Source organism: Equus caballus, chromosome 19, assembly GCF_041296265.1.
Source record: "Equus caballus isolate H_3958 breed thoroughbred chromosome 19, TB-T2T, whole genome shotgun sequence".
Classification (NCBI taxonomy): Eukaryota; Metazoa; Chordata; class Mammalia; order Perissodactyla; family Equidae; genus Equus; species Equus caballus.
This window is the reverse complement of record NC_091702.1, coordinates 47318729-47460384: the sequence shown is the minus strand read 5'-3', so window position 1 is coordinate 47460384 and position 141656 is coordinate 47318729. Positions and strand designations below refer to the sequence as shown.

General features: G+C 41.7%; 1 protein-coding gene and 1 non-coding gene across 3 annotated transcripts; both read left to right on the top strand.

The window, feature by feature from the left end:
* Positions 1-22109: 22109 nt before the first annotated feature.
* CASR (calcium sensing receptor) lies at positions 22110-102816 on the top strand. Of its 2 annotated transcripts, XM_070242351.1 has the most exons (7): positions 22110-22337; positions 69741-70167; positions 72363-72669; positions 76493-77377; positions 93708-93938; positions 99688-99811; positions 101099-102816. In XM_070242351.1, the coding sequence occupies exons 2-7, from the start codon at positions 69983-69985 to the stop codon at positions 102619-102621; spliced, it is 3255 nt and encodes a 1084-aa protein (XP_070098452.1). In that variant the 5' UTR covers positions 22110-22337; positions 69741-69982; the 3' UTR covers positions 102622-102816. The 2 variants fall into 2 exon arrangements, with proteins under 2 accessions (XP_070098452.1, NP_001157450.1); NM_001163978.1 differs by lacking the exon at positions 22110-22337 and having other exon boundaries at positions 69961-70167; positions 101099-102674.
* LOC111769143 (small nucleolar RNA SNORD112) lies at positions 61610-61681 on the top strand. Its single transcript, XR_002801939.1, has one exon. It is a non-coding gene; the product is annotated as a small nucleolar RNA SNORD112 (small nucleolar RNA).
* Positions 102817-141656: the final 38840 nt, after the last annotated feature.

The following is a 141656-nucleotide window of genomic DNA, read 5'->3' as shown; positions in this document are numbered from 1 at the left end:
TTGGATATTCTTTATTTAAATAAATAAAAAAAAGCCTATGAACATTCTTAGTCAACCTTAGCTAAAAGGAAAACTCAAGCTGGCCGGAGAGCCTTTGCCAACCACCTGCTCAACACAGAAGGTTGCATGGTGTTCACTGTTCGCAACAGAACACTGACCCAGTCCCACGCCTCACATCTGGATCTGGAACTTTCTTTCCTGTTCAGAGCTCTGTCTCATGCCTTGGTGGTCTTCAGTGAGCTGGCATGTTTTAAGTTTCCCAGTGGAGCAGGAGAAACTATCTTCTCTATTCTGTCACCTGCTTCACCTCCCCAGCTGCAAAATGCCAAATCATGAACTGTCAGAGGATGGAGTGGGGGCCAGCCTGCAAGGCCACCACCTCTGGCTGCTTCCCTGACAGTTTAATGGAAGCTTCAGGCCTGCAGAGAACTCTGCTCATGGGGGCCTGGTACCAGGGGTAGAAGGGGGCTTCTCTGAACTGTACTTGGTCCCAAGCCAGTCTGTGACACGGAATGAGAAGGGATTCTTAGGGAAGGAGAGAGACATTTTGCACATCTCCCTACCTGAAAAGGTAAGGTTCATCCTAGGAATCCTGATGGAAAATTTGATGGATCCAGTCAATAGATCATCTAAAATTCAAGGTGATTTGCTCCCACCACAGATAAAATTAAGGCCAGAATTCTTCTCTCAAAAGAGCCTGAGCCACTATTTGGAAAGAAAGTTTGATATTTACAATTATGGTTTCTTAGTAATCAGCTGGCAACAATTTTAAAAATCGAGAATAGAGAGAGAATTAAACACTCAGCTGTGAGCTTGGTACATCACAGTTAAGGTCAATACTGTGACAGTAAAATGGTTAATCTTGGGTTCACAGTTGTGGGGTAAGACAGAAAAAAATAGTTGATTTCCTGAAAGCTAAAGACTAGGCTCTCTCTCTAATCCTAGACTGCATTATCCTGATAAATAAGGAAGTTATGCTTATTAACAGGAGCTTAATAAGATTGCAGCCCCCCTTAAATATCCTGAAGACACTAGTCGCTTTCCTCTTCAGCAGCAAACTGTGGCGAGCAGCTCAGGGTCATTTCCTGCCCTATCCTTGACTACTGGCTGCAGCCTGTGGACATGGCTGACCAGGGCATGGAAGCACAAGATTCATCTTTCTTCCAGCACGTGGATATGAGGGCAGCAGCATTTCACAGGAAAGCACAATTTTGTTTTATTTTGTCTAATGTGGTTCTAGGGCAGCACAAGCTGTCTTATTCTGAGAATAGAGAATTTCATTTCCTCCCTTTGTTGTGGAAATGGGCTCAGCCTATCACCCTATTTAATCACAGGAGGTTAACACTAACCTAAGATGGCGGACTGGAGGCCCTCCTTGGGCCACCGCAGGGGCCACCGCAGACACCCCCGCTAAGCCGTCTCGCTAACCTCAGCCCAACCTCAGCCCAACCTCAGAACACAGAGCTCCTGGCAGCCCCATGAACCACAGTAGGCATGTGTGATTAAAACCGCTGTGTATTTCCTCAGTTCAAAGATGCACATGATCTTTTCACAAGGATAGGAAAACACATTACTATTTTAACAGCTGGCGCCAGAATTCCACGGAGGGAAGAGAACAACTAGTTCCAGCAACAGTAATGTATATTCATTTTGATGCTCTTTTCAGTGCTATTTTCAGATTCCCCCGTGTTACCCCTGACTCCTCAGTTAGAGGCTAGTATGGACAACCACCTTGTATTCCTGAAGCCTTGGGAATGAAGGAAGAAGGATGGTGCCTGTGTGCAGCGAAGCACCGGGAAGAGAGGACCACAGCTGCAGATGCTGAAAGACACGGTAGAAGCCAAGAAAGAGAAGAGAGGCCAGCGGCAGGGTGGACAAACTCGGAGAGAGGCAGGCACAAAGAGAAACCCTGCGGACAGGGGCGCCGGGGATGGCGAAACAGGTAGATGGGATTAGGGGGCCTTGGGGCTGTTACATGGAAGGGGCTTTCCGAGTGGTAGGTATTTGTTTGACACATTTGTGACGATAATTCATGTATAACCTAGTACCCTGACTTTTACAAAATATAATCTCAGAAGCACTTTCTACATTAATAATACATTATCTTCATAGATATCATTTCCAATGATTTCATAATAGTCTATTGAGCAGATTTGCCATGTTTTTTTTTTTTAACATTTTCCTATTTTGAACTTTTCAATAAATTCAAAATTTTAGCTATTAAGGTTGATGATGCTATGAATATCTTTATATACGTATAAAGCTTTTATCATAGTTAGGATAATTTCCTCATGATAAATTACCAGCAATGAAATTTACCAGGTCAGACGATCTGAAATTTCTGAACTTTTGATAAATCTTGGTAAAGTAGTTTGTACTTCCATCAATACCGATGGGGATCCCAGTTTCTCGTCACAAGAGAAGCTCGCTATTGTTCCACTTCTTCTCTGGAGAGAGATGTTCTTTAAGACTGATAGGTATTTTAGAGGCTACATTCTTAGAGGTAAAATTGCTAAGTCAACCAGTATGCATATTTGAACTTTTGGAAGATAACACAAATTGTCTTCCAAATAGTCTACACCATTTAAACTCCCATCAACTGTGTATGAAAATACTCATTCCTCCACATTGTCTGCAACCATGGGTATTATAAAATTCATCATAACTATTTTTTGGTCAATCTGATGGTCAAAAATGTCTTATTATTATTTTAATTTACATCTCCACAACTGCTAGAGAGGCTGTCTTTTCATATTTTAGCTCCTCATATTTTTTCATCTGTAAATTGCCTCTTCGCATACCTTGCCCATTATTCTATTAGATTGTTCATATTTTACTTATTGATTTATAGAAGTCCTCCAAATATTACCAAAATATATTGCCTGTTATGTATATTGCAAATATTTCCTCCCTTCTTTGTGTTTATCTTTTATTGTACGGAAATTTGTAATTTGTATACAGTCAGATCCATCTGTCTTTCTCTTTCGGCACCTGTTTTTTATCTAGCTTAGGAAGGTCTTACCCATCCCAAGATCGTAAAAATATTCTCAGAAGTTTTATTCTAATAATTTTGTTTTTCATATTTAGCTATTTAATCTATAAGGAATTTAGACTTGTATGTTGTAAAGTGTGATTTTATTTTATTTTTCCAAAAAGGATTAGCAATTGTCTATTTATCACAGACTAAATCCATCATCTTCTCGGATTTAGTTTTACACTCTCTAATTATTAACTTCATAATAGGTTTTGTTCTGCTAGAGCAAGGCACTCCTTGATATTTTTCCTGTTTCAAAATCTTGTTGGTTATTCTTGTGTGTTAACTTTTCCAGATGAACTTTAGAATCATCTTGAAAAGGATTATTTTTTTAAAGCAATGAATTTTTCATTGTGATTACACTGAATTTGTATATTAATTTTGGGATAAATAGTATCTTGGTAATAATGTTAAATCTTTCTGTGCCTAAAATGGCATTACTCTCCATTCATTTATTTATTAGACTACTTTTCTATTTCTTTTATTTTTACTGTCTTCAAATTTTTCACCTTTTCTTGATTAAATTTTTTTAATAACAGCTTTATTGAGAAGCAATTCACACATCATAGATTTCATCATTTTAAAGTGTATAATTTACTGGTATTTAGCATCTTAATAGAGTTGTGCATTGATCACCACTATCTAACTCCAGAATATTTTAGTCACTCCTAATAGAAACTCCATACCCATTAATAGTCACTCCCCATTTCCTTCCTCCCTCTAGCTCCTGGCAACTACTAATCTACTTTCTGTCTCTGTGGATTTACTTATCCTGGACATTTCATATAAGTTGAATCATACAATATGTGGCAATTTGTGTCTGGCTTCTTTCACTTAGCATAGCGATTTCAATGTTCATCTGTATTGTAGAATATCAGAATTTTACTCCTTTTTTTGGCCGAATAATATTCTTTATATGGATATGCCACATTTTGTTTATCCATTCATCAGCTAATGGACATTTGGGTTGTTTCCATTTTTGGCTATTATGATAACGCTGCTCTGAATATTTGTGTACAAGTTTTTGGTGGACATATGTTTTCAATTCTCTTGGCTATATACCCAGGATATAGTTGTATATACTTATACCTATATATACCTGGAATTATTGGGTCGTATGGTAACTCTATAATATTTTGAGGAACTGCCAAACTGTTTTCCAAAGTGATTACACCGTTTTACATTCCTATCAGCAATTTATGGGGATCCCAATTTCTCCACCTCCTTACCAACAGTATTATTGTCCATTTTTGTGGACAATTCATCTTGTGAGTATGAAGTTGTATCTCATTGTGGTTTTGATTTGCATTCCCCAAATCACTGATGATATTGAACATCTTTTCATATGCTTATTGATCATTTACTTCTATATTTTCTTCTAAGAGCTTTATACTTTTAGCTCTTATATTTAGTTCTGTGATCTATTTTAAGTTAATTTTTGTATATGGTATGAAGTAGGGATCCACCTTCATACTTTTGCATGTGGCCATCCTGTTTTCTGAGCATTATTTGTTGACAAGACTATTCTTTCCCCTATTGAATGGTCTTTGCACCCTTGTTGACAATCAGTTGATCGTAGATTCATGGGTTTACTTCTGGACTCTTCATTCTAGTCCATTGATCTATATGTCCTTCCTTATGCCAGTACCACATAATCTTGATGACTGAAGGCTTTGTAGTAAGTTTTGAAATTGTGAGACCTCAACTTTGTTCTTCTTTTTCAAGATTTTTTGACTATTTTGAGTGCCTTGCAATTCCATATGAATTTTAGAATCAACTCATCAGTTTCTACAAAAAAAAAAGTCAGCTGGGATTCTGATTGAATCTGTAGACTTATTTAAGGAATATTTCTCTTAATATTAGCTCTTCTTATTCATGAACATGAGATGTCTTTCCCTTTATTTAGGTTTTCTTTAATTTCTCTCAACTACATTTTGTCATTTTCAGAATACAAGTGTTGCACTTGTTTTGTTAAATTTATTGCTAAGTATTTCATTTTTGATACTATTATAAATAGAATTTTTTCTTAATTTCACTTTCAGTTGTTCATTGTGTATAGAAACACACTTGATTTTGTATATTGAACATATATTCTGCAAGCTTGCTGAAATTTATTGTCTTATAATTTTTTGTAGATTTCTTAATATTTTCTTAAAACAAGATCATGTTATGAAGATAGTTTTACTTCTCTCTTTCCAATTTGGATGCTTTTTATTTCTTTTTCTTGCCAAACTTCCCTCTCTAGAACCTCCAGAACAATGTTGAATAGAAGTAGTGAGGGCAGCCATACTTGTCTTATTCCGTGTCTGAAAGAGAAAGCACCCAATCTTTCACCTTCATGTATGATGATAGCTGTGGATTTTTCAAAGATGCCTTTTATCAGGCTGAGGAAGTTCTCTTCTATTCCTAGTTTGTTCAGTTTTTGTCGTCATGAAAGGGTGCTGGATTTTTTCAAATGCTTTTTCTGCACCTCTTGAGATGAACGTGTAGTTTTTGTCCTTTATTTTGTTAATATGACATATTATAATTGATTTTCAGATGTTAAACTAACCTTACATTCCTGGGATAAATCTCAGTTGGTCATGGTATATAATCTTTTATGTGTTGCTGGATTTGGTTTGCTACTATTTTGCTGAGGACGTTTGTTTCCATATTCATATGGGATATTGGTCTGCAGTTTCCCTTTTTTTGCAGTGTCTTTGAATGGTTTTGGTATCAGAGTAATACTGGCTTCATAGAATGAGTTAGGAAGTATTTTCTCCTCTTCTGTGTTTGGGAATTGTTGATGAAGGATTGATGTTAATTCTTCTTTAAATGTTTGGCATAATACATCTGTGAAACCATCTAGGCCTGGATTTGTTTTTGTACAAAGTTTTTTTATTACTAATTCAATCTCTTTGCTTATTATGTCTATTCCAATTTTTTATTTCTTTCTGAGTCATTCTTGGTAGTTTTTGTCTTTCTAGGAAGTTGTCCATTTCATCTAGGTTTTCTAATTTGTTGGCATATAATTTTTCATAATATTATCTTATAATCCTTTTTATTTCCATAAAGTCAGTAGTAAGGCCCCCCTTTCATTCCTTATTTTAATAATTTGTGTCTTTTCTCTTTTTTTTACGTTAATCTAGCTGAAGTTTTGTTAATTTTGTTGATCTTTTCAAAGAACCAAATTTTTGTTTTATTCATTTTCTTTGTTAGTTTTCTAGTCTCTATTTCACTTATTTCTACCCTAGTCCTTTTTTCCTTCCTTCTGCTTGCCCTGGGTTTAGTTTGCCTGCCTTTTTCTGTTTGTTTCTTATAGTGGAAGTCTATTAATTTCAATAATATACAAAATCTTTGCTCCAATGTACTTCCTTTTCTTCCCCCTCTTTTTTGCTATTATTGTCACAAAAATTACATCTTTAGACATTATAAGCTCATCAACACGGCATTATAACTATTGCTTTATGTGGTTGTCTTTTAAATTAGACAGGAAAAGAAAAGCATTACAAACAAAAAGTACATTTATACCCTCTCTTATAGTTATCCATGTAATTACCTTTACTAGTGCCCTTTATTTCTTCATGTGGATTTAAGTTACTGTCTAGTGTCCTTTAGTTTGGCCCTAAAGGACAACATTTAATATTCCTTGTAGGGCAAGTCTCTCACTTTTTGTTTATCTGGGAAGGTCTTAATTTCTCTTTGGGTTTTGAAGTATAATTTTGCTGAATATAGAATTCTTGGTTGACAGGCTTCTTCTTTCAGCACGTGAACATCCCTCTGCCTTATACTGTGGGGTCTGAAGACCTCTACAGTTTCTGAGAATTCTATTAGCAGGTGACCTCATTGAGGATCCCTTGTGTGTGATGAGTTGCTTTTCCTTAGCTTCTTTCTGTTTGTCTCTGGCTTTTGGCAGTTTGATTATGATGTTTAGGTATGGCTCTATTTTGAGTTTATCCTACTTTAATTCATTGAGCTTCTTGACTGTGCAGATTAATGTTTTTCAGTAAGATTTGTGATGTTTTCCACCATTATTCCTTCAAATATCCTTTATGGCCTTTTATGTCTCTCCTCTTCTTCTGAGATTACCATTATGTGTATGTTGATATTCCTGATGTTATCCCATAGGTCTGTGAGGCTCTGTTCAATTCAGAAAAATAAACAATATTCTTTTTTTCCCTCAAAATGGATATTTTTTTTCAAGTTTGCTGATTCTTTGTTCTGCCAGTTTAAATATGCTGTTGCATCCCTCTAGCAAAATTTTTATTTCAATTATTGTAGCTTTCAATGACAGAATTTCTATTTGTTTCTTTTCATAATTTATTGATATTCTCTATTTGATGACATGTTCTCAAACTTTCCTTTAATTCTTTAGACATGGGTTCCTTTAGTTCTTTTAACATATAAAATAGCTTATTTAAAATCTGTCTAATAAATCTCATCTCTAGGCTTCCTCAGGAACAGTTTCTATTAACTGCTTTTTTCCTTTGTGTAGGCCATACTTCCCTGTTTCTTTGCATGTCTCATAATTTTCTTGTTGAGAACTGGACATTTTAAATAATGGAGTGTATCAGTTATGGAAATCAGAGCCCGCTGCCTGCAGTTTGCTGTTGTTTCTATTTATTGTTGGTTGTTTGGTAACATTTGGGACTCGTTCTGTAAAGTCTGTATTCTTTGTTGTGTGCAGCATTGAACTCTCTACTCAGTTAACGATTCACAGAGATTTCCTTAAATGCCTGGGACCGATACACCTCTCAGCCTTTGCTGAAGGGCTTTGTGTGTTAGAATATGCCTTTGATACTCCTACAGCCAATTTACAACTCTGTTTTAGCCTTCATTTCCTGTTTGTACAGAGCTTCAAGGCCAAAAGTGAGAAGTGAGAGCCTCTCAGATCTTTCCTGGGCACATGCACAGCCCTGCACATACATGTTGCCTTCTAGATTCCCAGGAATGTGTCAGAGCTCTTTAAAGTCCCCTATGGACATCTTATCCTCCAGGAGTTTTTTTTTAAGTTTTTCATCAACTTCTTGTTAGACTTAACTGGTAACACCACCTCAGGCAGCTGTGATGTTAATTGCTGCTGATCATTTTCAACAAATGCCCTGAAGATAAGGCAGTTTGCACAGGGTGAGCTCTGAGTCAGGTCAAAGAAAGGCAAGCCCTGAGAATGGAGCTTTTTAAAAAGTTTCCAGGCAGATCAAATGGTGATTATTCTGTGGGGATGGGGCTGCGGGAAGCTCCAGACTCTTTCTGTTTCTTCCAGTGGCTTTTAGGCTGCTGGTTCACAGCTACCATAATTGCATGAATGCTGGCTTTCAAGACTATGTAACAGCTGAGAGAGGGAGAGAGGATTGAGGCAAGGTAAAATGCCATAAGGCTTGCTGTTCCTATTGAGTACTGAGGTTCAATTAGTTTTCTCAAATAAATACTTTTCTGATTGTTGTAAGACTTTAATTTCCAGAGTTCTGAAAAACTTGGTTTGACCATTCTTGCCAGTGTTCTAATTGCTTTTATGGAGAAGATTTGCAGAAGTTCTTACTCTGTCATTCCAGAAGTCAAGGTCTTGATTAAATTTTGATCATTTCTATTTTCCTATTGATTTTTCCATTTTATTCGCATTGTCAAATATATTAATATAATGAATTTCCTCTCTATCATTGTAGTTATGTGTACTTTTTTGTTTCTAATGACTTTATGATTTCTTTGGTCTTTTTTGACTTGGCAACTTTTATCTATTTTATTGGTTTTCCCAGAAAAAAATAGTATCTGATTTAATTGAAGCACTGGATTTTCTGTATGTTTGTATTTCATTAATTTCTGTCTTTAACTTCTTTTAATTCTTGTCTTCTACATTTTTAGGCTATTTACTGTCATTTTATGGATTTAAATATTTGTTACTTTATGTTTAGTCTTTATTTTTTTCCCAAGGAAAAAATTTAAGACTATACATTTTTCTCTAAATAATGCTTTGGCTAAATTCAGTAGGTTTTAATATATTCTACTTATTGCTAAATAATCTATAATGTCAATTTTGATTTCTTCTTTAACCCAAGGGTTATTTAGAATAATTTTTTGTTAATGTCCATCTACAGAGATTTTAAATTGTGTGTGTGTATTTCATTATTTTATTGTAATTAGGAAATGTGGCTTTTATGACGTCTACTTTGGAGAACTTGTTGAGGTTTTCTTTGTGGTCTAATACATGGTCAATTTTTAAAAATATATTCTAGAAGTAACCAAAAAGAATGAGTATTTTCTATTAAATACAGTTTTATACATATATGTGTGTGTGTGTTTAATCAACCTCGATTATACTACTCAGACACTCTATGTCCTTATTTTTTTATCTACTTAATCTTTTAATTTCTTTAAAAAGGTGTCTTAATTCTCCCTATATGAATGTCAATTTGACAATTATCTTTGGCTTCTTTTTTTCTTTTTTTTAACCCCAGTCCATGGTTGTATATCCTAGTTGTAGGTCATTCTAGTTCTCTCTGTGGGATGCTGCCAGTGTGGCCTGATGAGCAGTGCCAGGTCCACACTCAGGATCCAAACCAGCGAACCCCAGGCTGCCAAAGCCGAGCGCACGAACTTAACTATTCAGCCACAGGGCCACCCCCCTTTAGCTTCTAATACATTTTCTTTTATATGTTTCAAGATAATTTTTGGTATATTAGCTGATGTGCTTTTTGCTCTGATAATGTCTTTTTTCCCCAACGTCTCTTCCCCCATTCCAACTAGACTTTGAATCATTCTTTGCTTCAAGGGAGGCAGGCTGCTACAAATAACAGAAGAAAAGAAAGTCTAACATCAGAGTCAAAAGCTTTTGAGTTGCACATGCCTGGGGTTCGAAGGTCTAAATCATGATGGATTAGATGCCCAAAGCTATAAAATTGATTTGTAAGAATTCCTGATGTTATAATAGCTAGTTTTTACTACCTCAGACTAGAGCAGTATTCCCCAGGCTAATATCGAGAGACTGGAAAGGAATTAAGACTTAGAGACTAGTATGTTTCCTTAAAGAAACTGACCAGCTCCCTCTCCCCTCCCTACTCTGAGCTAACTCACTATGGTTAGAAGACACGCTAAAAACTCCAGACATGGTTGAAGGATGTAAGATTAGAGAGGACCTGTATGTTGCTTCCTGGGTGAAACTTGAGGAAGTGACAAATACTCAGAGTTCTCTAGCATAAAACATGGAATGGGAACAGTAGACTAGAGGTGACTGCATTGGCTGATGAGGCAAATATTTCATACAGTGTTAGAGTTTTCCAAATTTTCCCAAGAGGGATGGAGAGGTAACCAAGAGAGAGTTAGACCTTGGGAGGCATTAAAATGAAGAAAAGAAGAATACTGCCTCAGTGATTTGTATGAACCAATGACCAGAGACCTACCAGGAATAAGCATCTCAGGAGATGCTAGAATAGACAGAAAATGATTTCCCCTTGGCATAAAGTATGTCCCCCGGAACACAAATTCAACTCCAAGAATTTGGCAGCGAGTGTGAACTGAATACGGAAAATCTGAATTAACTGAATGAGATTACATTCCTGCCATCTAGCAGCATGAAGGCTTGAAACAGAAATTAATTCACTTATAGGAATATTTTCAAGTTTCATTTTAATTTGTATACCTGAATTTGTAAAAAAAAATACACACAAGATCTATTTTGAAGTTAATTTGATAGATATATAAAGAATTGATGATTGTCATATCTTCTTGATGTATTATACCTTCTACCGGTGTAAAATATTTTTTCCCAGTTCATGCCCTTAGCCTTTAGTTGAGCTTTGTCTATTATTAATGTTCTTTTTGTAAGCATTTATCAGGTGTACTTTTCATTCTTGTGATTTTAAATTTCCTTGTTTCATTTTATTTTGGCTGTGTCTTTTGAAACAGCATATAGCTGGATTGCTTTAAAAACTGTACTTGAGATTTTTCTGCTTTTTAATAATTTATTATGACTAATGATATGCTGGCTCCATTCCAGTCATCTTCTTTTATGTTCTCTATTTACTACGCTTTCTTGTTGGGTCTTGTTTTTCTATTTCCTGTTTCTTGTTCCTTGATCAAGTTTTCTTTGTTCATTTTCTTTCCTCTAGTGGTTTTAAAAAAGTTATCTTCTACCTCTCCTTTGTTGCCACAATAAAATTGGAGGAAGAAAATTTACAAATTGCTTCTTTGGCTCAGCTCCGTCTTCTCTCCAGTACCTGAGAGCTCCTCCAGCCCCTCCCCCTTCTCCTCCAAACTGGAAAAGGAGGAGAAATGAGAGAAACACACAAAAGCAAAGGTGGAATCAGAGGGAAGAAAAGAAAAGCAGAGGTGAGGAGAGGGTATATGTGCTCTGCAGCACACCTAACACTGGCCCAGCCAGTCCTTATATTATTACAGGCAATATCATAAATGCTGCCTGAAATTGGGAAGGTGAAGGGATGTTCTTATGGGTATGGAAGCAGGAGACAGGTGATGGTCAATAGCTTGGGTCCAGAGAGCTGTCTGCAATTGCAAATTGCACCCCTTTGAAGAGTGGTATTTGTCTGTCCTATGACTTTTGCCTGTTCTGCTGAACAAAGGATTTCATTGTGTGTTTTTCTTATTCTCTGATACTTTCAAGAGTGTGGTCTCTTTTTCTACAATGCGATTAAAACTCCCTATGGAAAAGAAATGGAATAGTTAGTTTAAAACTAATTTATAACCAGTCTATCAGTACAGAGCCGTGAGAGACTAGGGAAAGGAGCTGCATTAGGACAATAGAGCCTGGTAAATATGTTTAGCAATCCTAATACTCCTAAAGGATTGTGGCTCAAGGAGGATACTCTGTTGGGATTGGGGCAAAGAGAGGAAAACTGAATGTCCTCCAACCAAATACCTAGGCAGTTGTTTACTGGTACAGAAAAGGCAAAAGTAATCTAGACCTATTTTACTTCTATCTTCTCAATTAATCAAAATGGCCTTCCAGGGGCCAGCCCGGTGGCGCAGCGGTTAAGTTCGCACGTTCTGCTTTGGCAACCCGGGGTTCGCAGGTTCGGATCCCGGGTGCGGAAGTGGCACCACTTGGCAAGCCATGCTGTGGTAGGCGTCCCACATGTAAAGTAGAGGAAGATGGGCACGGATGTTGGCTCAGGACCAGTCTTCCTCAGCAAAAAGAGGAGGATTGGCAGCAGATGTTAGCTCAGGGCTGATCTTCCTCAAAAAAAAAAGTCCTTCCAACAGAAAAGGATAGAATTAACATCAGAAAGAAAGTCTGGGCATAGCTGGAGAGACGATAAAGACACCTAACCCCTGGAAAGAGGTTTGAGTCCTCAGATCCCAGGAATCTCATTCTAATGAGGTAGAAAATTTTGAAGGTATGATCTAAGAACCCCTGTATACAACACTGAGGAACCATGAAGAATGCATAAAGAAGGCAAAGACTCTCCTTATTTTCAAATAAGGGGCAACAAATGGATTCAGGACACAAGAGACAAGTAAGGTAGGTGTTGATTCCAGGCAAGATTCCAAAAAAAAAAACTAAACTTTTTTTTTCAGTGTTTAGAATGAAGAGTCCTTTTGAGTTCACTGATACAAGTTGAACCAAATGAATGGCATTTCTTTTTTTACAGAATTACTGGAATTATAATGGGGAGGGTGTTATCAGATTCCTTGAGTTTGGCACGTCTCTCATGATAGTAATGTTATTTAGATGTTTAAATAAGAACTCAATGATAATACGGTCAGCAATTTTCAGCTGATTGACCAAGTATATCTAAAGAGAGTTGGTAAAGGGATTGTTATTTACCCAAAGGTGTAAATGAGTGAAGAACTTCAGCGCCTGGTCTTCAGCCCTGTCTAGGTTTGTAGGGTTTAACTTACTTGGATAATATAAAAGAGGACCTGCTTATCCAATTTTCTAGATACACAAGGGGCTTAATAATATTCTTGATGACAGCATCAACTCAAAATGACCTCAATGAACTAGAATGCTAGGTTAAATTTAGCAGGGGCTCATCCAGGTTTTGTGGGGCCTGAAGCCTATAGAATGTGGAGGGCTCTCTTTAATACAAATAAAAAATTGCAACATTATAAATACAAAAAAAATAAAGTTCAAAAGTGAAAATTTATTAGCATGGAAAAGAAATCCGCACAGCTGTGGAGTTAGGCCCCTTTAATCAGCTCCCAGCATCTCCCTGCACTCACAGGGCCATAGAAATGAGTGACTCTCAAGCTTCAGCTTTATTCGCTTCAGAGTATAACTACTTTTGGCAAAAGTTCTGCATTTATGTTAAAATAATTAAACTTTATTTCACAAATACAGGCTACGGGATTCGTTTGACCATAATCTTACCGTGCCTCAATATTGTGACACAGCAAATAAAAACGAGCCAGCTTAGGGAAATAATATTCTAAATTTACCATACGCATTGGTCACATCAGCACTGGGAGCCCAGATTGAAAGGGAACGTTGGCAAACCACAGCACATACTAAGGGAAGGAGGTGATAAGATGTGAGAGTCTCTAAAACCTGGGTTATGAGGACCTGAGAACAGAACTGAAGCACTTGGCTTTGGGAAGAGGAGGCTGCTGGGAGATAGCTGAAGAACCGGCACAGCCAAGAAGAAGGAGGCTTATTCTGGATTGTTCTAGAGGAAGGAAGTGTGAGTTGCAAGAAGAAAGATTTCAGCTCAATGTAATTCAATTCAATTCAACAACTCTTGACGGCGCCTATTATGTCCCAGGAACTGTTTTGGGCACTGGGGATAAAGCAATGATCAAAATGGACAAAATCCCTATTCTCACAGAGTTTACATTTTGTAACAGAGATAGACAATAACTTATAAATATATAATATGTCAGATGATGAATTGATAATATATCCTAAGAAAAAAATACAGCAAGGTATCAGCAACAAACAATTAAGAATGAAATTTTAAAAGGATGCCAAATACAATTGCATCAAAAAGCCTCTAATACCTAGGAATAAATCTAGCAAAATATGTGTAAGCCTTATACACAGAAAACTATAAATTATTAATGAGAGAAATTAAAGAAGACTTAAATTTTAAGTCAAAGGATATGCCATGTTTACAGATTGGAAGTCTAAATATTATAAAGATGTCAGTTTTCTCCAAAATTGATCTAGAGATTCAATATAATCCCAATAACAACTTTAGTGATGTGTGAGTGTATGCATGTGTTGACAAGCTGATTCTAAAAATATATGTAGGAATGCAGAGGTCCAAGAGGAGCCAAGATTATCTTAAAGAAGAATAAAGTTAGAGAATTTACTGTACCAGATTTCAAAACATTTTAAAGCCATCATAAATAAGACAGTGTAGTATTTTGGCAAGAGAATAGACAAACAGACCAGTGGGATATAATAGAGTCCAGAAATGTGTATGGGCACTTTATAACAAAGGTGACACACAAACCAGTAGGAAAAGGTTGATCTTTTCAATAAATGGTGCCAAGTCAGTTGAATATTCATTGGGAAAAAATGAAAGTTGACTCATATAACAATCAATCCCAGGATGATTGTAATCTTAATGTAAAAGGCAAAACACTAAGACTTCTAGAAGATAACATTGGAGAATATATTCATGACTTGGTGTAGTCAAAGATTTCTTTCACAGGACCAAAACACACTAACCATAAAGGAAAAGATAGTTAAATTGGACTACAATAAAAATAAGAATGTCTGTTCATGAAAAGGCACTATTAAGAGAATGAAAAGGCAAACCACAGAATTGGAAAAGGTATTTTCAATATCAATAACTGACAAAGAACCTAGAATATAAACCTAGAATGTTAAAAATAGAAAACCCACTTATATCTTGGTAAAGAAAAAGAGACATAACCCAATTTCCAAAAGGGAGTGAGGGAGAGAGACATGAACAGACACTTCATTGAGGACAACATCCAAATTGTCAATAAACATATAAAAAGGGACTCAACTTCACTGGCCATCAGAGAAATGCAAATTAAAACTGCAATGAGATACCACTTTATACCCATGAGAGTAATAAATAACTTTTTAAAAAGATTATAGCAAGTGTTGGTAAGGAGATGAATAAATAAGAGCTCTCATTTACTACTGGTGGAAATATAAATTGGTGTGATCACTTTGGAAAATTCTTTGGCAGTATCTTCTAGTGCTAAACATATGCATACCTTTTAACCCAATAATTCTACTCCCATACATTGCCCAACAGAAAGGCAAACACATGTACACCAAGAAACATGTACAAGAATGTTCATGGCAGCATTATTCATAATAGCTAAAAATTGGAAGCAACTCAAATGCCCATCAATAGTAAAATGGATCAATAAATTGTGATATAGTCACACAGCAGAATATTATACAGCAATGAAAAAGAACTAACTACTGTGCAATATGGTTGAATTTCACTAGTTGTTGAGTGAAAGAAGCTAGGCATAAAAGAGTATTTACTGAATGATTCCACTAACATAAATATAAATAATCTATGGTGTTATAAGTCAAGATAGTGGTTACTCTCTGGGGGTTTTACAGAATGGAAAAGAGTATGAGTGCTGGTGAAATTGCACAAATTTATAAACATATGTTATACTTCAATAAAATTAGTTAATTAAAAGAAATTGAACAAAAAAGATAGGCCCCATTTGAGTTTCTTAGAGTACATATCCTGAGAGGAGATGGGCTACAGGTGAGAGTGTGAGAAAACCTACAGTAATGAAACAGGGAACTGGGAACCCCGGGGGGAAAGACAGCCAATGAGAAATTCAAGGTAGCTGGATTCTCTAAGTGTTTTGTTTTGTTTTTTATTGAGATCATATTGGTTTATAAACCCTAAATGTTCTTAAAGAACAGAGTATTTAATATTCATTTTTAAGTTGTTTTCTGTGCTATGATTTGCTCTAACCTCTCTGTGACCCAATAACCTCCTCCCATATTTATTGCTCTCAAGTCATCAGTAAAGTTTACAGCACCCTTGAAAAATGGTGATGGAGTGGGGCAAAAGAGGGGCTGTGCTACTGGGGGCTAGGAATCCTAAAGGAATGCCTCTCTGAAAAGCTAACACTTGAATAGAGAGCAAAAGAAGTGAAGGAGAAGAGTGTCCCAGATGGAAAAAAAATAAATGCAGAGACTCTGAGGCAGGATATGCTGGGCACATTGAAAGACCACCAAGGGAGCCAGTTGTGTGTGGAGCCAAGAAAGATTGTAGGAGATGCGATCAGAGACATAGCCAGGGACCAGATGATGCTGGCCTTTATGGGCCATGGATTTTACTGGGTTTTCCTGTGAGTGAGGTAAGAAGCCATTACAGACAGGGTTTGAGCAATGAAATGACAATCCAGGTTGCTTTCAATGTATGGCTCCAGTTGCTGTGGGAAGAATAGACTGTAGTAGAGAGGTAAGGGTGGACGCAGGAACAGTTAGGTCTTCTAAAAGAGATCGTGCTGGCTCAAGTGAGGCTGGTAGAGGTGGGGGTGGGGAAAAGAGGTTGATTCTGGATGTGTTTGGAAATTAGAGCCAGCAAGTCTTGCAGAGGGATTGGATATGGAGCGTGAGAGAAAGAGAGGCATCACGATGCCTCAGGAAGAACTTTCTAACCCAAGGAGCTGTCTGACAATCGAATGAGCTTTCCCTTGATGCTTTTATTCTAGGTGGAGGCAGATAGTCCTTCACAGGGCCATCTGAATGCTCTTCTCCCTCTAGCTTACCTGCCAAATACACTCCTAAGAGGATTCCTGCCCTTAGAGGTGATGGGCCCAGGTGACCTCTGAGATACCTCATTTACCCAATATTCTGGAACTAAAGTTAAAAGGCAATCAGAACATGATTCTGTATATCATACATTTTTAGGCTAAATGGTCGCAAAGTAAACTTCCCACACCAAAAGTAACTTTCTAACTGCTGTGTACCTTTTCCACCAGACATGCATGTTTAATACTGGTCAAAATGGGCTAAAATGAACAGTAGGGCCAGCTGCTTTGGGGTAAGCAGATACCACACAAAGTGAAGCCTGGGTCTGGGAGATGCTGGTGTGTGGAAGGAAGGAGGAGCAGCCCCATCCTCTTGGCCCTTTGGGAGGGTTATGAATAGAGGCTACACCAGAAGAAAGTGTAATCAGAGTAAATGATTGGATGATAAACAATCACTCTAACATTTTCAAGTCTCCCAAATGTTGTCTCTTTCAGAGCAGTCATCTTGGGGGTAACCTGCTAGTGTTCCATAAAGTGTACAGTTGTCACAGTGGTCCTGCTATTGCTCAAAGCTCACGTGGAGCTCTTCTTTGGGATTTGTCCTTAACGTAACTTACTCCAAAATCCAGTCTCTCCACTGGTCAGGTCCCTGGGAAGTTCTGCTGTCAAGAATCTCAGGTTCTCCTGGTTGGCAGGAACTGTAAAGCTTCTAGCCTATCTGCTGCTTGACCTCCCACGGCATCATTTGTGACAAGCTGGCATCTAACCTCTGCTTCAACCCCTGGAGTGAAGAGAATGTGGTTAACACCCCCAAGGCCCCATTGTCGCATCTTCCTGGACATCTCTGATTGTCAGAAAGTTCTCATTCATTTTGAACTGAAACCTGCCTCACTATACCTTCCATCCACTGGCCCTAGTGGGGAGTTGGGCAGTGTTTCCCAAATATTAGGAGGTATCTGTGTACCATCTCCACCATTGTGCCATGTATGCCATGTCCAAATAGCACTGGTCCTATTAGTTCCTTAATATCTTTCTTTCAAATTACCTAATTTTCTTACATAAGTACATTTACCTTAAGTGGGAAATACATCACCTTATAAGTGGAAAACCTATATCAATTAGAAATTAACAGCATAAAGAATAATATCAGAAGAAAGAGAAAGTGATAATAGTAAATCTACTTAGGGACTGTTGCCTAGCAGTAGGCAGGCTCTCTCTTTGTTAAAATAGGAGATTAGCAAGTGTTGAGAGGTGTAAAGATGAGGTACCATAAAAATGATACATTTTTCTTGACATAACCCATAGGATCAAGAGAATTGAAAAGGATATAACTTTTTTCACCACGAGATCCATTGTTATTTAACGTCATTGTCTTTTGTAACATTCAAACCATCGCCTGTCCCTCTGGCGGGAGAGGTACACACTGGGACCCATTGGCAAAGTGGTCAAGCACCTTGGCTGTGATCAAGCTGATCAGATTCAGGTCATGGTTCTGCCACATCCCAGCTGCAGATCCTACCTACCTTAACCTCTGTAAGCTTCAGTTTCTTCATCTTTAAAATGGGAGTAATGGGCCGGGCCGAGGCTGAGTGGCTAAGTTCACACACTCCGCTTCCGCTGCCCAGGGTTTCCCGGGTTTGGATCCTGGGCACCGGACATGGCACTGCTCATCAGGCCATGTTGAGGTGGTGTCCCATATAGCACAACCAGAGGCACTCACTACTAGAATATACAGCTATGTACTGGGGGGCTTTGGGGAGAAGAAAAAAAACAAAAAAAGAAGAAGATTGGCAACAGATCTTAGCTCAGGTGCCAATCTTTAAAAAAAAAAAGGAACTCTGCTTATAAAATAGGAATAATAATAGCTCTTCAGAGTAATGCTTTCTTAAAGACATTTGAACATTATGCCCAGGTTGTGAGCTGATCACTGAAGAGTGTTAATTCAGCTAAGACTGCAGCATCATTCAGCTTTTGGGCTGAATTTACTCAGCCTTTGGACACTGACTACAGCCAGCTAAAATCTCTAAGATATTTTGATGTGTATTGCTCCTGAACCAGATCCCCCATTGTGAACTTGTATTGCTGAGCATTTGGGCCTGAGGAAGGACTTGGCATTTCTTCTTCTTTTGTCCTGCTCATTTTTTCATTTGCTTTTTTCTAATTTAAAAAAAAAAAAAAATGCCTTGTAATTGTGGTAAAATACACATGACAAAGTTTACCATCTTAACTATTTTAAGTGTACGGTTTAGCAGTGTTAAGTACATTCATATTGTTATACAACCATTACCACAACCCAGTTCCACCAGCTCCCCTCTTCACACCAAGGTGGTGCACGAACATGCGCTCAACTCCTCCTTCCCTGCATGTGAGAGGCAGGAAGTCACATGGGCAGAGCTGGGCTATGACAGGACGTAGCTGAGACTCTAGACGTAAGTCTGTGTTCCTCTGAAGCAAGAAAATGGAAACTTTTTGCAGAGTATCCACAATGTATCAGGAACTTTTCCCCAATATCTCATTTAATACTCCAAGAACTCCTTAAGGTAGATGTTTTCCCCATTTTACAGAGAAAAAAATGTGCATTTTTATTTGAAGTTGTTAAGCATGCAAGCATGCAATTTTTTACTCTTTTGGCTTAATGTTATTTTGTAAACACTTTATCATGTTGCTTCGTATTTTCCTTTTTTTCTTTATAAATAAATGGATACTCCCTCCTTGTTCTAAAAACATTTTTAGGCACTCCTACCTTGAGGTTTATCATTTTAATGGTTGTGTAATATCCCATTAAGTTACTCTACCATAATTTAACCAATTTCCTATCGCTGACAGTTTGGATTTGTTTGTTTGCTGTTGTTTTTTAGAGTTTTTATTTGTGTTTGTTTATTCATTTTTATTGAGGTATAATTGACATAATAGTATATTCGTTTCAGAGGTACAACATAATGATTTGATATTGTATACACTGCAAGATGATCACCATGAGAGTCTAGTTACTACTTGTCACTATACAAAGTTACAAAAATGTTTTTCTTGTGATGAGAACTTCTAGGATTTACTTTTTTGGCAACTTTCAAATATGCACTACAATATTATTGACTATCGTCACCACGCTGTACATTACATCCCTGTGACTTATTTATTTTATAACTGGAAGTTTGTACCTCTTGACGCCCTTCACCCATTTCACCCACCTCCCAACCTCTCCTCCCCTCTGGCAACCACCAATCTGTTCTCTGTATCTATGAGTTTTGTTTTGTTTGTTCATTTGTTTTGTTTTTTAGGTTCTGCATGTAAGTCAAATCATATTGTTTTTTGTCTTTCTCTGTCTGACTTATTCCACTTAGCATAATATACTCAAGGTCCATCCATGTTGTCTCAAATGGCAAGATTTCATTCTTTTTTATATCTGAGTTGTATTCCATTGTGTATATATACACCACATCTTTATCCATTCATCCATCAAAGGGCACTTAGGTTGTGTCCAGATCTTGGCTATTGTAAATAATGCTGTGATGAACATAGGGGGACATATATCTTTTGTAATTAGTATTTTCATTTTCTTCAGATAAATACTCAGAAGAGGAATTGCTGGATCATATGGTAGCTCTATTTTTATTTTGGGGAAACTCCATACTGTTTTCCATAGTGGCTGCACCAATTTGCATTCTCACCTTACACAAGGCTTCCCTTTTCTCCACATCCTTACCAACATTTGTTATTTCTTTTCGATAATAGCCATTCTAACCGGTCTGAGGTGATGTCTTGTTGTGGTTTTGATTTGCATTTCCCTACTGATTAGTGATGTTGAGCATCTTTTCATGTACCTATTGGCCATCTGCATGTCTTCTTTGGATAAATGTCTATTCAGAACCTCCACGCATTTTTAATAAAATTTCGGGGGATCTTTTGCTATTGAGTTGTAGTGAGTTCTTCATCTATTTTGGATATTAACCCCTCATCAGATATATAATTTGCAAATATTTTCCCCCATTCAGTAGGTTGCCTTTTCATTTTGTTGATGGTTTCCTTTGCTGTGCAGCAGCTTTTCAGTTCGATGTGGTCTCACTTGTTTATTTTTACTTGTCACCTTTGCTTTTGGAGTCAGAGCCAAAAAATCATCAAGACCTATGTCAAGGAGCTTACCGCCTATGTTTTCTTCTCAGACTTTTATGGTTTCAAGTCTTACATTCAAATCTTTAATCCATTTTGAGTTAATTTTTGTCTCTGCTGTAAGATATAGTCCAGTTTCATTCTTTTGCATGTGGCTGTCCAGTTTTCCCAACACCATTTATTGAAGAGACTGTCCTTTCCCCATTGTATAGTTCTGTCTACTTTGCTGTAAATCAATTGACCACATATTCCTGGGTTTATTGCTGGGCTCTCTATTCTATTCTATTGATCTGTGTGTCTATTTTTATGCCAATACCATTCTGTTTTGATTATTACAGCTGTGTAACACAGTTTGAAATAAGGGAGCATGATGCCTCCAGTTTTGTTCTTGTTTGTTTGCTTTTGTGGTTTTTCAAATTATTATTTTCTGTAATAAATGATCCTGCTACAAACATCTGCACAGTATTATTTTGTGCTGGAAATTTGCCCAAGAATGGAATTACTACATCAAAGGGGATCATATTTTTTTGTGGCTCTTTATAGAGACTAGCAAATTGCCCACCCAAAGGAGTATGCATTATTTGAGGATAGAAAAAAAAAAAGTTTTCCACAAAAGAAATTAATTTTCCACTTATTCATAAAATATTCGAACGCCTCACAGGTGGCAGGCACCACGCCAGGGGCTGGGGACAGGGATGAATGAGCAAGGCAGCCCGAGTCCTGGTCTTCAAGGTGCCTGCCTCTGGCCACGGAGGACCGCGTGCCCCTTCGCGCAGGAAAGTAGAAGAAGCGAGCTGTTTGCGTGCAGAGAAGGTCTTGCAGCGTGGGCAGGGATTGACCTGCATCTTGCAGAATGAGTAAGAGTTTTGGCACGGGATTTTTATTTATTTTACTGTGACTCTTGAGCCTTTTATCAGAAAAAAGTTTCCCCCGCTTGGCACAGAGAACGTTGGCGGGGCCATAAGCCCCCGACGTCTTAAGTAAGTCTCTTTCCATGTCCGGGGAGGAGGGAAGGGGGTCTCTCCGACCGCGGGAGCAGGATCTGGGGTCCGGGAATTCCTGGCGCGGCAACAGAGAGGACAGAAGAGGACCCAAGCGCGGAGCCCGCCGTCTCTGGGGACCAGACCCGACGCGTGGCCCTCGGGGGAGGGAAGATGAGCCCTCGGGGCCGGGCTCCGGAGGAGTCAGCTCAGCTCGGTCTAGGCTGGGAAGACGGTGAGGGAACCGGAGCTGCCGGGGAGCAGGTTAGAGAGCAGCCCGCGAGTGGGCTCGGAGGGCAGCGAGGCTCCGCGGCGAGGGACCCGGAGGGGGCAGGCGGGCGGGGAGCGGCGAGGGGCGGAGCTCCGAGGCCCGGGCCGCGGCGGCGCCCAGAGGGTCTGCGGGGGCTGCCGTGGCCGGCCCCAAGGGCGGACGCCTGTCGGAGACCGTGACCTTGGCATCGACAGCGGGGCGCGCGCACGCTGTCCTGAGCTCAGCCCCGAGCCCATCCTCTGGGAGACCCACAGCCGACGGGCTGGCGCTGTCCCTGGTGAGGGAGCCCGGGCCGGGGTGCCAGGTAGGACCGAGGGCTGCGAGGAGGGCGGGCGGAAAGCGCCCCAAAGTGGGAGGGGCAGCGGCGGGGTCTGGGGGCCGCGGGCTTGGGGACCAAACGAAGGGCTCACGTTGGAGCACATACACCTGGAAACTGGGTGCGGGGCGTCGGGGTCCAGGTTACAAAACCAAGGGCATCCCGGGCGCAAGACCAGACTGTTAGTTACCCCCGGAAGGGCCGCAGGGTCGCCCTCACGGATGAATGGGAGTGCGCGCCAAGACCCGGGCTGCGGGTAGTGTTGTGCCTCCGCCTTGTTTCTGCCTGTGACACGGTCAGAAAGAACTCCCCTCCGTGTGTTAACAAGGGAATAGGCAGTTTTCTAGCGTGTTCGCATATGGAAGGGAGGACCACAGCGTCAGCACTTATGCTCCTGGGCCATGAGTCCTCTCGCAGGCTCCTTGGCCCAAGCCTCCAGCTGCCTTCGGGACCTTGCCTCAGTGGCGCAAAATTAGGGTGTCAGTCCCCGGGCCTGATCACCAGCCGCTGTATTTCCTGGGGAGAAAAAAAAGTACCAGATTGATGGAGTCTTTCATTATTTTTTTATTATTATTTTAAAATAATGGTTTCAATAGATAATATATGCACAAGGCTTTAAAAAAATAAATACAAAATATCTTCTAGAGATAATCCTAGACTAGCATTTGTGTCTATTTATGCCTGCCTTGTTTTTTTTACCCATTTCTTCTCCTACTCTACTTGTTCTTCTCCCTCCTTTTGATTCTTTATCCCACGTCCTGCGTAATGAAAGTACCAGCAGAAAGGTGACGTCACCACCATCGCCCGCATCGCTTAATTCCCAGTGTTCCCCGCTGGCGCCACCTCTGCTGTCTTCAGAGTCTTTCACTGGGGAGGCCCTTGGGGTAGGGAACCCACTACCGAGAGAGGACATTTCATTTACCTTCCTGAACTCTCCCCGTGATTCGAAGGAGCACTGGGGAAGAGTCCTTCGCCGGTTCTATACTGTCTATTCTTTTCCTTAAACTGGATTTTCCAAATGCAGTTTAAGTAGAATCTGGTACTGAAGGGAATTAATGAAGGATATTTCCTAAAATGCTCTAGATTTCCAGAAATTAACACCCCGCTGGTTCCTATTCCTGAAAGCAGAACTTTGCATGTCACACCATTGCTTCTCCTCGCTCCACCCAGGATGAGCAGAGTGGAAGGCATGGGATTTTTTCCTCCGTAGGAACCTCAGGGGGTGGACGTTTCATACTTGTGAAGGGGCTTAGGGACCTAGCTTTGCGGTAGACAAGTGGGGAGAGGAAGATGTACAAGAATGAGTTGGGATCAGGGAAGTAGGAAAGGAGAGGCAGGCCAACATCCCAGAGTGGAGGAGAATGCTTTATGGCAGGGCCCTGTCATTTAGGAGCAGCTTCCTAAATAATTATGCTAAGAGACTACGTATGTGGCACTTCTTGCCAACAAGCAGCACAATCAACTCTTTTCCAGGACTTTTTCTGTTTTAGGCCAAAACCAGCAAATCAACCCATTTTTGTCCATGTGATAAAATAGAAGTAGTTCAAATTATTTTTACTGAATTAAAAGGTTTTTAGGAGTTGTGTGGACTGTTTAAAATAACCTAATAGCTACTCCAGTCACTAATCCGCCTTCACTTTGTTCATTTTTTCATGTTGCATGACCTTGACCTGGGTCCCACACGTCAGAAAGTTCAGGTTGGGTAGAAGCTGCCACTTCTAAGAAGCCTTTTTGAATGAGGAGTTGGGAGAGGAGAGGATTAGAAAGTATGGACTGATCCTCATGGTAGAGTGGGAGAATAATGAAGAGGTATGAACTGAGTACCAGCTTCAGACTGGTAAGGAATGGGGCTATAATTCTTAAGAGAACAGGGCAATGAATGAGTAAGAGGTGAAGGAATCATTCATCATTCATTCATTCAAGATGTTTACAGAGTGCCTGGCTGTGTGCCAGTCACTGGGGAAAAATGGTGAATAAAACCTGGGAGGATCCCTGATCTCCTTGAGCTTATAGATGCTTTGGGGAATCAACTGTTAGTACAATAACTAAGTATTGAATGTGTAATTACAAACTAAGATAAGTTCTCTAAAGGAGAGAAACAGTTCTTTGAGGATGTAAAGACTACTGGGAGATCAGGAAAGGCTTCCCTAAGGAGATTTTCCTTGAGCTGAGATTCAAGGGCAGGTGGGAATGGTGGGGATATATATGGTTTTGAGGTAGGACCAGAATGCATTGGTTAGGAGTTGCATTTGGCTGCAAGAAGTCTGGCCACCATGTAGTGTTTGCTATAGTGCATGTGTACACATATAGAGTTGGCATTTCTGGAATTTTGGGAAAGAATGCTTTGTTTATCACAGCATCATTTGTACTGGCTTGAGTTGATCACGGTTTTTCATTGCTATTATTCTTGCTTTCAAAATAAATGATTAATTTTATTCTTATAACTTCAGTTTATTGCACACAATAAAATATGTGCATTATGATTCAAATGCAAATTATCCATATTCCCATTGCTAAGGTAGATATGTATATAAGTCCCATACCAAATTTGGCTTGTATGGTGACACCTCATTGTTGTCACTGAATACTTTCCCAGGTGAAAATAGGTGTGGCAGGTGGACTACAATATCTTCTCTCCTCCCTTATCCACTGCTCTAGTTGGGAGGATGTCAAAATTTTTAGTTACCTAAAGCTGCACGAACCTCTTCAAAGTTCTGTATATAGTCCTTAGGTAAAGAAAAAAAAATTACTAATTGCATTGATGCTGTAAGCAAAAGTAATATAAATCTCACAATGTAGTGGCATGGGGTGCTCTAACCAAGCAACATATTCATGTGCAAACAAATATTTTCATTCATTCAACAGTATTTACAGTAAACCTTCTGTATGCCCAGCACTATGCAAGATATCATGGAGAAAATGAATTAGTAAGACACAGTCCCAGCATTTAAGGACTTCATAGAGGTCTAAGGGGGGGAGACATACTCATCCATTTAAGGTAGGAAAGTATTGTGGTTGCTATAATGAAAGCATAATTAGGGTTCAGTGATGCACAGGGAGGGGAGTGGTCAATTCTACCAAGGAGAGGAGGGGTCAAGAAAAGATTCATGGAAGAGTTAACACTTGAGTTGAATCTTGAAAGATGAGACATTCCATAAGATAGACAAAGGGGAGAGGGCATTATAGAAGAGGGATTTATGTGCAAAAGTAAACAAAAACAGAGGCATGAAACAGCATGTCAAGATCCAGGACCTGCAAGTGGCTCAAAGGGCTGAAGCATAAGGAGCAAAGAGGGGCTCATTAACACATGAGGCTGGAGCGGTGGGCAGTCCAGGTCACAGAGAACCTGCATGCCATCACATGGATAGCCTGGTGGTTAAAGCATGCACTCTGAGGTCATACAAACCCAGGGTTGAGTCATGGCTCTGCCACTTTCTACCTGTGGGGCCATGGTCAAGTAGCCTAGCCTCAATAAGTAGTGGGAATAGAGGCTATACCTCCCTCATAGGGTCGGGACAAGAATTGAGATAAGTCATGCAGTACCTGACACTGACTTTGCACCCAGCTGTTGTTGGCTATTATTGTCATTATTTATCCTGGGGCAAAGAGAGCCACTGGAGGATTTTAAGTGGAGGAGTGACTTAGTGAACATTTTTGTTGGGAGCTCACTCATCCTGGCTGCATGTGGATGCTGGGTTAAAGAGGGGTGAGTTTGGAGCAGAGCAACCTCTTAAAGAGATTGTAACCATTCAGATGATGGTGATGATGCCCTGAACCATGGTGACCATGGCAGTGGCCATGGATAAAAGGAGCCAAACGCTTGAGATGTCTCCTGGGTAGACTCCACAGAACTCAGTTACTCATTAGACACGGGCAGCAAGGATGAGGACGTGAGAGATGTGCCCGGGATTCCGGTCTGTCATCCTTTGCTTCTCTCATCCAAGTGATCTTATGATAAACAAAAGGAAGCTGGGTATCAACCAGGACTGGGGATCAACTATCTGAGAAGTGCTTATGTGCAAAGGACTTAATGATTGGTACCGAAAAAGCTGCCTTTCTAATTCAGAAGTCCCCTTCATAACTTCTATGTCATAGCATAAAATAGGATCAGGAGGGTCTAGTTGATCCATGACAGATATAATTCTCTCTCTCCCTCCCCCCCCCCCTTATTTCTGGGAGGCTTTTAGTTCAAGGTGAATGAACATTAGACTTCATCCATTTGCCATTGTCACAAAGTGGCACATATAACCCTCACTCATGCAAGGTAGTTTTGGTTCAACTCTTGCCTGACGCTAGCCTGACTGAATTTTTCCCCCTTTTCTCTCAAGTGTCCTCCTGCAACTGGCTGAGGTGCCTTTATTAAAGCCAGTGAGAATTAGAGAATTTGGGTGGTCCCTATTTTATAATTCACTGTAGTCTTGGTAACCACCTCATCCATCCATAAGACAGAAAATAACCCAGACGGGTGTGATAGCGTTTGGGGAAATGTGGGTCCTGAGAAATGCTCATGGAGTGTAGTACAGTTGGATTCAGTTGCTTGAACAACTGTATCGTTACTTGAAGCCACAGAAATGAACAGACTTTATAATTAGGCAGGGCTAGTGAGTGAGGTGGCAAAATGTGAAATGAGGAAAAATAAAGTCTGCCTCTGCCACGGATGGTCTAGAGTTTGCTTGAAAGTGGACTTTGCATCTCTCTGACCTTGGACAAGATATCTAACCTCTCAGAGCCTCAGTTTTTATTGGTGGATATTCCTTTGATGTCTGTAAAACTGAGGTAATGTCTCCTTCGAAGGGTGGTTGTGAAGTTTAAATGAGCTATACATAGAAAGTGCTCAATACAATGCCTGGCGTGTGGTAGGTGCTTATCTGGACTGTATCCTTTGGCTCAGCTGCCTCTGAGGTCTTTCCTTACATTGAAAAAGCAGAAAGAATGAAGATGTCTTAGGTTAAATAACCTGAATTAATTGGCTTTTATGTGTTTCTCACCTATAATTGATTTTTTTCCCTGGGAACCGGGGCGGAAACCTGTTTTCCTCCACGCTCAGGCAATGAGTGTCAGTGATGATGGGGGCAAAGGTAATATGATACCTCAGAGAGGAAACTAATTTTAGCTATTCTTCTTTCAACAAGTCTTTCACATACACACAAGCAAAATTACTAACAAATAGAAAAATGGAATCATTTGACTTCTTTCTCCCATGTTTTCTGTTGGTGGAGTTCCTAACAAGCGTCTTTCTTGTTTATTTCTTGTTTTTCATGTAGAAAGAAAGAAGCAGGCTCAAAGAGAGTGTAATGATTCTCTCCAAAAATTCTGAGCGGTTTGTCCTTAGGAAAAAGAGTTTTATTTTTCTCCTCTTAATAGAAGTTGATGGTTGAAAGAATTATCATAGCCTCCATATAGTTTTTCTAAATATTCTGTGATTTGACATAAGCCTTTAGTTCAAGAAGCATCACTTGAGCTCCAACTGCGTGTCACGTGTTGAGCTGGCACTGCGAACTGAGAGATGCCAGCATGGTACCCCAGATCTCCAGGCTGGGGGCCCTTGCAGAAGAAGGTGGGGAGGGAGAGGAAGAGGAGTGACAGCTGGTTTGAGAGAGCCGGTGAGAGGGGAACCCTCAGGCTGAGGTTCTCTACCACAGCTTCAGACCCCCAGTCCATCAGCTCATGAGCTGCTTCAGGTCAGGATCCCTGTCTGCTCATACCTGCGCCCCAAGCCCCTGCCCGTGGGAGCCCTTTTGTGCTATGTGTCGATTGAGGGATCAGGAGAAATAGGTAGTGAGGGAGCCGAGTGTTCTCCTGTTTTTGCACTCTTAAAAATGAAAATATCCCAACTAAAGTTTCACCCTTTACAATTATTGGCCAATTTGCACCCTCATCTTTTGAGAGGCAGCACAGGATAGCGGTTAGAGGTCTGGGCTCTGGAGTTAGATTGCATCCCAGCTCTACAGTTTATTAGTTGTATGACCTCCTTGGGCCAGCTGTTTAACCTCTCTGTGCCCAGTTTCCTTATCTATAAACTGAGGTTATTAATATGACCTCCCTCACTGGTCATTAAAAGACTTAAATGAGCTAATACACATTAGTCAAGTACAGACAGTATGTCTTATTCAACTTTGAAGCCCCAGAATCCAGCAGGGTGCCTGACATTGGAGGAGCTGAATGAATGAACAAATCTCAATATGTAGGCTGGTATAACAGTGAGTGATTGACAAGGCACTTTCCTCTCATTGACTCACTTGATCCTCAGAACACTCGGGAGATAAATAAGGGAGATGGGCGGGATAGGTACAATTACCTCCATTTTACAAATGAGGAGCCAGGACTCTGAAAGGTGGAGTGACTTGCCAAAGAAAGCACAACTATAGTGGGCCAGCCTGATGGTGCAGTGGTTAAGTTCGCATGTTCCGCTTCCTGGTGGCCCAGGGTTCCCTGGTTCAGATCCAGGGTGTGGACATGGCTTCGCTTGGTAAAAGCCATGCTGTGGTAGGTGTCCCACGTATAAAGTAGAGGAAGATGGGCACAGATGTTAGCTCAGGGCCAGTCTTCCTCAGCAAAAAGAGGAGGATTGGCAGTAGTTAGCTCAGGGCTAATCTTCCTCAAAAGAAGTAAAAAAATCACAGCTATAAATGACAGACCTGATTAATGCTCCGGACTCCATTTATTCCTAGCCCTCTGATCTTCCTACTTTCTGGCCGCCTCTCGATCTTACGCAGGTTTCATGGAGCAAAAAGGATATCCACCAGCAAAAATGAACACACGTAGCTTATGTAGCTTTCTGAAGAAATGAACTTCTTACTGTAAATACACTTAGTCAAATTGTAACTTCAAGTTAAAACTTGAAGTTTGGAAAGTTTCTATTTTGGTGGGTGGGGAGGAAAGCAAAGGATATTTTATGGGAATGAGGAAGTTCATTCTAAGTGTGAAAGTAGCAGAGAATGATGAAGGAAAATATTGACAGATTTTCTTACATAAACATTTAAAATACTTATGTGTAAAAAGTCATAACTAAATTAAAAAGAAAATAAACTAAAAATAATTGCAGCAAATATCCCAAAAGGTTAAAAGTTTCAGTATCTAAAGAGCTCCTAGAATTTAATAGGAAGAACATTAAGACCTCGGTTTCAAAAAAGTGGACAAAAGATGTAATAGTTTTCAAATGAGGAAAAGCACATAGTTTGGTGAACATATAAAAATATTTTAGGGGCCGACGTCGTGGCGTAGTGGTTACTGTGGCGGCATCCCACACAGAAGAACTAGAATGACTTGTAGCTAGGATATACGGCTATGTACTGGGGCTTTGGAGAGGAAAAATAGAAACGTAAATGAGTTTGCATGTCAAAAGTAAGCTGGTACTGGGGCCGGCCTGGTGTCGTAGTGGTTAGGTTCACACACTCCACTTTGGCGGCCTAGGGTTCACAGGTTCGGATCCTGGGCATGGACTAGCCCCAATCATCAAGCCACGCTGTGGCAGCATCCCACATAAAACAGAGGAAGATCGGCACAGATGTTAGCTCAGGGCCAATCTTCCTCACACACATACAAATTTTAATTTTACTTGAATAAAAGAAACAAGACTTTTTAAAATGATATGCTAGTTTGCTTATCAAGAATATTAAGACTTTAGGGGCTAGCCCAGTGACATAGTGGTTAAGTTTGCATGCTGTGCTTTGGCAGCTTAGGGGTGCCGGTTTAGATCTGAGGCATGGACCTATACACTGCTCATCAAGCCATGCTGTGGAAGGCATCCCACATATAAAATAGAGGAAGATGGGCACAGATGTTAGCTCAGGGCCAATCTTCTTCAGCAAAAAGAGGAGGATTGGTGGCGGATGTTGGCTAAGGGCTAATCTTCCTCAAAAAAAAAAAAGAGAAAAGAATATTAAGACTTTAAAGATAATGCTGATGGAGTGGAATAAAATGGTTACTCTTGTAACAAATTACCTGCAAAATAATTATCTTAAAATTGTTTGTAGGGGCCGGCTCAGTGGCATAGTGGTTAAGTTTGTGCACTCTGCTTTGGCTGCCCAGGGCTCATGGGTTTGGATCCCAGGCTTGGACCCACACACCACTTGTCGAGCCATGCTGTGATGGCATCCCATATGCAGAGTGGAGGAAGATTGGCACAGATGTTAGCTCAGGGACAATCTTCCTCACCAAAAAAAAAAAAAAAGAAATTGTTTATAGTCTGACTGAAGAATTCAATTTCTGGGATTTTATCCTAAAGAAATCATGGGAAATGCGGTTTAAGACTATGCCCCCTCAAAAGTAAGTAAGTTAACTAAGAAACTGTGAAGAAAGATGCTTAGTGTTACTGTATGGTCACAGTAGCTAAAGAGCTGAAGAAGTGTAACACAAAGCTAAAATAATTTAAAAAGTAAAAAGGCTTATGCCCTAAGATGTTCTTCACGGTGTTTATTTATGAAAGTGAGACACTAGAAACAACCTATGTGTCCAATAATAAGGGAATGTCTTAATAAATTACTTTCGGGGTGAAGTAGCGTAGACTAGCAGCTAGAAGTGTAGCTTCTGGAATCTCACCACTTGGGTTCAAATCCTGGTAAACCTAGGATTTTGCCAAAAATATTTTGCTGCATATTAGCCCTGTAACCTTGGAAACCTCTCCGTGTCTCACTTTCTTCATCTATAGACGGGGGATGACAAGGGTACCTACCACATAGGTTTGTTATGTGGGTTAAATGAATCAGTATTGGTCTACAATTCCAAAATCTTCAAAGCTCTAAAAACCTAAAGAATTTTTGTAACTATTAGCAGCAAAAGATTATTGAACTGACATATACTGACATAATTTTATGCTTTTATCCTGTGACTATAGTCAATCTTAACCCTTTTCCATAGTTTTACTTTCCTTGTAGAATCTCTGAGGTTCTCTTTATAAATTAGTAACCCTCATGCACATGTGAAAGGATTAATTGAGGTCAATGATAACTGGAATCTGGTGTATCTACTTTGAGCTAATCTCTTGGCCCAGAAACTTTTCCAAATCCTCCTGCCTGGGGCTTTCAAAGCCCACCCTGATGGTCTAGTGGTTAAGATCTGGCGTTCTCACCACCACGGCCCAGGTTTCTTTCCTGGTTAGGGAGCTACACCACCCACCTGTCAGTTGTCATACTGTGGGCTACTGCATGTTGCTGTGATGCTGAAAGCTATGCCACCAGCACTTCAGACACCAGCAGGGTCACCCATGGTGGACAGGTTACAGCAGAGCTTCCAGACTAAGACAGACTAGGAAGAAAGACCTGGCCACCCACTTCTGAAAAAATTGGCCTTGAAAACCCTATGACTATCAGTGGACCTTTGTCTGATATAGCACTGGAAGGTAAGAGGATGGCACAAAAAGACTAGACAGGGTTTCTCCCTGCTGAATCGAGTCAATGGCACTAACAAAAGGGCTTTCAAACTTTAAGATGGGGAATATCATTAACATGTGCATTACTGAGCTCCACCAGAAGAAATTCTGCTTAAGTCAGTCTAGGGTAGAGCCAGACACCTTACCAGCTCCCAGGTGATGCTGGTGATGTTGATCCAGGGAGGGACCACACGTTAGGTACCCCTGCTCTAATCCACCCCTTCTTTAATCTTTATCACCCTTTACATTATACCCTTTTTATTTGAACATTTTCACTTCTAGAAATCTGCAGCTTGTTTTTTTATATTATTATTCTCCTATCTTCTCTTTTCTATCTGTGCTTTTATTTCTTGGAGTAGTCATATAACAAGATTATCTATCACTTTCTAAGCATTTATCATGTGCCAGTAGTGTGTTAGTGCTTTATTCATGTTATTTTTTCATCCTTTCAACAACCCTGAAAGGAAGGTATTATTATCCTCATTTTGTAGGTGATAAAACTGAGGTCCTAGGACTCCCAGAAAGTGGGAAGAACAAGTCCTCTTGTTCCCAAAGCTCAAGCTCTGTCCCTTTTACCGTCTTGCCCTTTCACATGGCAGTACACGTCACCAGGTCTCCAGTCTACATGCCTTCTCAGTCCTGCCTCGGCTGCCTAGCTCCTGCCACTCCCCAGTCTGGAACCCCCTCTCTACTCATCACCTGTCCAGATCCCACCCAAGCCTTCTGCGCCAGGAAGCTTTCCCAGCTGTGCCTGCCCACAGCCCGCAAACCGCCGCATCTTTTGTTCTTACCTGGCCATTCATCATATGTGTTTGCTTTTTCACACTAAGAGATTTGTCTTCCTAACTGGGCTTTGAACTCCTTGAAGACAGGGCCCACCTCTGGCATCTCCCACCATGGAACAGCCATGGTGGGGACTGATTGCCTCCCTTCCCTCCCCTTCCTACTTTTCTCCCTTCCTGTCCCCCTGTCCCTATCACTTGTTCCTTCCTACCTTGGTGACATCAAGCCTCACCAACAAAAGACAAATAATAGCCAGGTTGACCCCTCTTAATCCCTTCCCTGCATTGCACCTGTGGGTGGTTTGCCCTGTTGTTCGCCAGTATCATGAGAAGGAACTTTCCCAGGAGGCCCCGAACTTGGCAGGAAAGTGCCAGCAATGCCTATAACCCTTGGCTCTTCTTGAGGGTTTCCAGACACCTCTCCCCTCCTTCCATGTTTACTCAAATTCCATTCCATTATTTACCTCCCAGTTTCACTCTGCATCTTTGTCTTCATTCAAGTTCAAGTGAAGAGTTCCCACCTGCCGGTTCCCAGCGTGCACATCTGTGGAGCTGCCTCCCCTGTAACGAGATCTACTGGGGCCGGTATGGTGGGCCACATTCATTTGGTCTGTACGTTTTGGTTATTTTCTCCCCCTCCTCACCTCCCCTCCCCCCTCCTCCTCCTTTCCTCCCCCTCCCCCTCTCTCTCCATTTCTCCCTTCCTCCTTCTTGAGGTCAGTATTCCTGTTATTGCTTGCCGTGGTGTTATCAACCCACTGTGACAGCTTACACACCTCAGGGCTTGTGATCTTGCTTTTCTAATTGTCCCAAAACTTGTCATTATCTCCTTGTAAGGGGTCTGCAGAGCAGCTGGGCCTCACAGCAGAAGGGTGAGAGTCCCCAGGATGCTTTCGTTTCCTCCCTGTCCATTTAGCACGCAAGTGCTGGTTGTATTGTGTTACAGCCACGTAGCCACACTGCTAAGCTGACACCATCACTAGTACATAATTTAAATTCAATTAGTTTTCTTGTTCAGAAGGCTTTTTTCTGACCCACATTTATGAACCAGATTTGTGGTGGTCCTGATGCTTTCCTTCAGTGTCTCCTGTGATCTGAATTCCTTCTCTTTGGTGTCTCATTCCCTGTGCTATTCTTGGTAGCTTTCATAGTGAAACCCTAGGGGGAAAAAACATGCTGAGGAATTCCATTTAGTGTTTCTTTAGTGTTTACAGTGTATCAGGTGTTGTGCTAAGCATTTTTATGCCTTGTTTTGTTTAATCCTATCAAAAACTTTAGTTATGTATATCTCAATACAATGGGGAAACACGGAGGTTTAGTGAGGTTAAGTGACTTGCCTGAGGTCTTATGGCCAGTAAGTGGAACAGCCTAGATTCAAACCCAAGTCACATAATTCCAAAGCACATAGTCAAAATTTAATTTCTGGGAGCTTTCTTCTATTCTTCAAAAACTATAATGATTTGGCCAAAAGCTGTCTCACACACTGCTATGACAGTGTAAATGGATACACCCTTTCAGGAGGGCAATTGGCAATACATATTAAAAGCTTTTGAAAGGTTCTTATCCTTTAATCCAACAATGCCCATGCCTGAGTTTATGCTAAGGAAATAAGCATTAATATGTACAAAGATTTAACCCCAAGGAAGTTCAGGGTGGCAATATTCATAATATGAAAAATTTGAGACAAGTTCCACGTTTAACAGAAGGGAATTGGCTAAATAAAATATGATGCATAGAGACGATGAAATACCAAATAGTCATTATATATTATATGGGAAAAGAATATCAGTGGCATAGACATATGTTCATAATGTAAAAAGTAACAGAGGATTTCAAATTAAATCCCTTTGTGTAAAAACAGATACTACAAGATGGATTCACAGAGAAATGGTATAACGCTGGAGACATAGATATGCAGTATATACAAAAAATGCGAAGAGTTGTGAGATTAAGGAGATAGAATTGACTAATTTTTTTTCTTTTAGCTTTTACTATGTAATAATTACTTTTTAAATTGATATTGAGGTTTTCTTAACTTTCCTGTTTTTCTTATCTTTTTTTTTTTGATTGGAAAATGTGTGTGCGTTGTTTGAAGATGTAGAGTCTTTAGGACTGCGTCTGGGCCATTTCCTCCATCGGTGTTTCTATGCTGACAACTTCTCCAGTTCTTCTTTTCGCCCCCCAACTGCTAGGCTGAGCTGGGGAGCTGATCGTATGTGCTGAAAATGTTTGCGTGAACCGGATCTCTTATCTGGCACTTTGTGTCCTTGTGTGGTTCAGGTGGGAAATTCTTAGCTTGTTTCGATCTAAATCCTTTTTCTGGTCTAAGTTACCTAAACCGCCTCTCCACCTCCCTCTGCTCCCTGGTTCTGTGAACCCCAGCGGCCGTAGTTTTTCCTCTGGGGTAGTAGCCATCTCTCCTTACTCTCGTTCATGCTGTGAAGGAAATTTCACACTTTTTAAAAGAACTACAGGATCTTTGACTGTTGTGCATATTTACCAGCACTTCCATTTTATATTTATAATTTCCCCCACAAACAAGCATTTCTACAGACACTGAGTTCTATCTTCTCAATTTCTGTAATAACTTTTTTTCTGGATGCAGGTTTCATAGGTTTTTTCTCATTGACCCAGTGTGCTTGGCTCTCCTGACCAGGTCACCTCCCAGCTGCCTCTTGCCTTTGACTCATATCGATCTCCTGTGCTCGTCACCTTGCCTCCCCTTCTTTCAGGCCTCAAGGTGTCATTAAAAAGCGCCTTCATTCTTGCATCACCTTTTCTTTCTGCTCTCATCGCTTTGATCTCCTCTCTGCTGGCTTCCTTCATCGACCCCTTTGTATTCCCCATTTCTCTTTCTAGAGAGTCCACCCCTCTGTCTCTCATCTGTTTATAGTCTCCATTCTGCTGTAATCCTTAGTCTAATCATTTCAGCCTTTGTCTGGGCCTTCTCTGAAGTGTTTTTTCGGATATTTTAAAACCAAGTTCCACCAGTGGGACTCCTGAGAGGGGTGCGGAGCTTTCTGACCCATGCCTTTTTCTTTAGGGCGTGATCAATTGTCGAAGGAACGATTTAACCTCAGAAAATAAAATACTAGAACAGAACGTCAATTAGCATTCCCTCTATAAAAAAAACAAAATATTGGTTTAGAAAAAGCAAGTCATCTTTGAAAAGAGCAAATTATCTCTAACCGACCAAATAGAAAAAAAGAGTTTGTGACACAGCGTTTCCACTTCTGGAATGAATCTTCCAAGGAGATAATCGGACAAGTGCTAAAGAAGTATTTAAAAATAGGTTAATTGAAATGTTGTTTTTAATAGTAAAAGAAAATCAGAAATATCTTAAATGCCCAGCAGTAGATGATTTGCTATGTAAATTTTGACTCGTGTATACCATGAACCACTATGAAGTCATGAAATATGATGATGGTTTAAAGAATAATAATAAAATAGACACCTGTGTACCCATAATCCAACGTAAGAAAATTAGTTCTTGGGAACCGCTCTCTGCCTCTAATCAAGTCCATCCTGCTCTTTCCTCCAGAGAGGTAAGCACGCCCGAATTCGTATTTCACTTTCCCTTACCTTATAGTTTTGTGAAATATGTATGTTCCGTTCATCATGCTACAACTTGTGTTACTGTGATGCGCATGAGTTCATATGCAGTCAGTAAATAAGGGAATTGTGTCAATATACTCAGAAGTCACATTGTTTATACAATGTTTTTCCCCACACGTAAATGTTCTGTGCCACCAAGGAGCAGCAGCGGACTGCAAAGTACACTAACACAGCTGAATGCAGCACGCTGTGGATTTCAGCTCAGGAAGCTCATCTATTCCGAGTTCTTCTCTTGGCTGACTTTGCCCTCATCCCCTGTCTGGGAGATGCTAGTTACACAGTTCTTCCTGTTCGGGCATTTGGTCCTAAGGCAGCTTCCTCAACCTTCCTTAAACATTCTCCTAAGAAGCTATCCTGTTTTCTGTAAGATCAATTCTCCTATTTGCAGAAGTATTTATTTATTAAGAATGTAATATGGCTTGTAATTATACTAATGTTTTTATTAGGATTGTTGTTGGTTTTATTAATATTTTGTTTACAAAGTTACGTAGGACTTTTTTCTGTTTTTTCCATAGGAAAGTAATCCATAATCTCTGTTACTTTTAGTGAGTGGTTTTGCAGAACGAGAGCATTGTGTTTTTTTTAATACATATATTACATTATATCAGAAACATCTGTATCCCTAAACAATACATTGTTTAATTTGCCTTGTTTTGAATTTTGTGCAAATCAAGTCATGCCCTTTGCATTCTTCTTCAGTGAGCATTTTTTAAAATATTATATTTGTGAGAGTAATCCATGTTAATGACTATAGCTGTGGTTCATTCATTTTTACTGATGTATAGAATTTATTGTATGAGTGTATTAAAATTTATCTATTCTCCTGTCAATCAGAAATTGGTATTTGCAATTTCCTGCTGTTATAAAAAATGTTGCCATAAACGTTTTTGTACATGACTCCTTGGCAGTAAAAGTGTTGGGCTTAGGGTGTGCACATCTTCATGTTTACAGACAATGCAAAATGGATTTCCAAAGTGGTTTTACTGATTTAAACTTCCGCCGTTAGTGTATGAGAGTTCTCATTTATCCACATCCTTGCCAGCTGTTGAGTTGTTGCCAAATTGTTGTGGTTTTAATTTGATGACCAATGTGTGTGTGTTTCTTCCTTTGTCTATTAAGATAGTTTTTCCTCTGTGAGATGCCTGTTGATGTCTTTTGCCCATTGTTTTTCCATTGGGAGATTCCTATTTTTCTTTCAATAGGAATGCTATATATTCTGGATACTGTTCATGTTCCAGATACATTGCTACAACTGTCTCCTTACCATTTGCTGCTTGCCTTTTCACTTTATAGGATCTTTTTATGAACAGCAGTTCTTAGTTTAATGTAGTTGAATTTATCATCTTTTCTTTGATTGTTTGTGCTTTTTTCCCCCTTGTTCAAGAAATCTTTCTATACTTGAGGTTATAAAAGCATTCTATATTTTCTTCTAAATTTTAGAATTTGGCCTATCACACTTAAATCTTCAAGCCATTTGCAACTGATTTTTATGTATGATCTGAGTATAAGTCCAAAGTCATTTTTTCCCACATGGTTAACCAGGCGTCCCAATACTGTTATTGCATAGCCTGTCCTCTCTCCCACCAATGCACAATGCCATCTGTCAGTTATCAGGGTTCCATGTACATGAGTCTGTTTCTGGGCTCTCTGTCCTGTACTATTTGTCTTCCCTGCCATTACCAACTATCTCAGTTATTCCAGCATAATATTGTTTTGGCAGCTGGTAGGGTGAGCGTCCCTTTCACGTTCTTCTTCTTCAGGAATATTGACTGTTCTCAGCCCTTTGCTTGTCCATGTAAATTTTATCATAATTCATCAGGTTGTGCACATACAACATATGCACACACCTGCTGTCAAGTGCACACACACAGGCACATATACCTGTTGAGATTTTTATTAGAATTGCAATGAACTTATAGATCAATTTGGAGAGAACTGACATCATAACAATATTAAGTATTCTTATCCATTTACACAGGAGAGATCTGATCTCCATTTATTTAGATTTTCTTCAATGTCTTTCAGTAATGTTTGAAATTTTCTCCATAAAGTTTTTGCCCATCTTTAGTTCATTCTATTCTTGAGAAACTTACTTTTTTCTATTATGAATAGTATCTATTTACAAAATGTATATTTGTTTTTAATGATTAATAGAAATGCAATTTTTTTATATATGATATATCTGGCAATTTTGCAAAATTGTCTTATTAATTCTAATTATTTGTATGTAGAGTCTAAGATTATCATGTCATCTGTAATTAATGATAATTTTACTTTTCTTTTCTAAACATTACACTTCTGCTATCTTTTCATTATGTTACTAAACTGGCTAAAACTTCTGGGAAAATATTACAGAGAAGTGATGATGGGGTATCCTTGTCTTGTTCCTGATTTTGAAGGGAAGGCTTTTAACATTTCCTCATTGCATGTGCTGTTTGGCACCTCCAGCTCTGAGTTGCCATGCATTTTGGAGCATAGTTTTCTCGTATTTGTTTGGAAAGAGCTCAACTCAAGTTGAGCTTTGAAGAAAGAGGCAAGATTGTGTGCTTTAGATCTAGATTACTTAGGCTAACATAGTAGAGAAGAAGGATCCTCCATGTGGTCCAGCCTCAGTCACTAGAGTTTGACCTTGGGATTTGGGGCCAAAGCCCCAGCTAATGTTCTCTGTACATGGATTTTCCTCAGAAACCTTGAGGGCAAGATTTGAGTAGTTCTGAGTCCCCAGCCAAACCCATCTCCTAATGCAGCAGATGGGTATCAGACTCACACATTGTTGGGCCCATCCCAGAGTTTATGACTCAGCAGGTCTGGGGTGGGGCCTGAGAATCTGCATTTCTAAGAAGTTCCCAAGTGATGCCGATGCTGCTGGTCCTGGTATCACACTCTGAAAAACGTTGTCCCAATATTGTCTCCTTAAAACATCCCAACAGTGGACAGCCCAGGACAAGGAAACAAAATTATTGAAGTGCCTGAGAAGGAAGGAGGAAGACTGCAAAGTGTGACAGCAGCTACCATGAGCACCACCCCTGGAGGACGACCGATGGCCACCTCCCAACATGGGAGAATGGCAGGAGAGGGAAACATAAGAGGAAATGGGAGCTTTGGGACATAACAATGGAAGGAACTCATGGGAAAGTATGAAGGAAGACCACAAATAAGTAAATACCTCAGGCGGGGCCGATTAGTCAGGTCGCATCCCACAAAGAACATAGAGGGGAAGGATGACAGTGAGACCTGCATAGCTTGGGGAGGGGAAGTGCCAGGACAGCCATTTAAGTGACAGTTCCTTCTTCTGAGATGGGCCTGAGATAGAGATAGGCCTCTGCCAAGTGAGACAGTAAGTGTTGGATAAACCAGAAACCCAAGCCCCAGGAAGTAACACTTAATTCAAGTTTCCTATTAAGCAGATAAACTCACTTTATTCTTAAGGTAGAAAAGAAAAGGGGAGATTCTGCATTTGAACAAGGCTTAAAGTCACATTCATCGCTTCAGGAGCTGCAGTCCCTGTCAGAGATGCTTTGACTTGGGCCTGCAAAGCAGCGGGAGTGGGACAGGGAGAGTCACACAAGGAAAAAGAGGTTGGGGCCATTGCCCTGCTGCGTGGAAAGCAATGCCAGAGGTGTCAGAGAGCAAAAGACCACGTCTGCACGTAGGACGGGGATCATATGATGCTTTTGACAGTGAGTTTTTAAGTCATCAACAGTATGAATAAGCAACTGATAAAAATAGGAAGGGCATGAGTTCTCCATCCCCTTCCACACCTGCTGCCAACCACCACCCTGTTAAGGGCTAGCTGGCTGTCTGGGACATCATGTCTTAAAGCTGCCTCTGGCTTTGATAGCGTGCAACATCCAGAGCTGGAAGGAACCATAGAGGTGATCCTCACTGGTCCCAAATGGGCCACAGCTGGACCCCTACAGCAGGAGTGACTCGCAAAGGGTCAACCAGAGTAACTGCATTCCTTTACTTTATTTTACATATTTGTCATTAGGACTGCTTGATTCAATTTATTCACATATACAACACATAAATCACTATCCCCTTATTGACTCTGTACACTATGAAAAGCTTGCCTTGGATTTCTATAGTAGTTTGCCTCTGGGTAAACTCACGTAGCTTCATATGTATAAGTGTATAGAAACCATTGAGAATTATATCCCAAGGGAAGTGTTTTGATCCCAAATTAGCTACGGACAATTTTTAAGCAAATTGCTTCATTGTTCTGTGATGCACTGACTCTTGTGAGACTAGAGGTAAAAGCAATTTAGGTTCCAAGAAAGTAAGGTAAAACGTAAATTCAAGATAGTTCTTAGACTTGCAGAGTCTTCTAGTGGTACATGCAGATCTCATGTCCACACTCAGCCAGGGCCAGATGCCCTCTCTGCTTGCCTCACCCTTGACCATCCGGCCTCTTTCTGAATACTTTTACACCCTCACTTTGGGAGGCATGTCTTTCCATTGTGGCATAGTCATAATTGATGTAATAGAAAATTTTTCTCATGCTGTGTTGGAAACCTAGTGTATTGTTGTACAGTTCTGATGGTTAGAAAATTCTTCCTTACATCACACCAAAACCTGTCTCCCTGGAATTTCTGCCTGTCTATCCAGTCCTATTCTCTGTACCCACTTAGAAAAAAATCGAAGACCTCTTTCAGCAGCATCCTGAAAAACCCAGGCATGTTCCAACTAAGTGTTCTTTTCTCCAGGAAAACTCTCAGAGTTAGTGCCCACAAGTGTTTCCTCCTCATGGCGTCATTTCCAAGCTTTCATTGTCCTGTTTACCTTCTCTGGACATAGGCCAGCTTGTCTGGGTCCCCTTCTCTAAGACTGAAATATGCATACTTAGACACTGTACCACATGTGAAGTCTAGGCCAAGGCTGAGTGCCATAGGGTTCTTGGTTCTTCTGGTCTTTGTTAACAACCCACTGCCTTAGTAGTCACCTGACCATGTAGCTCATATATCGCCTTAGACATTGTAGACCCTTCTATCTTTTTTCTTAATTACAGTCATGCATCACTTGACAGGGATACATATCATTAGGGCGATTTCATCATTGTGTGAACATCACAGAGTGTAGTTACACAAACCTAGATGGTGTAGCCTACTACACATCCAGGCTGTATGTCACTAATATTATGGGACCCCCCATTGTATGTGTGGTCCTTCATTGACTGAAACATCAGTATGTGGCTCATGACTGTATCTGGGTACAGTTGCTAAGCCAGTGTCAAAAACACCTATCTGAGTTACTGAAATCAACACTCATTTTTTATCTGCCATTTTGATGAACATAGCAAAAAGAGGTCAAAGACAATCTAGGACAACTTGCTCAAGTTGGCTCCTGACTAGTTCAGCTGGGTTTCTAAGAGGTGCAAGCCCTCCACTTGAAGGTATCTTTCTCATTTCTTCCATGTGGTTGTTCATCTTAACTAGATATTGCCAGTTGTCCTGGACTTTTGGCACTGCATTGTCTGCCCACATTTAGCTTCTCAACACTTGACCCTGTGTCATCCCCTCTTCTTGAAAACTCCGAGGTGACTTTTGGAAATGCCTGCATTGTTGTTGTTTTGTATACTACTTCCTTATCCCTTTGTCCCTGTCCTGCTGATCTCTGTGCCAGATTCTGTCATTTGTTCTTTTAGGTTTGTTAATTCTCCTTTATGACTCTGCTATCTTTTTTTCTAACTACAGTATCCATTTGAAGATCTTTTAAATATTCTTTAATGGAGAATATCCATTTTACTCATTAAAGTATTTGATCTGTGCTGTCTTCTAAAAAAAGCTTTCTTCAGAACTTCTCTAAAAATACACTGCAGTAGCTTCATATCACAAAGCGGCGTGTGGACACGCAGGTTCAGAAGTGGAAGAGAACTCAGTTCTCCAGCGTCTCACTTGTATGGCTCAGACAAGTGGGTGGAGACACAGCCTTCTTGTTCTCTCTTAGTTCAGAATGTTCATAAACCTCAGGGAGCTAGTAGGGCTGGTGGGAAGAGGGATGGTGGGCTGGGAACATCAAGATCGTCTAATGCCACATGATGAGCACATCTGAGTCCCAGCTCTACCCCAACAGGGAAAGGTGAGCTACTGTTCAGGAAAACTCAGTTGTTGTTCACTTTGTACTTGGACTGTATAAGAATGCTTTATAGTCTATACTAATGCCTAGAATTTAGTCCAATAAAATCTTTATTAGCTGCTAAGGAGTCCTTGGAATGAAAGTGGCCAAGAAAAGACCATGTCCCCTAAGTGGACACGTAGCAATGGAGCAGTAAGACCAATTCCTTGTTTGAAAGTGCCCAAAGCACAATATTTTTTCATTGACTGGACTAAGGGTCACACAAAAGCCCATGATAAATGACTTGCTTTTCTTCAGAGTCATTTATTAACCTCAGGAGTGTGGAATGCATCACCAAGAAACTAATCTGTGCCACTGAAAGGACATAAACCAGAGTTTTCTGGACCACTAAGGGGAGGGTGGAAGAAAGGAGGAAGTAGGCTTATCCTTGCCTTTGCTACTGTCCCAGACATGGCTGCAGCACATAACAGATGGGTATAGCGTCTTTGCCTACACATATCAGAAAGTTGGGCCACACTATGATTATAACCCTCTGCCTCCAGGAGTGAACCAAGGGCACAACTAGACATTTGGGCTATGAATGAGACATAAAATAACTTACTGATTTATTTTAAACCAACATACTGGTGTGTGCACAGCCGGAAGAGTGTGGTCTCCCTTTAAGAAAAGCCCCTTGAAAGACCTTCCACTCATTCCATCATGCTTCTGTTGCTCAAAAAGTTCTTGGGGAGTTGAGTGAAGGAAAACACACACACACACACACACAAATGACAACCATCTCTGTCTACAACTCAGAATTAGCTACTGTTAATATTTTGGTATATTTGCTTCCAACATTGTTCTTTAAGAAATCTCTTCCTGTTATTCACCATTAAAATGAAACATGGCTTATTATACAAATTTCAAGTAATGTGGAAAAGAACAAACATTAAAAGGTTTTTTTAAAACACCTACAAGTCCATCGTTAATATTTGGTGAACATTATTCGGGGCATTTCTCTATATATCCCATTCTTTTGAATATCATCAGTTTTGGCAAAGTTTCCATCTTTGAGGGAGGATTTGATTTTTGGAAATACGTCAGAGTTGCCAGGAGCCAGCTAAGTCTGGTGAAGAAGGTAATGATTAAGCTGACTAACAAGATTTTGGTGCCAAGTCAGGTGTAATTGGTTTTCTTGGACAGCTCAGAAATTGGCTCCGAGAGGGCCACCCGTGTCAGAAGTGTTCCGAGGACCAAAAAGAGCTGCACTCTGAGGGGCGGTCTCTGAAGGACGTGTGCAGAGGGTGGCAGGAGCCTTGGGAACCACAACTTCTGGAGTGGAGCCAGGGCTGTGCCCCCTGAGGGCTGTGGGCCTCGGTCAGGTCCCTACCCAGGCAGAGCCTCTGTTTGCTCATCTTAAATGGGATGTTCATAATGTCTGCTTTTCACAAGCTATTATGAAAATCAAATTAGGTCATGGACTTGAAAGCTCTTTTGCAAACTGTCAAGCCCTATACAAATGTAAGGCACTATTATTTAAGTATGTTTGTCAAATTAATCTTGTTTCTTGATGGACACACTTCCTACAGACACATTCACTCCCTGGACGGCCACATCATCAGAGCTTCAGTGCCTAGGACTATTCTTTCCCCTTCTGCTCTCCTCGGGCTGCAGGTTTATCCCTTCAAGGCTGCTTTGCCCTTGACCTCATGATCATTTTACCTGATTTTTCCAATACCCGAACCCGAGCATGGGCAGGGGAAATCAGAGAAGTCTGGGGAGGCACAGTTTGAATCACCATCACTGGCATTTCTAGCTTTCAGCACCCTGGGGGTGTGAGGGTGAATGATCTCAGCCTGGGGTGTCTAAAATGGAATTTTAAAAGGATCTGGTCAATTTACTGTTTACCTGAAATTTCTGTTGACATTCAAAACTCATCAACTCATCTTTCCCAGAACAAGGGAATCTGAGGTCTAAAAGGTTTCTTAGGAGTTCCCATGATGCATTGAAAAAGGGGAGAAAGATTAAAAGCTATAGTTATCTCATCTATAAAAATGAGAGTAATAGGAGCCAGCCCGATGGCTCAGTGGTTAAGTTCGCATGTTCCACTTCACTGGCCAGAGGTTCGCCAGTTTGGATCCCAGGTGTGGACCTACGCACCACCGGTCAAGCCATGCTGTGGCAGGCATCCCACATATAATGTAGAGGAAGGTGGACACAGATGTTAGCTCAGGGTCAATCTTCCTTAGCAAAAAGAGAAAGATTGGTCGCAAATGTTAGCTCAGGGCTAATCTTCCTCAAAAAAAATTAATTAAAAAAAAATGAGAGTAATAACTGTACCATCCTAATAGGTGGTTGGGAGGATGAAATTTCAGGCAGTAGTACAGTCTGTAACATAAAAAGTGCTCGATAAATGTTAGCTATTATTTTTGGTGCTATTAATACAAAGATTGGAGTTTATAGACTCTATAAACTAGGAAGATGTATATGCTATCATTGATTTTTGACACATGAAAGAGTTCCTCATCAATAATGAGCTGCTGTTACACATAATTTGTAGATATAATTTCACCATTTGGAGTGTTTGCTTTTTTATTTGTATTCATTCGTTCAACGTATATGTATGGAGTGTTTACTATGTATAAGGCATTGTGCCATCCACTGGAAATATGACAGTGAACCAAACAGACATAGCCCTTATCCCCAGGGAGCTTGCTGTCTAATGAAGGAGACAAGCAGTAAACAAATAATTACGGAAATGAGAATTCTGTTAGAACTTGTTTTAAGTGTAGTGATGGGAAAGTACAATTCTATGAGGTCATGTAGCTGAGTGGACTCAGTCTTGTGTGGAATGAATGGTGAGTGGGCCGAGAGGATTCAGGGAAGCTTTCCTTAAGTAAATGACATGTGAGCTGAGATCCACATAATGAGCAGGACAAGTGTAGCAAAGAGTGAGGAGAAACAAATTCCCGGTAGAAGGAACAACAGATACAAAGGCCTCGAAGCTGGAAGGAATAGGACATAGTCACATCCGGAGTAGTGAAAGTGATGGGTTTTGGAGCAGAAAATAAGGTTGGGGGCTAGAGGGGAATACACCAGGCAAGGCCTTGCAGACCATAATAAGAATTGTGATCTTGACCCCCACAGCAGAGAAAGCCATTGAAGTGATTTAAGCAAGGACATGAAATGACCAGATTTCTGTATTCAAAGGTCACTCCCACTTCAAGAAGAAGAATGGATTGGAAGGGAGCCCGAGTGAATGCCGGGAGACAATGTAAGAGGCTATGTGAGGATTGATGGTAGCTTGACCTAGGGTGGTATGGTGGAACTGGAAAGAAGTGGAAAGAATCAGGAGTCATTTAAGGGGCTGGCCCCCTGGCTGAGTGGTTAAGTTCATGCACACTGCTTCGGCGGCCCAGGGTTTCACCGGTTCAGATCCTGGGCACGGATCTGGCACGGATCTAGCACCAATCATCAAGCCATGCTGAGGCAGTGTCCCACATAGCAGAGCCAGAAGGACGTACAACTAGAATATACAATTATGTACTGGTGGGCTTCAGGGAGAAAAAAAAGAAGATTGGCAACAGATGTTGGCTCAGGTGCCAATCTATAACAAAAAAAAGAGTTATTTAAGAGGCAAAAATCTACAGGATCTCATGACGGACTCGATGTAGGAGGTAGGAAAGGGGAGGGATGAATAATCCATTCAGCAAATATTTATTGAGCCCCTATTAAGTTCCAGACACTGTGCTAAATACTGAGGATTCAACTGAACAAGACAGCGGTTACAATCTAGGTTTGGAGCTGGAGAGTTGATAATAAATAAATAAACAGATAAACAATCACATGTTTCCATTTTCAAATTACAATTACATGTCACAGAGTGTGTGATTGTAGATAAGTGCTACGAAGAAAAAATACACAGGGATATCAGACAACCGGGTGACGGCAGCTTTTGATAGGGTAGTCAGGAGAAACCTACCTATGGAGGTGACATTTAAGGTCAGACCTGAAGGATGAGAAGGAGGCAGTCAGGAGAAGAGCCTTTGTCAGAGTTAACAGCAAGGCCAGAGCTTGGTGTGTTCCAGGAACAGGTAAGAGACTAGGGTGGCTGAAACTATGAGCAAAGGAAGAGTCACACAGAATGGGGCTGGAGAGGCAGACTGTTAGTCAGTGTTTAAAAGATCACTCTAACTGATGTGTGACAGATGAGGAAGAAATTGATTGTTTTAGAGCAAGAGTGAAAGCAGGAAGACCAGTTAGGAGCCTGTTGTTCATGTGATAGAAGATGATGGCTTGGCCTAGGCGTGTGTCGGTGAATCAGGGAGCGGTAGACAGATAAGAAATGGACAGATGCATTTTGTAAATAAATCCAACTGGCCTCATTTAAGATCCAAATGGCCCATAAAGCAGTGGTGGCTTGATCCACTTGCAGAGTTTGACAGCCTGGTGTAAGCTACCTATAGAAGCCGAATCTATGATTCATCTCCTGAGTCCAGGCAAGCATGTGGCTGCAATTGTCTAAGCTCCAGAAGAGCATGTTGTTGGCATTAGGGAGACCCAACTGGGATCGGGGATCAGAGACCCAAACCTGGCACCAAAGTAACTGGGATGAGGGTTCACCAAGACTAAGGCCCCCAAAGTCACAGCAGCCCGAAGTGAAGGGGAACTCTGTTGGGCTAGGTGTCTGTGAGCACTGCCTTCCTAGAACCAGAAATGGGAACTGGTTCAAAACCGGGGTCAGGGCTGGGCCAACCGTGGAGGTGAGAGTGGCAAAGCCACCAGTTAAAGGTCAGAGGGATGGAGATGTGCCACCTATGACAGTATGATGAGACATTTGGTGGGTGATTCAGACATTTGCGATCTATTGTAGAATAGCAAATAGTGTGATCCTGATGTTCTTTACCTCTTTGTGATTTAGACAGGAGGAGTCCCTGACTTGCAGACTTGATTTGATCTAGAGCCTGAGGCCTTTTGGTAGCCTCACTGGGAACATACTTGCCTTCCTGATCCCATTCTCTGATTCCCTGCCCTCTCAACAGCATTTTGCACTTAAGGTAAAAGATTCAGAATGCTGTGACAAGTTTCAGCTCAGTGCTGCCATGCTGGTATATCTGCATGCACGTGTGTGTACACACATTGTGTCAACCATGGGGAGCACGTGTGGCAGCTGGGGCGTGAGTAATGGCCACATGAAGGCACATTACCTTGCAGGGTAACAAGGCTCTCCATGCTTCGAGTTATGTGTGAAGTTAAAGAATACGCAAAACTGATCTAAAGTGACAGAAATCAGAATCATAGTTGGGTGTGTAACTGACGGGGAGGGAGCATGAAGGAGTCTTCTGGGGATGCTGAGAATGTTCTCTCTCTTGATCTGGATGGTGGTTACATGGATGTCCTACATTTGTAAAAAAATCATCGAGTTATATACTTTTACAATTTGTGAACTTTATTATTTGTAAGTTATAACTCAATACAAATGTTTTTTATAAAAGAGACAGAGAAAGAGAAGAGACACCTGATCCCAAGGCAGATAAGACCGAGAAGGATGGTCCATTCTGGTGTCAATCACAAGGACCTCCAATCAAGCAACGGGCCTCCTCCGGAGCTCGTTTGCATCTGACCACTCCTTCCTGCCCTTCTTCCAATCTCAATCCCCAGCCGATGCTAAATGCTACCCAGCAACATGTAGAAAGGTTGGCAACTTACGACAGGAAGCCAGGAGCCAGTGAAGCGTCAGAGAGTACTGATTATTTCCAACCATTGGATATCCAGTGTGACATGGACTGAAAATTTCTAGAGAAATACGCAGCAGCGTCCCTGTTAGTCTGCATCAGCATCCCTGCTGATCACAGTTAACCACAAATGAATTAAATAAATCATAGAAGACCAAGGATTTACAGCACTTTGAACTTGAGATCCAGGAGAAGAGAAAAAATAAGAACAAGAAAATTAACAGAATGACATTATTTTTGTCTTCTTAACTTTCAACTTTATTTACTGTCCTTTTCTTGGAGATTCTACAATGCACATTAGACTATTAAGGCTTGGATAAGTCCTGCAGTAAAGAGACATGGCTATTTTTATTTAATACAGTATTTCCATATACATTTGACCAGAAACACTTTGGGAAATTCTACTTTAAGGCTATCATTCACTTTCTTTTCCCCTCACTCCTTTCCTTGGAGAAAACATCAACCCTCACTGATTCAGCTGCCATCTTGGTGCTAAAGTCTTTCTTGTGTTAGCCCCAGCCCCAGCTTCTCCCTACCCCAGCTTCAGAACATCCCTACCCATAGCACGTCTTCAACTAGATGGTCCACGTGGGGCAGAACGGGGATCTACAGGGTTTCAGAGGAAGCTCCGAATTCATTAACATTTCATTCAACAAATATGAAGAATGAAGCTGACGGTGTGGGAGAGGCTCTATTTCTGCAGTTTTTATTAAGCCACCTTGAGAATTGAACCCTGAACTCAGTGAATCATGTAATGAATCATGTATGAGTCATGCAGAATCTTTACTGATCTATTGCAGCTAGAAAGACAGTAACAATGAAAACAACAACAAAAATCTCCAGTACACCAGTGAAGTCTTCTGGGAACAATCCAACCAAAGTTTAAATTCTTTCTCCATCATTTATTAGAGTCTGACGTGGCCAAGTCGCTTCACCTCTCTGAGTCTCACAAGGGTCAGCCTGTGAGTAGGGATAACATCTGTGGAGAGTGTCAGGAGGAGTTAACGAAAACCATGGCAAATATAAAGTCCCTTTTACCTTTGAGTCACTTCTCTCTTATTTGTCCATTGAACTGCCACCTTCTCTTACTTCCTTTTAGATCCATTAAGCTAGCACATTCTCCACACAAACACCTGCATCCACATCTATTCAAACCCCTCCTTTTCACCCCAAGCACAAAACTGATAATTCTAACAGAGAGAGCTGGCTGGCCGCTTTCTTCCAGGATTGAGGGGGGTTGGTCTTTTTCTGGGATTGCTCTGAAAGACAACAGCATTATTTCAGAGTAGAGTCTACAAAGTGAGATAATGGAGACTAGAAAAGGCCCGTGGGAGGACCCATTCCCAGCTGGGGGTAAAGACAGTTCACTTTGTCTTGACCCTTGCTTTTCTCATTTGCTAAGTAATCCCCAAAGTCCCCACCAGCTCTGCTAGCCTAGGTACACAGAGCGTGTGCATAAAGGGCCTGGCAGCTTGCCCACACCGCTTGCCCATGAGAGATTCAGGAAGCAGCGAGAATGTCTGTTGAGTACATTACAGCATCAGTTCTCAAAGACAAAAAAACAAATAAACTATTTTCCTAGGAGCATCTAAAGGACTCTGTGGCCATATCAATATGGCTACTTCAGAGTCACATGTCCTTCCCAAAATGTGTATCCCTATGAGGGACACCCACAGTCTGAGGAAGGAGTGCATTAGAATGGTCCAGTGAAAGAACACTGACTCGAGAATCTGAAATCTGATTCCAGCTGAGGCTTTACCAGTTGTCACTTACGTAATATTGGACACACCACTTAATCCCCGTGAATCTCAGGTAATTTTGTTGTTGTTTGTTTCAGCGTCATGGGACTAGCGCTAGTCATCTCTTCCCTGTCTAGCTCACATGGATGTTAATAATGCTCCATCTTTTCTTCCTGTGTCTATTCATATTTTAAAAACAAATTGGTTTCACTGCACATGCTGTGCTGTACATTTGCTTTTTAGTTTAGTTAACAGCATTTCATCAGCATTGTCCCATGTCTTTAGGTAGTTCTATTACACATTTTTAAGGACCCCATAGTCTTCTATTATGAGACTGTAGCATCTTTGCTTGCCAATCCTCACCTGTTGGACATGGAGTTCTCTTATCTGCTGTTAGAAATAGTGTTGCCAGGTGCAGAGAAAAGGAAGGAATCTAGGCTCCTTAGATCGGGATCACACCTCTTGTGCTCTACTTACGTAGACCCATCTGTCTCTGGCTGGAATCAGGACCTTGAAAATAGGAGGGCCTGAAGGACTGGTCCCTTAGAAGAGAGGAACGGGCTGAGTAGAAAGGGCAGGAGCTGAGTCTGTCTGGGAGACTGATGTGACAGGCACCTGTACATGTGTTAGAACAACAACCCTGGGAGGTAAGGGTTGTCCCCATCATACTCGCCCTGTATGTGGCTGAACTGAAGCCCTGCTCATAGCTCCCATGTTGAGAGGGGAAACTCAGAGGAGACCAGAGGCACCCTGTGCCACCCCCTCCTGGGCCTTCACCTACTCTCCGCCTCCCCACCAGGTATCCTCCCCTCCATCCCCCTCGCCTGTCCACTCCTTCCATCCCCCAGTGCCCCACTCCCCTCAGATACATCCCTCAGGTTCCCTCTGATTTAGCCTTTCTGGAATCCTCAATCACATATTTAGCATTTTATTCTAAATGATCTCACTCCCAGATTCGTAGGGTTACCGTAGTTGATTTACACAGCCTGACCTGTGTGTGATAAAGTCCCTACAGGATAGAAAAACCCCTTTTTTCCTGAAATTACTGTTAAAATTTAATAATCCTACAACACTATGAAGATACTCTATGCTGTGTCTATTTTATTGTAAACAGTCTTGAATTTAAAATACACCTTTTTTAAGTCCACTAAACTCTTTTTGCAGCCTCTATACTTTTCCCTCCCACCTCCACCCCACCCTCAATCAGGACACACACTAGAAGCAAAATGTCCCACTTGTCCACTGGGGTGTATGTATTTGCATTTCTTTTAAGGTGAGTTTCTCTGTTTATCTAATAACAGTGGGGACCGTGGGCAGAGCCGGCGGGAGTCTGTGCTCTTCTCAGCCACTGAGCAGCTGATAACCAAAATGCGGGCGTGAGCTAGAAGATCTCGAATATCCTTTCCAAATTTAAAATTCTATTATCTGGACATAATAGTTAAATCTTCTAGTGGGATGGACCTTTCCTTTGTGGTTCCCTTTCTTTTGTAAAAAGTTTGCAGGCTAAAAATTAAAAATAAGAAGGCTTCCACACCTTCCCTAAGTAAGCTCTATGAAGTGAGAAAATGAACATCCATCACATCCTGCTCCCAGCACCGCTAAAGTGTGGCCATGTGACCTTGGCAAGCCGCTTCCCCTCTCAGAGCCTCAGTTTACCCGTTTCTAAATTCGAGATTTAGGCTAAACGTATTCTGAGATGGCCCGGGCATTATTGGATTCTAATTACTGTGTATTCGTTCTGCTCAGAGTGTGTCTCTGGTCTTAAGTTATCAATAACCCTCAAGGAGCCTAGGACTTGGTGCAGGACTTCAAGCCCAGCCGCGGCGCACACGGGCGGCGTTCGGAGGAGGCGCCCGCGGGGACCAGGAAAGCGCAAAAGCAGCGACAAGGCCGGAGAGGGTCCGTCCTTTGGCTCCACGCATTACAAGTCAAAACAACCTCCCTTCGCTGCTGACGCCACCGCCGCGCTGGGGCTGAAAATCGACCTGCGATCTTTCTGCTCCAGCAGCGCTGCCGGCGGCGGATGCGGGCGGAGGGCGGCGCGGCAGCGGCCGGCGGGGCTGCTGACGGCGGAGAAAAGGGCCGCTTCCCAGGGTGTCCTCGCCCCGCCCCGCCCCCTGGCCACAGACAGTCGCCGAGCCCCCAGGGAGTGGACGATGGATGGGAGGTGGGTGGGAGACCCTCTCACCTGAACGAGGGGAGGGGTCAGAGAGTGGCCACTTCTAAGCCCAGCCCTCTCCTGCGGCTCCGCCTGCACAGAAGGGACTTTGAAAGACCCACCAAACCGTGCCGCCCAACTCGGCCGTCTTACAGAGGAAGAGACCAAAGCCCAGAGAAGGGCAGCAGCCGCTCTCAAGGGAAGGTGGCAGAGGCGAGACTAGAACCACGGTCTCCTGACCCCTTCTAGTCTTCTATCTCCTCCACCAGGCTTCTTCAGCCAAAGGGCTTTCTCTTGATTTCTTCTTAAACGTGCCTCCAAGTTGTTGCCTTGGCCCATCAGAGTGATAAAGAACTGGCGATTTGCACACTTCAAAACGGAAACCCATGCCTTCCTGTGGAATCTACAGGAGATCTTCTTTGCTTGGTCTGCATGCCATCGGTTTAGATTTTTTACAGCTTTCTGAATGTCATCATCTGGCCTATGGTCACCTTAGAGACATCCGAAAACGTCCTGATCGTGATCTCATTTTAGGGGTGTGTCACATAGCCAGTCTCATCCACCCTGTGGACAGGATGCTAACTGCATCTCAGAGGGTACCATTTCTCTAATCTAGCTGTTGAGTAGCTTGCCTGACTTTCTGCCCCAGTCCCATCTTGTCATTGTACACTTCCTTTTTGAAGGTAGCCTTGCTGTGAGTGAGCTAAACGGGTGTATTCTGGGACCAGAGGGAGATGGCAAAGTAACCATTCTGCTCAATTCAAGTAAGGGAGTGGGGGGCTTCACTGCTATCATCATGTTAAGAACTAGTGTTTATTGAGCATTTACTAAATGCTAGGCTCTGTGCTAAATTCTTAAAAGAATTACTTTGATATAATCCTTACAACAATCCCAACATTCCTGTGTTAGAGATAAGGAAACAGAGGCACAGAAATTAAACAACTTGCTGCAAGTCACCCACTAGCGATTGGTGAAGCAGAGATTTGAACTCTGGGTTCATCCAGAGCCTGTGTCTTCAACTGTTACACCCTGTTGCCTCTCATAATATAATAAACATTTTGGTGTAAGGGGAAGGATGCTAGATGGGTAATTAGGACGCTTGGCTTCCATTCTTGCTTTACCTTGCTTTTCAGGTACATGAAACACCTGACAAATAGAACTGTGCAGATATGCGTTTCTCTGGAAAGAGTAGCCATAGTTTTCATCAGCATCTCAGAGAGATCCATACCCTGCCCCCTCCCCCAAAATAAATATATATATGTATAAACTCTCCAGATTGTCTCATCTTTATATGCCCAACAGTCCACTCTACAGTCTTTTCTAACACTTTAAATAATGATGCAATAGCAGCTTCAGGCTCCGGGACCCCTCTCCAGCCCAGAGCTGTGAAGAGCTCCTGGCTGCTCTCTGGCTTTTCAAGCCCGCCCGCATATCCAGATAGCGATCACAGGAAGGACAACCTGGGGATGGGATCATCAAATTCATCCTCCACCTACTTGCAACACCTCAGCATTTTTGCTTTAGCCGTTGTGTTCTTTACTTGCAGCCAGACTCTAAGTTTATTAAGAGGCCCCAAGAAAAGATTTCAGAATCTATTGTACTATAAAAAGAATTCTAGTCATGGAGCCTCCACCAGGCTTGGGGTAAAGCGTCCATTCATTGTGCATCTGCTGTGTCCTGAGCATACGGCGGTGGACGAGATAGACCAGATCCCTGACTGTGTGGAGACTCAAAGGGACTCCAGCAGGAAAGTGCTAGGAAGATGCACAGAGCACTAGGAGAGCGAGACCTGGAGAGTCAGGAGGGGCTTCCTTGAGAGGTGGTGGGACCTGAGTCAATCCCAGAAGGATGAGTAGGAATGAATTAAGCAAGAGGTACAAGTCACAGGGGGTGGAAGAGCATTCCAAGCAGAGGAAGCAGCTCGTGGGAAGGATCCAAGAGAATAAAGAACCTGACCCATTGGAGGAACTGAAAGGACAGGCAGACTGGAGTGCAGAAAGAAGGAGAGTGGTCTGGGCTCTCTCTACACCTACGGAGGAGGCTGCTGAAGAAGACAGGGCCAATATATGCAGGGCTCCCGGAGTCAAGAAACATGGCTCCCAGTACCAGCTGTGTGAGTGACACAGTACTAACAGGCTGTGTGACGTTGGCAAGGCAGGTAATATCTCTGACCTTCCATTTCCTTAACTTAAACATGAGAGATTTGAACTAGATGGTTTCTAAAGTCCTTTCCAGCTCCACTATCCTGTGATTTTGTGACTTCAAAGAAGGTGAAATGATCAGTGAGAAAGAGAAAAATGGCCCCTGCTCTCTGGGAGCTGGGTGGTACTACCAGCGAGGCCCCACCGTTCTCCTGAGGAACATAAGCAATTTCATAGAACAACACCAGCAAACGAGACCACTCTGTGGCTGTGATGGATAAAGACAAAAATAAGACCACTCCACAATCAAGTCTGAACACAGACAAAAGCCTTAACATTGTCAAAACCACAGAAATGAACAAACACCCCCCTGTCCTGGCTCAGATGACTACTGCTTCTTTACCGGTTACAGCCTCAGCCTCACTCTGGTCTTCCTTCTTTCTAGACAAGATTTACTAAGATACTCAATCACAGAGTGACATCTGCTTCCTGACAGCACGAAGCCCTGCTTCCTTAAACCCCCCCAAAACCACCTCACTCAAGCCCCGACCCTGGAGGTCCTTTCTAGCATCTTCTTCGAGATGACCCACCGTTCTTCTTCTCTGCAATGAGCAACGAACCCAACTTGTCCAACTACAGGGCTGTTCCCCGAGCAGGGCCGGGACTGGGGCGGCCATGACCAGCAGTGTCTCTGACATTTGCACCCTGCTGCCTCTCTTTCCTCACCCTAGTTCCAGTCCTGTGCTGGTGGGCCTTCGCTGGAGGGCATTGACATCAGCCCCCTGCTCTTTTGATGCTCTCTAATCTCACCACAGGCACCCTGCTCCAGGCCTCGGAGCGTTGGGGAGTAGAGCCATAAAATAGAGGAGGAGAAGAAAATGAGGAGAGAAATGCAAGAAAATGACTTCACAAGGCAATTGGTTTGCATCCACCCATGAGGGAGCAGAGTTAAAACTATCCCTAGAGCGAACACTGCTTCCCTCCTTTGAAGCTCTGGGCTTCCTCCTTCCAGGCCTACACCCTGCCCAGCTCATGCATGGGCTGCTTGGGAGGTAGTGATATTTCTGTTTCCCAGCCAAACCACACCAATCATACCCTCCCTTAAAGTCATCTTCACAGGAAAGGAACCAGCTCCCAGGGAATTGACTCATTTGGTAATATCAAAGGGGGCGAAAATTATTGCTACTGGTGATTCAGCTTCTCAGCTTGGACTTCCCATCCTTAGCTAAAATTTTTTCACTGGGGGGGAACCACACAACCCACTCCATTCTGTTCGTGTGAGCAAGTGGTAAACAAACAAGACCCCTGATGCCTCCTGAGTCAGATGACAACCCAGGGGAAGAAGAAACCTGTTTGGCCACAGAACAGATTGTCGGACTTACTCCTCTGATTGAGAAAGCTAGTGGATTCAATGCCTTTTAACTTGAGGAAACCGTTGCTCTCGCCAGGCACATAACTATTTCCGAAGCTGTCAGTGTATAGTCATGGCAAAAGTAGAGTTTTCTCTGTGTTCAGTTTAATGCAGAGGTCAACAGATTTTCACTGTAAAGGACCAAATAGTAAATATTTTAGCATTGTGAGCCAGACAATCTCTGTTGCAACTACTCAGATCTGCCATGTAGCGCAAAAGCAGCCATAGATGATATGCAAGTGAACAGGCACATCTGTATTTCAATAAAACTTTATTTACAAAAACAGGCAGCCCAGATTTGGCCCACGGGCTGTAGTTTGCCAACCCCTGGTCTAATGTAGTCATCATAAGGACATAGCTGAATAAGAACAACAATAATTACCTTTGCCATAACTTTTAAAGGAGCTTATTTCTCATCGGAGACATTGGGAGAAGACTTAAAAATCAATTTGGAAACTTCTGGAAGACAAAAGAAAGAAAAAGAGGGAGAGAAGAGAGAAGCAAGCAAAAATAAAAGAATAGAATTTTATTTCAAAAGAGGAATGAGGGGGCCTGCCCAGTGGCATAGTGGTTAAGTTCACACACCTCTTTGGTGGCCTGGAGTTCACAGGTTTGGATGCCAGGCACAGGCCTAGCACCACTCATCAAGCCATGCTGTGGCAGCATCCCACATGAAATAGAGGAGTATTGCCATAGATGTTAGCTCAGTGACAGTCTTCCTCATCAAAAGAAAAAGAGAGAGAGGAATGAGGGAGTGATGGTGGAAGGAGCTCTTGGTAAGGCATCGGGGGCTTCTTACCCCAACCGACTCTTCAGGAGCCACTCACTGGCTCAGGGACAACAGAGAGACCCTGAGAGTGTGCTAGATAGCCACAGATCACAGAATGTTCAGAACCATTCCAGCTCCTGAAGAAGAGGTCTTTCTGAGCCTCTAGAAGGCTCCCAGAGGAAGCAGAAGAGAAGAGGGCGTGCTGGGCAAATGGGGTTTGCGAAGGTGAGTTCTAATGGCCACGTGTAAACAGGGTCCCGGGGCTAATGCACTGGTTGTGAGAGAGATGAATCCATTTTGCAAATTTGAAAGAGGAAATTAATGAAGGATTTAAGTTTAAAGTAGAACTCTGAAGATTCTGCCAGGGAAAGGTAGAGGAGAATGATAAACAAGTAGGTAAATCCCCTCCATTTGGCTGGGAGAGAAGGCGAGAAGTAGCTGATCTGTGGTTCATGGCCATTTTCTCTAGTTCACAGATCATGCACACTAATTATAGATTCAGAAAGTTACCCTAGCTTTACAGCAATGATTTCTGAACTGTGTTTCCTGGAATACTATGTCATAAAATGTTAGCAATTATTGCATGAGGAAAATTTCAGGGAAACTGAAAAATGAACTGACATTGACAGGAAGCCACTGTGCATCTATTCCAATGCACTTTGGCTTTGCTAGGTTATGCTTGGGAAAGAAGTTATAGCGCTGGAAGAAAAAGGTTCATTTTGAAGTCAGTTGGAGATTTTTCAGAGCCAAGAACGGACTATTAACCTAAGCCAATGCAGATACAAGAGTTGCTAAGATGGTCTAGCCAGTGGTTCTCAACTCGAGTGTACGTTAGATTCACCCACAGGGCTTGTTAAGACACAGATTGCTGGGCCCCATCTCCAGAGGATCTAATTCAGGGGTGGACCCCAGGAATTTGCATTTCTAACAAGTTCCCAGGTGATGGTGCTACTGCTGCTGGTCCCAAGACCTCACTTTGAAACCCACTGCCCTGCGCCCAGCCTGGCGCCTGAGAGATACGAGACTCTTTGTACAAGTACATGACTTTTCTGCCTGAGGGTTACCACATTGCAGGAAATCAGTCGGATGGGTTTCTACTGTGTGTGAAGGTGTGTTGGATGGTCCAGCTTCAAAGTCAGGCTTCTAGAAACATACATGGGCTTTGTTTGGGGAAGGTTTACTACTTTGAGACAGTCTTCCTCCAGAACAGCTGCAGGTATCATTAGCAACAGGGAGTCTTCTCATAGGGACAACTGAATGTAGCAGGTTCCATTTATACGCTAAATGATGGTCCATGATTCTCCAACATGTGCAAAGCTGGAGAGGTCAGTTAATAAATCAATCAGTATTCCCTGACGTTTCCTGACAGGGAGACATGGTCCTTCAAAATGGGAATAAAATTCAACATGAATTTAACAGGAGACTAGAGTGCTTCAGAAATAAAATAAAATTCATCTTGAACAATTGCAATGTGATATATTTGGGGATTAAAAAAAATACAAATATAGGTTCTAAAAAGACTGCTCAAGCAAATGTGTATCAGAAAAACAAGGAGAATGTGAAGGGTCAGAATGTGGATGTGAGTCAACCAAATTATGGTGTCATGGACAAAAGGCAAAAATACATCCTGAGATCTGTCACATAGGGCTGGGACACGATGTCCCTCAACCTCAGGGCATCTCAAACATGGTACCAATCTTTGTAGAGCATACTCTAAAAAATGAAGAAGTTAGAAAAAGTCCATGACATATTAACATATATCTCAAAAATATGAAATTGCCATAAGCAGAAAGGTGTGAAAGAGATTTGGGTTGTTAAGCCTGGAAAACAATGAAGGTCACTCTATTCTACCTTTAAGAGAATGAGAGTTCTCTGCCTCTGGCCTTTCAGTACATTGGTAAAGTAAGCAAGAGAAAATGGCCCTGGTCTTTAAGATATATGTGATTTTAGTTAACTTTGAGGAAAAATATTCTTTAAAACAGGATGATAAAACACTGAGCATATGTCATTTTTGGCCTTGGAAATTTGCAAGAAACTAATAGTGGTTTTAGAGTGCCTTTAGAATTTCATAGAGCTCTTTGATGATTTCTGCACAGTCCTGGAGAAAACTTGAAGGAAAGAATTGCCATATTATTTGAAACAGTGCAAATGCCCATTAATGGGAAAGTGCATGAATAAACTGTGATATAGTCACACAGTGGACTATTATACAGCAGTCAAAATGATGAACTATAGTAACACACGATAATGTAGATGAATCTTTTTCATATAATATTGAGTGAAAAAAGCCTCAGAAGATTACTTACAGTATGATACCCTTTTATAGAGCTTAAAACAACTAAACGAAAAATTTTAGTACTTTTTAGGAATACAGGTAGTTACAATATAACCATATAAAAGGAAAGCAAGAGATGACTACAGTGAAAAAGACTGACAATACTAAGGGTGGGCAAGGATATGGATCAATGGAAATTCTTACATAAGGCCGATGGGAAGACAAATTGGTTACAACCATTTGAAAAACTTTTTGGCAGTATCTACTGAAGCCAAATATACACAAACTCTATGAGTCAGCAATTCCACTTCTAGGTATACACTCAACATATTTCACCAAAAGACATGTTCAAGAATGTTTGTAGCATCGCTATTCATTAAAACCCCAAACTGTTCATTAATAGGGGAATGGATAGATAATGTGTGATATAATCATATAAAAACACTATACAACAGTGAGAAAAAACTAATTATGCTTACGCACAAGAATATAGATGAATCTTGCAAACATAGTGTTGGACAAAAGATACAAAAGACTATATATTACATAATTCCATTGATATAAAGTTCAAAAACATGGAAAACTGATTTGTGATGGTAGAGGTCAGGCTACTGGTTATCTGAGTGGGGGTAATGACTGGGAGGAGGCATGAAGGGGGCCTCTGGGGTTCTGTTTCTATTTCTTGATCTAGATGCTGGTTACCTGGATGTGTTTACATTGTGAACATTCACTTAGGATTTGTGCACATGCCTGATGTCTTATACTTCAATGAAACGCATATTTTAAGAGAGAGAGAAGAGAGATAGAAAAAGGGAGGGGAAAATAACCAAAACCAAAAAAGATGGAAGATATGAGGAAGAAAGAAGTATTCGTAAGCATATATTTCAAAGCATATATAGTATGACTAGACAGTAAAACCTTTTTTAGCAGTGTTTTTCCTTCATGTTTAATGTTTATGTCTATTTATATAACCATACTTTTTAGTACACTTTACAGTAACATCTTTTCTGATTTAAAAAGTAATATGTGTTTTTTTTTAAATTTCAAAATAAGAAAGAAATCCATGATTCCATCACTGAGATCTAATCACTCGTAACATTTTGACGTGTATCCTCCCAGTCTTTATTTGATTTAAAAAATTTTTTTAAAGCGGGATTTAGCGGTGTGGGGAGGAAAGCTAAGAAATGATGAACATGTGGTTCAAGCTGATGGTTTCCTTGGTGAGAGAGACACAGGAGAACAGGGTACAAGAGGGGAACCTACAGATAGGCTACTACTGATGTTCTTTGCTTTGGGTGGTAGATTCACAGATGCTTATTCATTATTAAGACTATCTTAGAGGAGCTGGCCCAGTGGCGCAGCAGTTAGGGTCGCACGTTCTGCTTTGGCAGCCTGGGGTTCACCGGTTCGGGTCCCGGGTGCGGACGTGGCACCGCTTGTCAAGCCATGCTGTGGTAGGCATCCCACATATAAAGTAGAGGAAGATGGGCATGGATGTTAGCTCAGGGCCAGTCTTCCTCAGCAAAAAGAGGAGGATTGGCAGCAGATGTCAGCTCAGGGCTAATCTTCCTCAAAAAAAAAAAAAATCTTAGAAATAAAAAATAAAATAGGTGAAGGTAGTCAAAAAGTACAAACTTCCAGTTATAAAATAAGTCCTGGGGATGGAATGTACAGCATGGTGACTATAGTTAATAATACTGTATTGTATGTTTGAAAGTTGCTAAGAGAATAGATCTTAAAAGATCTCATCACAAGAAAAGAAATTGTGACGATATGTGGTGACGGATGTTAACTAGACTTACAGTGAGCATCATTTTGCAATGTGTGCGAATACTGAATCATTATGTTGTGCACCTGAAACTAGTACAATGTTAAATGCCAATTATGTCTCAATTCCCAAAAGGAGTAAAAATATCTCTAGAAAATATTGGAGAATCACTGGGCGATAAAACTAATTTAAATAATAAAAGAACTCAGTAAGGTATCAGAATATATAATTAACATACAAAAATCAATCGCTTTCATGGACACAAACAGTAACCAGCTAGAGGACATAATGGTAAAAAAGGGGGAAAAGCCCCATTTATATAGTAAAAAAGGTGACTAAATACTTAGGAATAGGGGCGGGCCCCGTGGCACAGCGGTTAAGTGCGCACGTTCTGCTTTGGCGGCCCGGGGTTCACCAGGTCGGATCCCAGGTGCAGACATGGCACCACTTGGCAAAAAGCCATGCTGTGGTAGGCGTCCCACATATAAAGTAGAGGAAGATGGGCATGGTTGTTAGCTCAGGGCCAGTCTTCCTCAGCGAAAAGAGGAGGATTGGCAGTAGTTAGCTCAGGGTTAATCTTCCTAAAAAAAAAAAAAACTTAGGAATAAACTTGACAAGAATGTGCAAAATCTACAAGAGGAAATACTCTTTAAAGACACAAAATTAGACTGGAACAAAAGGAAAAGCATCCTGGTTCTTGGGTAGGACCACTCAAGATCATAAAAATGTCAGTGTAACATAATCCCCATAAAAATATCTACAAGCTTTTTGTATGGAGCTAGACAAGTTGGTGCTAAAGTTCATAAGGGAAACAAACATTCAGGAATAACCAGGAACACACTAAGAAATAAAAACTACAAAGGTGGACTGGTCCTACCAGATATTAAACCATACCAAAAGTCACCATAATTAAAACAGGGTGCTACTGCCACAGAGTAGATGGGCTTTTTAATAAATGCTGCTGGCACAACTAGGCAGCCACTTGAAAAAGATCAAATTAGATCTGTATCTTACACCAAATGCAAAAATAAACTCCACACTGATCAGGAAACTAAATGTAAAAAAGAGAAAAGTTAGATAGACAATAATTTAATAAATTAAACTCGAGAAAATAAGGTGAATTCTTCTAAAAACTCAGTGTAGGGAAAACTTTCTAACACTGACTCAAAATCCAGGGGCAATAAAAGAGCTAATTCATACATTTGACTACATAAAAATGTTTTTAAAAATTGCGTGGTAACATAAAGTCGAGGAAGAACTGCCAAATTAGAAGAAAACATTTGCAGCATATATCACAGATAAGGGGCTAGAAGCCACAATATATAAAGAACTGAAAATTTGAGGGGAAAATCACCAAAACCCTGATAGAAAAACAGGACAGATATATGAACAGAAACAAATAAATAAAAATAACTTGATAAACAAATAATAGTGGGCCAGGCGTGGACCAATGATGAGGATGTGTCACCAACCAAGAATTATGATTAATCCAGTTTTGTGCACCTGAGGTTCAATTAAAACTACAAATATTCTCATAATAGATTTTATACTGTCTTTGGAAGTAAGTTTAAAGTTCAGAAGCCCTAAAGTGATGTTGTTAAGATATGCTAGGCTGCACTGACAACTCAGAAATGAAAGGAAAACGGCTTCCCTTCCTTTTCTTCATAAACCTCACGTAGTTTTTTCGGTGAGGTGTAAATTCCAGCTCATATACATGATAAAATTGGCCGCTTCAAACTCAGATGTGTCACAAGGTTTCAGTGTGAACCAGATAAGCTTCCCAGGTTCCTTCTACCTATAAAATTCTGTATTTGAGATTAGTGACCTGGTGTCCCAAAACAGTCTCCTTAAGTCCACGCACCCAGTTAATGAGGCGAGAATGACTTCCCCAGACCCTTCCTCCTAATGACACAGGGAGTTCCCCCTGGGGACCTTCTTAGTGCCTGCGGCAAAACTCAAGGCTTAGGTATTTGTTTTTGTGTCTATATCCTTATCACTGTTTATAAAAAAGGAGAGATTTAATATGGGGAGGAAATTGGGGTGAAATAAGAACAAGAAGAATAAGTAATACCACGAGTAATATTAGAACACAAAACTGCACGCTTTTGGTTTCTATTTGAGGGGGAGCCGGGCCACAAATCTGGCTCTCAGCTTCCTAGCAGAGCAGAGAGGGAAACAGGAGGAGATAGAAGATTCATAATGCTTATAAAATAATTTGGGTCAGTTTCCAAAGAAAACTAATATTTCCATTTGCTTAGATATATGTCCCAGTGGTATACTGGAGCAAGCTTCTGCCAGGTCGTAAGAGCCAATGGTTAAATATCAAGGATTTTTGCAAGTCAGTTGTTAAACCACTGGTGGCTTGAAATCTGCCAGGGTGGGAGTATTCAGCAAACACTACAAATCAGGGCATTTTTTTGTTTGTTTTTTCCTTTTTCGGCCATTGGAGAGCTGGTTTACCAGCACACCACTGCATGTCCCTATGGTCCTTGTAGGAGAACACTATGCAGGGCCAGGGGAGCTGCAGGTGGGAAGGAGAAAGGCTCCCACTTGTGTGCAAGAAACAACCTGCAGGAAAAGAGAGCAGGGATGTATGCCTGACATCAGAGAATGACTGGAGATGCATCAGCATTCACCTCCCATCGTGGTCCTTCTTTTTAGTGCTCCCCTTGGGAATTTCATGCCTGGGGATACAAAAAATGCTATGCCCAGCGAGGGGCAGACATATCTTCCCATTCAAAAATGCCTCCAGAGAGACTGGGAGAGGCTCAGGGGAAGGATTCTGTGCTTTCTACTAGACCAGCCCCCCCCACAAGCCTGTATTTATTTCACAGCATTGCGACAAGTGTCCTGCTGATGGCTGGTGGGGGGGGGGCGGGGAGCATCCCATGCAGAAATAAATTTGGAAACGAGTGGGTTAAAGTTAAGCAGTTATCTTTACTGCGGGACTTCTCAGAGCCTTTGGGAGGCGAATGTACCCTTGTGGCACAGAGCGAACATCAATTCCCAAATTTTTTTTACCCCAGAACAGTTCGTGGTGGCACATCGTGGGACACCAGACTGAAAAATGCCACCCTGGGTAGTCAGGCCTCCTTGGGATTTTGAAAGGCAATACCAGGACCTTACTCCACAGAAATATTTCTTTCATGAAGGATATGAAGGTCTGGCATTTTTCTTTAGAAAAACATGGCTTGCACATCTTTGCTTTTCACCTGAACAGTTTCATTAAGCCTGTGGGTGTCCACACGTCCATCAGCAGAGCTTTCTTAAGGCTAGAAGGGAAATGTTTCAGGACAAGAAATTTCTTAACTCATGGCCTGTGTCCTCAGGAACTCAGTCAGTCCTGTCGTGGAACACCAGGCACTGGCAATGTCAAAGCCCGAAGCCAGCATACATTTTCAACTGACAAGATGCTGGAGCAGAGAATGAGCTTTTCTCATCACTTTTTAACCTTGAATGTTCACCCCTCCCCCAGCTCTCATTGTATTTCTTTTCTCCTCTTCTGTCATTTTCTGTCTTCTTGCAATAGCTTCATAAACCCCTAAGACAGAGTTTATCATGTTGATTCATTCACTTAATCATTTACGGAGCCCCTCCACGCTCTGGGCTGTGAAAGGGACAGACCCAGCCCTGTCGTCAAGGAGCTCATGGTACAGTACAACATTACTGAATTCTCATTTCCTCTCCTATTTATCTCCATTCTTTGATTTGTCTAGGCTACCTCTCCCAACTCTGCTCGGTGCCCCATGCGGCTCCTCCCCACTCTTGTTCATCCTTTATCGTCCCTTCCTGATAGCTTTTTCCAATGACTAACAGGAACCCAGCTCAGCTGGTTTTTATCACGCTCCTGTCCTTGCATTTTTCCGACTCAATTAAGCCATTACCAGGGCTAAATGAGGCATGGACTCTCCAAAAGTCACACCTGTTGTCAGGGAGATGGAGGGTAAGAACCTGGCAGCTGGCCGGGGGAGGCAAGAAGGGCTGGAGGGAGGCAGCCGAGTGTGACCCGGCAGAGTGAGTTCCCCCAGTACTGAAAGAGGGCCCTCATTGTAAAACAAGATGTCCTTTGCTGTAATACAGAAGGAATGAAGTCTGACACAGGACTGAGGATGGTCACATTGGTGATGACAGATAAGATGTCCCTAATTCTTTGGCAAACATGCGCCAGGTGCGTATCGAAACCCACACTGTGGATGTGTCCTCCGCAAGAGGTAAAGAAAGCTGTAACCAGAGCCAAGCACACAGGTTTTGGATTACTGGCTGAACTTTCTCAGGACTTTCCCTAATCACCTTCATGAAACACACACGTTTCACCTTTCTGCAATGGTGGCTTCACACCTTACTGTTAGTATTCTTTATGGTCAGTGTGACAAAAGAAGGCAAAGATTACAGTACAATAAACCAGAGGCAAATCAGTGTACTCACCCTACAAAGACAAATGATCTCTATTGGAAATCAATTTTGGCTTCATAACCACCTTTTTTCTAGATAGCCTAGAATTTTTATTTCTGCAGTCTAGGAATTGAGAAATGTGTAGCTTTTGAGCTTGCTGTGCCTCTTATTTACTAAGTGGTTTTATGTTCAGAAGGTCTATGCCTCGGTTTTCTCTTGCTGGAAATGTGGGCACAATCATTCTCTTCTAGAGTAAAACAATTTCCAGACATGTTAAAGCCAAGGGGCAAGAGCCAAGGTGGTTTTCACTTTGGTAGAAATTGAAATGTTGCAGTGTTGACTGCTAACCTTGTCCTCCTAGTCTCTGTTAATTTGCTCTTGACTTGGATGAGCCATCCAACTTTTTGGACAAATCCAAGTTCAACAGATGTTTTTTGAGCATCCGTTCAGTCCCAGGTTCCCTCTTCGATGCTGGGATGCAACCGTGATCCTGATGAAGCCTCTGCCCTCAGGAACCTTCCATCTTGCGGGGCGACCCCTTCCGTCTTCTGTCCTAGAATTGCCCACCCAGCTCCTGGTTTTTACTGGTCATGCTTCATTCATTTATTCAGTAAATATTTGTGGAGCATCTACTAAGTTCCAGGCCTTGTGCTTGGTGCGAGGCTACAATGAGGAGGAAAAGAGAGACGAGTCCTACCTTCATGAAGCTTCCAGTCCCCACCTTGACTTAATTCTCTCACCAGAAAGAAGGCCACTCCTCCCTCCCTCTCCCTCAACACTTAGCTCAAGCCTCTTCTAGCATTTGCATCACTGTAATTATAATACATCTTTCTATCTCCTTTTAAACCATGGGCACCTTGAAGGCAACAATCTCAACTTTCTCTCCTGAGCACCTTGCGCTCCTTAGTGTCTGGCACATAGAGGAGCTCAATAAATGTTTTTTGAATGAATCAATAATTGCATGAATTTACAAATTCATGAACCTGTGGAACCGTAGATCAGTCTGCCCTGACCTCGTGCCCCGTGTCTCTTGGGTGAGGAACTCAGGGATCAATAATCTGTCAGCACTCAAACACTCCTCATGATTTCAAGGACTTCTAAACATAAACCAGCTGGTCCACGGGTCATTTCTTCTTCCAGAATGGATCTGCCATTGAGAGAAAGAACAAATACTACCTTCGGCTTGTGTTTGCAGTACTGTTTTTTGCAGGAAAGCAAACATAATTATATATGGTTTAAATGAAATAAACTCATAGTAAGGAGAACAAATGAGTTTATTTGTGACTCTTGGATAGATACCATTAATATAGCTACAGTAAGAAAAAATATACATACGATGGCTTAAAGAAGCTAGAAGCTTTTTTTACCTGTCATGTAAAAGCCCAGGAATAGTCTGGTATCAAGGTTCTGCTCCATGAAATCCTCAGCTCGTGGCACCATCAGTCCCTAGGATATGGCTCAGGGTTCAAGATGGGCTCCAGATGTCACATCGACCTCCATGCAGCAGAATGGAGAAAGAGGAGGATGAAGGGACAAAGGGCAAACACCAAGTTTCCTGGAAGCTGTCACAAAGCACTTCAGCTTACATCTCATTGGCCAAAACTTAGTGATATGACCACATATAATTATAAAAGAAATTGGGGAAAGTAATCTTTATTTTGGGCAATGACTTGTCCAACTAAAAGCTATTTTACTATGGCCTAAAAGGAGTAGAGACGTGAGGGATACAATTAGAAGTCTCTCCTGCAGATACTAAAACTGAAGTGTTGTTAGTGATTATTCAAGCACTTTTGTATTCTAACTATTGCAGGCTGAAGTCACAATGATGAACTCCAAGTGTTCATCTACTGTGCTAGGATCATACTTGGTACTGCTCTGGTTGTCGATACCTAGGAGGTGGGAGGAGTGAGGTAGAGGAAAGAGTAGGGAGGCAGGTGATGGGAGCCTGGACCAAGGCGGTGGCAACAGGATGGAGAGGAGGAGGCAGAGTGGAGAGAGAGAGGGCAGGATCAACAGGACATAGTGATGGGATATTGGAGGAAAGGGAGGGGGAGGGTTTAGAATGATTCTCAGCTTTGAAAGCAAATTAGATCCTGGTAATTGGACTAAAAAGGGTGGTTTAGAGATTACGTTAGACCGGTAGACTTAACTGCTACAAATTGACCTGAAATCTCTCCATCTGTTACTTCTTGCCATGAATTTTCTGTCGAATGGACTAATGAGGTTAATAAACTTCTCCAAGTAGTTAATCTTTCACAGGAAAGATTTCACAGGTCTTAGTGACTCACTCTAGCCAGCTATAATGTTCCCTCTCCTAATTCAGTAAACTACTCCTTAAAATTCTGAGTTCTTGAGGCATTCTTACTTCAAGTGCCAGAATTTCTCACTCGAGTAAGCTGAAAATATGGAGAATCTATTCCCCAAGAGAGTGGAATTGGTATTGCCCTTTTTACAGTTGTGTAATTTAAAACATATTGGATATTTGAGGGGTTTTTTAAAGATTTTATTTTTCCTTTTTCTCCCCAAAGCCCCGTGGCACATAGTTGTATATTTTTAATTGTGGGTCCTTCTAGTTGTGACATGTGGGACACTGCTTTAGCATGGCTTGATGAGCAGTGCCATGTCCGTGCCCAGGATTCGAACCAGCAAAACCCTGGACCTCGGAAGCAGAACCCCTGAACGTAACCACTCGGCCATGGGGCCAACCCTGACACAATGCCTAGTTCAATAAATGCTAGTTTCTGTCTCCTTCCAAAGTACTTTCTTTTTTTATGCATTCATTCGACAAACATTTCCTCTGCAGTTACTGTTTTAGACACTGTGCTAAGTGTTGGGGAGCAAAGTTGAATGTCATCATGGAAAACAAAGTTAGAGTTTTTTTTTCACTTCTGGATGTCGAGGTAAATTCTGACCCTCTACACCCACGTGCCTGTCTGCAGGACTGGGAGTTCCTGAGGGCAGGGAACATGCCCATCTTTGTTACCTTTATATCCCCAAGCCTTAGCACATGTACTTCTTAAATGAATGAATATATGACCAAGGTCCAAGGAATTAAGTCAAAAATCCAAAAGTAGGACTGGAGTCAGAGAACTAAGATGGTCATGGATGTTCAGACATTATTGGAGACAATTCCATGAATGTTGAGTGTCTGCCAGGGTGCCCCTTCCAAATGGGGCCACCACCCTCTGCTAGAACAGCTATTGGAGGGAGGTTGGGGTTCCTAAAGGGCAAGGGGCAGCATATGACCATAGGTGAGAGCTTGGGCTCTGGAATCAGACATTGAAGCATGTAACCATAATAAAGGCTGACGAATCTTCCAAGAGGGGACCTCCAAGATCCAAGATATAAAAGACTATAACGGGCAAACCTAGCTAGTCTAAGAGTCCAGAGAAAGCCTCCTTGAAGAGTCCTATAGGCTGCTCACTGCACAACTGAGGGGTTAGCATCATGGTTGGAAATCTAGCCTGTTCTCCCCAAGGAGAGACCTTGGAGTCTCCTTAGCATCATGGTTGGAAATCTAGCCTGTTCTCCCCAAGGAGAGATCTCTCTCCACTCCCCAAGCTGGACACCTTGGCCCAAGGCTGTGTCTGCCCCACAGGAGTTCTTTTCTCTGTTCACACAAAGGCCCCACAGTTCACCAAGCCACACCCCCACAGTTATGGACATCTGAAAGCTGAAGATAAGTAGATTTTTTCCAGGCAAAGTTTAGGCCAGAGGACCAAGGAGGGGAAATAGCATGTGTGAGATCTAAGGATTTAAAAGAAGGCCTGATATACTTGAGGCACTGAAGGGAATTTGGCATGGCTGGGGTGTGGAGTTCGAAGGCAAGACTAGTGAGTGAGGCTGGAAAGGTATTCATTAAAGTCAGCATTTTCTGTGAGTTTACTAGTTACACTGTGCTAATGGCTCTGCATGTATTACTTTATTGAGATCACAGAGGTTAAGTGACTTTCCCAAAGTCATATATGGGAAATAGTGGAACTATGATTCAAAGCCAGGTTTAACTGCAGAGCCCATGCTCCAAACTACTTGTTTCATGACATCCAAAGATTTGTAAGGGTGGATTGCAAAGGGACAAAACTGGAGGCAGGAAGGCCAGTTAGGGAATAGTTGCAAAAATCCAGATACGAAATGCTGGTGGACTTAAGATGGCCTTGGAAATGGGAAGGAGTGGAGGGATTCCAGTGAGATTTCGGACATAGAATCTACAGGATTTGGTGGTTGTTTGAATATGGAGGGCAATTATGAGAAGAGGGCGGAGGCAAGGATGACTCCTTATTTTGTGCCTTTGTGGATGGCTCGTCATTTGCTGAGATAGAAAACAGTGAAAGAGGAACAAGTTTGGGAGGAAGGTGCCTGTCAAGTTGGAAGCACCTGTGGCACATCCAGGTGGAGATGTCCAGTGGCCGCTCAATGCTTGGGCCCGAACCTCAGGAAAGCCTGTATAGTTAGTGACATTGACCTATAATTGGTAATTGACCCACAGAGTGGGTGGGTTAGAGCACAGAGTGAGCAGACCAGAGAGTTCCTGCTAGGACAATCATGCTAAAGCAGTAGGACTTTTCCCCAGATCCAGCTGTTGAGCTTTATAAAGTAGAATCTTACCCTTGATTTATCTGTGTCCTTTACAAGAACTATTCTTCAGAGGTTTATGGAGGGTCATAGACAAACTGGAACCAGAGATCTGTGATGAGGAGGCACAAAAAAGGGGGGCTACCATAATAAATAAAGAATAAATGGCCTTTTCTGACATTTTTATTTGATTTAAAGTCAGATTTAAACCTAAATATGACTCATTCTGTATTTTCTATAAGAACATATGTGCTGAATAAAATATCATTAATATTATTATGCTACTACCAGGCCAATTCTATGCATTATTCACGCATAAAAATGAATGGATTAAAATCTAGTGGCAATATCAGTGGAGGCCTTAGCTTATCAATGGCCTCTTTAAAACGTGGCGCCTCACAACTGAACACAGTCCTTTCCTGATATGGGCAATTGAAGTGTTCTGTACTTTACGTGAAATGCTATAAAAATGAGACTCTAAGCCATGCCTTCCCCAACTGCTACCTCTCAGCCTCTCTAAATGGAAATTCTGAGCCACCTCTGTTGCAGTCATCATAACAAGATGAGATTTAGGCTTAGTTGAATTCATTTTGTCTCTCTTTTCTTTTAGAAAGCATCACAGACAGTCTCTACATGATGCGGCTTCTAAAGACTCAAGGACCACCCGCCTCACTAGTCTGCAGTGGAGAAGGCAGAAATGGAAATTCAAATGCCACGGCTTCCATCCTGTTATTAGTCACTCTGTAGACATGTGCCCCCACCACAGGGAGTGAACTGCACCACGGGGGGAAGTTCTCAGGGCCCCCAAACCACCAGCAGTCTTGTCTCTCCCCCTGGAGAAAAAGCAGAACTATGGCGTTTTACAGCTGCTGTTTGATCCTCGTGGCCTTTACCTGGTGCACTTCTGCCTACGGGCCTGACCAACGAGCCCAGAAAAAAGGGGACATTATCCTCGGGGGGCTCTTTCCTATTCATTTTGGAGTAGCAGCCAAAGATCAAGATCTAGAATCAAGACCAGAGTCTGTGGAATGTATCAGGTAAGGGAAGGAACCAAGACTCTCTTCTGGGTGGTTGGAGAAAAGCTATCCCAAACTCAAAAGAATTTACTCAAACTCTCTTTTCAAAACGGGTGATTGGTACTCATGCTGAAGCTTATTAGTGCGCCCCCCCCCCCCGACTTTGTTTGAAGAATTTTTTCCAAAAATAAAATGTCAAAGACACTGAGTAGAAAAACCCATGGCCTGTTGGAGCATATGCCCGGTCACTTGGTAACTGAGTCATCATTGTTCACCTGGCAGCAGTGTTGCTTAATGGAAGACTGAGTACCTAGAAGGAAATTTGTTGTTAGTCTTACAAACCCGAGTAGTAAAATCTCCCATTGACCTTAAGTGCCCCAAAGGTCAGGAATACTTGAGTGTTGGCTACCTCACTCTTTTTTTTTTTAAGGGTGTTAAACTTGAAAGAAACCTCAGTGGTTGGCATGACCCAAGCATCTTCGAAATGCAGGCCATGGCATTTTGGAACCCCTCCCATTGGAAAGTCTTTCTTATAGAAAGCTGAAATGCCCCTGCCAACACAGCATGGAGCACAGATGGAGAAATATAGAATCCACTAGTCTCTCTCTTCAGCCATTTGAAGACAGCTAATGTGTCCCCTTGAGTCATTTCTTTTCCAGGTCGAATAGTCTCAGTTTTCTAAACAATTATTTCATGACATGATTTCCAGACCTCTCATCATTGCAGTTGCCCTCCATTGGATGCTCCCTAATTATCATGACTCTTAGGAGTCTATTCTTCCAATAGGCTCTGACTTCTGCCGAGTACCGTGGGCTGTATAGCACCTCTCTTCATCTGGACATCAGAGACTGCACCCCAAGTCTTGACCCATCTTCTAGGAGAAAAAAGCACTTTCTCTCTGAGTCTTGCAACTTCCAGAAGGGATCCAGCGCTTTTCCTGGGTCTTCCTGATAGCTGGAAAATGAAGAGGAAAACTAGGATTATTCCAAGAAAACTGGATTTCTGTTCATGTTCTAATGAGAGCTAGAAAATTAGATAGCATTTTCACATTTTTCTTATGAATGCAGAAAACCTAAGTGCAGAATTTCACTGATGCCGAATATATCCTTCACATAACCCAGATGGACAAATATCCTCTTTGTTGGACCCTGCTGGACAGAGTTGTGCATGTGCCATTATATACCTCTTAATCACTCTGCAAGTTTAAAACAAATAATTTAAAAAATAAATGAAGGAAACATAAAGAAAATGACTAAGAGAAAACATCACATTAAAAATTAGACCAGGACCTTTAGGAACCTAAACAACACAGTGCGTGTGTGTGTGTGTGTATATATATGTATATATATATTACCAATACAGATTGTATTTCTGTATTTCTATGACATTGTATTTCTCACCTCCTGTCATTGAGGTCGAGTAGTAAGACCATGATATACAGAGAGAACCTGCAGAGCTGTTATATTTTTTCCTTGGGGCACTGATACACTGATTCAGCACATTTCTCGAGCCCTCACTCTGAGCCAAGACTTGGGAGAGTGACAACAATGTCACTGACCCTAATTCTCTTTGTTAACTTGCTTGATTTTTATTTAAAATAATGTTCTTTGAAAAGCAACGCATGCTCATTTTTTAAAAGTAGAAAGTATAAATAAAACAAAAGCACGTAATTTTAAAACTCATCATTCCACCGCCCAGAAATAATCACTGTTTGTGAACAACCTTCCAATGCATAATATTCATTTGTGTGTTTACAAAAATGAGATCACTGATTTCCTTTTCCCCTTTGACCTCCAGGAATGCCATAGTCTAAATTTGTGACTGCAAATGTGAGGTGATTTTTAGGCTCCCACATGTTAAAATCCTAATCTGTTTATATTTTCCTGAGTCCTTTTTCTTTTTAAATCTCTATATTACTTTTATTAAAGTACCTCACATCAGCTGTTTCAAATTCTTTGCTGCATGAGGCGTACAAATTATTCGTTCTGTTACTAAGAACAACCTTCCTTGTTATTGCTCCCTGACTCTGTTGAGACACCATGCTGAGAGCTGTGCATAATTACCTCGTGTTCATAGCCACTCTGTGAGGTAAGTGTTATCCCCATTTTACAGAGAGGATTTTGAGTCTCAAAAATCATGACGTCATGAAACCAGTCCCTACTCTAAACAGTTGACCCAAAACCCTCCCATTTTCTTCCATTTCTTCTTTCTTCCAGGTATAACTTCCGGGGGTTTCGCTGGTTGCAAGCTATGATATTTGCCATAGAGGAAATAAACAGCAGCCCGGCCCTTCTTCCCAACATGACGCTGGGATACAGGATCTTCGACACTTGCAACACCGTTTCTAAAGCCTTGGAGGCCACCCTGAGTTTTGTGGCCCAGAACAAAATTGATTCTCTGAACCTTGATGAATTCTGCAACTGCTCGGAGCACATCCCCTCTACCATTGCGGTGGTGGGAGCAACTGGCTCAGGCGTCTCCACGGCGGTGGCCAATCTGCTGGGGCTCTTCTACATTCCCCAGGTAGCCTGCCTCCTTGGACGGGGCAGTGTGGGCAGGGGTCAGGAGAACAGGCTCGGAGGAGTGCCGTGCCCAGGCTCCATACACTTTGCTGTTTTCCTACCTCTGGCTTCACATTGGCACCACCGACACTTTAGTTAATCTAGTGCTTCGAATTATAGAAGCCCTGAGATTTACATTTAGTGAACTGTATCATGACCATTTGGGATTTTGAGACCTGAGTGTCAACAGCATCCCCTGGACCTGCACAACTCCTCTAAAATTCTTTTAAACATACCTTGTATAAAACTTTGTCTTTTTGTTCAGTGTTCAGTTATTTTCCACTCCATTTCTTTAGTAAATGATCTTTATTCTGCCTTTACGAAAAGGAATGAGACAATATGCTGTAAATCCCACCTTTCAAACCCAAAATATCTGTCCCCAATCCTATTCCCTTAAAAGCCTGCCTCTCTACTGTCCGGTCGAAAGTTTAGCGCAGAGGGAGGCAGAGCAAATTTTCTCACAAAACTGGAACTTAATTATTGTCTTGCACATTCTAGAAATGGAATATACTCTATTTGATTCAAAAATATTTATAAAGCATGTATGAATAAGCAGGCTGCACCCTGTAGGAACTCAGCCGAGGTGAGGAGACGTCTGCATTTTCAGATACTAACAATTCACTGAACGAGTGCTTTGATAAACATTTGTTCAAAGTTGCAGATTTTTTCCACCAAAAAAAAGACAGCGAACTCTAAATGTCATTTTATAACCTGATTTTTTCCCCTTAACGCTATAGAGCAAATCTTATTTCATGTTAATATTTATAGATCTATGACATCATTTTATAATAGTGAAGAATTGGAAACAACCTAAATGTCCGTGGATGGGAGAGTCAGCTCCATTGTAATACATCCCTTAAGTCAAATTTTCAATTAAATTATAAATCCCACTTCAATTTTATTTTCTCAATGTCTAATATTTAAAATTTGTATGAGTACATTTGATAAATTCACATTTCTACTTTGGGAGGTCTCTATTTCTTTGGTGATAGCCGTTATCCCTTTATATACACGTGACAACTGAGAAGTTTTCTCATCATTTCCCGAATCCTTACTTCAGGGAATTAAAGGTGTTTCCCACGGGGAAGCCCTGGTTCTGTAACTTTTGGCCAGAATGATCTAACAAAGCCCACATCAGTAAATGTATTGGGCAAGATGCAAATATGCGTCTTTTAAATTTGGCCTACTGCTCAGGATTATTTGAGATATACAGTTAAAGTAAGTTGTCGTGGCCAACAGGCATAAGATGTAATTGCCATCAAGTAAAGAAAGCACATGAAGAGGAGAGTTTTAATTCTTTGTGGTTTGGATGAAAGATAAGGTTAAGCTGAATGCGAATTATAGAAGTGCTGAGAAGACCATAATGACTATCAGTCAAACCAATGTAAGTGTATCTACTGCAGTGGTTCTCTGCCGTGGCTGCATGTTGGAATCACTTGGGAGCTTTAAAAATACTGATGCCTGGGTCTCACCCTGCAGAGATCCTGGTTTAATTGGTATGAGATGCGATCTCATCTCAATTCTGGGCATCGGGAGTTTTGAAAGCTCACAAGGCAATTCTACTGTGCGGCAGAGCTGGGAAGCATGGCACTGCAGAGTGGGGACAGAGGCCCAGTGGCATTTCTTATGCCACTCACGCCACCAAGTGGATGGAACAAGCAGATTAGCTAGAACAATTTGTGGTCAGAAGTTTTCTGAATCATTCATGAAATTCTCCCCTCTTACAATAAAAAAGTTTTGTGGGTTTTTAAGGTTTTTTTGGAGGGGGGTGGTTAGTGAAGTGATGTTTACCCCCGCTTTTCTAGTTTGCTTTTTAAAAACTGGATAAATAGAAATGCATTCTTTAAGACAAACATATCCATGGGGGATATATTTGTTTGTAATTTTTATCCCTTTAAAACCCTTTTCAGCCCGTTTTTCAAAAGAAGATCAAGAAGCAATAATGGATGAATTTACAAAACGCCTGAGTAGGTTTTTCATTTGCAAAAACGTGATTCAGAAGCCTGTTGTTTGGGTTTGCAAATGGAGCTCTCTAAAAACAATAACATCTCAACAAATTACTTTAACTACCTGTCTACCTCATGAACTCTCATAGTAGATCAAGAAGGGGGTTATTTTGATAAAAGAAATAACGTTTGTCAATTTTGTATTATAACTTCCAAAATCAAAGCTCTTGTCAGCAAAATCATGCCTGCCCTTTAGCAAATTTGGGCCAGATCTTTCCTACATCAATGCCTTTTAGGTTTTTTGATGCAGAAACTATTCATTGATAAGAAGGAACATTTTGGAAAAATTCATTTTCAAGCAGTGAACATAGAAAACTGTTTCAACTGGTGAGAAATATTAAAAAGGCATTCACCCAAAGGTCTTCAACTTGTTTTTCGTAAGAAGTTTAAAATCTCTTTAGCAAACTGGAGAACCAGAAATATTAAAACACTCTCCTTCATTACCACGAAATTCTCTTAAGTGTAAAAATGCTTTGGACTTCAGAAGAAGTGGTCCAGTACCTTGGAACTTCCTAAGTGGTGGGCCCAGACACACGGGGGGCTGCAGATGGGCCAAAGCCCGCCAAGATATTGATCCCCTAGAGGTTTCGGACGGCTAGGGGGAGCCCAGGGTGGTCAGAGCACCCCCTCCAGGGTTAGTCAGCCTTCTCCATTAACCCCATCTTCTGTGTTTGCCACAATGTGGTAAAAGGTTGGGAAGCTCTGCACTAAGAAACGCTTTCCATGGCAATTGGCTACTTCTTCAGGCAATGATCCTTTACCGTGAAAGGTAAGGCTTCCTCCCTGGGTGGCCAGCACCCATGCTCAAATGTGGAACTGGCTCTGTCTTAGAAAGTGGAAACACATCGAGGCAGCTTTTCCAGGGTTCCTTTCCAGCCTCTCTAGTTTGTGGAGATCCACATCAAAAGCCTGTCAAGAGGCCTCAGCCATCAGCTGAAACTGAACAGAGGAAAGGGCTCTGGGTAGTGGTGGAACTCACTGAGAAGCCAGGAGAGGAAAGAATGTTTTTCTGACTGTATTTAATGGTGGGCATCATTGTTATTGTGGTGCAGGGCAATTGAGCCTAATTGAGCTTAAAAGATAAACAATTCTTAGAAATGACTGCAATTGTAGGTACTTTTATCTAAAGTAGTGTGGGGGCAGGGGAGGGGGGCACAATGTCGGGGAGGGGGAAGAGGGAAGAGCTGGAGACAGGGGAAGAGAGAAACTAGCAGAATAGGAAAGGGGAACCCCTTGGGGCTCCTCTGAAGAGCCTTAGGTTCATAACCCATAGGGAACCTGATTCCTTCCGAAGTGAGTCATGGACAAAGTGCTTATCACAGTAAAGGGGAAGCTAAAATGTTCAAATGAGAGCCTGGACCCAACAGGCAGACGATGTAGATGGATATATTAGAACCAGTGAGGCAACACCGAGGTGGGTAGGAGCAACTACAGAAGAGCACATAAAGACTGTCCTTGAAAAGACAAATAGACCCTACCATTATTGGGTTGATTTCATGGCCAGACCCATTTTTGAAGGTAGCATTGTGAAGAACCACCCTCCGGGAATTAGAACGCACCCCATAGACTGACAGATGCTTGAGTGTTCACACTGGAGAGGAACAGATTCTGGTCGTTCTCACTCTTTCATCCTGTCTGCAGTGAACAGCATGTTTGACAAATTTGCTTAATGAATGCTCAAAAAACCACCTCCACACAGCCTTGAGTAGTCAAATTAAATTGCTGTCAATTTTGCAGAAGTCAGTTGCTCATTCATTCTGTGTTCTGTGTTCTTTCCAGGTCAGCTATGCCTCCTCCAGCAGACTCCTCAGCAACAAGAATCAATTCAAGTCCTTCCTCCGTACCATCCCCAATGATGAACACCAGGCCACTGCCATGGCAGACATTATTGAATATTTCCGCTGGAACTGGGTGGGGACAATTGCAGCTGATGACGACTATGGCCGGCCAGGGATTGAGAAGTTCCGGGAGGAAGCAGAGGAGAGAGACATCTGCATTGACTTCAGCGAACTCATCTCCCAATACTCTGATGAGGAAGAGATCCAGCATGTCGTGGAGGTGATCCAGAATTCCACAGCCAAAGTCATCGTTGTTTTCTCCAGTGGCCCAGACCTTGAACCCCTCATCAAGGAGATCGTCCGGCGCAACATCACGGGCAAGATCTGGCTGGCCAGTGAGGCCTGGGCCAGCTCGTCCTTGATCGCCATGCCCGAGTACTTCCATGTGGTTGGAGGCACAATTGGATTTGCTTTGAGGGCTGGGCAGATCCCAGGTTTCCGGGAATTCCTGCAGAAAGTCCATCCCAAGAAGTCTGCCCACAATGGTTTTGCCAAGGAGTTTTGGGAAGAAACGTTTAACTGCCACCTCCAAGAAGGTGCTAAAGGACCTTTACCCATGGACACTTTCCTGAGAGGTCATGAAGAAGCTGGTGGCAGGCTAAGCAACAGCTCCACTGCCTTCCGACCTCTCTGCACAGGGGATGAGAACATTAGCAGTGTCGAGACTCCTTACATGGATTATACACATTTACGAATCTCTTACAATGTCTACTTAGCCGTTTACTCCATTGCTCATGCCCTGCAAGATATCTATACCTGCTCACCTGGGAGAGGGCTCTTCACCAATGGTTCCTGTGCAGACATCAAGAAGGTTGAGGCTTGGCAGGTACATCCTTCATTAGATAGCAGTTTCCTGTGGGGTAAAACAGAGTTGGGCTGATCCAGGCAAGACAGATAAAGTGGTTACCTCAAAAAAGGCAATATCTAAATGAGGTCACTACTGTAGCTTTGGATTCAAATTGCCTTTTCAAACGTCTGAGCAACTGACTTCTGCAAAATTGATAGTAATTTAATTTGATTATCTGTTTAAAGCCTTGGCTCAACCGTTCTTTCGTCCAGTAGTTCAGAATACCTAGAATATGGCCCCTAAAAGTTTTTAAATATTGTGGAACAGATTTAGTACTGAGTGGAGTGTTGTTCTAATGCTCACATTAATACTTGTGAGTAACAAGTATTTGTGGAGTACCTATTACATTCCATATGCTAAGGGTCATAAAACTACTGGGTTCTTATGTTTAGCCACCACTTTCACTATTATATTACTCACAGCCTGTGCTGGACCACGCAACAGCCCAACTAAGCTTAGGACACAAGCATATCAAGGGCACAGAAAAAACTCTTCTTAAAATAATTTGATATTGGATATCTCAAAAAGAAGTACTGAAGTAGTTATCATAGAAAATAATCAGAACTTAAGTGGAAGTCCTACACTCATTTTATAATTTAGTCTTGCTTTGTATTTTTAAATTATACATAGGAGAGACATCATCATCTTTTTCATTTCATAGAACTTCTGAAGATAAAAGTTTGGCCCAACGTAGATCCTACATAGCCATTCATGTCTTACATATGTACCTTGATTTTTCAGACTGTTTTGTACTCCTTTTGTATTTTCCTTAGTTCCAGATGACTGTCAGAGACAGTGCATGATAGTGGGGGAGAAAAAATCCCTGTTGAGTTAAATGACCCACCCTCCAGCTTCAGCTCCAGCTCCCTCATTTACTAGCAGCAGCATCTTCGGCAAGCCACTCCTCTAAGGCACTCTCTCTTCCTCTATAAGATGGCCCTAATACCTAGTCTGCTTTCTGCCCAAGGTTTTTTTTGGATGAAATGAAATGATATATGTAAAATCAATTTGTAATTTTCAATTTTCTGTTTCACCATCTAAACAGATGGTGATTATTGTAGTAGGATTTCACTATGCCTCTAATTAATCAATTAGGCAAAAATGATAACTAAGACAGCTTTATATACAGAAACCAATCACCACAGAGCCCTGGGAAAAAATACCAAGAAACAAAGAACATACAACCTCAGTCAGTCATTTTAGAGATTCTCTTGGGATGAGGAGTGACTGTCCACGCTGGTAGAATGAGCCAGAACCTGAAAGTTCTCAGTCCTTCTTGTGTGGGGGAAAACTCACTCAGACATCAGTGTTGGCTAAAGTTCCTAATCTCTATGGGCTACTTAAAGTTTCATTCCTTGCACTGCACCCTGCCCCCAACTCTGGCAAAGAAAGAGGGTCTCTAATGAAGGGCAAACACCAAGAAGACTTCAGGATCCATGATGCTAAAATGTGGAGTTTTAAGAAGGAAGAATGAAGGGATAATCTTTCAGTAGTAAATACTATTGCCTTGCCTCTCTTCCCTTCCATGTCCCCTGGAAGGAAAAGCTCAGATCTTGAAAACTCTGCAGGATCAGGTTGGGGTTGAAGGGAAAAGAGGCTTCCAGTGGGCAATTTGACAGTTCCACTCTTCAGTGACTCCTCTCCCAGACAAGGAAGTAAGATCCGGGTGGTCAAAACCAAAGCTTGGGCATATGAGACAAAAGCCAAGAATTAGGCTCTAGTCAAGATTGGGACTTTCAGTTGCATACAATAGAAAACCCAAACCAAACTGGCATAAACAGAAGAAGGAACGTTATTAGCAGCTCATAACACTGAAGATCTCAGAAGTATTCCAGGCCCAGCTAGATGCTTTCATCTCCGTTTCTTTGCTCCTTATGCCTCAGAGTTAACAGTTTTCAGCCTCTGCAGCAGCTTCGGGCTCATAAAATCCTTACTGCTACGCTTTCCTTACTTCACAGAATCTCCTGTAAAAGTTCAAGAAATATGTTGATTGACTGGTCCAGGGTCACATACCCATCCCTGAAGCTAGGAGTGGAGTCCTCCTGAGCTACATAGACTGAGAGTAAGGCAGGGAGCTCATCCCCAAAGGGAAATCAGGATGCTACTGCCAAAGAAGGAAGAAAGAGAAGCATAGCAGCCAAAATAAAAAGTGTCCACTACACAGACACCTCAGCTGACCCTAGCACAGGTAAAGATATGTCCCACTGGCTCCCACATGGTCTGGCACACTTCACACTTCATCCGGGAAAGGAAACAGAGGAAAGCAGGATCAGAGGTCTAGGAACAGTAACGTGGGAATTGGCCAAAATGTCCTGTGTGCTTGCTGTAAGTGTCCTTTGAGCCTCAGGGATCCAGGCAGTTGGATGGGCATTCTGGAATTTAAGATCTTGGCCATGTCTCTATCAAGAGATGGACCAGCAATTATTCGCTCTCATTATTAAGACCTACATGTAAATGGATCACGCATACACTCTGTACAATTTAATCCAACTGCCTCAGCCTGGAATTCCACCCCACCTTCTCTCAATTCTCTTATAAGCCATCCTGCCTAGCAACTCCCCACAAAGCACTTATAGATAGCATTTTTGCTTAGATGGTATCCCACACCTGAAGGGCCATCAACTTTTTTCTCTTTTATCATTTTCCACCACAAACTTTTAACTCTTTTTTCAAAATTCACTTTCTCCTGGAAGTCTTTTCATATCATACTCCCCCACACACACTTTCTGACTATTCTTTTTCATCCTCGTTTTTGCCATTTCTATACCTAGCTTAAGCTTCCACGGCTCTTCAGTTGAGTGAAATGGATTCTTATTGATTAAAATTATGGCATAAGGTCAATCACAATTTTTTTCTTTCGTTGACCTTTTTCTCCCTAAAATTTATCAATCAACTCATATGCCTTAAAAGTGACAGTAGCAGGTAATTTGTGAGCACACAACACACAATTTCCTCCTGACATCCACGGCAATCTCGAGCCCTCCTCACATGGCTCCTCAGCTGTCTCTTTACTCTGACTCCTCCATTGTCCTCTAAGCTTCATAAGAGCAGGAACCGTGTATGTGTTGTTCAGCACTGTGTCCAGAACTCCTGACAACTGAATGAGTGTAGAATGAATGAACAAATGACTAGCAGTCTAGTTGATTTGACCTGACAACACTACCTAGAGTCCTTTGCAGAGAACTGTTCAACCCAACAACCCATCTTTGAAATAGTCGCTATAGCCAGAGTTCCCAAGGCTCTCACTGGATGAGCCTAAGTCACATGCCCAACAATCCAGTTTGAGTGGGACGTCATGTAAGTCAGTACGGAACTGCCCTTTTCCTTCTCTCAGGATGATCACACACAAGGCACGCTTCCTATTTTTCTCCATTTTACACCAACCACTCTCTAGTCAGAAAAGAGGCAGGCATGATGACAGAACTGTGGTGATAACAGAAGTCAAATGGAACGGATCTTTCCAGGAATTGCTGGTACTGTTTGGGAGTTAGGAGAAGGGGGATGAATTAGAGTGAGAGCCAGAAGAGTTGAAGGGGAAATAAGAAAATATGGCTGAGGTTACAGAAGGGAATTGGTCCTGGATCTTCCCTACACTCTTGGCACAGGAAGTGGGCAAGAAGCAATAGGCTCCTTGTCTGTATGAACTGTCCCTCATTATCTGTGTGACTGGAGTACTTTGTGCATCCTATCCCATCTTCCCTCTGCACTAGGAAGTGATGCCAGGTGGAAATGATGGAAATCCTAGACAAGACCGGGGGGTTTCCAGTCTCTAGTTTTTGGCTTGATTCGATTGACCTTTAGAGTACAAGCCAAGAGGCAATTCCTATTTATGCTTATAATGAGCAACAGTTTGACTTTAAAATCCTTTAGAGGAAATACCCTAAAAGACCACAAGATGGAAATATTACCACATAAAAGATAATTTGTGACCTTCTAAATGTGTGTTATACATACTTGTCCCTCTTTTAGTACGTGTCTTTGTCAGGATTTAGTTTTCGTTGGGAGCCTGTCAGTCTCCTCATGTCTGTGTATTATCTTCTATTTAAGTCTTCCTATGAGCTTTTTTCCTTTCTCTTCCCCTTCCTTTATTCTTTTTCTCATATTCCTCCTCAAATAAAATAAATAATTTGAGAGCATATTATAGTGAATTATAATCTCAAGTAAAATTTTATAGTTTCTTTTTTAATGGGACTATTAGTTCCTTCTTTTAAAATTGTAAAAGAAGAATAGTATACTCCCTGGAGGAAATATCTACATTATGTTGTAACTTATGTTACTTTTTTGTGGGTCAAAATTATCAATTGAAAGATTCCCTATCATTGTTCTTAAGGGTGAAATGGTTTCCATCTCCACCTTGTCTGTTCTGCAAGGTATTATGCAGGAAATTAGGTGCTCAAATGCAAAACTTGCAAGTCAACATGACAAGAGAAATATTACAGATGTCTAAAGAGATGACTTAGAGACACAAACCAACAATTCTTTATTAATGGGCAAGGTGAAAATTTTGAGTCAAACAATTCAACTCTCATGTGATTTTATTTATATACCTGCTGTGAGGATGAATGCCTACAGTCCTATGCAGGTTAGGATTTGAAGGAAGGAAGAAAAGCAAAGATATCATTTGAGATAAGCCTTGAGGGATGGATAAGGTTTTTGGAAAGGATCTTTCCTTGGAGGAAATGTCAAATGGAAAGGCAAATATGCACAGCAACATGAAGATCATGCTGAGCAAAAGAAAATGCTAGACTGAAAAAAGAGAACATACTGTATTATTCCATTTATATGCTATTCCATCTCTAATGATAGAAAGAAAACAGATCATTGGTCGTCTAGGGCTGCAAGTAGGATTGGGGATTGACTTGGAAGGAACATCAGGGAGCCATTTGGGCTGATGGTAGTGGTGGTTACACAGGCATATACATTTGCCAAAACTCAGATCTATGTTCTTAAAATGGGTGCATTTTATCCTATGGAAACTAGACCTCAATAAAGTTGATTAAAAACGGAGTCTCCGAGGTGGGAAAGTACAGGCCATGCATGAAGATCTGGATGTCATTCAGTTTCAACCACTTTTCCAATTATGGCATCTTGTATTGCTGCAAGCATTATATGTGTCTCCACTGTCCCATTTTTAATATATGTCCATCTGCTCAACTTAAATTTTACTCTAGTTAACCTGTTGTAACAAGAGCTAGACAACCTAATAGATAGATTGTCTCATCTGACTCCTCCACCTGAGTAGGCAGGATACAGTGTAGTGCTTGAGAGTTTGGACTTGAGAGCCAGACTACCTGGATTTAAGTCCCAATTGCTACCTAAGTTTTATGATCTTGAGCACTCACTTAATGTGCCTGTACCTCACTTTCCTCAACTGAAAATTGGAGATAGTGAAACATAAATTTATTACCAGGAAAACATTAGTTAATATGCATAGAGTGTCAAGGGTACTGCCTACTGTAATAAGTGTTCAGGAAATATTAGTCTTGAGTATTCTTTTGTTGGTGAGGAAATTAAGACCCAGAGAAGCCAAAATGATTTGCCCTAAGTCATATCTAGCCAGTAAGAAAGCCCACGTCTGCCCCAGGTGGTCTGTTCTGTGATGAAGCCAAGATAACTGATCAAAGAACCACCATCAATTGTCCCTCTGGGCATGTACTTTCTAGCTCTTGCAAGACTGCCAGTTCAGCCAACGGTTTCCTAGTGAAGACACTGGTCCATAGCCTTAAACCTTGGGTGTTCACCAGAAACCAATCGTCCTGAAACTCTGGTTCATAAACAGACACAAAGAGAAAGGCCAGTGTGCAAATAAGTGAGAGTGGACACAACTAACCAAGTTAGAGTATTTGAACATCTCTGTCCATCTTGAATACTATTGTATCTCTTGTCCCTAAAAAAGTGCCTGCTTGGCCCATGTTGGTTGCTCAATAAATACTTGTTGAATGAACAAATGGCTAAAGGAAGAGAATAGGACATAGGTAAACACTGAGAGAAGACAGAAGTTCAGTGGATAACAAGAGGACAGTACATGGATTTGGGCATAGAAAAGGGAGAAGGTGAATGGTTTCAGAGAAGTCAGCAGAAAACTCTCACGTAATAAAACTTCAGTAATTCTGACTTCATAAATTTGGGCTGAAGTGTACCTCTTCATTATCAATGAGGCAAATGATTCGGGAAAAACACCACTTTGGTAAGGATTTTAAGTGTATAAACAGGATTATTGAGACATAAAGATCCAGAAACCATTAAATTTTAAATTATTCTTATTTTTTTAATTGATACAGGCTTCCTAAGAATCTTTATCAGGAACAATTTATTAACCTAAATTTGTAACAATAAATATGCATAAAATAAGAAAGGAAACTATTTTTAATCTATTTTTGCCTTTTAAATTTTATTTTAAACCAAAAGACAGGCTGGTCCTTTATGTAATTCATCTGAATTAATTTATTATAGCTAACTGAATAATTCTGGGTTCTCTCTATATTCAGAGACTTCCAGTCCTACATTCAGGTGCTGGTTGCTTCCTCATCTCCTGGTCTACTCCTGTCATCATTTTTATATGGAACAGTTGCTTTTGGGGCTTACCCTTCTCTTTAGGCAACTCACAGCTATTATTCCAACATAATTGCACCATGGTGATTCCAACTTTCCTTTTCCTCAAGAAAGTGGTGGAAGTTTTATAATCAGTTTATTCCATGTTTTGAATGTTTACTGAGAATTAAATCTATGCCTATAACCAAAAATATGACATGAAAATATAATATTTAGCTACAGCTTTCTAAAAAGACCACAAAGGAAATATTTCCCCAGAAAAATCCAAGATGACTCTTTTGCCTTGATGAAGAGAAAGTTAACATTTTATCCTATGATAAATTATAATTCTTCTTCTGTATCTACCCTACCACTGTTCGGTAAAATCTTTTAGCACTTTTTTTTTGGGGGGGGGGGGGGGGTGAGGAAAATTGGCCCTGAGCTAACATCCATTGCCAATCTTCCTCTTTTTGCTTGAGGAAGATTGCCTCTGAGCTAACATTCATGCCTATCTTCCTCTATTTTGTATGTGGGATGCCTCCACAGCATGGCTTGATGAGTGGAGTATAGATCTGTGCCTGGGATCTGAACCCATGAACCCTGGGCCACCGAAGCAGAGCACACGAACTGAACCACTATGGCACCAGGCCAGCCTCTTGGAGCACATTTTTAAACAAATTCTGCTAATATTTCCTGGTTTGCTTGTTTGTTTGTTTTAATCTACAAGGTTTATTTTTCTTTTTAAATAAGAACACAAGAACATAGGGTATAGTTATACCTCAAAGGGAGAAATTGTGCTGGCCCTTGATCCCATAGTATAGTTTTAAATATGTTGCTTTCTAATATATATGTTTAAGTTCCAACCAATTATATAAAAGTCTTAATTTTTATGGTTCTCAATGATGTTTTTCAAAAAGTGAATCGTAAGCCTTTTCACTTTATCTGAAAGTTGTTCATTTGTCTACTTGTTTTTGTTTGAGTGTAGAGCTTAAATCTTTATATTTTCAGTCTGATTCAACCCAGTTGCATTGGCAAGAACCTCCAGTACCATGTGCGTGATATATAGACATAGTGAGAATGGACATTCTTGTCTTGGTCCTGATCTTAGGGGGGAAGCATTTAGTCTGTCACCACTAAGAATGATGTTAACTGTAGATTTTTCATAGATGCCCTTTATGGAGTTAAGTTCCCTTTTGTTCCTAGATTGCTGAGAATTTTTACCAGGAATGGAGATTGGATGTTATCAAATGCTTTTTGTGTGTCTATTGAGATCATACGGTTTCTCTTATGTAGCATGTTAACACATGCAAACTTGCATTCCAGGGATAAACTCTACTTTGGCACAGTGTATTTTCCTTTTTGTAGATAGCTGGATTTGATTTGCTAAAATTTGCTTAAGAAATTTTGCTTCTATGTTCATGAGAGATATTATAGGTCAATAGTTTTATTTTCTTGTAATATCTTTGTCCGGTTTTAGTATCTGAGTAATGCTGACTTCGCGGAATAAATTGGGAAGTATTGCCTCCTTTTCAATGTTCTGGAAGAGTTTGTGTAGAATTGTTATTACTTATTTCTTAAGTGTTTGGCAGAACTCATCAGTGAAGCCACCTTGAGCTAGTTTTCTTTGTGGGAATTTTTTTTCCCTAATTTTTGCACCTGAGCTAACATCTGTTGCCAATCTCCCTTTTTTCTTCCTCTTCTTCTCCCCAAAGTCCCCCAGTACATAGTTGTATATTCTAGTTGTGTTGTGTGGGACTCTGCCTCAGTATGGCTTGATGAGCAGTGCCATGTCTGCACCCAGGATCCGAACCAGCGAAACCCTGGGCCGCCAAAGCAGAGTGTGCAAACTTAACCACTCGGCCACAGGGCTGGCCCCCTTTGTGGGAAAATTTTTAACTGCAATTCAATTTCTTCAATTCAGTTAGGTGTAATTTGAGATTGCTTATTTGGGATTTTTCTTGTTTGTTAAGGTGAGCCTGTATTGTGATGAATTTCCCTCCTAATACAGCTTTTGCTGCATCCCATATGAGTTGGTATGGTATGTTTTCATTTTCATTTGTCTCCAGATATTTTTTCATTTCTCCTTTAATTTCTTCAGTGGTCCATTGGTTGTTCAATAGCATGTTGTTTAGTCTCCACATCTTTGTCCCTTTCTCAGCTTTTTTCTTGTAATTAATTTCTAGCTTCAAAGCATTGATATCAGGGGCTGACCCGGTGGCGCAGTGGTTAAGTGCACATGTTCTGCTTCTTGACAGTGCAGGGTTCACCAGTTCAGATCCTGGGTGCAGACATGGCACCACTGGGCAAAAGCCATGCTGTGGTAGGTGTCCCACGTATGAAGTACAGGAAGATGGGCATGGATGTTAGCTCAGGGCCAGTCTTCCTCAGCAAAAAGAGGAGGATTGGCAGTAGTTAGCTCAGGGCTAATCTTCCTCAAAAAAAAATCAGGCATTGTGATCAGAAAAGATGCTTGTTATTATTTCAATCTTAAATTTATTGAGGCTTGCCTTGTTTCCCAACATATGGTCTATCCTTGAGAATGTTCCATGTGCACTTGAGAAGAATGTGTATTCTGCTGTTTTTGGATGGAGTGTTCTATGTATGTCTGTTAAGTCCAACTGGTCTAGCTTTTCACTTAATTCCACTGTTTCCTTGTTGATTTTCTGTCTGGATGACCTATCCATTGATGTGAGTGGAGTGTTGAGGTCCCCTACTATTATTGTGTTATTATTAATATCTTCTTTCAGGTTTGTTAATAGTTGCTTTATGTACTTTGGTGCTCCTGTGTGGGTGCATAGATATTTATAAGCGTTATTTCTTCTTGATGGGGTGTCCCTTTGATCATTATATACTGCCCCTCTTTGTCTCTCTTTACCTCTCTTATCTTGAAGTCTACTTTGTCTGATATAAGTATTGCAAAACCTGATTTCTTTTGTTTGCCATTATCTTGGAGTATTGTCCTCCATTCCTTCACTCAGCCTGCATTTGTCATTGGAGCTGAGATGTGTTTCCTGCAGGCAGCATCTTCTTGGGTCTTGTTCTTTAATCCATCTCGCCACTCTGTGTCTTTTTATTGAAGAATTCAATCCATTTACATTTAGGATGATTATCAAATATGAGGGCTTACTGCTGCCATTTGATCACTCATTTTCCAGTTCTCCTGCATTTCCTTTGTTTCTCGTCCTGTGTATTTTGGTCTGCCAATTGACTTATGTAGTTTTTTATGTTGTGTTTCTTTTTTTTCTCCTTATTTATTATTTGTGTCTCTGTTCTGCTTTTTCGTTAGTGGTTACCCTGAGGTTTGTATTCAGAATCTTGTAGATAAGATAGTCCCTTTTCTGATGGCCTCTTATTTCCTTAGACTAAACTGATTCAGTCCCTTTCCTCTTCCCCTCCTGTGTTGTTTTTCTCACATCTTATTCCATCTTGTGTTGTGAGTTTGTGATTAAAAGGACAAGATTATCTTTGTTTTTGGTGTTTTCCTTCCCTTTCTTTTTAATGCCGTTCTTGAGTATTTGCTAACCTGTTCTGAGGTGTAGCTACAATTTTCTGATTCTGTCTACCTACTTATCTCCTTACTCCATGCATTGTAACCCCTTTTTCCCTTTTTTTTCAGGTATGAGGGCCTTCTTGAGGATTTCTTATTGAGGGGAAGGTCTCGTGGCTGTGAACTCCCTTAGTTTATGTTTATCTAGGAAAATTTTTATTTCTCCACCATATCTGAAGGATATTTCTGTTGGATAGGGTATTCTTGGCTGAAAGTTTTTGTCCTTCAAAGATTTGAATATGTCATTCCAGTCTCTCCTAGCCTGTAAGGTTTCTGCAGAGAAATCCACTGAAAGTCTGATAGGGTTCCTTTGTAGGTTATTTTCTTCTGCCTTGCTGCCCTTAGTATTTTTTCTTTGTCATTCACTTTTGCCAGTTGCACTACTATATGCCTTGCAGTAGGTCTTTTTACATTGACATATTTAGGAGATCTGATAGCTTATTCCACATGGATTTCCATCTCCTTCCCTAGATTTGGGTAGTTCTCTGCTATTATTTCTTTGAACAAGCTTTCTGCCTCCATTCTCCTTCTCTTCTCTCTCTAGAATACCTATAATTCTTATTTTGTATTTCCTAATTGGGTCAGATATTTCTCGGAGACTTTCTTCATTTCTTTTTAGTCTTAGTTCTCTCTCCTCCTCTATCCGGAGCATTTCAACATGTCTATCCTCGATTATGCTGATTTGCTCCTCTATGATGTCCACATTCAGGGAATACATATTTTGTTTTATCTCTTCCATTGTGTCTTTCATCTCCAATATTTCTGATTGATTCTTCTTTATAGTTTCAATCTCTTTTGTGAAGTAGCTCCTGAACTCATTGAATTGTTTCTCTACATTCTCTTTTAACTGGTTGAGTTTTTTAATGATAGCTATTTTGAAATCTCTCTCATTTAGATTACATATTTCAGTGTCCTCAGGACTGATTTCTGTGTACTTGTCATTTTCTCTCTGGTCTGGAAATTTAATATAATTTTTGATACTGCTAGAGGGTGTGGCTGTCTTTTTGCACACCGTGATATTATTTGGTCACAGTTACTGCGTATTGCCACTGGGTAGGGGTCAAGAGCCGCATATTCTGAGCCCTCTGCCTTCCACCAAGATCACAGGCGCTGGAGCCAGCAATGGGGACGTGTTGGGGAGGGGCACTTTCTTCTGCGTGCTCTCAGGGTTTTCTTTCTCTGCCCTGGCTGTCTGCTCTCCTGGGGTGTTGACTTGATGAGGTCACCCCCACATTAGCTTTCACATTGGTAGGGGGTTTCCCCTAGGCTGTGGGGGCCCTCAGGCATCTTTCATGTTCCCTCAAATGAATGCCCCCTCTCCCATTCCTTCCCTCTTGGAGGCCACCCATGATTCTGGATCCCAGTCTTTTGGGGAGGGGGTGAAGTTTTCTCTTACCCTGTTCCACCTCTTCCAATGGGGGCTCCAGCCTCTCCGCCCTCCTTCATACGTGGTGTCTCTCAGACGTTTTTGTGTTGGGTTTGGATGTCCTCTGTTGGAGTATGAATGTCTTTTTCATTGTATGTTGGAGGGGAAAGATTACCAGGAAAGCTCACTCTGCCATAATGCTGACATCACCTCTCCCCATATCTTCTTTTTTTGTAACAGCTTTATTCAGATATAATTCACATACCACACAATTCACCCATTAAAGAGTACAATTCTGTGGTTTTTAGTACATTCACAGAATTGTGCAATCATAACCACAATAAATTTTAGAACATTTTCACCATATCAGAAAGAAACTTCATACCTTTTAGCTCTCGCCTCCTACCCCTTCATCCCCTCATTCCTAAACCACCACTAATCTCCTTTCTATCTTTATTTCTCTGGGCATTTCATATAAATGCAATCATAAAATATGTGGTCTTTTCTGACTGATTTCTTCCACTTGGCATGTTTTCAAGGTTCATCCATGTTGTAGCCTATATCAGTACTTCATTCATTTTTATGGCTTTTGTATGGATATAACACATTTTATTTATCCATTCATCTAACTGATGGAAATTTAGGTTGTTTCCACTTTTTGGTTATTATGAACAATGCTACTATGAACATTTGTATACAAGTTTTTGTGTGGACATGTTTTCGTTTTGCTTGGGTGTATGTGTGAGAGTGGAATTGCTGGGGTGATGGTCAGTCTATATTTAATTTTTTGAGGACCTGCCAGAGTGTTTTCCAAAGTGGCTGCTCCATTTTACGTCCCCTCCAACAGTATGTGGAGGATTCTGATTTCTCTACATTCTCATCAACACTTGTCATTATCTGATCCTATGCCTTTTTGATATGAAATCTATTCTCTCTGCTTTGGCTCCGCTTTACCTAAATACTTTGTTTCCTCTTGTTCTCTAGCACATACACAACATCTGAGACATTGATCGTTTTAATGCCTCCATAACCCTTCATGTTTATTCCTAACTCGATGTCTTTGTCCATGCTATTTCTTTTTCTTTCTTTTTTTTTTTTTGCAGGGAAAGACTCACCCTGAGCCAACATCTGTTGCCAATCTTCCTCTTATTTTTCTTCTCCCCAAAGCCCCAGTGCATGGTTGTATACCTTAGTTGTAGGTCCTTCTATGTAAGCTGCTACCAGTTGTAAGTTCCTCTAGTTCTTCTCTGTGAGCTGCCACCACACCATGGCAACTGACAGACAGGTGGTATGGTTCCACAACCGGGAAGTGAACCCAGGCCACTGAAGCAGTGGGAGCACAGAATGTTAACCACTAAACCATCAGGGCTGGCTCTGTTCATACTATTTTTAACACCTTACTTCCCTCTGTCCTTTGCCAGTCCAAATCTCTACCATACCTCAGGCCTGCATTGACCATTTCAGCCCTTTTTAATCTCTATCTCCTCTGAATTTCTCTGTACTTAGAGTTGACACCCCATAAGCTAGCCCTTAACTATATTTTATCCTACACTGTTTGGTATTTCATCCAACATGTTATGTCTTATATCTTATCACTCTAATCTGTATATAAACTCTGTGAGGACTATATTACTGTCTTATAGCCCAGTTCAGAACGCACAGTGGATATTCTATAAATATTTGCTTGTTGATTGATTCCAACAGTACACAAATCTAATCTTGTATTTATAATGTTTCTTTTTTATTTTGAGGAAGATTAGCCCTGAGCTAACATCTGTGCCCATCTTCGTCTATTTTATATGTGGGACACCTGCCACAGCATGGCTTGACAAGTAGTGCATAGGTCCGCATCCAGGATCTGAACCAGTGAACCCTGAGCCACAAAATGGAGCACATGAACTTAACCACTATGCCACAAGGCTGGCCTCTACAATGAGCTTTTTTAATGTAAACTTTAAGAAAATGATTTTTGACTGGTTGCTTCTTCTTTTAAGTCAGGATTATGGTGGAAATCTCCAGCCCATGCCATCAGCAATGCAGAAGGTTCATAGCCAGTGATGATCTTTGAGTCACTTGTCTGTCCAGTCTGACCAATGTGGAAGATGACCATTTAATTATGAAACAGTCTTGTTCCGGTTCATCTCCCTGCTCACCCACTGATGCCTGGACAGTTTCATTGCAGAGAACCTGTGGATAGAGAAAAGGAGAGGGGAAGCTTGCAGCCCAGCATATTAAGAACTAAAGAATTGAAACCTGAATAGGAGGGGGAAAAATTATCTTAACTACTCTAGCTTTTCTACTGTATATGCTTTCTAAAGTATTCTTCAAAGAGTAATGACGCTTTTAAAAAATATATTTGATGAGGAAATATTACTGACCTCTGACAAATATTTTCCATGGACACTCTAAAGCAATTTATATTGGAGGCAGGATGGTGTAGCAGAAAAGTCCATGTTTAACTCACAGCTCTAGGCCTTATTAGTTGGATGACCCTGGCAAGTTTCTTCACCTCTCTATGCCTTGGTTTCTTCATCTATAAAATAAAGATAATAATAGTTCCTATCCATAGGATTGTGGTGAGGACTAAATGAGATGTAGTGTGTGAAGCAGCAGTACAATGCCTGGGACATAGGAAGTATAAAAAAGAGGTGGTTCCCTGTCTCTGCACTCTTCTCATCTCCTTTTACCCACATCAGGGCAAAGACAGAGTTAGCATGATGTGTGGGAAGGACAGTGGAGAGCATACGATTAGGATGAAGCATTGCACTGAGAAGTAACGGTGATACATGAGGCCAAAGTATAGAAGACTCTGGAAGCTACCTAGAGAAGTTTGAAGCATATTTCATCCGAGCCGTGGTAGCTCCCCAGCAGGAAGTGCGAAGGGCATGAGTATGGGATGGAGGATGGTGGACTGACCACGTCAGAAAGGTCTCAGAGTGGGCAGGAGGAATGAGGTTCTGAGAGCCACCAGAGGGAGTCGGCATTCACAGCAGAAGACTGTGCGCTCCTCTAAGGGGAGGCTGGATGTGTCAGGACAGGCACGTGTTGGGATAGAGACAAAGGGATGTGCAGCACTCTCTATAGGAAGAGGACACGTCATCCCCAGAGCAAGGAGGAAAAGGAAGGAGAGTGGGAGGGATAAGCAAGGAGCACATCTGGGGCACCCGCTCTCTACAGACTGCTTTAAGGACTCAGTAAAAATAAAGGAAAAAATACAAGATTGATGACCATAGAGGAAGGCTCAAGAGGACACGGGTGGCACGAATCCTTAGTAGGAGTCAATCTCCGTTGTTTTTTAAGATGGCTCAGCAGCTCTAGTTGCAGAAGGAGCCAGATAGCAGGGAGTGAGGGACCCCTTCCCAGCATAGTGCTGGGACGAAAGTCTGGGCAGCCAGGGTCGGCCGGGGTAGCAGTGATGACACTAGGGAACCACACACAGCAGATTCGGTGAGGCACCCAGGCCGGTGTGCCTGTGCACATAGGTGATCTGCCGTCGACTCTGCCCTAAGCACATCCCAGAGCTATTTATGAGCAGATCCAGGTGAGCAAGTTCAGTCAGCTCACTTTGTCACGCACATTAATGTGGATAACAGGCACCGGGCCTCAGTAAGGCCGTCCATTAGACAGATGCAACCCAAACTTTTCCCCAGTGTCAGATTAGATGTTGGTTTTTAGGTACCTTAAAAATAATGATAAAAGGGAGAGGTGCCTCTAAATGTACTCCTGGGGCCACAAAACCGCAGAACAGAGAGCAGTTCATACTAGAGCTTGGGGAGACCCTGCAGGCTCTCTGGCCTGGGCCTCTCCTTACATGGGTGAGGAAGCGTGCTCAGAGCCAGAGAGATAAAGCCTGGGGACTTGCGAGGTGCAGTGGAAGCGAGCACCCCCACACTCACAGGCTGGACCTCGTCTTAGTCTCTCTTGGTGCCTCCGTGACCCCTGAAACAGGACAGGTCCCACATGAAAGATAAGCTGCCCAGTGCCCACTGCCTCCTCTTGACCCATGTCAGGCTCAGGCAGGAGGCAGAGCCAGGAGCCTACTGATGCCGCGATAGAACCCAGCCATTAAGAGTGCAGGATTTGCACCATTTGCTAGCTGTGTGACTCTGGACAAGATACTTCCATTTTCTGTGCCTCAGCTTCCCCGTCAATAAACTCGGGGTAATAGTACTATTTGTGATTAAATGATGGATATAAAGTACTTAGCATTGTGACTCAAAGGTAGTAAAATGACTAGTAAGGTTTAGTTATTATTATTGTTACCTTTTTTGTGCAAGGGCTTTGTGACTCACAACCCTGTGAAAATTAAGGGATTGGCCATGACTATTACAACAGTGATGGTCAGGGCTCCACCCATAGCCTCCTATCTTTCTTCCTTCCACTCCTCTCTCTCTGACTTTTGGCAGCAAGACACTCCCACAGAGCAGCAGTACAGGGAAGGGTGGTGCAGGTGGTAAGAGCACGTAGTGCCTCCACTCCTTCCCCAAAGCCCATCTCAGAAGCCACCCGGAATGGCTCTGGCTTATGAACCCTGCCCTCCTGGGGCACCGCTAGGTGACGGCGCACCTGCAGAGGCCTTGGTCTGGCTAGTGGCCACGGTGAGATGCATTCCTTCTCCTCTCCTGACTTCAAGAAGGTGTTTTCTACCCCAGTTACAGTTTGAGTACTAAGTAAAGCCCATGACTTACCAGAGCTGTTGCTAATACAGGCAAGTACCTTAGTGTAAATTAGAAAGAGGCACCTCTTCCTCAAATCATGTTCCTTTCACTTTGTCAGAACAAGATTGGTGCAGTGCACAACTTATATAACCATATGTGGCAGCCCTGTGACTTGAACTCAGAATATTCATCTCTGTTCTTCTTTAGGTCCTGAAGCACCTACGGCACCTCAACTTTACCAACAATATGGGGGAGCAGGTGACTTTTGATGAATGTGGTGACCTAGTGGGGAACTATTCCATCATCAACTGGCACCTGTCCCCAGAGGATGGCTCCATCGTGTTTAAGGAAGTTGGATATTACAACGTCTACGCCAAGAAGGGAGAAAGGCTCTTCATCAATGAGAAGAAAATCCTGTGGAGTGGGTTCTCCAGGGAGGTACGTGCTGTCCATCAGAACCCCAGCTGCCTTGACCACAGCAGGAAACTGTGCTGGGATTTGGCAGGGCCTTGGGCTTCGCCACTGGACTTCCAAAATAATGAATCCACTTCCTGCAACTCACTAACTGCATTGCCAGGGCTCCCTGTGAAATCCATGAGTGTTCGGTGTACAGAAGAGACTCCTCAGAACCTGAGCCTCAGGCCTTCTTATTGTAGTGAAACAATTGTATTTTCTACAAATCTGACTCCCTGGCTAGTAATAGTTTCGTTGGCTAAAACTTTCCCCAACCAGAGAAAATATTTAAGCAAAACACAGACATCACTCAAGGCAAGACACAGATAATTCACACAGAGATGGCTTCCTGTCACCCAAATAGCTCCAGGCTGACCTATAAATCAATAGGGCAGTTTACTCTCCTACTATGGGAGACCTGTAACAAATAAGAGGATGCTTGCGACCATGATCACAGCCCCCCTTCCATGAGTGTCACTGCATCTAGAAGTCTAATTGATAACCAGAAGCCCATCACCCAGTGAACATGTACTTAAGGCAAAGACACATGATATGCTGAAATGATAACAATCCTATAATGGTTGTATCCTAGAATGTAGGAGGCTGCTGAGGACCCAGCTCCTCTGTTTTAGAAACAGACCCTGGACAGGGCATCCTCCTCTAATGCTCCCAAGAAGCCTGGATGAGACCCACTACATTCCTCTTTGCATTTGCCTATTACACCTTTGAGCATCTTGGACCACTTTTTTTAACATGACCAAAGATTCAACTTAATCTTTTTACCACGTGCTTCTTAGGTTGATGGGTTTCTGACGAGATGCTGCAACGTCACTGTTTCCCGACGTGCAGGACAGGTTCCCACTGGAAGGCCTGCTACAGATAGTGAATCTCATCCACAGTGTCTGAATCTTTCTTGGCTCTGCCTCGGAAGGTGGACTCTCAATTATAAACACGTCACGACCTTTTCCAGACAGAGATTTGGGGGTTCCAGAGGGTATACTCCTCTGTCCACTAATTACACTCTTGTCTAAATTATCGAAGTTTCAACTGACTGGGGTCTAAGTGGGTCAGCTCTACTCTCGCTGATTCCCCGCTGTTGAATTATCCAGGTTATATTTTACGTCCTTTAATGCACATAATTGATTGTCTCTAATTGGTGTATGTCTGATCTCCCCTCCTGCTGGAAACTATGTCCAGGACAGTTTTCTATCACCCGAATGTCCTCTACCAGCCTGTGCACGTTGAGAGCTTAACCATTGGTAAATGAGTAACACCGGGAAGCCTCATAAATTCAATAATTTATGCTCCTAGTATAGTTGACAGAGTTATAAATTAAATCTAATTTTTTCACAAAAATGTTACCTCAAACCTAGCACACATAGGCACTCAACAAATATTAGGGTCTAGTCTACTTTTTTTCTGTGTTTCTTGTAGAAATGACCACAAAAACGCCATCTATATTTAACTATAAATTATGTATTAATAACTTTCCTACGTATTTCACAAAGTTGTTATTGAGATCAAATGAGATCAAAGATGTGAAAGCATATTATAAACTGAATTATACTATATAAATGCAAAGTGTCATTAATATAGCATTATACTATCTTAATCAATGTTCTCAATTTACTTTCTAACGAAGCACTTTAGAGTTCGGTGGGTCTTTAAATATCCTTGTATCCAACACCCTAATTTGAAGTTGATGACACTGAGGTCTAGGGAGGCAAAGGTGACTTCTGAGGCCAGACAGATCGTCGGTGTAGGAGTTGAGGCTAGAATCCAAGTGCCCTAATCCTGAGCCCAGCGCTCCATCCTGTACAGTATACCCTCTATAATTATTTCCTTGTTTCCCTGCAACAAATCAGAAGGAAAAGGGACATTTCCCCAGGGCCTTGGAATTCAGATGGGCTTCGTCTGCCAGAATTGGACAGGCAGCTTTGATGAAGCTGCTGGGAAGACTTGACTCTTGATGGCTTTTTGCAAGATGGATCCTTCTGGAGGCGGCCTCAGCCTACTCCTTTGGTGGTGGGATTTCTCTTCAGCTGAGGGATGCAGTAAGCTGAGGATAGCATTCTTCTAATCCTTGACTATGCTAAAGCAGGATTTGGCACTGGGAAAAGTGCAGACTTTGGAAGACTGACCTGGGTGTGGATTCAGCTCTCCAACAGGTCACTCCATGACCTTGATCCTGTTCCTTAACCATTATGAAGAAGAGAAAAAGAGGCATGGCAGAGACTTTTAGAGGGCCCAGTATTTGTTCTCCCCTTTTTCTTTCATAATAGAACTCAATTTTAGCTGGGCACATGACCAACAGAATAAAGGTATTTCCCAGCCTCCTTTTCAGCCAAGTGTGGCCACATGACTAAATCCTGGAGAATGGGATGCAAGTGGCAGAGTTGTGTGACGGATTCTGGGAACCTTCTTTTAAGAAAGTGCTTGCAAGTGTCTTTGCTCTCTTCTTCATCCCTTCCTCTATCTTGCTTCCTGGAAACCAGACGCCACCATCAAGGGCTATAATGCCAAGACTAAATAGGCAGACCAACTAGGTAGAAAGAATCTAGGTCTGCAACACCATGGACTGCCATATCATTTTCGACCACCTCCCCAGACATAGGTATGGGAGAGAAACTGACATCAGTGTTATTTAACCATTGTTATTTTGAGGGGGTTTTTGCCGCTCGCAGCCTAACAGAAGCCAAAAGAAAAATCTTCTAAATTCATTTTATGAGGCTAATATAATATTGACACCAAAAACAGACAAGGACAGTACAAGAAAAGACAATTATAGACCAATCTTATTTATAAACATAGATTCTCAACTCCTGGGTAAAATATCAGCAAACCTAGACCAGCAATGAAGAAATATATAACACATCATGACCCACTACAGTTTGCAGTGAATTTATGGGAATATGATGATAGCCCAACATTACAAAGTTCATTAATGTAGTTTATCACATTAACAGAATTAAAGAAAAAGTTCTACTGCAACATCAATAGATGCAGAGAAAGCATTCTGTAATATCCAACACTCTTTCAGAATAAAAACAAAAACTCTAGGAACAGAAGGGAACCTTACCTTACTTTACCTTAATAAAGGACACAGCAACCATCATTCTTCAATAGGAGGAACTTAGAAGCATTCCTATTGCAGGTTTGGGAAACTTTGTAAGATGTCACCAATTCAATCAGGTAGGTGGGAGAAAGAGGAAAGTCTTATTAAAGAGACATTTTAGAAATAGTATGAGCTCTACTATGTACTAAGCCTTATTCAAGGCTTTGTAACTAGGGTTACCATGATGAGTAAGACTTGCTCCCTACCTTCAAGAAATGTATGCTTTTGCAAGATAGACTTCATTCTTGTGGTATATTTATTACCTCTGCTATACATAGACTGCTAAGATAAGTTTCCAGTGTAAGTATTCAGCTACCTGGCATGATCAGAGAATGAGATAGAAGTAGGGTTTCTGAAATGATGAAGCAATGATAAATTGGACAAAGCCGTCAAAAACAATCATTTAAGGACCTGTAAATCAACCAAAAGCATACAATAAAAAGTGAAGAGTTTTTTTACGAAAAACCTAATGAAACTCAGGTAAAACAGTGGCAGTCTGTTGAATTTTTAGCCTGGTGCTGCTCTCAAATTATTTCTAATAATTTAGTTGTTGATTCTTTTGGGCTTTCTATGTGGACAATCATATCATCTACAAATAATGACAGTTTTATTTAGTATTTTCCAGTATTTATGCCCTTATTTTTCTTGTCTTATTCCACTAGCTAGCAACTCCAGGTCAATGTTTAATAATAGTGCTGATAGTGGGCTCCCTTGTTTTAAAGGAAATGCTTTTAATATTGTCTCATATAGAATGATGTCTAAGGATTTTTTTTATGTTACCTTTTTTCAAGTTAAAGATACTTCTTCCTACTCTTTTTCATTAAGTTTTTATCACTACTCTGTGTTGAATTTCATCAAAAACTTTTTTTCCCTCTATTGAAGATCACATTTTTCTGTGTTAATTTATTACTGCAGTGAATGACATTTGCAGATTTTCTAATATTAAACTTGTTTGCATTCTTGGCCTAAACCCAACTTCATCATGGTGTATTTCCCCTTTTTTTTCTTTTTTTGTCCTTTGAGTTTGTTTGCTTTTTGTTTTAGTATTTTTCATCTATTTTCAAGTAGTGGAAAATAGTTGTACTCTCCCCAGGTCCTTTCAGATTCCTTACACTTTGGATGCATCTCCAGGATGTCTGTATATTTTTGCTTCCAATAACCAGAACTCACTGCTGTTTTTCAGAAGACTGCCTGCAGGCTAATGGAACCCAGTTTGCCCACAGCCTCAGAGAGGCAGGAGGGTCTAGGAATTTACATTTCCTTGAGACAACCCTTAACCAATGAGTGGTGAGAAAGAATGAAAGCCCTAGCCCCTTTTCCTCGGGTCAGGACAGCTCTGAGGCATACGTTACAGTTCAGAGTTCCCAGGGGTCAAGGGTCAGACAGAAGCTACCCTCCAGGGACTCTGCTCAAGGCCACACCCTTGCTTGTCCTCTTCCTCTTTCCTTCTCAGTCCTACTTCCTCCATTCTCTTACCTGTTTCCCTTGGAAGAGCTTTCTTTATAAATCCCTTGGTCACAAATCCCAGACTTGGGTCTGCTTCTGAAGACAACTTAATAAGTGAGATGGGCCTCTAATTTTTTCTTTCTTTTTCATACTGTTCTTGTCTGCTTTGGGAATCAGGGTTATACTGGCCTTACAAGAATGAGTTGGAGGGGGTTCCATTTTTACTGTTTTCCTAATATCTGGCAGAGATTGTATATGACTGGATTCATCTGTTCCTGGCCAGTTTAGTATTACTCACCTGTGATGGACACAGGATGATGATCATCTCAGGTATGAATACGTGGTGAGGACAGAAGTAAGGGGCAGAGGTAAGCACATAGTTAGATGTAGGTTATTGTCTAGATGCAGGTCTAGCTTTTGTTTTGGGTGAGAATCATTAAAAATAACTAAAAGTGATTCAAACATGAGCAAGTAATGATAGAAAGAAACAAGGATTATGATTAATCAAATTCTATGCACCTGAAGTCCATTAAGTAAATAAATAAATAAACTAAAATCTATGTTATCTGAAATTAATGTAGCTACTGCAGCTTTCTTTTGGTTAGTGATTGCCTGACGTCTCTTGCTGATCCATTCACTTTCGACCCCTCTTTGCCTGTCCTGCCTGCCTTGCTAAGGCTCTCAGAACTCACCCTGTAAAGCCTAAAATAAAACTGCAGGAATTGCAATTCACTGCAAAGTTCAGAGTATCACTTTCAAACAAATGTCCCCTCATCTCAGCAACACCTTTGTGACTGTCCCTCTGTGTAGGTCCATGTCCCTGTGTCTTTTAGTTTGTCTCAAACTTTTTCTTCCATAGAGAGTAAACAGGTATCTTGTTCTGGGACCTGGAGGGAATGGCAGGAGGGGTCATTTTAGGAGAATTGTGGTCACTGTGTAGACTCCCAGCAATTGTTCTTCCTAGAATCCCATAGATGTGAACTTGTCCATAGGCATCTTTCCTTTTGATGGATCACAGGAGCTGGGGCCTCTGGACCTTCCTCTGCCTACAAGGGATCTGGAATCTGCCGCACTGGTCCTCATGCTCGACTCTTCCCCCTTGCATGTGTCAAAGGAGCTGTAAGATTGATCCTGCAGCTTCAGCCCCTCACTTCTGTGCTCTCTATCTTCCAGGTGCCTTTCTCCAACTGCAGCCGAGACTGCCTGGCAGGGACCAGGAAAGGAATCATTGAGGGGGAGCCCACCTGCTGCTTTGAGTGCGTGGAGTGTCCCGATGGGGAGTACAGCGATGAGACAGGTAAAGGAACGGCCCCTTGTGGACACCGCGCAGGGCTCAGTCCACTTTAGGGTCCTGGAGTCAGCAAAGTCCCGAGAAGGGCAGGGCTAAGATGGTGCTTAGCACAGTTTCTCATGTAACAAGGTATGTCTAAGCATCACACTGCCCTGGGCACTGAGGGAGATGGAAAAGTACCGCCATAAAAGCTTACAAACACACCTGTTACACATCTTCCTTTGATACTGCTCTCCAATATTGTCTGCCTTTTCTTATAGCTCAGTGGCCCTGAATAGACAAAGTTCTGTCTGCTCCAGGTGCCAGAGTCAATAGGCCATGATAGATTGCCTGTTGGGTGCCTGGCACTGTACTTGCTGTCTTACTTACGTTTTTCCTGTGCTTCAGTTTCTCCATCTCTAGAGTGAGAATTAAATGAGTTAACCTTGGTAAAGCACATGGTAAGTTCTAGATAAATGCCTGTTAAACAAAAATCTTGATTGGCATATTGGAAGCACTCTATAAATATTAACTGTAAGTGTTATTATCTCATTTCGTCCTCACCACAATAATGGGGTTATCATTGCTTCCATTTCACGGATGAGGAAACTGAGGCTCAGAGAGGTTAAGGAGCCTGACCACAGTCATACAGCTGGTAAATGGCAGGGTCAGGCTGCCCATCCAGATCTCTGACTGCAAAGCCCATGCTCCTTTCACTCCCCAAAACTGCACGCAGCCAGGGACCCAGCAGAGACTTAATAAACATTTGTCAATTGAATGGGGCTGCAGCCTCCCTCACTGGAAAGCCATGGACAGGGAGTGAGGAAGGCACAGGGCATGTGCCTGGGATACTCTGCCCTGATCTAAGAGAAGTCTGCTCTGGCGTGTCTACAAAGGCCATCCACATATTCAGAGAGAGTCAGGCTGAGCCGAAATCACTCTGTGAAAAGTTGATGGCCTCTGCCAGACCTCTGGACAGCCCCCTATCCAGCAAGATTGGTCATTCTCTGCTACAAACCATCAGCAGGTAGTGTTAAAGGAAACTGTAGCACCCCCCCACACACACACCATGTACAAAGGGAAAAAATAGTAGAACCACCAAAGGTACATGAAATTAGCTAAGTATATACTTGAACATAAGTCAGGGTTCAATAATTTATTGGATAATGTAAAAATCACAATTTTTTCGTCAACAAAGAAAATTTAAAGTGACCTCATCCAATAACCTGTGCACCCTCATCACCACATCCATCACACTCACAAATCTGAGTCTCTGCCACCCGGTGACGAACTCTTTGCTGGGACATTTTACAGATGCAAGTGCTTGTGACAAGTGCCCCGATGACTTCTGGTCCAATGAGAACCACACTTCCTGCATTGCCAAGGAGATTGAGTTTCTGTCGTGGACGGAGCCCTTTGGGATCGCGCTCACCCTCTTTGCTGTACTGGGCATTTTCCTGACAGGCTTCGTGCTGGGTGTCTTCATCAAGTTCCGCAACACGCCCATCGTCAAGGCCACCAACCGAGAGCTCTCCTACCTCCTCCTGTTCTCCCTGCTCTGCTGCTTCTCCAGCTCCCTGTTCTTCATCGGCGAGCCCCAGGACTGGACGTGCCGTCTGCGCCAGCCAGCCTTTGGCATCAGCTTTGTGCTCTGCATCTCCTGCATCCTGGTGAAAACCAACCGCGTCCTCCTGGTGTTTGAGGCCAAGATCCCCACCAGCTTCCACCGCAAGTGGTGGGGGCTCAACCTGCAGTTCCTGCTGGTCTTCCTCTGCACCTTCATGCAGATCGTCATCTGTGTGATCTGGCTCTACACCGCACCCCCCTCAAGCTACCGAAACCACGAGCTGGAAGATGAGATCATCTTCATCACGTGCCATGAGGGCTCACTCATGGCCCTGGGCTTCTTGATTGGCTACACCTGCCTGCTGGCTGCCATCTGCTTCTTCTTTGCCTTTAAGTCCCGGAAACTGCCAGAGAACTTCAACGAAGCCAAGTTCATCACCTTCAGCATGCTCATCTTCTTCATCGTCTGGATCTCCTTCATTCCAGCCTATGCCAGCACCTACGGCAAGTTTGTCTCTGCCGTGGAGGTGATCGCCATCCTGGCAGCCAGCTTTGGCTTGCTGGCCTGCATCTTCTTCAACAAGGTCTACATCATCCTCTTCAAGCCATCCCGTAACACCATCGAGGAGGTGCGCTGCAGCACCGCTGCTCATGCTTTCAAGGTAGCAGCCCGGGCCACGCTGCGCCGCAGCAACGTCTCCCGCAAGCGGTCCAGCAGCCTCGGGGGCTCCACGGGCTCCACCCCCTCCTCCTCCATCAGCAGCAAGAGCAACAGCGAAGACCCCTTCCCACAGCCCGAGAGGCAGAAGCAGCAGCAGCCGCTGGCCTTGACCCAGCAAGAGCAGCAGCAGCAGCAGCAGCAGCCGCAGCAGCCCCTGACCCTACAGCAGCAGCAGCAAGCACAGCAGCAGCCCAGGTGCAAGCAGAAGGTCATCTTCGGCAGTGGCACAGTCACCTTCTCGCTGAGCTTTGACGAGCCTCAGAAGAGTGCCATGGCTCACAGGAATTCCACGCACCAGAACTCCCTGGAGTCCCAGAAAAGCAACGATACCCTGACCAGACACCAGGCTTTGCTCCCGCTGCAGCGAGGGGAGATAGACTCAGAACTGAGCGCCCAGGAGACAGGCCTGCAAGGGCCTGCTGTTGGGGACCGCCAGCCAGAGAGGAAGAACCCTGAAGAGATGTCTCCAACGCTTGTAGTGTCCAATTCACGGAGCTTTGTCATCAGCGGTGGAGGCAGCACTGTCACAGAAAACATACTGCATTCGTAAAACGGAAAGAGAAGGCCAGTCCAGGGAGAATCCAGAGAGTTTCCTGGGATCACGTTCTCCACCACGGATGCGGAACTGCCTCAGACTCTGTCCTCCAAGAAAGGAGGAATAAGACACAGCAAACACCATAAACTTAGTTGCACTGTTTTAAATGACAGTGAATGGACTAACATTCTCTTTAAAATTAAAAAAAGAAGAGCCATGTGCTTCTGTGGTTGGATTTGTCAGAGCATTGAGGTTGCCACAGTCAGAGTCGCTGTTCATGTCTCTCCCTCTGTTCTCTTCCTCTTTTCTATCCCATCCAATAGCCCAGAGGTGAGCCCAAGGCTTTAAGCTACCCACCTACACCCTCCGTTGCTTTTCTTTTTGATATGGAAATACCCACCCTGAACATTGCGGACAGCCTGGCCCAGACACAAAAGTGCGCAGAGTGACAGGACATCAGATTGGCCACCACTAGGGTTAAGAGTCAAAAGACAGAATGTCCCCAGTGCTGCCCAACACTTGACAATGGGAAGAACTTTAAATGTTCAAAGCCGTAAGATCAGCGTGTCCCCCCCTATTTATGACAACCATGAGATGTTTGGTCTCCTACTTGCTGCTGCTATGGTGTGACATCTCGAAGGTCAGCATCCCTCCTGAACCAGTACATCTGGTTCTGTGCAGAATGTGATAGTGATGCCATGCTTAGATCCAGGATCACAAGAATCACCTCAAATATTGGGAAGGGACTGCGTGAATCCAGTGAGCTGTATCTATAATTAATACTGCTATTATGTAGCTTTATCCTTAAGAAAATGCTTCTATTGTAACAGTCTATGGATGATAGAAACAAAAAAAATGTCATAGTCTGGATTATATAAGGCAGTATTATTGAGCTCCATTTTCCATGCCCACCCACCACCCACACTGCCATGAGCTAAGCCCTATGTGAGCCCTTTCAGGGGTCCAGAAGCTCCCCCAATCCCGGCCCCAAAGGCTTCCTGAATTCAGACCCATGCCTGCCCCTATGGAGAATGAGCACCCAGTCATTGGCCCCCTACCAGTGGCTGGGGTAAGAAAGTGTGGTTCCAAGAGAACTCTCACGGGGCATTAGCCTGGCACTCTACCCCCTAAATGCCTCACTGACGTTCCCTCCCACACCGAGAGTCTGCCCATGGGTAGTTAAAGGGCTTGGATGTTGAACGGCATACTGCAGACCATTCAGGCTCTGGAGCCAGAGAGACCCGGGTTCAGACCCTACGCTGGTCACTTACAAGTTGGGTAACCATAGGCAAGGAACATTAACCTCACTGAGCGCCAGCTTCTTTGTCTCTAAAATGGGGGTACTCGCTCTTTCCCCTCAGAGCTCTTCTGTGGATTAAATGAGATAATGTATGTAAAGTACTTTAGCCTGGTGCCTAGCACATAGTAAGCATTCAATAAATATTAGTTAATATTATTACTAATATTGTAATTATTTTTTCACTTGTTTAAAGTACAAAACAAAGCTTATTTATTTACCATTCAGCTTTTAATGACAAGCCCACTGATCATAGTAACATTCTCCATAGTAAGCCCAAGAACTCTGGGGCCCAGTTCAACGGGTCAGCCCTAGGAACACTGGCTCGTGGTGAAGAAGCCAGGGGTCAGTCAGTCCCCCAGAGGGCCCCGGGCTCCACCTCTGTGGTGCCAGCACCCAGATCTCCAGCGCCGAGGGAGGACTGTCCCAGGCTGGCATAGTTTCTCAGATCTTTCTAAACGCCGCTCTTAAGCTGAGACCAAATGCAGCAATTAACTCTGTGAGGCTTTCAGCTTTACGGCTCCTCATGACTTCTTTCTCTGACTGCATTCTTCCAAAGGGCTGCTTTTCCATTATATTCAAAGTAACTTATTAATACGATGGTTGTTAATTCCGATGAAAAGCCATTAGAAGGTGCCTCATGGGAGCACCAGTGTGACACACCAAGGTCACACACAGGAAGACCCTGATGAGGCATCTCTTCCCCCACCCCAGGCCCAGCATGCCACTCCCGCTGTGGTCGTGTCTCCGAGCAAGGCATAGAGCTGAGTGAAGGTTTCTATTTAACATTTTACTTGCTCTTTAAAAAGAAGCTGAAAATTTGCTGGCTTGGTTTTTACGTGTCAAAATAGCTATGTGGAAACAGCGATTTTGCTATGCAAGATGTCACACGCTCGTCCTTCCCGAGTTTGTCTTCAAGGTGCAGCTCACCCACAGAGTTGGTCCAGGGAGGGGGGTCGCCAAGGAAAACACTGTGTTTACAAGAGCTTCATTTCACCAAGTGCTTGCAAGTAAAGCAGTCTCTCCCAATATTCTTGGCAGAAAGGGAGATCGACATCATTGTCCTCATTTATGTGTAACAGGCACAACTCTCAGCCCAAAATCAGGGATATAAAATGTGAACTGTCATTATTTTTCTGTAACAACCTAGTTTCTATCTCAAATTCCCATTCAGCCTAGTGACAGAAAACTCATCTTAGTCAAATAGGGGTTTTCTCAGTAACTTCGGAGTTGTCTGAATCAATTTAGATTTCTGAGGGTCAGTTCAGAGGTTTCTCCCTTCCCCCTTCCAGGAGGGTCTTTGTAGTGTGAAGGGGGTGGGGTCTGTCAAACATCAGCAGCTCCTGTTGATGTCTCAAACACTCTTATCCGGCCCCTAGTCATTGTGAGGCCTCCATGCTGCCATCCTCTGAGGCACTGCATCCCCATAGGGTCCCCAGTCACTGGACCCACAGTGATTTTGACGGCTGCATCACTTTGTCCCAACTGCCAGCCCCCTCCCCGGCCTGCCAGCTGTCTCATGAGAGAGGACACTGGGGCCTGGGAACTACCGGGCAGCTCTCAGATGCTTCCCTCCTGGCCCCTACACTGCCATGTCTACTTGACTGATGCCTCCCCAGGTTGGCATGGAGAATTCACAGAGGCTAACAAGCTTCCAAGGCGCCAGAAGAGAACCAGGGTGCGTGTCTCCAAACCTGTACAGGCATTTGTGGAAAGATGCTCTAGTCTCCAGAGCCTATGATGATGTTAAATTTCATAGCAAGGGTGAATTAACACTGCAGATGGAATTAGCATTGCTTAATCAGCTGACCGTGAGATACTCTCCCTAGAGTATTCTGAATTATCAGGGCGGGCCCAAAGCAATCACAAGGCTCCTCGAAAGAGGGAAGCAGAAGAATCACCGTCAAGAGTGAAGCGACGTGAGAAAGACCCCACCGACCATGCTGCCTTTGAATATGGAAGGGGGCCATGAGCCAAGGAATGCAGGCAGCTTCTAGCAGCTGGAAAAGGCAAGAAAACCAATTCTCCCCAGAGCCGCCAGAAGGAACCAACCCTGTCAACGCCTTGATTTTAGCCCAGAGCACCTTTTTTGGACTTCTGACCTCCAGAACTGTAAGATAATAAATTTATGTTGTTTTTAGCCACTAAAGTTTGTGGTAACTTGTTACAGCAGCAACAGAAAACTAATACAACATTTTTATTGTCAAGCTCAGGGCGACAGGCCAGGGCCTTCCCCAGGGATCCATACCTGCTCTCACCCTAGCACACTCCCCTCCAACCTGCCCCCTCTCTCTCCTCCCAGAGAACGTTCTGACCAATATGCTATTCCTCCAAATCTATCTGAGAAAGTACAAACTTTGTGGTCTGAGTCTTTCTGGGTTTTGGTTTTAGATAATTAACAGCCATGTTCTCTCAGTGTAATATCTGTTAGTAGCAGAAACCTGAAAAACAGTAGCTTCAACAAACTAGAGTTTGTTTTTCTCTTATATAAAATAAGTTAGGAGTTTGGGGAAAGATTCTTCAGAGTTTGTCAGCAGTGCAAAACTGTTTATCCATCTTTCTTTTGAAAATAAAAATGAATTCTATAACTATGAAAGAGTTTCACTCAAATGAAAGCGTTTCCTAGAAGATTTTAAGAATTTACATTGGAACTTCAGAGGTAACAATCAGCATATGACATTATCACCCTGGAAGTCCCTATGATCATCAAAAATTGTCCAATTGCATTAGTTTCAATTTGGGGGAAATTGGGGCTGCCCTACCTCTGTCTCCAAAAGTTGCATTTCAGGGCAATGCTGTCTCTCCTTTCGGCCTGGGCAAAGCCATACAGGCTGTGGCCCAGCTCTGCATGGAGCCAGGGTTCCCCTCTGCTCCCCTCCTGCGTTTGAACTCATCAGTGCAGGAAGAGCAAGACAGCATCAATAAGGCGTGCTGGTTAACCCCTGGATGTGGTGGCCTGCATTGGTCTCAGCCTGCCTGGTCATTTTAGGAGTCCACTGGAGACAAAGGCATCTCTCAAACTAGGGTAGGTGGAAGGAAGTTGTTGTAGTGAGATCACTGGTCTCCAGGAGAAGCTGGATTTCCTGTCCCAGATCATAGAAAAGCACTAGGGGTTGGCTGAGAACTTTGCTATTATGAAGGAGCGAGGTAGGGGCGGGGGATAGAACAAGTACAGGGGAGGACCAGTCAGGGAACAAAGATGCATTATGCCAAGGATGGGGAGAAGAGTTTTAGCCTTAGGGCAGCTGTTCAGTGGCGGGATGAGAAGTGGAGAGCCACTAGAGGAAGGCCCAGCAGGGGCAGGACACTGGGCAGAACCAGCATGAAGGGGCATCTGGGGACTGGAGGGACAACTGTGACCCAGGCATCAAGTGGGGCTAGGAGGACCATCTCCTCTGCTGGAATGCCCACCACCTGCCTCCCCTCCCCTGAATCCTGCACAAGAGCCAAGGGAGCTGGGAGTGGAGGTAGGGGCACCCGTTTCTATCAAGAGCTGGACTGGAAGAAGCGGGGAGCAAAGACACATCACCAGCTGCCTCCCTCTGAAATCTGGACGCCAGCTACCTGGATAACTAGCTAAAGTAGGAGGCTAGAACCAATAAAAGCAATTAACTCTAGGACTGAGTTCCCAGCACACAGAGGGCAAATGCTTGCGAGTATAGTGAAAATAGGTACGAGATCAAAGCCCAAGAATAACCCTCGGGGTCAGTACAGGATGTGATTCCTGACAAAAGCATCAGGAAATGTTTTTGGAAGAATGTGCTTGTTCTCTTGACATCAACCCTAAGATGCGGTTATTGCTCAAAACCTTCCAATTTTCTTTAAAGGTTTTTGTTTCTAGCTGACCTCTGAAAACATGCAAATTACAAACAGAGATTGGTGCTTGGTGGGGGGCGAATCATTTCTGCTTCTTTAGAATTGTCTACTTATCATATTTTCTACACTAAGGACAAAATTATATCAGAACAATAAAAGAATTTAAAATAACAACCACATAATGAAGTTTTAAACAGATAAGCATGCATGTCAGACAAGAATCAACCTGTTAGGTCAGTTGTCAGTTCTATAAATTTGCTAGAGCTCTAATTGGTCCCTGGACTTTTATGGAACTAATTTTTATTAGTTTTATTTACCCATGAACAGGCTGAGTATATGGAATAGTGGAAAACCAGGAGTGAGATTCTAAGCAGCATAACAGACGAACTACACGTCCTTGGATGAGGTACCTAATCTTTCTTTGTCTTGGTTGCTTCTGTAAAGAAGATATAATATCACTTACCATAATTACCACCTATGGTTATTTGCCAAATAAAATAACTAGCGTAAAAGTATCACCTTCAGGGAAGCATGGGGAAAATACAGAAAATCATTAAGACCACAAGGGAGTGAAGTTTAGAGGGTTTGCTTTCAGATACTCAAGAAATACTATAGAGTTCAATGACTTCGTCTGTCGAGTTTCTTAGTTGGAGACGACAGAATCCACTCTAGCTAGTTTAGGCAGAAAGGGACTTGTTATAGGGTATATATAGGGTGCTCATAAACTTCTGATGAGCCAAGCTTGGATTCTACACAATCAGGAAGAATGCAGCCGGGAGAAATACCCAATCCCTCCCTGCGGTTATTCCGGCAAAAACCTCCCCACCTCCTCTGCCTTCCACTTAGCAGCCATGACACAGGGAACCAAAGACTAGAACCTTGACTGCAGCTGGAGGAACCACACCCCTCTGCCATTGTGCTTGGCCCCATTCACATCCACTTTCCAAGTCTCCCACTGGCCACGCGCAGAACTCTAGCTGCAAGGAGTCTGGAAATGTGGCTTTTGCTGTCCAGCCTCCACAGTATAGGAAGACATGCTAGAAGGAGGTCAAAGTGAGTGATGAATGAGCCAATCTGCAGGATCTACCGCCCACAAAGTAGTTTTAAGATCAAACACAAAATGAAAAACATGCTCTCCTGAAAAAGAAACAGGCAAAATGTGGTTCCCTTTCCTGTTAAGAGCTGTGGTAGATTAGAAAGATACTGTGCTGAAAACAGAGCTGCAGCTGGCATTTTGCCGTGGGAGAGAGCCTGCAGGCAGACAAAAGAGAGAGCAAGCAGGGCAAGCACCCCAGGGGTGGGACTGGCAGGGATGAGAGGATGGGACTCGGCATGTTTGATTATAAGCCCATTAGTACTGTTTGATTTTTTTTTTTTTAAAGATTTTATTTTTTCCTTTTTCTCCCCAAAGCCCCCCGGTACATAGTTGTGTATTCTTCGTTGTGGGTTCTTCTAGTTGTGGCATGTGGGACGCTGCCTCAGCGTGGTCTGATGAGCAGTGCCATGTCCGCGCCCAGGATTCGAACTAACGAAACACTGGGCCGCCTGCAGCGGAGCGCGCGAACTTAACCACTCGGCCACGGGGCCAGCCCCAGTACTGTTTGATTTTTTAATGATATGCATATGTTTGTGTCTGTCTGTGTGTGTGTCTGTGTCTGTTTAACAGCCTGGAGAAAATACATAACTGTTCAATAGCGATTATGTCTGAGTGTTAGAATTATCAGTGATTTTTATTTTTAATATGTTTCTGGGGTTTTTCCCTTTAATTTCTTTCCTTGAGCATGATTTACAGTAGAGCAAGAAAAATCTGTTGCTTGGATTATCAGATGTGATAATATTATGGTCATGTTTCATGTTCTTTTTTAATTAACTTTTTATTTAGAAATAATTTCAAACTCACAGAAAATTTGCAAAAATAAGTAGTACAGAGGACGGCCCCATGGCCAAGTTGTTAAGTTCCCGCACTCCACTTCAGCGGCCTGGGGTTTGCCGGTTCGGATCCTGGGCACGAACCTACACACCACTCATCAAGCTGTGCTCAGATGGCATCCCACATAGAAGAACTGGAATGACTTGCAGCTAAAGATATACAACTATGTACTGGGACTTTGGGGTGCAGGGGAAGAGGAAGATTGGCAACAGATGTTAGTTAGCTCAGGGCCAATCTTCCTCACCAAAAAGCAAAAAAAAAAAAATCACCCACACAATTTCTTTTAAAAAATAAATAAATAAGTAGTACAAAGAACACTTGTACCCCTTCTACACAGATTCACTTATTATTAACATTTTATCCCATTTGCTTTATCACAGGCGTTGTGGTCATTTAACAAAACGTGATGCACACTGAGGTATTTTGGGTGAAATCATATGATGCCTGGGACTTGCTTTAAAATACAACAGTGGGGGAGGAAGTAAGTACATTGGGAGAAAGAAAAGAAAGAACAACAGACAGTTCATGGCTATTGAAGCTAGGTGATGAGTACATGGGGCTTCATTTTTCTATTCTTTCCATTTTTAAAATTTTTTTAAATTTAAGGGTTTTTTCATTTCCATAATAAAAAAAATTATTGTTAAAAATCAGCCAAAGGATAAAAAAAGAATTCGCCAGTCAAAAAAAAATCACACTAAAGAATTTCAGCGATTTGACTGGCCCCATTCATCACGAGAGAAGTCAGTCCGCCAAACACACACATAAACAAAAAGAATCTAACAGTCTGCCAAGAAGCTAAAATTTTAGTGGAAAAGCGAAAAAAAAAATTTTAAACACAGATCTTTTTTTCTCTATTTTTCATACCTTTTTATTTATTTTTTTTTCTTTTTTTTTTTTGAGGAAGAATAGCCTTGAGCTAACATCTGCTGCCAATCCTCCTCTTTTCGCTGAGGAAGACTGGCCCTGAGCTAACATCCGTGCCCATCTTCCTCTACTTGATATGTGGGATGCCTACCACAGCATGGCGTGCCAAGTGGTACCATGTCTGCACCTGGGATCTGAACCGGCGAACCCAGGGCCGCTGAAGCGGAATGTGCAAACTTAACCACTGCGCCACCAAGCCGGCCCCAGAAAAGCAAAAATTGTTAAATAAAACTAAGATCTTCACAATATGGTTCCAACTGTCGGCTGGTTCAAGTCTTCTGGCCCTTCCTCGGGCAAAAGGCTTAAAAGTCTTTAACAGATCCTTCCTAGCCCTTGCACCAGTAATTTCTCTTTTATGTACACACTCCCTAGGAAACAATCCAACAGGCAGCAAAATTAATTAGTACCAACTAAATGAGTACAACTAAATGTTCCAGCTAAATGAGCATCTGCCTAGGCCACGTGTGGGGAGGCCACACCCAGGGGAGCACTGACACACTGCTGAGGTCCTGTGACGCAAACAGGAAAGCATCCAGACACCCAAGACGCAGGGGCTGGCTGAGGAAATTACACTGTTATCCCATTGTGGAACAGCCCACAAACACCAGATGTGACAGTGTGTGCACTATGTCAAAACCCGTGATCAAGTTTAGAAGTATGTTAAGGGCAGAGCAGGACACAGAATAGTATGTCCACACAGAATAGCATGAACGAGGTTTCCATGAAATGGAGGAAGAGGGAACACAGGGGAGAAAAATAGAGTCTATTGTTTGTTTCTTTCTTTTGCGAAGTCATATAACATCACTGAAATGTGGGGGGGAGGGAGGGAAAGAGGAAGAAGCATAGCCCCACCCAAGGTAGTTTAGCTATGATTTAAGGACTAATAAAGCCAAGATTATAGTGGACAGTAACTAGAAGAAATCACTTATGGGCTCTTGTGCTATTTAAATCCCCCAGAATTCTTGACTGGATGTGCTATGGAGAATGTTAATCCATTTCCCACACCCTGGTCAACAGTAAGTGACCTTAGAAAAGGTAGAAGGTAAAAGATTCAAAGAATAATTTTAAAAATCACTTTCTTTGTTATACAGATGTGGCAAATAAACTTAAAACCAAATATAAAACAAACAAAATGTTATCAGTCTCTCCCCCCTTCCAGTCCGCTGATGCTTCCCCCTCCCCCAGCATGCCAATCAAGGCCCCAGGCATCTCTGTCCTGGCCTTCCCTGTCCTGTGACAATCATACTGAACAAGCAAGACTCATGAGAGTTAATCCTTAAGTAAGTCTCTGTTTCCCATGTCCATCTAAATCTGCTCTGTGAGCTAGTTCTCCCGCTCTAAACGAGAACTTGGGTATGACTTTTCTGGTATCTCTTAGCTGACATGAGGTCCTGATCGGTAATGTCCAGTTTCATGTTAGTCAAACTCTTGCTTTAATGTTGGCCGCCTCCCATAACCTCCGCTCGGGCCTCCTGCAGAGAGAGAAGCCAGTACTGAGGGAAGGGGATGTGGTCAGCTCGTTCCCTGTTTCCCCCAGCTGTCCTGCACCCTCTCCTCCATACACATGTGGTTAACCCCTCCAAGGCTGGGGCACAGAGAGGAAGAAAAGCTGGAGAAAAGCACCCATCGTGACCATTAACCAGCAGTGTTCACAGCTGACTCTTCCTCTCGTGTGTGCTCGCGTGTGTTCCTTGGAGCCCCCTCCATTGTTGGGAGCCTCCCTCCTGCAGGTTCCTTAACGCGGGTGGTGCACTCTCCTCACTGACTCCTAAGCATCCTAGAATTGCTCTTGCTTCTCTGTTTGCCCCTGCAGGCAGACCTCATGGTCAGGATCTAAGAACATACAGAAGAACAAGCTCTAAATTTCCATGGCCCTGGGGTCCTCTCCCAGGTGGCATGGCCACTGGGCAGAATAAAGGACACGATGTGGATACTACACAAAAACACTCAGTTTACTTCCCCTGGTGCAACCACTTTGGTGGGACGGTCGACACAGCCGAAGTTCCCGGGATGTTCTTGACTCACAGGCTTGCATAGTCACTGTTGCAGTTCAAACCCAGGCCCTCGAGATCACTTGCTTGGTCCACTGCACAAGCTCCTCTCAAACTCCCTCCGGACCTTCCCCTAAGCTGGAGGTTGTGGCTTTTCCCATTATAATATCACTCATTTAAAGAGTAGGCCTCATAATCACGGCACCCAAGAGCAGAAATTTCAGACTTGAACTGAACTCTCTGATACACCTGCTTCTACTCTAGCTGTTTTCTTGGCTCAACTCCCTGCTGTGTACTTGAGATTCTGTGGTTCCTTCCTCCTTATTTTGTCTGACTCCCTCAAGAAGCCCCCTAAATTCACTAATTTAAAACATTTCACTTCTAATAACGAAAACCTCATAATTTTCCTTTCCCAATAATCTAGATTTCCATCTCTGATCAACAATACCCAACAATTTTCACTTGTCATTCCAAAAAAAACCCACATTAGTGGGACAGATTTTATTGCATTTAATGAGATTACAATAAGTCTGATTTTTCTTAAATCTGAGGAAAGTATTTGAGCCAGAAACAAAAATTTCTATTGCATTAGCGGTAATAAAAGTTATAACAGGAGGTCAGCACCCAGAGGGCCCTGTGGACAGTGAGTGGGCCTGAGACCACTCCAGAACCTCACCATTTACTCAAGTATCAAGTCGACACTACATGAGTATGGGGTCAACCCCATGGTCCACACATCGGTTCTGACGTGAGATAACTCAGGAGGAGGTATATGTGACCTCACCTACATGTTCGGGCTCCTTTATTGTAGCTTGAAGTGACAAAAGAAGATAACTAGAATTTAAGAGGTTGAGTTGAAGTGAATTATAAGATTTAAGCCATTTAGATTCTTTAATTACAGTCCAAAAAAAGCACTAAACTTCCTTATCAAAATAAAACTGGCAACTGAACCCATCTGACTTCAGGTACATCAGATACACGTCAGCACTGTCCTCCACAACCAACCTGTGAATCCACTTGGTTTTAAGAATGTAATTTTGTCATAAAATCTTTCTTATGCGTCTTTTATTAAACTCTCTTTGAATAGGGTTCAACATAGGATCACTGATAACTGAATTCCAATATAAAACAGACAAACAGACAAGGTTGCAGGGTATTAAAAGGACTCTTGAAAGTAACTTAAAAATCTTGGTCAGGTCACCTCCTGTCATAGGCAGAATAATGGCCCCCAGTGATGTCTACATCTAAGAACCTGTGAATACGTTATGTTACATGGCAAGGGAGCATTAGGTTGCATATGCAATTAAGAGTGCTCATCGGTGGACCTTGAGACAGGAAGAGTATCCTGGATTATATTCAGGTGGGCCCAGTGTAACCACAGGAGTCCTTGTAAGAGGAAGAGGGATGCAGGAAAGTCAAGGTCAGAGTTAGAGAGATTTGAAGATGCCACCCTGCTGGCATTGAAGATGAAGGAAGAGACCATAACCAAGGGCTGCAGGTGGTCTGTGGATGCTGGAAAAAGCAAGGAACAGTCTCCAGAAAGGAAAGCAGCCCTGCCAACACCTTGAGCTTAGCCCAGTGAGACCCACTGTGAACTTCGGACCTCCAGAACGGTGAGATAGCCTATGTGTGTTGCTTTAAGCCGCTATGTTTGTGGTAACTTGCTGCAGCAGCGACAGGAAACGATTACACTGACCCTTTTCTCGTGTGTCAGTGGTGGTGGGCTTTCCCGCTCCGACATTCTATGCTTGAAAGTCTTCCAGAAAGAATCAGTCAGACCAAAAGATTCTGTGGCTTCAAACCACTGCAACTTCTGAAAACTTTCACATGGTAACAGGAATTGGTTGTCATAAAATCAATTTGACGATGTGCTCTTAGAATCAAATTGCGCTAGAAGGAAAATCAGACAAATCCCAAATATTGGACAATCTATAAGACAGTTGTTTGGGTCTCTTCAAAAAGTCAATATCATTATTTTAAGAAAGGCCTTTCTAGATTATAAGATTCTAAATAGCAACCAAAAGTAATGTGTGAAACTTGAATTTGAGGGAAATTTGGGAAAGGTGAATATGAATTGCTTATTAGATAAAATTAAGGAAGTATTGTTAATTTTCTTAGGGGTAATAATGCGGTTATGTAGGAGAGTGTTCTGATTTTCAGGGGATGCTGACTCAACTGTTTCGGGGTAAATGGTCACAATATCTGCAATTTTTAAATGTCTCACCAAAGAAAATATATATCAAAATATGTGGCAAAATGTTAATCATTGTTTAATCTGAGCGGTGGTATAGGGGTGTTTACTGCACTATTTTTCTGAATGTTTAGAAATTTTGTAATGAGAATTTATTTTTAAAAACTTTATAAATATTTGCGGAACTATTGCTCAGAAACTCTACATCTTGGCTTAAAATGGCCTTTGTGTATAGAACTGTCTAAAATGATTTGTAGCAATTCAGATTTGTGGCTAGGATGTGGCAAAATAAGTACTTGCCTATGTAAAGTAGTTTAAGTGTTTCCAGTTAGAAAGCTGATGGGAAAAAAGTGATGTCATTCTACGAACCAGTGGAAAATTACTGCCCTCTAATTGAAGAAAGTAACCCGGTGGAATGGGGATTTTTGGTTTCAGCAGGTCAGAGATTCTCATTTCTTGATTCTGCCAATAGAAGGGATAAAAGTGAAACTCTGAAAATAAGAAATGGAAACTTATGGACAAGTTAAAAAAAAGGCAGACACAAAAATTACTACCTAAACCCAACATCCTAGAACCAGTAGCAGAAGGAAACTACAAAAAATTCGTGTTACCCGATTTAGCTGAAGTCTCAGAGTTGTGCCAGCCATTTCTTATTGACATATTACTATAAGAGAACATCAGAGGGAATTAAGGAATAGTATTCTAGTCAGCCCAGAGATAAGAACAGGACTAGCTAGAAATAGAATAAAAAATACATTTATGTAGTTGGCCTTTAAGACTTTTCAAAAAACATCTGATTGGTCAATATTGATTTCTATTTGTATTAAAGCAATACTTAATAATTTAAAACTTTTATTAAAATACTCAAATAATGTTGTTAATTTTTATTTGAAAAATATGCCGTTAAAAGTCTACAATGAGGGGCTGGCCCAGTGGCTCAGTGGTTGGGTTTGCGTGCTCCGCTCTGGCGGCCTGGGGTTTCACTGGTTCGGATCCTGGGTGCAGACGTGGCATCGTTCATCAGACCATGCTGGGGCGGTGGCCCACATGCCACAACTGGAAGGACCCACAACTAAAAAATACATGACCATGTACTGGGGGGCTTTGGGGAGAAAAAGGAAAAATAAAATCTTAAAAAACAAAAGTCTACAATGAGGGGTTGGCTTTATGGCATAGTTGATTAAGTCTGGGGTGCTCAGTTTTGGTGGCCCAGGTTCGCAGGTTCAGATCCCTGGCACAGACCTACATCACTCGTCAAACTGTGTTGGCAGTGACCCACATACAAAACAGATGAAGACTGGCACAGACGTTAGCTTAGGGCCAATCTTCCTCAAGCAAAAAAAGAAGAAGAAGGAGAAGAGGATTGGCAACAGAGGTTAGCTCAGAGCAAATCTTCCTCACCAGGGAAAAAAAAACAACCCTACAATGAAATTTAAGCAGACAATTGTAATTTGAGCGCATGGATGGCATAGCCAAGATATTTGCTGCCACCTAGTGGAGCATAACTGAATTACAGGAAAAGCCTGATGTGAGTGGGTAGGGGACATAACCTCTGTGCTCCAAAGAATTTTTGGTTAATCTACACTTTATAAACACAGTAAAGCCTTTGACCGCATAGATCATGGAAAGCTATGGGTTGCTCTGAAAGAAATGGGCATGCCTCAGCACTTGACTGTCCTCACACGAAATCTGTATTGTGGACAAGGAAGCAGGACAGAATATAAATAGTTTCCTTTAGGCAAAGGTGTCAGACAAGGGTGTATTTTATCTCCCTATCTGTTTAATCTGTATGCAGATCATATCATATGAAAAACTGGGCTCAACTCAGGTGAAGGGGGAGTGAAAATTGGTGGAAGAAGTATCAACGGTCTAAGGTACAGCAGATGACACCATCTTACCAGCAGAAAGCAGCAATGACTTGAAACAGCTTCTGACGACAGTAAAAGAAGACAGTGCCAAAGCAAGACTGCATTTGAACATCAAGAGGACAAAAATCATAACTACAGAAGAACGACACAACTTTAATGTAGACAATGAAGACACTGAAATCGTTAAAGATTTTGTTTACCTTGGTTCAGTCATCAATTTAAATGGAGACCACAGCCAAGAAATCAAGAGAAGATTGAGACTTGAAGGGGCAGCAATGAAAGAATTAGGAAAGATCATCAAGTGGAAGGAGGTGTCGTTAGAGACTAAGGCCAAGATTATCCACACCCTCATATTCCCAATTCCTATGTACAGGGGCAAAAGCTGGGCAGTGAAGAAGGTTGATAGGAAAAAAAAAATTGTTCATTTGAAATATGATGTTGGAAAATGTTGGAGAGGGTGTGGAGAGAAGGGAACCCTTGTTCACTGCTGGTGGCAGTGCAAACTGGTGCAGCCACTATGGAAAGCAGTTTGGAGTAGCCTCAGAAAATTAAGGATAGATCTACCATATGATCCAGCTATTCCACTGCTGGGTATTTATCCAAAGAACTTGAAAACACAAAGGCATAAAGATACTTGCACCCCTATGTTCATTGCAGCATTATGCACAATAGCCAAGACTTGGAAGCAACCTAGGTGCCCATTAAGGGACGAACAGATAAAGAAGATGTGGTATTTATACACGATGGACTACTACCAGCCATAAGAAATGACGAAATCCAGCCATTTGTGACAACATGGATGGACCTTGAGGGTATTATGCTGAGTGAAATTAGTCAGAGGGAGAAAGTCAAATACCATATGATCTCACTCATAAGTAGAAGATAAAAACGACAAAAAAAAAATAACACATAGCCTTGGAGATTGGACTGGTGGTTACCATTGGGGAAGGGGGGAGGGGGGAGGGCAAAAGGGGTGATTAGGGTCACATGTGAGGGGATGCACTATAATTAGTGTTCGGGTGGTGAACATGATGTAATGTATCCAGAATTTGAAATATGATGTACATCCGAAAAAAATAAAAATTAAAAAAAGAAGAAATTCTTCAAATAAATATAAAATCTAAGATTTAAAAAAACAAAAAAAGAAATATGATGTTGGAGACGAGCTCTACGGATCCCCAAGAGTGCCAGAAAGACCAACAATCAGGTCCCAGAATAAACTGTCTGAACTATTGCTCAAGGCAGAAATGATAAACTGAGGCTGTCCTACTTTGGGCACACCATGAGAAGGCAGGATCCTTGGGAGAAGACAATAGTGCTGGGAAAAGTAACCAGCAGCAGGAAAAGAAGAAGACTGAATATGAAATGAATTGACTTCACAAAGGAAGCCACAGGCATGAGTCTACAGAAGCTGAGTAGGGCTGTTGAGAACAGGACATTGGACATCAATCATTCGTAGGGTCACCAGGAGTCAGAGCTGATTTGACCTCAGGTAACAACGAGCTTAAAGTAAAGAAATTCCTTCTAAATTTTCTGTTCCAGAATCTCTCTTTCTTACATTGATTAAAAAAAAATTCCACTTCTCCCATTATGATTACCAACTATACCCAGTTTATTGAACATTCTGAACTCAATGGGCTACAAACTCCAGCGGTTTTACTTCTCTCCCGCCACTCCCTTTGACCCGTCTTTGTTGAATCTCTCTTTCCCATCCTTTAACAACATTTTGGGCAGAATGTATATCTTTCCAGCCACTTTCATTTATTAAATGGTCTGGTTGAGTTTAAAATTTGAGTTTCAAATCCAATTTAATGGTCACATTCTCCTCCTCCCATCACCAGGCCCATTTTGGCTTGAAAGAAATGGAATGAGCAGTGGTCACGGGCTATCCTTTCACTCCTGGCTCCTCTCCCTCTTCTGGGTTTGGAAGACGGAAATGAACAAGTGTCTCTGACTTATCTGGCCCCTTATGTAGACCTATCTTAGCTGCCTTTGTTTCTCTGGCTGAGACCAACTGTCGAACCCAAAAGAGGAGGTGATATGTACCAAGTAGCACATACAGCTGTCTGCTGTCCACAGAGACAGCCCATTGTCTTTGTCCTGCCTGGGTAGACAAGGAGTCAGAAACACAAAGGAGAGAGCAGGTAGTTCACTCAAGTTCATGCCACCTGCAGAGTGAGCCTGAGTCCCCGGGTCTCCTGATTTGTTGGCTCCAGTGCCTCCTTTCTTAGCAATTTTTGTGGTAAGTAAAGTCAGACCACATGAGTAAAGATAATAGGCAAAAAAAGGAACAATGTTATTTGAAATAACTACAAATTATTATTTAGCTCCGACATTAAAAAACAAACCTAAACACTATTGGCTTAAACAATTAATATAAAAAACATTACCCCAACAATGTGTGTCATTAATGTATACCATTAGTAATGAACCAAGATATAATTTCAGAAAGATTAAAAATAAAAACATTTTTAAAAGCCCATAGCTCTAAATACTATTCCCCACTAAAAGGAACAAGGAGTCTTTAGAAAAATGGTTGATTCCAGGTCCGTGGTAGGAAATATAGAAGACAAATAGATGACATCTTTTTGTGCCAAAAAAGAAAAGAAGCAATCAAAAACTACTGGAATTGTATCAAAAAGACATCAGAGCCAACTTGAAGGGACCCCCATGAGCCTAAGATGGGACAAGATGAGCATCAATAAAAGGACAGTGACTGATTGATTGAAACATTTCAAATATGTAAAAATCCATGAGTTCATAATAGTACCCTTCCATTCCCCTCAAAAAAAGGATTGAAAAAAATTCTTCTTTATGGAAGAATTCAGTTATTAATATATAATATTTAATAATGCATTATATAATAAGCTATGTCAGAATAAAAATTTGTCAAAACTAATTAAATTGCATACTTCAAATACATGTATTTTATCATACATCAAGTATACCTCAATAAAACCATTTAAAAAGTAAGTAGAACTACAACAACCAAAAATAGCAAAAGGAATAACAGGAAAATCACCATTTTGCTACACATAATGAAATAAGGGGTCAAGAGTACAACATCAGCGGATGCTAAAACCGTTACATAAAAGCTTGATAGTGAACTTTATAATGGAGGATGAGGCTGACTCACCTAAACCCACTGACTAATATCCACATCACTCAAGTGGGACGAGACACTCCACACTCATGATATATTGCAATGGGGACTACGTAGCAGCCCCCTGAAGTATAATTGCATAAAACATTAAATCTGAATCTAAGCAAGCCTGTAGGTGTAAGCAGCAATTTACAGGAAACATGAAATGTTAATAAGTTAAATGACATTACGAGGAAGCAAATAGCCAAATCCAGGACATGGAACATTATATGAGATAAATGGACTGATTTCTTCAATAAATCAATGGGGGAAAAGGGAGATACTAATTAAAAAGAGATTTAAGAGAATCACAATGCAATAAAACTAGACATCAATGGCAAAATCAAAGACAAAAAGGCCTTTCCACCTTAAAATGAAGAAGCTTTCTATTAAAAAACTTTTGGATGAAAGGGAAAATATGAATTATTTTCTTTGAAATTATTGAATTTGCAAAAAATAACGAGATGGAAACACTACACATTAGAATCTATGGGATCCACTTGAAAGTGATCTGAGGAAAATTCACAGTAGAACACTCATAGCAATAAAAATTAAACAATGAAAATAAATGATTTACATTCAAAAAGCTAGAAAAATAAAAACAAGGAACCAAAAGGAAGGAGCTCATAAATCGAAAAGCCAAAATTAATGCGGTAAAGAACAAAAACATACTAGAACTAATTAATAAATCAAAATTCTCGTTCTCTGAACAACTAACAAAAATCAAACAAAATAATAAATGACAAAAGGGAAATAATCATTGAAACAAAGGAAATATTTTTTAAAATCATAAGCAAATGTTTTGCACAGCACTATGAAATACATTTGAAAACTTAGATGAAATGGCTAATTTCCTACTAAAATATTGTCTATCAAAACTGACTCCAGTAAAGATAGCGAGCTTAAACAGACCATTGTCCATAGAAAAATAAAGTTATCAAAGAACTACCCACAAAGAAGCAGCAAGCTCAATTCAAAGGAGAATTCTATCACGTCTTCCAAGACCAGATAATCCCAGTGCAACATAAATTGTTCTAGAGGAGAGAAAACGTCCAAAGTCTTTTCACGAATTAAAACACAACATTGATTCCTAAACCTGACAAAAATAGTGTAAAGAAAATGACAGAAGAATATCACTTATGTAATTGATGCAAAAATCCTAAAGTAAAATGTTAGTAAATAGATCCAATGCCACATTAAGAAAATAATACACTATGTCCAATGGATTTATTTCAGGAATACAAGGGTGGTTCATTATTAGAAAATCAATTACTATAGTTCACCATGTTAATAGATCTAATTAGAAAAATCCTATGATGATGTCCATAAAGGCTGAAAAAATGTTTGATAAAACTCAACACCGATTCCTGATGTAAAAAAGCACTCAAGAATACAGGAATTAATGAATATTTCTGCAACGTAATAAAATATATATGCCTGAGTCCTAAAGCCAGCATCTTACAGATGAGTTAATAGTATATCCACACAGTCTTAGAGAATCCATGGTAAAACTAAGTAATACAAGAATTCTAAAGTTAGCAGGACAGCCAGCCCAGGCAGCCTAAAGGTTAAGTTCACTTCCACTTTGGTGACTCAGGTTCGGTTCCCGGGCATGGACCTATACCACTCTGTTAGCGGTCATGCTGTGCCAGCCGCCCACATACCAAAAAATAGAGGAAGACTGGCACAGACGTTAGCTCAGGGCAAATCTTCCTCAGCAAAAAAAATTAAAAATGAAAAAAATACAATTAGCAGCATATAAAATTAACATACAGAATCAATAGACTTTAGATAACAATAATCAGTTAAAACATATAACTGAGGAAAAAGCCCTATTTACAATAGCAACAAAAAAAGATAAATTCAAAGAAATAAACTTAATATGAAATGTGCAAAATCCATATGAGGAAAAATTTAAAATGCTCCTGAAACACCCAAAAATAGATTTGAACAAATGGAAAGACATTTTATGTTCTCAAATACGATCACTCACATTAAAAAGATGTCTGTTCTTCCCAAGTTAATTTTTAAATTAAATAAGATTCTCCATAATTATACCAATAAGTTTGTTTCTGGAACTAGAAAGCTGAAACTAAAGTTCACATGGAAAAATAAATGTGCAAGAATAGCCTCTTTAAAAAACATGAAAAGGAGAAGCTGTAAGGGAAAAGCAACCATACCAGATATTAAAATATATTATAAAACTTCTATAATTAAAGTTTGGCATTGGCACATGAATAGACAGATTTATGTGATAGAAGACAAAGTCCAGAATTAAACCTAAGTACAAGTGTAAATTTAGAATGTGATAAAAGAAGCATCTAAAAATCACTGGGGCAAATATATGATGTGAGAACAACTTCACGACGATTTTGAAAAAGATAAATTTGGATCCATACCTCAAACCATAAACGAAAAAAAACTTCAAATGGATCAGAAATTCTAAATGCAAAAATAAAATCATATAAATACTAGAAGAAATGAATGGTGAATTCCTTTATAACCTGAATGTAGGCAGAGACTTTCTATCTATGACTCGAAATCCAGATTTAGTAAAAGAAAATAGTGATAAAGTTGACTATTAAAAATAATCACATAAAAGAACACCAAAAGTAAAGTCAAATGACAAATCACTGAGAGAAAAATATTTGCAACATATATCACAGATAAGGGGCAATATCCCTTATAAATTATTTTTAGAAATCAAAGGGAATAAAGACCAAGAACCCAATATAACAATGGGTAAAAGATATGAATTCACAGTTCACCACCATGCGAGAGAAGAAAGGGCTGTGAAGGCGAGCATGCTCTCATCCCGATGGATGGTAAGCAGTTACAGAGGCCACCAACTTCTCCTTTAATAAAAAGACGGATACCAGCAAGCTACGAGGGCTTTTAATATCAGGTTGTTTTAAAACAGCTCTGAGAGGTACTTAATTGAAAACAACAGAATGAGTTAAAAAGCTGTGATATAGTCTAACAACAGAGTCAGTTTTATCAATGATTCATGACAATGGAAGCCTTGTGCATAGCACCAAATTGTATTCGTGATTTTGCATTTCTTTATATCTGGCTTTAAAAGTAAGTATGTATGCTTATCTTTAAAAAAAAATACCTCTATTTTTATTTCTAAAATTGACTAGACAGCTTTACAATCTCTTTAAGCAATGACTCGTGGTTAAGTGGTTGGAATTTAAGGTCCACTCCAAATATGAGACCTTGTGATGTTATGATAATTCTGTGACAGCTCAGTTGGGCAAGCACGCCAAGGTGCCACTGGCCACTTGGTGGCAATAGATCCTAATTGCCTGTAAAGTTCTTCAAACGTAATAAACAGCCTGCTAATGGATTTGAAAACTAACTTATAAAGACATTTGAGGCAGGTCACAAGATGCAGCAGAAGCCTGACTATCCTTTAAAAGGGCGTGAGAAGCAAGTCAAAACACATCCTGTCTTTGTCAAAAATAGTTGTGGATCCACTCTAGAAAATTCCATTAGGAAAGATCTTTGGAGCTAGAAAAAATTCAAAGAGAGAGGAGAACTGCTGACATAATAATGATATCTAAAAAGACTTAGACTGAAAAGGGCTATCATGAATAACGTTAAGAACCTACCATTGTTTCCGGATAAGCTTGGGCAAGCCACTTACCCTTTCAGGGCCTCAATTTCTTGGCCTGAGCCCTGAGCTAGATCAGGGGTTAGCACATTTTTTTTTCTGTAAGGTGCCAGATAATAAATGTTGTAAGCTTTGTGGGTCATACATTGTCACAACTACTCAACCCTGCCCTTGTAGCAGGAGAGCAGTAATAGACAGCATATCAGCAAACAAGCATGGCTGTGCTCCCACACAAATTTAAGGACATTGACTTTTGAATTTTACATATTTTCCACATGTCATGAAATATTATTCTTTTTTTATTTTTCCCCAACCATTTAAAAACTTAAAAACCATTCTTAGCTAGCGCATCACAAAGAAACCCAGCAGCCAGCCTGGATTTGGCTCACGGGGCTGTAGTTTGCTGACCCCCGTGCCATGCGGATGGTCTGTAAGCTCCCTCCAGCTCTGCAACTCTGCATATTGATGAGACTGCTACTTATTTCCTATTGAGCACACATGGGGGCTATACTTCTTTTACACCTTCTGGCATGTTCTTTTACAGCCTAAAACAGTTTCTCAAGCTTTATTTACTCATATCCTTAGGAGATAAGAATTTTAAAAGATGCCACATTATATGTAGTTCATATTATTTTAGAAGTAGTTATCTTTGGTCTTCCAAACATACATACGAATACTGGTTTTCAAACTTTTAAGTCCTGCCTTTCCCCTCACCACAAAGAGATTCCCAGACTTATTTTCATGCATCTGAGAATCACTGCCTCACAATTGCTTAGACTTGAAAATTCACAGTCGGAAAGACCCCCAAAAACCTCACTTCTCCATTGTGCTACAGAAGCACATGCATGTCCCACAAACTCTGCTGTAAATGAGGACGGCTAATTTAAATTTACTTCGTGGAACTGCGAGTTCCAGGAAAGATCTCAACTTGACTTCCTCTCCGTACTTTCTTTCTTCCACGTGGTCAGAATCCAAAGAGTGGGAGGAAACAAGAATTCCTGCATTTGTTCTTCTCCTCTCTTCGCTGAGGACCATGAGACAAGATCTGATCAGCTCGAAGACCATTTAACTGGTTATAACAGCTACAAGAATAAAATGTGGGGAATCTACAGTTAGGATCGCTGTGTGCTCAATGTCTTTAAATTGTAGAGAAGGAGAGAAGGACGTTACCTGCTTTTAGACCCATACCTGGAGACAAGCAGCCTTAAAGCTTTTCCCATGGGATGGCCAGGGTGCCTGGTCTGCCTCCCGCAATCCCTGAGTGGGGGAAGGGCACCGCTCCGCATTACCCGTGCACGTGAAACCCGGCAAGGGCACCGCTTGTCTGCGAGTCCCCGCCTTCATGGAACAGCACGCCTATGTCAAGGGCATTGTGAAGGACGTCCTCCTCCACCCCGGGGGGCACTCTCACCTAGGTGGTCTCTGATGTGGGGTCAGTGAGCAGAGGAGTGGAAAGATCTCTTGGACTCTCAAGGTCTGGCAGTAGTGCTCTTTTATTTAGAGAATAGCATGGGGAAAGGACCCATGGGCAGTCAGAGCTGCTGCTGCTGCAGCTGCTGCAAACACGGGTTGAGAGTAGGGCTAAATTTAAGGCATAGGTATGTGAGTTATCTCTTTACAAGACAAAGGAAAGAATATGTAAAAAAAAGTTGTTAAAATGGTATCAGTGCAGGTGGGGTCTGGTTATTGGGTGGTCTTATAACTTTTAGGTAAGAATCAAACCCAATTGAGTAAATGGCAGAAGCCACCACCTAAATATTATCTTCAGCTAAAGACAAAGGAGGACGTTGGTGGTGGGGAGAGTCAGCTACATGAGGTTACCAGACAAGCACAATAAACAAGACTTAAGTCCTTGCCTTCCCCATTAAGAGTTTCTAGAGATAAAGTCATCCCCCCTTCCTTCTGGTGCAGAGAGGGAGACACCCCCCACAGATGGAGACTTCCTTCACAAATGCAAATGTCTCTCATCAAAGGGCAAGCAAATTCCACTCCTCAGAGCCTCCTTCTCGTCTACAGTTTTTAAAAGTAACCAGCCTAAAATAATCCTCATCATAAACCCCCTCTGAACCCACTTGGCCCCGAAATCTTTTGGGGATATGGACGATGGTCAGTCTTCTGTAACTACTTCCGGCTGTACAAGGTCGTAGAGCTGTCCCTAAATGGGGCCATAGGTACAGGTAGGAGGTTCAGCACACCAGAAGGCTGCGCCCGTGGAGTCCAAGGCTGACAAGGTATACAGATCCTCTCGAGAAGAGAGAATCATTTGATGAGAGGTGGTCCAGGAGGTGAAACTTTGTTGACATGTGGAAGACAAACAACGAAATGGACAACAAATTATAATAAGAAATACAAGCAATATGATTAAGCCAACAAATAAGATTTTGATAGTAGTCCAGAAACCTGGTCCTGACCAAGAGTTCAACCAATCATTTAGAGATAGGGTAGGGTCAGACATGAACTTAATTTGGTGGTTCATATCAGACAGGAAGCCAGAGATATTTTGATGGTAGTCAGGAATACAGAACCAACATTCAGTTTTTATAATGGCACAAGTGCCCCCCTGTGCTGCTGTCAAGACATCCACTGCCATTTGGTTTTGGAGGACTGCCTTCCGCATTTGGGATACTTCTAAATCGAGCAGCGAAAGGCTATGTTTTGTATGATTTAATGCCTTCATAGTAAATTTGTTTAGAGCTTCCATGTGCCAGATGACACTTTCGATTCCTAATTGGGGAAGGAAAATTGAGGCAAGGTGGTCATACCAGTGGAAGACAGAGTGGGTCCAGCGCTGTTACAGGTTGGGTAGTTTAGCAGGAGGAGATATAGTAAATGTAGTTCTACCTTGCATCCAGACAAAGCCTAGGGTGCATCGTCCAATCCATCCAGGTGGCAGCCGAGGCCATAAGTTGGAGCCACATAACCACTGAGTGCCATTAGGGGCTAACCAATGTGTGCTGGGCCATCTATCCCAGTCAGTCCCAAACCAATCAGTATTTTTTAAGGCTATGATACGAGAAGACATATAGTGGAGAATTTTTCCCATAGGTCAGGTGCTATTAGGCCACGTAGCACAGGTGTGATTGGTTTGTTCCCAACATAGAGTGGCCTTTTGACTGAGTTGACCGCTAGTAGGAGTGAGCCAAATATATTTGTCCCAAATTTGATATAGTCCATCCTGTGTGTATCAATAAGTTGGGGACTTTACCTTTGGAACTTGTTGTTTATGATCCACCTGTGAAAAGGCAAATCTAGTTAGTATTTGGGCAGTAGTATTGAAGGAAAAGGTTTGATTGTGGCCAGGGAACTCCCAGGTGTCAGAGATGGATGGCCACAAGGAGACATTATGATTAATAATAGGTGAATCTTGTAGAAGAGAAGAGCTAGAATCTAATATCTATGAATGTGTACTATTTTTGCTCTCTAAAATCACCTCATTTTTACAAAAGATAGCCAAATTAAGATCAACTGGTTTGCAAAATAAGTGTAGTTTCAATAAAACTTGGTCCAATTATTTACATAAGTGCAGCAAGAATGGCAATTGATTATACAGGCTTTTTTAAATCTGCTTTGCTGGAATTTTTTTTATGAGGAATCTCAGATTGAACTGTAAAGGCCTCTTGAGGCCAGAAAAGCCAAGCCAAGGACTTGCCATCAGATTTTGCCTGCAGTACCTACAGATTTGGGTGGACTCCTCTCTTCTCGAGGTCCCCCAAAATATTCTGAGGTTCTTTGCACCTGCCAGATAAGCAAGCTTCCTTACTTACGTGGTAAGATTGCAAGAATCTCTGTAAACAAGGTACCAGGCCAATATTTCCAAGCGGCTTTATTTCCAGAAAGTCAACCTTATTCCTCAAAGGCAGTATTGTCATATCCGAGCCTGTATGTTTCTCAAATACGACATTCTAGTCAAAGCCTTGGTAATATAACCAATGTGTCCTGTTATAAGGAGAACAGATTCTTATTGAACTTATGCAAATAACTATATTGCCACGAAATAACTGTAGTCACTCACAAAGAGTTTCCAAATTCTGGAGGGATCAGGTAGGGAGAAAAAGACAAACGTTTCAGTTCTGCTCATGAAGGTATAATTTCACTAAATTGCTGTAAGTCATAGTTAGCAGAAGAGAAAAGAGAAAAAGATTTCCTTAAATCTGGGAAAACAAAACAACACGTCAAAACTCAACAATATTTCAAACAGAAGTCATAAAACATTATTATCATCCTCATCAGTTCACACAGTCCTGTGTAATCAATTCTTGAGCTTAATCTTCTGTTAGCAGATCTATGAGCTCAGTTTCTCCGTTAGAATTCTATAATTTCTTACCCAGTTCAGTTTTACAATCTGAAAGTTTATCAGAAAGCTGTAGTTTAGAACCCTTGTGTCAGAATCCTTTCTAGGAATTTCTCTGAAGATGAAACATATTTGCAAAAGCAAAAAGCGTCACAGCAAAACAGCCACTATCTGTAAATGGACAAAAGACTCAAAAGGGCAATTGACAAAGAAACCACTTGGCTACTTCTGTGACATACAATACTTTAAGATAATAACTAGAATTATGACTGATAACCAGGATAGATCAGAATTTTACGAATGCTATATAATTTGAAGACACCTATATCAATAGTGTTTACCCACATAATACCACCTAAGAAAGTTTATCGTCACTTATTTGACAACACTTCCCTTGTAATTTAATAGACCAAATAAGCCTAATTAGTTTAGTATTTTCAAAAGAAACCCTTCTATTCAGGACTTGAATATTTTTGACGGAGAAGCTTGTCAAAAATACCAAAAGATTTTAAAACACTTGTTGAAACAACGCTCACTGTCAAACAATGCTCAGGTATCCATTCAAAGTGACAACAGAAACAGTCAAAAATCTTGAGTGACCTCAGTCACTATTTTAACAAAACAGATTTGTCTTTTAGGTAGACTTACTCAAAGGAACACCTTTTATAACGTCTTTATCAAGAGCAGATCAAAAGTTCAAGAAATTTATCCTTTTGAGAGATAAAACCAAACTTTAATTTCTGCACCAGCTTATTTTTAACATTCAAACTCATTTACTTAATTGGATTTACTTTATTCTTAGTCTACTTGACCAGGTATAAAACTCCTTTCAGAATTTCTCCTTCACAAACTGTCTACAACTTTCTTTTTGCCTTCGGAATTTGTCCCAAAGTCTTTCTTTTTTCCTTTCTGGTACATTAGGACAAATTTCTCTTTCTTAACCCAACAAACAAAAATACTTCCATTATTTATACCCTCTTTACTGAAAACATACATTTTAACTTCCTTGTATACAGAGCTGTTTTCCTTATTAATTCCCAGTAGTTTTAATTATATATGTTAATTAGAACTTTTAACCCTTCCAGACCCTAGTAAACACTGAAAAGGTAAGCAATTATGAACTGTCTTTTATATCAGCATTCTAAACACTTCATAATTTCTAGAAACATGCTGCTTTACAGTAACAGACCCAAAGACTTTTAGCCCCTCTGCAATAAGAAGCCAAAAGTAACTAACTTGGATACATTTAGCAATAATGTTTCAGTGTTCTATTCAATCCAAAAATGACCCAGATACTCAGATTTTTATCATTTAACTTAATTTAGCAAAACAAGATTGTTACCAAAAAAAGAATTTGAAAGCTGTTTTTTCCCAAGTATACAGACCATAAAAGTTATTTTACCCACTCTTATCTATTTAAATCATTTGTTTCCAACAATTATGTTCAGATTACCTATGAAAACATCATGAGACATTAGACAAAACTGATCATCATTTAAAGCTAAAATTTTGCTGACGAATTTAACAACGTGAATTTATTTGACTAGTAAATCCAGGCTGCATGCCTGAATCATATGCAAATACCGACAACTCTGCCAACAAGACTATTTTCAATCAAACCAACAAACTTAAACAAGCTTTCATTTACCAAAGGTTATTCACATCACGTTAACTTGAAAGACATTGGATTAATTTCTACTACATTTAGAATTTTTGTAAGCAATTACTTTAAGCCAATTAAACAGAGCTCCTAATTTCTCAGAAACTGGGTTGTAACTCAAATGACATTATAGGTTGATCTACCTGTCTGACTGCATCATAAAGGCACAGAGAAACTCCTCAAATTTTCTCCAAGATGGAGTTTCTGGGGCATAACCTATCCAATTGAAAGTGTTTCCAAATAGTTAGAATGCACCCAAGCGGTTAGTCTCTGGGGATGCTTAGGGCGTTCCCCATGACAGTAAAGCTGGTGTCTGACTGACTGCGGCCAGAGAAAGGGTGCAGAGCCTGATTTCGGGCATCGATATAGTTATAAGATTTAATCAAGTCCCGCTGAACTGGGGCACTTAGTCTCTGAGCCAGCACGAGGTGAGGCAGGAAAGCAGGAGGCAAAGGCCTGGAACTGGCTGGAGGCTGGGGCTCCCACTGCCAGGGTTGAGAGTTAAGTCCCTGGCAAAAGGCTATCAAGTTTTCTATTTTACAAAAGGTCCAGGTTCTGCTCAGGTCCAGCCTGAACGTAACCTCGACTTGATGACAGCAGAGGAGGTGATGAACAAGACAAAGAAAGGAAAAGAAGAGATCAGACATCACCCACATGGCCTCTTTCAGAGGGTTATATCAAGATAAGAGTCACACAACAGTTCCTGTGCTGGGGCACACTACCCCAGCAGGACAGTAAACAGAATGAATCACAGGTCTCCTACCCTCATAGCCAACTCAGTAGGTAACTAAAATACTCTGAGTCAACCGCCAAGAGAGGGCATCCCACTTGGGGCTGCCAGGGAGATCAGGCCCAGGGGTGGAGCCTTTTACTCTTTAAAGATTTATTTGTTTCCCAGTTGCAAAGCTCAAAAGGAGACCAAAATGGCCACTGTAACTCTAAGAGAGTTGAAAGAAACGGGTCCATTACCTTGAAAATCCCCCCTGAACCTAGGGCAGCATCCTACCCATTGTTCCTACTATGGGGTTCCTATAGCATGGGGTGATGGGGGCATCCCCCTGCATTGCATCCCTTGTATACCTTCCCTATTATGCCTGGCAGTAACAGGTGCCTAGTGAATGGTCCCTGAGAGAAAAGGAGCCATTACCTTGAAAATCCCCCCTGTTGGGGTTCCTATAGCAAGGGATGATGAGGGCCTCTCTTGTATGTCCTCCCTATTATGCCTGGAAGTAATAGGTGCCTGGTGAATGGTCCCAGAGAGAAAAGGAGAACTTTAAGAGAGATGAAAGAAAAGGATCCATTACCTTGAAATCCCCCCTGTTGGGGTTCCTATAGCAAGGGATGATGAGGGCATCCCCCTGCATTGCATCCCTTGTATTTCTTCCCTATTAGCCTGGCAGTAATAGGTGCCTGGTAAATGGTTCCTGAGAGAAAAGGATAGAGAAAAACAGTGAGGAATTTTCCACCGGTCCAGGGGACATTCTACCCAATTGCATCCTGGAGCCATTCTCCCGAGAAGGGGTTCCCATACTCAACCAAAGGTTAGAGTTTGGTACTTTCCTTGAACCGGAGTCCTGATTGGGACTTTCCTGCGGTTCAGAGTGTGGTCAGGAGCCATAGCGAGGGATCCCAATCCAGCCTTAGGAAAAGAAACCTTCCACGGGAGTCTTGGAGATTGGTGACTGTCCTAATGACTTAAGTGGTCGACCTATGCCCACGTAAAATTTATATACTAGAGATAGAGTCAAGAAGGAATGGATTAATTCATTCTCCATCACCCTCAGGCTTAAGGCACTGATTCTCTTCAAGCTGAATGCCATGATTTGCCCCATAGAGTAGCCATGGGCAGCAAACGTGGATTCATACAGCCGTCCAAGAAAGTTCCCGATGGAGAAGTGAATTTAGATCCAACCTCGAAAAAGAGAAAGACACAAGGAAAAAAAGGGCACTTACTAGAGCTTGAGCTCACAAGCCAATGAAGCAAGGTCCCCTGAAGCAAGGTCCCCTGAAGCAAGATCCCCTGAAGCAAGATCCCCTGAAGCAAGGTCCCCTGAAGCAAGATCCCCTGAAGCAAGATCCCCTGAAGCAAGATCCCCTGAAGCAAGGTCCCCTGAAGCAAGATCCCCTGAAGCAAGGTCCCCTGAAGCAAGATCCCCTGAAGCAAGGTCCCCTGAAACAAGATACCCTGAAGCAAGATCCCCTTACAGGCCACCAGAAATGATGCAATGTCGGTGAGCTGAGAAGTCAAAGGAAAGATTTCTTGGACTCTCAAGGTCTGGCAGGGGACAGGATCCATGGGCAGTCAGAGCTATTGCTGCATGGGGACAGGACCCACAGGCAGTCAGAGCTGCTGTTGCTGGCATGGGGCAGGACCCATGGGCAGTCAGAGCAGCTGCTGCTGCCGCTGCTGCAAACACAGGTTGAGAGTAGGGCTAAATTTAAGGCATAGGTATGTGAGTTATCTCTTTACAAGACAAAGGAAAGAATATGTAAAAAAAAGTTGTTAAAATGGTATCAGTGCAGGTGGGGTCTGGTTATTGGGTGGTCTTATAACTTTTAGATAAGAATCAATCCAGATTAAGTAAATGGCAGAAGCCACCACCATAAATATTATCTTCAGCTAAAGACAAAGGAGGACGTTGGTGGTGGGGAGAGTCAGCTACATGAGGTTACCAGACAAGCACAATAAACGAGACTTAAGTCCCTGCCTTCCCCATTAAGAGTTTCTAGAGATAAGGTCATCCCCCCTCTAGCTGTTAGCTAGAGGCCTCCTTCATTTTCTTGCCACGTCGGCCTGTCCATAGGCAGCTCACACATGGCATTTTGCTCTGGATTTCTTATTAAATGAAAATTCAAAAATGTATTTTGTTGAATCAACCACTTCAGTCAGGTTTCTGTTTACCCGATAGGCTCTGGGTGCATCTCGGCAAGAGGAGAGACTTCTCCGGAGATCAAGACATTTGTGGTGGCCATTGCTGTCACTCAGTCCAGGTGTGCTGACACAGACCCTGGCAGATGCCGTTGAAGTTCTGCAATCACAATTTTATAAAGTACATACTTTAATAGAGCCTATAGCAAAAGGATGGAAAGTTCCTCACCAAAATGTTAAAAGGGATCTCTGTGTGGTGGGATTATGAGTGGGATTATTAATGATAATTATTTTCTTTCCATATTTTCAAATATTTCTACAATGCATGTGTTGTTTCCATAATCAGAGAAATAGAATAATGTTATTTGAAAAGCTAAAAACGTTTAATGAGCTTATGATTTGTACACCATGTAGATGCTGTATCTCAATAAAAAGACTTTAAAAATAAACAAGAGCAGGGATCTTCAACAACGAGAAGAATAAGAAAGAATAGAAACATCTCCTGAGATCCTCTCAGTCCTGATTGGGCTTCCTTCCTCACCAAGGAAATCTTTTATACTAATTGAATTTTTTGGCTGTCCCATGGAAAATGTACTATCTTATTTTTTTAATTCTCAGATACTAATGTGCTTCAAGTAAGTTGCAAATCGCATGTACACTAACTGCTGTTACAAAGAGGAGATTGCACCTCAGTTGTACTGTCTCCCTACAGTTGCAGTTCCTGGTTGCAGAACCAGGAAGTAACCCGAATATGTCGTACAGGTTATGAATGTCCTCGTTCACAGGTTAAGTGATTCATCAACAACCTGTTGGGTGAAAATCTGGTCTGACGACTTGTCTTGGACTTCATAACTCCTGACTCCCACCTTTGTCTCCAGGCTCTGCGCTGGCTGTCTGACAGCCCTGCCTTTCTTGCATCAGCTTGCAGACTAGATGAGGTACCGCCATGGTACTCAGAAGGGGGAGTGCCATTTGACTGAGGCGTGTCTAGAGAGGAATTACGAATGTGAAGGATAAGAACCCTCCTGTCATTGCTGAATCTGGGCCTGGCTTCACTTACAACTGCTTATTTTTCTTCTTGTATCTGAATCAGTTACCCTTAGCTCCTTTTGGACTTATAAAGCAGTTTGTATCAGTCAGCGATGCCATCCTCTGTGGTTGTCTGTCTGGTTTAGGGTTGCTGCGTAACCAGAGTGATAGAGGGGAAGGATTTCTGTGATTTGTGCTGAGAACCATAACCTGGTTAACATTCTTCTAACTGACCTCTGACACAGAATCTTCAGAGAAAACCTCAACATTACATTCTGGGTCTCTAGGTCTAGACGACCTTTGATTAACATTAGTTTAACCTCAAGGATTTCTTTTCTTTTCTTTTTTTATTTTTTTGGAGGCAGATTAGCTCTGAGCTATCTGCCTCCAATTCTCCCCTTTTTGCTAAGGAAGACTGGCCCTGAGCTAACGTCTGTGCCCATCTTCCTCTGCTTTATATGTGGGATGGCTGCCACAGCATGGCTTGACAATCGGTGCATATGTTTGCACCCAGGACCTGAACCTGCGAACCCTGGGCCGCCAAAGCGGAACATACAAACTTAACCACTGCACCACCAGGCTGGCTCTAACCTCAAGGATTTTAACTATCCTCAATTCATTCATTCATTCATTCATTCAACTATTTATTGAATGCCTGGAATGTGTAAGACACTATACTAGGCACTGGGGATAAAACGGTGAACAAAACAGACATAGTCCCTGCCTGGGAAGCTTATGGTTTAGATAGGAGAACAGGTCAAAAAACAAAAGCAAATAAACAATCAAAAGAAAGAACAAAAAGGGGAATTTCAACACACTGTGATAAGAGCTCTGATAGAGAAATTGCAGTCACGGAACTCGCATTTACCACGGGGATGTGTTGAAGGCAGCCCTCACTACTTCACCCATCTCCTCTTCCTAGGACCTCGGGAGAAACGTCCAGCAGGACATGCTATCAGGAAATAGCCATGCTTATCATGAGGAAACTAGTTTGTTCTTATTTCCTCTTCTCCATGAATTGTATAACTGACCTTGTTTCCTTCTTTGCTTTGGCTCCAAGGACCTTAATAGCCAAACCTGTAGCTTGCTTCTAATAACTAGCCCTACCTTAGAGAAGCCAGCATTTAGTGTAATAACCTCATCTTGGCTTTTTTTTTTTTTTTTGAGGAAGATTAGCCCTAAGCTAACTATTGCCAATCCTCCTCTTTTTGCTGAGGAAGCCTGGCCCTGAGCTAACATCCGTGCCCACCTTCCTCTACTTTATATGTGGGATGCCTACCACAGCATGGCTTTTGCCAAGTGGTGCCATGTCTGCACCGGGATCCAAACCTCGAACCCAGGGCCACTGAGAAGCAGAATGTGTGAACTTAACCTCTGTGCCACCAGGCTGGCCCCTCATCTTGGCTTTTTTTTTCTTATTATTCTTATTTTGCTTCCCTCCTCTATTGCCAATTTCCTCAATTACATATGATACAAGTTCTTGTTGATGTACGTTAAACACCTAAGCATACTGATTCAAATTCTTTTTAGACTACTGTAGGGTAGAAATAGATAATCAATTCAAGAAGGAAAATTTAAGGTTGTGATTAGGGTTGTGTGAATTATATTTAAATCCAGATATGCAAGGAATGATAACCAGGGCCAAATCAAGATTCCGTCTGCAATTTTGAAACCTGCTTGGGTTGTTCCACGGGTTTCTCAATTCTGACCTGCTTTCTGCCTCGTCCTCACTTGCTGCCCATGACAGAGATCGCCAAGGCTCTGGCTACCCACAGATGGCAGAGGTGCCTGCTTTTCTTGCCAGTAAGCTGTTTGTCTCGCTGGAGCCCAGCCATTTTCTGTATTTTCTTGCATATGTGGAACTATGTTTTATCATTAGAGAGACACAAATAGACAGACACCAGAAAGTGTTACAAGCTGCTGGCAAAGTGATTGACTAGACTTTTCTTTATTTTGGGTTCTTAAGAAAAGGCCATTTATGCTGGTAGTTAAGTCTAGTCTCAGTCTTGTGATTAACAAGCACTGTGAACCTCAATTTCCTCAACTGTAAAGTGGGGAACTTGACCAAGACGTATTCAGCCAATGACCTTCAAGGACTCCAGAAGTCTACGTTGGCTAGTTGCCCCCTTCTCCCAGTAGGAAAGTGGTGAGACCTATGAATTTGCTCACACACTTGCTGGGCAGCTGCTGTGCTTGATAATCTGGGAGCTACAATAGGTAACAGCCAAGACAGTCTCTGCCAGGGAAGAGATTACAATCAGACTGCGGAGAAGATAAACAGAATGTAAGTGTAATAACTGAGGTAACAAGAATATGTAGTACAAACCAAGAGCGAAGGGGAACCACAGAAGGCTCTGAGGGGTGTGGTTTTTGACACCAGTATTGAATGTAAATTGATAGAGAAGAGGAGGAATTACATCCCTGTCAAGGGGCATTGGATGAGCAAGAGCATGGAGGCAAAAACAAGAATGAGGAAGAGGTGTGAGAGGCACTAAGACCCAGCTAGAGGAGGGTCCTGAGAGATAAATCTGGCTCAAGAAGAACCTTGAGTACCTAAGTGTGATTCTTAAGAATTCTGAATGGATTTGATAGATGACAGGAAGTTCCCCAAGATATGAAGCAACATTTTTTTAAGGTATATGAAAAAGAGTTTGTTTTTCAGGAGGAACTAGAAGGGTGGAGCCCAACCAGGAAATGTCAGCAATAATCCAGTAAGGAGTGATGAAAGCTGTGATGGAGTGCTACCTGTGAAAACAGCAAGGAAGGGGGAATTTGAGAGACCTTGCGCAATCCTAACTGCCAGTGTATTTAAATAATTCCTAGCAATATTGCCCCTTGGTTTTTGTGCAGTGAACCTTTAAGTTGGAGCTTTCCAGCATCTCAGAAGTATTGTGCCTAGATCTCATTTATTCAACTTAATGTTAGGTTTGGGTTGCTAATGCTCTGTCTCAGTCTTTAGAAGGCCCTCTAGAAGAATACAGTATTTCTAAAAATCAATGGATGTAAAATAAGAGAAGTCTTAAAGTTTAGCTCTGCCTTCCCTTCCTTCCCAGGGCGGCTGGATCAGTGCAAGGGAAAAGGAAAACTAGAAAGGTTAACATGGCAATGACACAGAAGGCGAAGGGACTTCACAGTCAGTCTGGCTTTTGATTCATGATGTAGTAGTGTGGTGACAGCGTCTGTCCCCAGCTATTTAAAGAACTCCATCTGCCCAGGCACAGAATCCTCAGCCAGGATTGGGGGCGTGGCCACTGGGGCTAGGACAAACACTTTTAAGGACTGGCACATCACATGCCCCCAGCTGGCTGTTCTACAACATGAACCCAGACTCAACTTGCATCCAACTTGATATAAATAGCACATATTGCCAACATTATCTTTAGCTCTTTCTTTGGGATGTTTTCATTTGTTTTCTCTTTGTAGAAATGGCTTCCATCTATCAATGGACTGATCTTCCAGATTTCCACTTTTTCACGTCCCTACTGCATCTGTAGGCTCAGGGCACCCACAATGTAAAAGTTGCTAGGCCTCTAAATTTAATTCACAAGAAACATCTAGGGAGCTTTTTAAAATGTAGAATCTAGGGCTCACTCTAGAGATTATAATTTAATAAGTGAGAGATGGGGCTCAGGAATCTGCACTGAACAAGCATTCCAGGGGATTCCGGTGTGGGTTATCCCAAGATATGTTGGGAAGCACTGCTAAATTGAACGCAGCAACATAATCCATGCAGAAGACAAACTTATAAATTAACACTTATCAAGAAGCCTTTGAGAACATTGCTCACATTGCTCACATTGCAGTGTCCACATCGCTCTATGTTTATGCATGGGTCCATTTTTCCCAGGGTGTAAGCTGATACAAAGTCATGCTGGGAGATGCCTACAATTCCAGTGTGTGTTTCAGGAAGGGACAGAATTTTCTCCCTAGGGAGAGGTACAATAACATTTATTGCATAATGTTACTCCATCTTGGCATTTATTGCTAGCCATAAAAATTGACTGAGCCAACTCCTGTATTGCCAGCTCACTTGATGAGTATCCAGGGTGAGTAGACCCTACAACCTTTGTCCCTTTCCCCTCAAAGGGCAAAAACACAACTCAACTCACAGACCAGGCTACTGAGCAAAGATCTGAATGATCCCTGAGGTCATACAAGGTTTTCTGCATTGTTCTGAAAGTACCCAGTAGCCACTGGGGTTGTTGACAGCCCCAGTTCTCTTGTCCTGTGAAGAAGGAGGAGGAGAGGATCCCTGACTGCCACACTCACTTTTGAAGTGAGAAAAGCTGTAGGTTGCTGAAAGATTTATTCTTGAAGGATGTTTGACAGCCTTGTTGTTTCTACAACCCTCTAAACTATGCTCCCACCCTCACAGTTAGTGTCCTGGCACCAAAAGGAGTGTCCTGGGGCAGGCACAGCACCCAGACTTGTGGCTTTAGCTACGTTAGTCCCTCCGTCAGCCTTAGCACATCTACAGAAGCCTCTTGGAAGCTAGCCAAGTGGAGGACCATAGAAGCAGATACGGGTTAAACAGCCACCCAGCACCCCAATCCCAACCTTCCCTCCCCTATTGCAACTCCATCCCTAACCCACTGCAAAGTACTAACCTCTAACTCATGGAGGCTCAGAACTCACCTTTTGGGGATCACTTTGGGGTCTCACTCTTTGCCCACTGCTGGCAACCACCCTGGATGGGAAGCCAGAGCCCTCTGTGGCCAGAATTATGATTTTTCTTTGCCTTGTCTTGGCTAGAACTTTTGTTACCTTTTACTTTTCTTGAATTTTCAAGAGTTTTCCATGGCAGAGAAGTTAGGGATGTCCAGGAAACTCCAAGTGGCTAGAATGGCATGAACCCAATAAGTAAGATGTGGTTGGCTACGAGATATAAGTTCATATGTACATTCTACTTTAAAAAAAAAAAACCTCTCAGCTCAATTAACAATAATCATTAAAGATCACGCTCAACGGTGAAAAGCTGAAAACTTTCCCTCTAAAATCAAGAATAAGACAAGGACACCCTCTCTTGCCACTTTCATTCAACACAGTACTGGAAGTCCTAGCCAGAGCAATTAGGCAAAAAATAAAGGCACCCACATTGAAAAGGAAGAAGTAAATTGTCTCTGCAGATGACATGATAGATATAGATAGCCCTAAAGATTACATCAAAAACCTGTTAGAACTAAAACAAATTCAGTAAAGTTGCAGGATTCAATGCCAATATACAAAAATCAATTGCATTTCTATATACCAACAATGAACTATTGAAAAAAGAAATTAAGAAAACAATCTCATTTACAATAGCATCAAAAAGAATAAAATACTTAGGTATAAATTTAACCAAGGAGGTGAAAAATCTGCACACTGAAAGCTGTAAAACATTGATGAAAAAAATTGAAGGCACAAATAAATGGAAAGATATTCCATGTTCATAGATTGTAAGAACTAATATTGTTAAAATATATGTACTACTCAAAGCAATCTACAAATTCAATGCAATCCCTATCAATATTGCAAAGGCATTTTCCACAGAAATTGAAAAAACAATCCTAAAATTCGTGTGGAGCCACAAAAGACTCTGAATAGCCAAAACAATCTTGAGAAAAAAGGACAAAGATGAAGGCATCACACTTCCTAATTTCAAACTATATTACAAAGCTGTAGTAATCAAAACAGGATGATATTGACGTAAAAACAGACACCCAGATCAATAAAACAGAACAGAGATTTGCTAAGAGAATAGAACTTAAGCATTTTCACTCCACCCCCAAAAAAGGGTAACTATGTGAGGTGACAGGTGAATGTGTCAGTTGCCTCGGTGGTGGGACTCCTTTCACAATGTACAGGTATATCAAATCATCATCATGTACACTTTAAATATATTGCAACTTTATTTGTCAATAAGACCTCAATAAAAATGAAAAAAATCATTAAAGAAGATTTAATGCAGAAACTTGCCAATCTACTAAACTGTATGTTTAAATAGAGTTTATGATATAGAGAAAATTTCAGTAAATATAAACACCTGGGGACAATTATACAGATTTTTTGAAGTTTTCAACTCTTCTCCAGAATTATTGAATCCAAATTGTCTTTCCCATACTGTAAAACTACCGCCTCCCTTGTGAGCGACTTCTGCTGACTTTAGGCTGTTGGAATGGAGAGAGGCGTGTCCCTGGAGAAGGATGGAGGTAGAAGAGACGCTTGTGGTCTAACAAGTCACAGCAAGTTTTTGAACCGAGGAAACACCAGTTTTACCTGTATAAAGGGGAGGGGACCACCTAACTGATGTGATTAATAGATACTGCAGACACTCTATGTTCCCAACTGTATTTGCTCATTTCATGCATAAAATTTCACCATCATATTTCATCATCTCAAAGCACTTACTCCAGCGAAACTGTCAATATCCATGGAAGATTTTTGTTAGTCATGTGTACCTTTTTGTGACAGATTTGCAGATTCTTTCCTAAGAGTAAATTTTAATAGATGAGATAGGGAGAGCAGGTGAACACAGTAACACCTAAGGGGCTGGGGGAAGGGATGGAAACCTGAGAGCCTCACAATTTTGGCTATAGCACTCCCCAAATCCACATAACCTGGTTACAAGCCTGGCACTTAACGCCTTTACCAACAGAAGGACTATATACACAATGGGAGTGTTGTTCTTACGGACAAGGGAAGGACACACTTAACCATCTGCCATTTCCTTCCACATGCCTTATGCTTTGGATCTAGACTTCCTTGGAAAAATATCTGAAATTTGCTGCCTTCTCCCCTTTCTCTTGGCTGATCAGGTCCTGGGGGGAAAGGCACTTAATAAGCGCATGGACTCACATTTAAATAGTCAATTTGTTTCAACAATGGCATCAATAAAATTCATCCATGAAAAAAATGTGTTTGTTTTTTTCAGTAAGTAGCATCGGAGCCATTAGCTATCTATAAAGAAAAACAAAAAAACTTGACCTCCTTCCCTTACGCTGAACACATCACACAGAACTAAATTCAGATGGATCATACGTTTAAATGTAAAAGCTGAAATCATAAAGCATCTAAAAGAAAATGTAAGAAGATATATTCCTGAACCTTAAGGTAGGTGAATATTTTTAAAATATGTCATAGGCGGGGCTGGCCCCGTGGCCGAGTGGTTAAGTTCGCGCGCTCCGCTGTAGGCGGCCCAGTGTTTCGTTGGTTCGAATCCTGGGTGCGGACATGGCACTGCTCATCAAGCCACGCTGAGGCAGCGTCCCACATGCCACAACTAGAAGAACCCATAATGAAGAATACACAACTATGTACCGGGGGGGCTTTGGGGAGAAAAAGGGAATAAATAAATAAATAAATAAATAAAACATGTCATAGGCAATAGCCATGAAAGAATAAATGGACTTCATCAAAATTAAAAACTTCTGCTCACCAAAAACACCCATTATGAAAGTAAAAAGACAAGCTACAGACCAAGAGAAAATATTTAGAAGAACTCACATCCAGAATATGTAAAGAGCTTTTCCAAAACAGAAAAAAGATAGAGATGGGGCAAGACTTGAATAGGCATTTCATGAAAGAAAATATCCAAATGATCAATAGGCACATAAAAAGGTCCTAAAAAGTATTACTCATCAGGGAAATGCAAATTAAAACCACAGTGAGATGTACCATATACCCATAAGAATGGCTAAAATTAAAAAGATTGATCATACCAAGTGTTGAAGTGGATGGAGCAACCAGAGCTCTCATGAATTGTCAGTGGAGTTTAAACGGTACAACCACACTGGAAATTATTTGGCAGTTTCTGATAAGTTAAACTTAAACCTTCCCTGTATCCCAGCATCTCCACTCCTAGGTATTTACCCAAGAGAAGTGACTGGTTCATAGAAGATTTATTCAAAATAGCCAAAAACTAGAAATAACGCAAATGTCCATCGGCAGGAGACGGATAAACAAACATGGTATATTCGTACAATGGAATACTACACAGCAATAAAAAAGAACAAACTATTGATAAAAGCAGCAACATGGGTGAATCTCAAAAACATAATGCTGAGTAAAAGAAGCCAAACACAAAAGAGCATCTACAGTATGATTCTACTTAGCGGAAGGTGAATAACAGGCTAAATTAGTGGTTGAGCAGATAGTAGTGGCTGAGAAGGTGCATGAGGGAACTTTCTGCGATGATGGGAATATTCGTTGTCTTTCTGTGGATGTACACAACCGTAAACATTTAGGCACATATTCTTGAGTAGTGCACTTAAAACGTGTGCATTTTGCCACATATAAATTATGCTTGGATATAAAAAAAGGAAAAAAAATCCCATCTGGAACCCCAAAACATGTGTACCCCAGATGAGAACTGAGAACTCCCCCACCAAAGAGATCTAGGGAGGATTACTAAAGCTCCGGTGTGGAGACGGGGAAACGCTGTGCCCCTC

What these genes read in the sequence shown, in the direction of transcription:
- CASR (XM_070242351.1), top strand. Translation starts at nt 69,983, where the DNA reads ATGGCGTTTTACAGCTGCTGTTTGATCCTCGTGGCCTTTACCTGGTGC. An exon ending in GGCTCTTCTACATTCCCCAG is followed by an intron (nt 72,670 to 76,492) that starts GTAGCCTGCCTC and finishes TGTTCTTTCCAG; the next exon opens with GTCAGCTATGCCTCCTCCAG. An exon ending in AGAAGGTTGAGGCTTGGCAG is followed by an intron (nt 77,378 to 93,707) that starts GTACATCCTTCA and finishes GTTCTTCTTTAG; the next exon opens with GTCCTGAAGCACCTACGGCA.